This window comes from Oryza brachyantha, chromosome 2, assembly GCF_000231095.2.
Source record: "Oryza brachyantha chromosome 2, ObraRS2, whole genome shotgun sequence".
NCBI lineage: Eukaryota > Viridiplantae > Streptophyta > Magnoliopsida > Poales > Poaceae > Oryza > Oryza brachyantha.
Genome location: NC_023164.2, coordinates 13,103,831 through 13,225,726, shown reverse-complemented (window position 1 = coordinate 13,225,726; position 121,896 = coordinate 13,103,831). Strand labels below are relative to the sequence as shown.

Sequence of the window (121,896 nt, the reverse complement as noted above, 5' to 3'; positions counted from 1 at the left end):
ATTATTTTTAATGTATTATTTTATTATTTTAGGCAGTGAAAAACTTAGGGCGTGACAATCTAACAGGTCCTATGAATCCCATCATCATCATCACCCCAGGTCATTATGACCAATCGATGATGCCAGTCTAAGTTAACGATCACCTTTTGTCTACCTTCGCTAACCGATGTGGATCACCGGTTAGAGGTCTAACTACATGACTAAAAGGCTTCTAGCTCCATCTCTACGTCGGGTGCAGGGCGCATGAAGGGTTGAAAGAGTCCCTCCCTCATTGGCCTCTAACCCTTTGATAGAGGAGGATCGTGTATATTAAGGATGTGTTTGGATGGAGGGATAGACTCGGATAGAATATGACCGTCCAAATTTTAGAGATGTTTGGATGAAGGACAACGCTGAAATATGGCTAACACGTAGGAAATATTTCATCAGATGCTGCCTCGATGCATCCGGCCGATTTCACCGGATTGGGCGGCCCAGGGACCGCACGCACTCGCGCCCGCTTGCCCTCACCTCCTCCCCATCCTTCTCTCTCTTCTCACCGGTGCACTGCCAAAAGCGGTAGGGATCGGCGGCACGGTCGACGAGTCCCGGTGGCGCGGCGGTGACTCTCGACGGCTCCCGGCGGTGCGGACGGTGGGGCTTCCAGGCGGCGGGGCTCCCGGTGGCGCGGGCGGCGGGGCTCCAGGCAGCGCGGGGGTGCGGGGCTCCCGGCAGCGCGGCCGACGACTCCGGGCTACGCAGGCGGCGGGGCTCCCGGCGGCGCGACTGACGATTTCTGGCGGCACGGGCGGTGGGACTTCCAGGCGGCGCGGGCGAGGGACTTCTTCCAGGTCGATGACTCCCAGCACCCAAATCAAGCAGAGCATGATTACTATTGTGTAAATGAGCAATCAGACATTTTGTTAGTCGTGTTCGATGGGATAATCTTCTCTGTGTTTTCTTGGGAGGGAAAAATGAGATATCACTCGCCTTTTTGTCAATGTTTGAAGCAGTTGCAGTTTAATTCGTGTTCAAACTATGTGTGATGGTATTCGGTAGATGGTAATAGGCTTGTGTTAGCCTACTTTTGTATCTAAATCCTACTTTTGTATCTAAACCAAAACCAATCACTTTGATGAATGTAATGGCTGATGGTAAAAGAACGTTGATGAGCAACTTGTTTAATTTTTTTCCATACATTTGATTATTTGTAATGCAATTATCCATTTTTGCCAAGTATACCATATAGGAGATATTCTCACCATTTCCATTCAAAAGGGGATGACAATACTTATCCATCCTACCGCTCATCATATTCACATTTGTCCCTCCAACCAAATAAAAATTTTGCTCATCCTATCTAACCAACTAAACAAAAAATTGGATGATTATATCTCTGAAAAAATGGATAGCCCAATCCCATTCATCCTTGACCACCGTCCAAACACACCTTAAGTGGCTCCCTAAAGATACAAGATATAGCTCAAAGGCTCTTCTAGCAACACATTCTCCCAACTAAACACTAGGTTGTTATGGAAATGGCGGGTATCTAAGTTTTTGAGTATGGGTGGTCCAACTTACATAACATTTTTAAATATCACAAATAAAACATGCAATATACAATAAAAGTACAAAATTGATCAAAAGTGTATCTTCAATATATTAATAAATGATATTTTTATTCTCATTTTTTTTCCTCTTGAAATGAGCTATTTTTGTTTTTGTTATATCTATATATGTGCTTAAGCTATGATTTTTTGGTGGCCCGAGGACCATCCTCTAGATTCACCAGTGCTTTGCCGTAACCCCTTGGCACTACAAGAGGAGGACCAGGCATGGTAGGGGGGAGATCAAAACTGGATTAGACTCTACTGACTCATACACTTTCAACTTGTATTCCACCCAAAAACATAATAACACACACGGGAGTAGAGCGTTACGCTTCATACAGTCTGAACATGTATAATCGCTTTGTCTTAGCATTTCCTCGGATTTTCACATTGTCAAATGCCTAACTTAAATTCTAGATTTCTTCCGCACTCCCTGGGCCTAACAAAAAAGGGGTTTACTTATTCCCTGATTAAGGAGTACACACTCTTATAGACTATTCTCTTTCATCTAGAGTTTAGTTCGTGAGATTAGAGATGAATACACATTGGATACATTGTGTAAACACTTTGATGCAATAAAGATTATCTTCATACGACAGGAAGTGTGATAATCCCTCACTCTTTTAATTTTATTGCTGTAGTTTTATTTGGTTTTTTATTTTAGCTTGATTTATTTGATTTTTCAAATCCATGCTAGAACAATAGGAAAGAGTTATCTTTTACTATTCTATTTTGGGCCAATTTAGATGGTAACATCACAAAAATCACAGTTATTGACATGTGGGTCATATGTTCATTCTCACATACGATGGTATTTCACACCTCATGTATCTCTGCAATGGTATTTTCTAAATTTACTCCTTTATTTTTTGGTAGATTTGGGAAGCGTGCGCGCTGAAAACGAGAGAAATAAGTTAACTTATCTAGGTGGGCGAACGCGGCCTAGGCAAGATAAGTAGAAATAACATATTACATTTTTAATAGCAGAGATGGCATTTTGCTGCTTATTTTCCAAACTGTTTATACGCTCGACAGTCCATACACCCCATCATTTACATATTCTTGATGGCTTCTCCAACAGTGTGGAATTATAGGCTCTAGGCAATGAAAAACCAAACTCATTTTTCCATGTCAAGAAATAACCTCAACGTATTTTTTTCTACAGTCCACACTCTCCTTTTTTTTATTCCTTGGTACCCCATCTTTTCACTTATAGTTATGTTTAGTAGCCAAAATTTAAATTGTTAACCTTAAATTTTGGCTACATTTATGTCCCATCTTCCCATGCAGGTTAATTGAGGAGCTACGTTCCTCGAGCCTCCCAAGCCACCTTGCCAATGGCACTCGCCTACTATGACCCTGCTAGGGATGAAGTGAGTCAAAAAGAGGGAGTCACGGCTCAAGATGAAAGGAGAGAGGGTGGTTGTGGGAAGGAGAAGAAAAGCTATAGTCGCTAGTTCCGTCGACGGGATTAAGAGGACGAGCGATGCTTGAATAGAGAGACTTGAGTAAGGGGGAAACAAATCTCTTTCCATCACGATTCAGATTTAACCACACTTTTCATTTACTAGTCCTTGAGGCTCATATAAAATGGTTACAAAGTGAATCATAGCTCAGCCGATGTGGTCGTTGCAGTGAAACTCGCTCATTCGAGTATAAGTTATAGACTTGATATTATTTATGAGTAATTATTTTTTTCGTGGTAGACAATGCACCTGTCAATAAATAGTGAGATAAGTTTCTCATAGGTACTCAAAACCATATAGGTGCATGCAGGGGCGGGTTTGCAGCACACCCTCTCCTAAAAAAAAAATCAACCGATGGGTTCTACTCGAGATACCAATGACAACTTATTCCTAATAAAAGAGAAAATCTAAAAATGCCACTGACAAATGTCTAAGTCTAATAAATGTCATTGACGAATGCGAGTTTTAAGAAATGTCATCGTACAAACGAATTTGTCAGAGAAATACCACTGCTGAAGGTTTCCGTCCATTTTTTGCCGTAAATGCATTGTTCATACTATGAGAATTCTACATTGTTCATACTATGAGAAAATTCGATCCATAGCACAGAAGAGAAAGCAGTACCAAAAAATAGCAAATAACTTTTCTGATTTCAGCGAGAAGCACATACCACCATTTTCCCTTCATCTCGTAGCACTTCCGTCGCATTCATCCATCTAGTGAAGTGTTTTGCTGTTAGTCAAGAGATAGAAAGACCAAATTGCCCTTATTCTATATGTATAGCACTGGTTGGGCTCAACCCACTCATTTTCTCTTGTGTTGATTTTGCTGCTTGAGCCAAACAGAAAGGGGGAAAGGCGACGCCGGCGGCGGCGGCGGGGGTGACAGCGGCGACAACGGTGGCAGTGGCGACTGCAGCGGCGGGGGCAACGAGCAGAGGGGAGACGACGATTATTGGCATAAGATGGTTGGTCCAGATGATATCCCTATTTGGTAAGATTGTTGTATAGCAAATCACATTGTTCTTTGAAATAGGGGCTAGGAATGTGTGCTAACTATAGGAATCAATCTTGTTGTGGCAGGGTTGATCCCTTTTTGGCATATCGGCTATGCATTTCTATGCAATCCTATACTCGAAAGGGTGATGTCGAAGTGATTTGCGATGGGAAGGAATGGGACATAGTTGTTGATGGAGATAAATTCAATTTGATTGCGCTTACTGATGAGATTAAAAGAACATTATGTATGGGGAACCAATCAGAAAGCTAGCATGTTATATCTTGATAGTACAGGACAATACGTTCCACTGACTAGTGATGCTGCGTTGAGAAGTCTGGTAGATTCAAATTATCTATTACGCGAAATTAGTGTTTTTGTTAGGGTGGAGGATATTGTTGAGGTTGCTGATGCTGATGGCAATGTCAATGGCAATGGTGGTGATGGCCCTGGTGCTGATCGCAATGGTGCTGATGGGGATGGCAATGTAGTTGCAGGTGAGAAGGGGATGCAACAAAAAGGATGTAGTAAATGGCAAGCTATGTTTTGGGATGATACTCCTATGAGTAATCCTGAAGGTCCCGAAGATGAACCAATTGGGGTGAATGAAGGACACTTGTATGGAGTTGTAGATCTTGAATCTCAAAAGGAGGGGACTGGTGGAAAAAAGACAGATAAAGAGGGGTCAATTGGGAATGAGATAGCTACTCAAGATGTTCCAAATGATTTTGACCCACAACATGTCCTTGAAGAGGAAGTACTTGTTGATGAGGTTGGCAATGTTGTGCCCTTATTTGTGCACAACAGGGAGAATCCTACATTTGTTGTAGGTGCAACATTTCCAAATGGAGAGGCTTTTAAACTTGCAATGAGACAATATGCAATAAAAGATGAATTTGAGGTTGATGTTAGCCATAGTAATAGGTCTAGGTATATTGCAAAGTGTGCTAAAATAAAAGACTGCAAATGGAGGATATATGCAAGGAAAGAGACCAGATCTAGTGTTTGGAAGGTTATTTAACTCTTTTTCTTTGTTACTACATATCAATTTTTGATCTTTTTATTATAATATTGGAATCTCATCCTACTTTTGTTATTCACTGCAGATTAGTTGCTTAAGTGGGGTTCATACTTGTGCTACTACAAGCAAGCTGAGCGGAAAGATGGGATCCTCAGGATGGATTGCAGATAGGGCTAAGGATATAATGCTCACAGAGCCTAATATTGGCCCCAAGGCACTTCAAGATAGGTTGGAGAAGATGTATAATGTAACTCTCAGGTATGGCAGAACTTAGGAGGCCTCCAAAAGGCAAAGGATGACATCCATGGATCATGGGAGGCTACCTTGCTACCTTTCAGCTCCTGTGGAGTTTTAAGGCTGAGGTAGAAAGATCAATGCTAGGTAGCATTGTTGACATTGATGTCAATGCAATGGGAGGAAAGATTTTTTTTAGGAGATTATTTGTTGCTTTAAAACCCTGCATTGATGGATTTCTACTAGGATGCAGACCATATCTAGGTTGTGATTCTAGTTTTCTGAATGGAAAATATACTGGGCAAATAGCAACAACGGTTGGAGTTGATGGTCACAATTGGCTTTTCCCAGTGGCATATGCAATTTTTGACAAGGAAAACTATGATAATTGGGAATGGTTCATGCAAAGGTTGAAACAAGCAGTTGGTACTCCAAATGGATCGGTCATACATACCGATGCATGCAAGGGATTGCAAACAACAATTAGTGATGTTTTTGGACAAATAGTGGAATATAAGGAATGTTTTTGACATCTCATGTTGAACTTCAGTAAAAAATTCAGAGGTGAAGTATTTGATTCCAACATGTGGCCTGCAGCATGGACCTTTTCACTGTACAAATACCAAGAGTACATGGATCAGATTAAAGAAGCATGCCCTGCTACTTATGAGTAACTAAAAGTCCACCATCCACATGCATGGATAAGAAGTAAGTTCTCAGAAGCATGCAAGATTGAGTATGCGTGTAATAATCTTGCAGAATCATTCAATGCATGGATAAATGATATAAAAGGTTTACCTATTATTGACCTAGTAAATAAGCTCAGACAAATGATAATGAAGCAGATGTCAAGGAGAAAAAGAGTTGCAGAAGGCTTAACAGGTAAAATTCTTCCTAGTGTTGTTAGAGCTCTCAATGCCAAGAGTAGAGGACTGAACAATGATATTGCAAGAAGTGGTCTCACTGATGCAGAAGTGATAGTTTTTGATATGAAAACCAAAAAACACAACGCTTATGGTGTTTTTTTTAGAAAAGTGGGAATGCACTTGTCGACAGTGGCAAATTTCTGGCAAACCATGCACACATGCAATTGCTTTCATTTGTTCTATTAGAGGAGCTAGCTTGGAAGATTATGTTGGGGAATTCTTTTCTGTTGATAGGTTTAAGTTAGCATATGCAAGTTCCATTGTACCCATGTCAGACAAGAGCCAATGGCCAAGAGTTGACATAGGGTTCAAAATGTTGCCACCAAAGCTTGGAAGATCAGCAGGAAGACCTCAGAAAAATCGTGTGCCAAATAGTGCTGAAGGCAAAGGAAAAGGCAAGCAGAAAAGATGCTCAAGATGTAAAGGATTTGGCCATCAAGCTAGAACTTGCAAGGAACCTGAGTGGGTAGACCTATCTGATCCTGCTTCTGCTCCAGCACCCCCCAAAAGAAAGAAAAGGTCTACTTTTTCTGCTTTTGATCATGCTTCTGCTCTGCATTTTTTTTGTATTCGTAACAATTTTTTTGTTCTCTTTCAGGAAGACCAAACCTGCAGTGGTAGTTGTCTCCAAGCCCCAAACAAGGTCTAACTCCAAGTGTGCTGCCTCATCTTCTTCCCAGCCACTGCCTACATCCACTTCACATCCTGCTGGAGTAATTTCTACATCTCAGCCACCTACAAGGACAACTCCTCCCAGGCTAGCAAAGACAAAGGCAAAGGCAACTGGTGTTTAGCCTAAATGAACCAAAATGGACATGTAATATGTATCTCTCCAGATAAATGTGTAAACTCCTTAACTTCTATGTCCTGTGTCTGAAATATTCTTCTGTGAAACTCTATGAACTGCTATGTCCTTGTTTCTGAGAAAAATCTTATATATCCTTATGTGTGTGAACCTGTTATATCCTGTTTTAGTGAAAATTCAAGATATTGTGGCCAAATTCTTACAAAAATTCATACTTCTAACAAAAGTGAAGATATCATGACAAAATTCTGAGATCATTACAATAATTATCATGACATAATCTCCGTTACTTCAATTTCATAAATATACAAAAGTACTAACTTGTCACATACATCAAAGCTCACGACTAACTTCCAGATTACTTAACTACCACATACAACAGAGCTCACACAAAGCCCTTTGCCACCACAACAACAATCATACCTAAAAGTACAGCACCAAAAAGAACAATGCCAAATGCTGCGATCTTCAAATAGATTGCTTGTTGCTTCACTTCAGACCTCATCATCAGTACAACCTCTAACAACTTCTTCTTTGAACCTAGGTTTCCATCTTCATCCTCTTCAGAACTATCTCCCTTGATTTTATCCCTACCAACATCTCCATTGAGTAATCCATGGTCAATAAGGTACTTTTGGTAGCATTATTCTCAATACCAAAAATCACATGGGGCATTCCTCTACAAATTTGACCCATTCATCACCTTATTAGGAACAATACAGATGCAAACAACAAAAAAAACACACATTTTTAGCTTACTCTGTGCGGTTTGAGCACTTGTAGTACACTCGATTTGGGTTCCTCTTGCTGCGGGACACATACCGAATAATTTTCTCTCCACAATTCGGACAGTGCACCAGTGGCAACAATGAGGAGGGGGTAAAACGAATCTGACCAGCATAAGAGGATGATGCATGACGAGGCTGGTGGAGCATGGATCCGTCAACATGTGATTCATGAAGAGTTGAGCCAGCCGAAGCCGCCATGGGCAATAAGAACTAGGGTTAGGGTTTGGTGAAGAGAAAGTGAAGAGAATGAACGGGAGAGAGAGGAAATGGAGAATAAGGGAGAAGAGATACAAAAAAGAGATAAAGGGTAAACGAGTCCTATGACATTTTTCTCCATTCTGATCTAACGCTGTTACCTCGTAATGCGACAGAAGTGCTACGAGATGAAGGGAAAATGGTGGTGTGTGCTTCTCGCCGAAATGAGAAAAGTTATGTGCTATTTTTTTTACTGCTTTCTTTTCCATGCTAGGGATGGAATTTTCGCTTTAAAAAAGTGCTTACCACTTGGAACGTTGGGGGTTGTAGAGAGCCCGCCTTGTGGGCTCAAATCAAATGTGTGTGGTGTGGCCCCCACCGACCGAGCACTGGCCCACACCACATCAGGCCGTGATTGTCCCCCGCAGGATCGGCACCGCCAGCGAAGGCAGCAGCAACCCCACCCCGCGTCTTCTCCGGCGAGGCGACTCGCGAGCGCTCCTCGCAGGGTCGGGAGCCGCCGGAGCCCTCCTCTCCTCCCTCGTCTCGGTGAGCCTGCCTCCTCCGCCTCTTCTTCCGCATTGCCCGCGCCCCCTCCGTCTCCGCCTCCTCCCTCACTCCCCTAGGGTTTCGGTTTCGCCCTTCGCGTCGCGTCGCGGTCAGCCCCCTATGCGTCAGGGCACCAGGATCGGCAAATCTGCCATTTTATCCTCCTGTTCTTGTTGAGCTGTGGCTTCAGTGGTGTTTTTTTTCCCCATCTCCGGTTCTGAATTTCTTAACATTTTCGTTGGGTGTTTGCTATGCTCTACCAAAAGTAGACAGCTAATCTGAGGTTTTAAGCTACTCCTTTTTAATGCTTAATTAATAGGATTTGAATTTATCTCAACCTGTCACAGCCTTTTCCCATTTAATTTCTTCGCATGCTTTCTTGTCTCAACCAATCACGACAATTCCCCACTCAACCTTAATCCCTAACAGGAAAAAAAAAGATTTTGAGACGGAGGAAGTAGTTAATACACATCCTTCCAAAAATATTTTTTTTTCAGCAAGCCATTGCCTTGGTGTGTAGTGAAACTAGTGATTACCACCACCTCCCAGTTTCTGCGTGTGAGAACAAGAAAGGAACTTTTTAAATGCCTACCGCTATTTGCCCGTGCTCATAGAAAGAACATATTATCAGGAGTAAATCGCCTACCAAAACCCACAATTTTTGGATCATGTTTTGTTTCTCATTTTCCGTATTCCTGATATCAACAAACCAATCGAGTGAAATCAATCACTGTTTATATCAATTCAGTTTTTAGAAATGCATTAGCTGAGAATTTCAAGCTGGTTCGAAATTTCCGAAACTGAACTAATGTTCACTTATAATGATAGATGCATATAACTTCAACACAAACGTGAGCATTAGGAATAAGTTGGTACTAGGACCTGTTCATTGACTCTATTCATTGGTTAAACACCATGTAAATTAGCGTAGTCAGCTTTTCAGATACCAAACCTGGTTTAAGTTGCATATAGATGAGAAGAGAGATGCTTTACTGAAAATGCCATAGTAGCTCATTTATCTTTAACTTTTTCCCAATTCTTGATCATGCATCTAGTTTATCCAGTATTACAGTTTCTTTGATCTATCCAATGAATGAATGGGGAAAACATTGTTCAGTTTACTCATATCTCTGTTGTCACACAGATTGGAGTATGATATTAAGTATCTGAATAAAAGAATCTGGTAAAATCATTTTCGTCTCATGATGGAGAAGGCACAATCTGATTGCCCTTACCCTGGATGTTTCTTCTGTGTTATGAAAGAGGCGAATCCTAGTAAACGAAGAGCAAGTGTACTGAAGTTTTTTAGGGAACTTCCTTCTCAGGACGATGATGGTCAAGTTCTCCCTATTAGTGGTCTTTGGAACACTGCAATGGCCCATCCAAATGACCCTGAATTCATCAACTTGGGGATATTTGAGTGCATGTCAGCTCTTATATGGAAGGGACTGAAAAACAGGCGTTGGCTTTCTCATGATCAGAATATTTACATCCCGTATTACGCAGCTCACATAATTGGGTCCTATACAATGAATATGGAGGAGTTTGCAGAACGTGCTGTTCGTGCTGGTGTAATACCTCCACTGGTTGAACTCTTGCGAGGCAGGCTGACTTGGGTGGAGCAAAGGGTTGCTGTTAGAGCTTTGGGGCATTTGGCTACATATCCCAGTACATTTCCTGCAGTTGCTGATCATGGGGAAGTACTTGAACTTGCCATTCAACTTGCTTCAAGTTCTCTAGAGATTGTGTATTCTCACTTTTACCAGTTTGTGGACCGAAGACTTGGCTACCACTGTGATCTTCTCACACGGGGCATGGGTGGTGTGGAAATGGAATCCCGCAAAGCTGAGGAGTGGGCAAGCCAACTTCAATGCTGGTCTTTGCAACTCATTAACTGCTTTGCATTTAAGTCTGAGTTCCTCCATGATATTTGCAAGGCTGATTTTCTAGTCAAGTTACCTGGAATGTGGGGTGGACTTGTAAATGAGAACTCTCCTGCTGGTGTTGGTTTGCTAAGAACTATCTGCCAGAGCAAGCTTGGCCGAGGCCATGTTGCTAATATTCCAGGTGTTGTTGAAGCTTTGTGCAACATTGCTCGTTCTTCAGATGACTGGCAATACATGGCTGTTGATTGTTTATTTTGGTTGGTGCAGGATTCGAATACATGTCATAAGGTATTTAGTTTCTTAAATATGTCACATGCATCGCTTAAAGGGAATCTACATCATGGCCAATTAGTTTATTTATGTGTCTTGTGTTAATAACTTGGGGTCTATTCAGAATTCAAATGTTTCAGATTATGAGTCTTTTTAACTGGGGTTGCTTGAGACCTAATACAGTAGACTACAAAAACTATATGCAGCTATTAGAAAGCTTTAAGCAAACTACACCAGATATATTTGACGCTGATGTTAAATTTTAGTTTCTGGCAGTGGAGGTATACACACTCTGTTTTAACTGGAATAGTTAAGTGGATTGTTTCAATGAGATCTGTGTGGTTTCTTTTTTTCTTTTTTCTTAAAGTGGTCCTTCTGTGTTTAGTTGTTGGCTAGAGAAATTTATATTTTGGCTGCTACTGCAGTCTGAATGCAAGCAACACTGATCTGTTAACTTTAATCACTCTTTAGTATAGTTAATCACTCTTTTTGTTTCCCTTGGTACAGGTAATAGATAGAGTTGCCTCAACATTGATAGATTTAGCAGATATTTCAATGCTCGGTGACTATAAAAAACTTGGTGACACTATTGTCACAATGCTCCAAGAATGTATGCAACAACATGCAAATTCACGGAATTCAATTAGTACTCACACCAAAGAACAAATTGATGAACTCTTGAGTTCCAAGCAGAGTTTGAAATTGGAAAAGAATATGCCAAAGGGGGATCTTCATATAAAACAAGCAGCAGCATTGGTTGTAAAGTTGGAAGGAAATTCACTTTTCTCTTCAGGAAACATAGCAGGAGCTGCAGCAAAGTACTCTGAAGCACTTGCTCTGTGTCCGATGAAGTCTAAGAAAGAAAGAGTGGTGCTTTATAGTAACCGAGCTCAATGCTATCTTCTCCTGCAACAGCCATTGGCTGCCATAAGTGATGCTACCCGTGCATTGTGCCTTCATAGTCCTTTGAATCGCCATGCCAAAAGCTTGTGGAGAAGAGCTCAAGCATATGATATGCTTGGTTTAGCGAAAGAGAGCTTGTTGGATGCAATTCTTTTTATAAATGAATGCTCTCAGTCGAATGATCCTGACCTGTCATTAAAGCAAAATAAAGTTCCTGATTATGCTGAGCGTTTGGTGAAGAAGCAGATGCGTGCCGCTTGGTTATTCAGGGAAGCAGCTTTGAAACATGGGGGAATCCATTGCGAGGGAGAAGCTAGTGATGCTTTTGGTCAAGAGGCTGATGATTCTGAGTGGGAAACAGCTAGTGAGAGTGATGCTGAGAATGATGCAACGGGAGAGGCAGATGATGAAACTGAATGGAAAAAGGATGGCCACCAGGAAAATTTGTACGAGAAGAGCTGAGAACCAGGTACATACATTATGTGTCTTGCTAATTTGTTTGCAAGAAGAAACATGACGATTCCTGGAAGTGATTTTGGTGCTTGTAATGCAATGTCTTGCTTAGAATGAAATATTCCTTAGCAATTTAGGAGGTAACATTTCCATTTTGCTATGTGCAAATCAGTTGTCACTGAGATGCCTTTGATTTCATTATTCTCCAGGTTTCCTTGCTTTTCAGGACGATTGTTTGCATTGGTTATGTTAGTAGAAACAATGGAACTGCCTGCTTGTCTTCTGTACGACTAAAGCAAAGTTGTTAACTGGGTGGAGCCAGCTCGCTGAACGCCCAAAAGGACAGCTTTCAAAATTGACAAATATGGTGCCACTATATTGATCCTATTGGGAAGGAGGCTGGATTTTTCATTGCCCTGATCAACTCATCGCCATATTGAATTTGTCTGAGTTGTGCCTGTGATCCGTTCATTGTTTTCTACTGGGGGGTAGTTTCAAGTTTGGTGTTGTAAAATATGTTTCACCGATTTTTCAGCTTTTGAATGGACAGAACTGCACCTTGTTTTTCTTTCTTTCTTTCTTGATGTGTGAAGTTTGGCCAAGAGGCAAACACCCTGGCACTGTTCTTTATGTTGCATGTGTTGAATGTACATTTTCTTCAGGATGGACGCAATACTTCCATATTATCTCTGTACTGGTTGAGGATAAACTGGTTTCTAGCATTGGTAACATTTGGCTGAGAAAGATATTGCTATCTGCTCAGGGATTCATTTTCTTTACCATTATAGCAGTGATATTATTGTTACTGACATATGAGCCTGTAGAAAAATGAGACTTATATATCAGTGATTGTAATAACAGTGACATGGTAGCAGAGTGTCTCAGTCCATCTACTCAATGGCTGGGTGCTCAGAAAGCCATCTGAGATCCTTGTGTCTGGGTTAAACCTCGACAACTTTTCTTTTTTGACAATAAATCATAAATACTTGAAAAGATCCCAACTTATTGAAGCGTCTTACATTCTAAATATGAGCACCAAGCTTTTGCTTTTTGCAAGCTAACCATTTAAAAATTTAGCAGTGAAAGTTTAAATATTGTTGGTCAATGATGCCATGTGTAAAACAATGAAGTATTGTTTTTTTTTGTGCAAATGGTTAATGAGCAGGCAACACTCTATAGGTGATTGTTTGGCTTTTTCAGGCAAACGACATATTCATGAATGAAAAATAATTTATAAATAAAATTTTTATATATGTATCTTACCGATCTAAAAGAAGTATGGAAAATAAACTTCCGTTAAAATGCCATAAAAGCAACTTTAAATTTAAAGTTGAAAATTTAAATTTTGGCTTACAAGTAGAAACAGAAGTAAAAAGACATGTATTTTGGGTTGGTTGTTGGGGAGGGGAGGGGGGACAGAGAGAGTAAACCACGAGAGAATTTCTAGAGCATATTTGTCAAAAAAAAATGGTACTATTTGGACAAATCGCATCACAGTAACATTCAGATGATCTATGTCAAGGGCGTCCATGCCCAAGACAGCGGGTCCTCGGCTACGGAGCTCGTAGCCTTGTCGGGTAAAGGCGTCGGGGTTGTTGCCCGGCTGCTCAACGGTGAATGTGAGATTAGGAAGAAGAGGAAGGGGCTTAGGGTAGAAATTATTGCTTGATCCAAAAAGTGCTGATTACATGGATTATATAGGCATGTGGCCTGCTAATAAAAGGAAATTAACTCTAACAAAAGGAAACCAACGATCTGCATGCTTGCATGACTAATTCTATGCCTAGCCACTTGGTGCCAGCAATTGTTGCTCCTGGTCACACGGCCGACGTCTGTACTGGAGGCCTCACATGACATCTCTCCCCCTTCGATGAGCATCACGTCCTTGAGCTGGAACGTGGGCCAAGGTAGCGGCCCACGAAGTTGTTGAGGTCTTCCTATGATGCTGATCAAGCGAGTTTGTCCTTCCAATGGACGAGCAGCCGACGAACGCCACGGGCAAGGCAAGCGCGCGTGACGCGGTCAGGCTATGGAACAACTGCCCTGTGGTGGATCAGCGGCAAGTCCAGTGGCGATGTTGGGGGCGTGCCGATGAACTTCTTTAGGAGGCCCACATGGAAGACGTCGTGAAGTCGTGCGCGAGCAGGCGGTAAGCGACGTCGTTGATGATGGTGGTGACACGGTACGACCCGTAGAAGCAGGGTTTAAGTTTGCTCGTTGTCGGTGCTTGGAGGGATGTTGCGACACGCTAACGAAGGCGGAGCTAGACCCAGTCGCCGATGGCGTAGTGGACCTCCCTGTGGTGCTTGTTAGGCCTTGTACACCGCCTGAGCCTGCTCAAGCCGGTAGTGGACATCGACGAGCAGCTCGTCATGTTCCGCCATGGACTGGGACACGGCTGCTACCCTAGTGTTGCTATCTCGTAGGAGCGGATCGTGGGTCGGTCGCGACCATAGATGATCTTGAAGGGCGTGTCCTTGAGCGTCGTTTGGAACATCGTATTGTAGATGTACTTAGCCCATGGCAGCCAACGTACCCATTGCCGAGGACGATCATCGGTGAGGCAGTGAAGGTACATGACGATGACCTTGTTTGCAGCCTCTATCTGTCTGCCTAGAGCTGCCAGCTCGCGCCCGACTTCACGACGTCTTCCACGTGGGCCTCCTGAAGAAGTTCATTGGCATGCCCCTGACGTTGCCATCGGACCTGCCGCCGATCCACCATGGAGCGGTTGTTCCAGAGCCTGACCGCGTCAGGTGCGCTCGCCTTGCCCATGGCGTTCACCAGTTGCTCGTCCATTGGAAGGGCGAACCCGCTTCATCAGCATCATGGGAAGACCTCGACAACTTCGTGGGCCACTACCCCATGTTCTAGCTCGAGGACGAGCTGCTCGTCAAGGAGGGAGAGATGTCATGTGGGGCCTCTAGTAACGACGTCGACTACACCACTAGGAGCAACAATTGCAGCCACCAAGTGGCTAAGCCTAGAATTAGGCATGCGGGCATGCAAATCGTTGGTTTCCTTTTGTTAGAGTTAGTTTTCTTTTATTAGCAGGCCACAGGCCTATATAATCCATGTAATCCGCACTCTTTGGATCAAGCAAGATTTTCAATCCTAATCCCCTTTCTCTTCTTCCTATTCTCACCTCCTTCACCATTGGGCAGTCGGACAACAACCCTGACGCCTTTACCCGTCAAGGCTACGAGCTCTGTGCCGACCAAGGTGTCCAAGGTGGTTTGGAGGGCATTGGAATCGCCCATGGCGGCTATGCGGCGTGGGGTTGGCAGTGCAGAGGGCAGGCAGGGTGGCAGCAGTGGCGATGGTGGGCGACTGGGAGAGGAAGGCTTAGATCTTGATACCAAGTTGTCAAGAGCGCCGATGCCCGAGACAACTGGTCCTCGACTACTGAGCTCGTAGCGTCAGCGGGTAAAGGCATCGGGGTTGTTGCCCAGCTGCCCAATGGTGAAGGAGGTGAGATTAGGAAGAAGAGGGACAGGATTAGGGTTAAAATTCTTGTTTGATCCAAACTCCAAAGAGACATGAATTATATAGGCTTGTGGCCTGCTAACAAAAGGAAACTACCTCTAACAAAAGGAAACCAATAATCTGCTAACAAAAGGAAACTAACTGTAACAAAAGGAAACCAACGATCTGCATGTCTAATTCTATGCCTAGCCACTTGGTGCCGGCAATTGTTACTACTCCTGGTCGCGCGGCTGGCGTCGGTACTGAAGGCCCCACATGATAATCTATAAGTGGACATTCTTCACGAACATCTCGCAAAGAAATAAGCTGTAAATTTGACATAGCAACGTAGGCCGAATGGCCGATCAAGCTCGATACAAATGACAGAATTGTAGGCAAGCCAACTGCATTAGGCATTGAATGAAATCTTTGTATCCACTGTGCAGGCAGAAAAAAGGTTCTCATATATAGCTGCAATGTCATCTTCACCATCCTTGGCGATTCTGGTATAGCAACAGCTCTCAACAGATGGAATTCAAAGAATTTTCCTTCGATTTGAACCAATGGAATTATTGTTTGAGTTTACAATGCCTATACGAATGATCAACGAACATGTATGGCCATTGTACCGGACGGCTCATCCTTCTGTAGACTGTTGTACAACAATTGGTTCTACTGAGACGAGTACAATTACAATGGCTGGACTGAACCCTATGTTGTTCATTTGATGTATTGAATTTCAGGAGGAAAATGAAAAGGAAAAAAAAATATGCGACTGGATGGGGGAGAACTGATCGGCTGGTAACAAGAAATGGAGCCTACACTGGTGGGTCATGTCGCCCACATAAACATCAGCATCACAAGTTCGCAAGGTACTGGCATTCACTACAGCTGATAAGAGTCATTTTGTTAGAGATGATTCAGCCACTTATTGGGATCAGCACTCCATTTGGGGGCTGTCCATCCTTTGGTTAGATCATTTATGTATATTCTTTTTGGCCTCTTCAATGGCCTATTTCTTCCTCTCTTGCTGCTGCAGGCTTTTTGCCTCTTGCAACCTTGCTAGCAGGAAAATGAAGCCTTGCATAAAGCGGTCTTGGTGCCCTCGATTTCCTATCAAAGCCCCTCACGCACACAAATCCTGCAAATATATTCAAGTCACTTCGTATAAGAGCGAGTACAATAAATGATGTAAACAAGCTCTAAAAGTTGTCAGGTCATATTTATGTTTACGTGGAGGAGAGATGAAAAAAGAGAAGAAAAGCGGGCTACAGATTTATAGTCAGCTATAACACCAGCTTCAATACATTGTATGTGTATGAAAGGTAGCCCATGCATTGATGATATAATATATATTTACGTGTAACTATTATACAAGTTAGCTCTATGTTAGCTCTTAAATGATACTCCCTCCATCCTAAATTGATCATCATATAAGGTCTAGGTACAAAGACCAAGAATCTATTTAATTAACATTGAAAAACTAGAGTTACAAATCTCAAGCTGCATGTACATCAAAGCTGATTAGGTAGATGCATGCAAGCATTTAATGTGCGTGTTAACCAAAGGGTTTTTCACACTATAATTAATGTATAATAGGCTCTTTTCTCTTATATGATGATCAATTTGGGATTTCTAGTTTTATCTTATATGACTATCAATTTGGGATGAAGTATATAAATATTTTGGAGCTAGTAGTTAGCTCTATGTTAGCTCTTCTATTGTATTACTAGCTGTCAAAAATTTGCAGAGCTAACATTCAACAAAAATCTGCAGTGCGATAGAAATATATTTGAAGCCTAAAGTTAAACACAAAAGAATAAATCCCAGAACATTTGTAATTGCACCAAAATTACTGCAAACTGACATTTCTCTTAATTTTTTATGTAGACAGATGCCTACCAGGAGTATCAAAGTACCAGCTCACAAACTAATATTCCCTCTAGGTTTTTTTTAATCGCCATCCGTTCACTTCTAGACCTACGTTTGACCGTTTGTATTATTTAAAAAAATATACAAATATGCAAAATTATAAGTCATGCTTAAAGTTTCTTTAATAATAAATCAAGTCATCACCAAATAATTAATAGTTATATAAATTTTTTAAATAAGACAAATGGTCAAACATGGACTCAAAAGTCAACGGTGTAAAATAAAAAAACAGAGACAGTATTCTACAATACATATCACACGAAAAGAAAAGATAATTATATTTTTATGTAACATGGTTCCTTGTTTATGATTAAGTAGATCAGTTGTGAGTTTAGTCTGAGTGCAAACTGAAAATATGATGTCCTAGTATATCAGCATATAACCATGCACCGAAAGATACTAACATAATCTTCATCGCAGGGTTACCTTCTGTGATCTGAAGTTCCAGCATGTACTACTGCACTAGACTAAGGCTACAGGTATTACATTGCATTGAAGGAAAGGCTGCATACTTCCTTACTAGTTATTTGAGTTATGCTAATAATACCATGATACCTATACTAACGAGGTACGACATTTCTTTAAATTATTATTTCTATGATAAAATTTGCAAAAGAAATATGTGTGAGCTTTCCATAGGTCAGATGAAAAACAGACCAGGTTGTGTGTGTGTCACAAAATAATCTTTTCACGATAACACTTCTAACACTGTATAAATGGCGTGTGGGTACTCTGTAGGGAGATTATTACTTCCCATAAAAAAAGAAATTTGTTTTACTTGCTATTCTCTCCAAGTGGCAACTTTGACCAATTTTGCTATCACAAACTATAGAAGTATAATAACAATGACTTCTGTATTTAAATCAATCGTGTCACTGTATTGACCAATCTAAATCTAAATAAAAAAACACTTTCTGGACAAAAAGGTTGGACATGTTTTTACAAATGATAAGATTTAGTTACTAAATGAAACACTAAGAATATAAGGAAAGTGACAAAGAAATTCTATCATAGAACAAATGCTCAATATAGAATGCATGGGATACTGCAGTTCAAACTTCAAAGAAACCATAGGATAATATATGTACATAGTTAGCTAGAATTGTGTATTTTATTTTGCAAGTAGTTTAATATATTAAATATCCTTAACTCCGATAAAACTCAAGGTGGGCAATCTTGAGTTTAGTGCAAGTTAATGAATTTGGTAGTAGAAATTAGGAAACCATTTGCCCTTCCTCTCATACAAAAAGTGACTATTCTGATTAACCATGACAAATAAACAAATGCAATAAATTTAAAATATGATAGGAAAATCTATTCTACCACATTATGTCATTGGCTTTGTCTATCTTCCTTCCATACCCACAACATTATGGATTTCTTACAATCTATCATCGGCATCAATCACGGTGCATTTTACTAATGTAAAAAAAATGGAAAATTGCTCTAGTTCTAATGCGCGAACTCCAAATAAGCTTAAGCCTAACTCCATTTTTAATAGACTATGTACTTACATGAATAATACTTTTGAAATAGGGTTAATCTAGAAATTCGAGTGACTTTGGCTATTGGGTTCAAATAGTGGTCCAACTCTTGCTATACTAACAAGGTGATTGTAGTAGGTCTAGGGGTGGTATCACTTACTAACCTGATGGATGACAATTGGGATCCATTCAAACTATGGTGGGTCTCATATTGTCCCTTCTCTTCTTTTTTCCTAATATCTCTCTTGCTGAAGGTTATTGGCAAATATCCTTGGGCACTATCTCAAGCCTCCTGCTCATTGGGCCTTTGGGCTTGGGGTTGTGCTAGTGTGCCTAAATGAGTGTTAGGGCGCTGAGCTATTTTTTGAACAAAAAACTAACATAGCAACTGATTATATTGACACATTGTAGAACATGAACAAAGTTGTGGATTGCGTGGAATACATTTTTTTCAAATATATTTGAATCTCTATGTGGTTATTGTGGAGTGAAACTTATAGAAATTTATGTCAAGCTTAGTCCGTGTAAGGAGATGAAAAAAGACGAAAAGGCCATGGTACAACAAGGATTGTTTGGATCCAAGTGAGGCTGATTTTGATAGAGTCCAACACAAATGAAAGGTCAAGGTAATATGAACGAGGTTGCAATAGTGGTGGGCAACCGCGGTAATGGGGGACAAAAAGAGGACCAAAATGATTGTGGTGCATGGTCAATTACAAGTCACAATGATGGCTATGGGTAACAAGTTAGAGGATAGATAACATTATACCCAAGAAGGAAGCCTTCAACTAAACTATTTATTTGAAATTCTTGACTACAAACTTAAAAGGAGGGAATACATATTGAATAGTTACAACTTGACATGTTAATGTTAATACTTAATACTACAAGAATTTAGCCCTACCTAGTACCATTTTACCTTATGATTATCTTATGTACAAAAGATATTGGTCCTTTGGACAATAGTATAGTGCATTGACTGTTCCGAAAAGATAACATAAATATGAGTGCAAATCCATAAGCCCTAGCCATATCTATTTGTGGCCTCTTGGGCTAGACATATCGATTATCCTTCCCTTTACAAATTGTTGGATCATAAAAGCATCATCAACATCCTTAATCAAACAAAACTACACTTAGAAAAGAGTGGATGGACAAAAAAGAGGTAGGTTGATTAGGCCCGACCTTTAGCCCACTTATCATGCTTGACATGCTCATGTTTGATAATATGTGGGTACATGACAACACTAGTCCATACACACTACATGCCAAGAGATAAAACGAACTTCTCTGTATAAGCCAAGACACTATCTTATGTGTGCTCTTCTCATGCACTCTTGGGATTATTTAAATTTAGCAAAACTACCATAGGAGTTAAATGTAGGAGCCTTGAAACATTCATCATGAGTTTCTTTCACTCAAAACCCCTAGTCTTCAATGGTAGAGGTTGATTCTCCACCATAAACCTACTTGAACTTTTTGATCACCAGTCGACAAGCCTATCGATAACTAAACTGCATTCATTACAAACATATAATATTCATGTCATTGGGTAGATCTAAGGTGGTTTAGATGCGCATCAAAGGCAGTGAAAAAAAGAGGTAACAATTAAGGAAAAGAGACATGGCTAAAGGTTGTTCATACAGAATTGAGAGTATTAGGATGTGTTTGGTTCGTGGACTAGGTAGGATGGGTTGGTTCTATCCCTGTTTTGCAGGATGGGTTGGTTCTATTTTTCTATTTGGTTGGAGGGATGGGCTGAACCTTGTTTTTTGTTTGGTTGGAGGGATTGTTAGTATCTCAATTGTTACTCTCATTGATGAGAGAATGCCACTCAAACTTGGGGCAATTTTCTGTTTACTTATCACCAAATGTCATGCCATCCCGAGGGAAGGTTGGTTACATATTTCTAGCTGCCTTCTAGCCTAAAAGACGCTGTCCTAGAACATCCTAACAACCTGTCCTAGAGCATCCTAACAACCTGTCCTAGATGTTGTCCTAGGGAAAACAGAAAGCTAAAAGCAAGGAAGTACACAACAAGACCAAGACCAACCAGCCAAGACTTAGTCCTTCATTCTCCCCCTAAGTCTTGTGCGTCGTCTTGTGGGAAAGTTGAGCCATCCCGATCCGGGAGCAAAGCTCAAGGAACTTGATCCTCCCAAGGGGCTTGGTGAGCAAGTCCGCAAGCTGGTCCTTGGTGTTGTAGCCCACCTTGATGCTCCCTTCCTCCAAGGAGCCTCGGATCAAGTGGTACCTCACCCGGATGTGCTTGCTCTGTTCGTGAAAAACGGGATTACTGGCCAGGGCCAGAGCGGACTTGCTGTCCATCCTGAGATCCACCGCTCCAGTGTCTCTGCCGAGGAGATCACCGAGCAGTCAAGCAAGCCAAAGCGCCTGGGTCAAAGCAGTGGAGGCTGCTATCTACTCGGCCTCGCAGCTGGATAGGGCCACCACCTGTTGCTTGACCGACTGCCAGCTAACGAGGCACTCGCCGAGAAAGAAGAGAATCCCGCTCGTGCTCTTGCTAGTGTCGATGTCGCCGGTGAGGTCGCTATCGGTGTACCCGATGAAGGGTGCCTTTCCAGGGCACCTCGGATAGTAGAGGCCGTGGCCGAGTCCCTGCAACGTAGCGGATGATCCTCTTTACAGCCTGCTGGTGCTCCGTTGTCGGTCGTTGCATGAACCGACTAACGTTGCCGACGGAGAATGTCAACTAGGGCCGTGTGTGGGTGAGGTAGCGAAGGCTCCCCAAAAGACACCATTACTGCGTAGCGTCCACCAACGCCGTGCTGTCTCGGCTCAGCTTCAGTCTCTCCACCAGAGTGAGGGCTAGGTTGCAATCGATGAGCCCAGCTAGCTCAACGACGCGCTTGGCGTAGGCAGTCTAGCGAAGCGTGATCCCGGAGTCATCCTGGTGAACCTCAATCCCCAGAGTCATCCTGGTGAACCTCGATCCCCAGATAGGAGAGGAGCCCCAAGTCACTCATTTGGAAAGTGGCCTTCATGTCTTCCTTGAACGCTGCCACCTCTGTATCCTTGGTGTCGCTGAACAGCAAGTCATCAACATAAACACCCACCACCAGCAGGGTATTTCCTCCATTTCCTCGTCGGTAGATAGCCGCCTCGTGTGGGCTTTGGCTTGAAGCCCATCCCCTTGAGCGTGGAATCCAACTGGGCATTCCACGTCCTCGGTGCCTGCCGCAGGCCGTACAGGGTCTTGTGCAGGCGTAGTACCTTGCCGTCCTTGTCAGGATCGCAAAACCCAACGGCTGGTGCACGTAAACCTCCTCCTTCAACGAGGCTCCCCATCGTTCAACGCAAGGTGCAACTATTCCTCCAGGTCATGAGGCACTAGTCCCGACACCGACTGGTTGCCGAGGTCTTCCATCATACGGTACCGCAAAGGTTCTCCGTCGTGGTAGGCGTCGATGCGCTCCTCATCATGTGAGAGCGGAGTAGCGAACTGCACCGGGCTGCGCTCGACGTGAGCCGGTGTTGGAGTGGACGTGCCCTGAGGGTGGCTGTCGTTGCCGGAGTGCGTGGGGTCGCCGGCTGTGGTGGTGTCGGCGAAGAGCTAGTCACAGCTGAAGTCGTGGCTCGAGAACGTGGCGCTGCCGAAGTGGCGAGTGCCGGAGTTGGTGGAGACTTGGGGACTAGGGTAGGCACGCTCGGTGAAGAAGAGCTGCCCACTCCCCCAACTCCGTTGAAGTGGACGTACTCGACGGTGAAGTCGTCGTATGTCGAAGTAGAGCCGTTGTCTCCCGTCTTGTCCCATGCCCATCCTCGCCGTTCGTCGAACACCAGGTCGCGCGCCGTGCGCAAACGCTATCTCCGGGTCGAGGATGCGGTAGGCCTTCGAGACCTCCGTGTAGCCGATGAACACCCCTGGGGTGCTTCTGTCGTCGAGCTTGCCGATGTGGCCAAGCTCCTTGGCGAACGCGAGGCAGCCGAAGACCCGCAGGTGGGAGACCGCTAGCTTGCGCCCATGCCAAGCTTCGTACGACGTCCTGCCGTCGAGGACCATGGTAGGTGAGCGGTTGAGGATGTTGATGGCCGTCACCACCACCTCCCCCTAGAGGAGAGCCAGCATCCCTCTTTGCTTGAGGAGGGCCTGAGCCATCCCCACAACCGTCTGATTGCGCCGCTCAACGACGACGTTCTGCTGCGGGCTGTACGGCGTGGAGTAGTGGCGGTGAATACCTTCATCAGCACAATACGACGCGAATTCAGCCGCGGTGAATTCACCGCCGTTGTCAGTGCGCAGAACGCGCAACTTGCGGCCACACTCCACCTGCGCAGCAGTCTACGTGCACTTGATGGCGTTCGCAGCCTCTCCCTTGGTACCGAGAACCGTCACCCACATGTAGCGGGAGGTCGTCGACGAGCAGCAGGAAGTAGCGTCGTCCGCCTAGTGCACTCGGAGTCACTGGGCCACACAGATCCCCGTACACGAGCGCAAGCCGCTCCTTGGCTCAAAAGCCCGTCTTATAGGGAAAGGGGAGTCGCCTCTGCTTCGTCAACACACAGACGTCGCAGAACTGCTCTACGTGATCAAGGCATTAATGAAAGTAATCTTTGTTGCCGAATTTGTCATTAGTTTTATTCAAATAAAGCATCTGAGTCGTAATGCGTTCCCGACGGATGAGTAGGAATGCTGACGTAGTAATTCTTTTGTTTTCAGTTAGTCGTTTTTCAGTAGTAGCTGAGATCGTGTTGGTTGATCGTGGGATGGCGCGGTCATCAGATCGATGCGACCTTAGCGGATATTTTCTGTTTTGCAACAAACTCCTAGAGTTCGGAGTACAAATAAAGAGAACCGAGTAAAGCTGCAGTTGGTTATGCAGCACCAAAGAACTTTGCCTTTGTTCGTCAGTTTTCTTCAATTACTGTAGCTGACCGAAAATACTCTATTGTTCTTCAGTTTCGTCAGTGCAGATTTGTGAGCACTAGGCTAGCCAATTACAACAAGTGGTATCAGAGCGGTTCATCGCCGATTCTGTGGCCATGTCGACTGAAGGAAGCACACCGTACACCCCCACCGCCGCGGAGAACAACCGGTAAAGGAAGCGGCAACACAGGCGCCGGCAGCGAGGGGCAGATAGTGATTTAGCAAGCGCCGAGGGAGACAGGCGTGCCACAGCGTTATCCAGTGCTGTCACGAACTAACTACGCTGATTGGGCGTTGTTAATGCGCGCGTGAATCTGCAAGCGCAAGGCCTGTGGGGAGCCATTGATCCAGGTTACGCCGAGTTCAGGGAGGACCAGCAAGCGATGGCGGCGCTTCTGCAGGCAGTCTTGTTGACGCTGAAAATAGCAATCAACGATTACACGCGTAGGCCTGAGAGGATACCATCGGCTGTAAAAAGCTTAGATCGGCTAGAGGGCGCGGTCGCTGCCGATGCGTGACGTAGCGATGGTAGTCCACTTCTGCAAAAGCGAGAACTGCATCTCGAACGGAACTGCAGCGATGAGGGCATCCAACGCCCGTCAGTCTTCGTTGTAGTCGACGTCGCCGTACCGAACTGCCACCCACGTGCCGCACCTAGAGCCTCACCCTCATCACCTCAGCTCACTCGATGTAGTTGGTTTTGGTGAGGGTAGGCCACCCACCACCGGGACCAAAGTCCCTGACCACCGCTTGAATGCCGTGGTAGCGATGGTGCCGGTCAGGGGAGGGTGTCACGCTGCTAGTGAGGGCCGCGCTGTCCCTAGACCCGACTGCCACCACCAGGAGCACCGCCACTGCACACGTGCTCTGGACTTCCGCCGACACGCCTGCGTCCGTCTGGGCTACCGTTGTCGCGCGTGCCCTCGCCTGGAGAGCCTTCACCGGCAACGCCACCGTGGGGTTGGGCTATTGCCCACCGCGCTGTCTGCGATGTCGTCGGCGATGGAGCCGTTGATGCTGCTACGCAAGGTCTCAACCTCAGCCTCCGCCGCACGTGCTGCATCTTCCGTCTCCTCTGCTTCCGCCTCCCCTTGCCGCCCTTGCTGTTGCTGCTGCGGTTTGTGCCGCTGCTCGCCTGTGCTCTTGCGCTGCAGCGAGCTCGGCGTCCTGCTGACGCCGTGTGCTCGAGGCGTTCGAACACCGATTGTCCGGGGGGCTGCTGCGTGGAGAAGGAAAGGGAAAGAGGAAGGAGAAGCAGCCGGTGCTACTGCTGCTGGCTGAGAGCTCACTCGAGCTTGGGAAGGGGAGGAGCAAGAGATGTTCAATCTACAAGAATGTGTGGCTCTGATACCAGATGCTAGTATCTGAATTGTTACTCTTATTGATAAGAGGATGACACTTAAACTTGGGACAATTTTCTGTTTACTTATCACCAAATGTCTAGCCCAAAAGATGTTGTCCTAGAGCATCCTAACCACCTGTCCTAAAGCATCCTAACAATCTATCCTAGATGTCCTAGGGAAAACAGAAAGCTGAAAAGCAAGGAAGTATACCACAAGACCAAGACCATCCAACCAAGACTTATTCCTTTAGGGATGAGATGGGATGGAGTGAACCCATCACCTGTTTGGTTCGAGGGATGAACTTGGAATGGTTGGATGTGATTATCTCTCCACAATGAGTTGGTGAGGTTGCCTCTCATATCCAAAATAAAATATTTCATACTAGGATTAATGTATGAATAACCCAAAGTAATTAGAAATATATTTATCCAAAAATACTTTTTAAATAAATTTAATAAATAAAATGAGCATTTAACAATTAATAAATAGAACGAACATTTCACTATTAACTATAGCCACAATTAATACATGGAATTGCATATACCATTTCACACATAAATACAATGTTGAGTTGCTGACAAATCAATAGACCGTAGTCCGTTTGCAGGATCATACTGTTTCAATTATGGTTATACAAAGTTTGCTCTCTCCAATAACTTAACAATATAACTAGAACATTGATATAGCATAAAGTAAACAGTTTTCGTTCAATACTTCATATACGAACTTGTTTCCCTGTTGCTCTACATTTGTTTAACTCTTAGACAGCAAAATGATCAACTAGAAAGTATACAAAGAAGAGCATTACACTACATCGAATTTATAAAGAAATCTAGCTCCATTTGAACCATGGAATTATAGCTTAACCTCAACATCTACTCCGGCGGGGAGCTAGAGCTGCATCCATGAATCAATTGTTTGTGCAGTCATGTATATGAACAACAAAAGTGCAACTAGTGTAAGAGTAGCAGAAGGCACCGCGTATGAACAGGAGGACAGCAGCACCCTCGTCGACGGTGAACAGCAGCCCAATGGCGTGACGGTGAACAGCAGCAGCACCCCTGGTGCCAGCCTGCCTCCCTCCCCAGCGCCAGCAACAATCATGGATCTGGCCGGCGTCGTGGCCGTCGTGGCTGCCGGCGAGCCCAAGGCCGTGCGCCTTATCTAGCCAATGCACTGCCGCCAAAACCTCTCTGCCTTGCGCCGCCTCCTGGCAGAAAGGAAGAAGAGGAAGAGGAAGGAGATGGAAAGGGAGCACTCACCCACTCGACGTGCCTCCTCCGCCGTCCGCCTCACCGCCGGCGCCTACTCTATCGTCCGCCGTCAGTCAGCCAAGGGAGAAGACGCGGTCCCTTTGCTCACCCCTCTGTGCGATACCCTGGATTGGTCTGGGACGGATCGGTCAGGGTGTTATGAACGAACCATCCTGTCCGTGTTTTGAACGAACCATCCTATCCAGCATCTACAGGGAATATTCCCTTCTGAGTCCAACCCAACCCACCAGGCCAGGAACCAAACAACCCCAAGAATAGGATGGCTTTGACCCAACCCATCCCATCCCTCCAACCAAACGCATCCTTCATGGTAGAGGCAACACCATATCTTTGGATTCTTGTTGCATTTTTTGATATTTGAGGGATTTATAGTACATTATCATATCAAATAATAGGGTAAAGTTAGATTATGGCAAGAATTGAAGGACCAATTAATTAGCAAAAATATGCTTAGCTCTTTGACATTATTTTGGTAATTTAATTAAGTCATCCTTTCAATTGGTCAGTCATTTGACTCAAACTATTGTGATTTCTCATGAGAACCTGGTAAATGTGGTTGTTCCAACCTCCCTACTGCTTTACCATCCATTAGAGTGGTAAATAAATTGATTTTGGGAAATTACAACATACGACGTTGCAAATTTGCCACCCGCTGTCTATGACATGTGGGCCCTCGTGTCTATGACATGTGGGCCCAATGGCAAATATGTTAGTGCCATTTCTAAGAGTGGCAAAATGTTAATTATTCCCCCTCTCGGGACCTCGAGTCCCAGTAGGGGAGGGTCCTCTCAAAGGGTCTTGCAGGACGTTGACCCTATGTGGCTATGTAGAAAATCCCCTAGGATTTGTTCCTTTGGGCTGCGGACCTTATGTGAATGATAAGACAAACCACCAGGATCTAGGCACATTCCTTTGAGTCCCTTTAGGATTCAGGCCACCCCAACCCCCTAAGGAGGAAGCCGGCGTCGGCGACGCTTGCAAGCGTGCTAGGCTCTCGGGTTCTAGTAAGGGGTCCTCTCGGAGGGTCTCACAGGACGCCGACATGTTCACCTACCAAATTTAATATTGCACCTACCACATTCAATGCTACATGCACATCAGGCCAAAAATACATGGTGTCTAACACACCTTTTTTCCACGCCATGTATTAAAAACAATGGGACAACTAACATCTCCAAGCGCTAGACGTGGAAAAAGGGACTCGCCATGTCTAGTCCCATCAATCCTGTTAATAGTTATGGCGTACAACCAATAGCTAGACACCTTCCTCACATTAATCAGGTTTTTGTAGCCATCCCCTCCACGGCATTGTGGTACCCCTTGAGACTATAAAAGGAGAGCCAGGCCCAGGGAAGAAGCGGGAGAACAATGAGAACTCTAGTTTGAGTTCCCTCCTACCTATATTCCACCAAAAATTATATGAACACCACAAAAGTAGAGTATTACGCCTCCGCACGGCCTAGACATCCTATTTTTTTCCACCACGCCACTGTATCTGTAGCCTGCGGCTTCCCACACTCCCGGGACCGAACACCATAAGGAGAGGGGTCCACCGACCTCCCTCTAGACATACACGCCACAGTGATGTTGGCTTGGTTATCAATCATCTAATTATCTCTAAAACTAAAAGTACATAATTTTCACATAGTGAAGATCATGATAACCTAACTCAAAATTGTACATTCTCCACTCTTAATGAATCAGTTGGCCTAGTCTGGGCTTTCTGTTGACGTCAAAATGTGATATGACGTGTCACACACGAAGGCCTAGGAGTCGTTTTTCATAATGCTCCAGTGCAGGTCCTAAATTCTTAGATTGCGCGGACGTGTCAGTCAGTTTAACCCTGCAATCAACAAGCTGAAGAATAAAACAAGCCGATCAGCTATCGAGCCGATAGGTAACTGAAAATACAGCCGATCGGATGTATGATGTAGTAAAACCAAGCCGATAGGCTGATCGATCGGTTGTTGAAAGCTTGGATCGGCTGAGAATCCGATACACGTAAACTCAAGTAGTTAGATAAGCAATGAATCATGTGTTATGATCGACTAAAATCAATTTGCATGTAATTCTCATCAGCCGATGCAACATAAATAAGTGTCGATCTAAATAAATCTAGCCGATTGGTATAAAAAAAATGCAGTAAGGCAATCGACTGCTTTATTGATGTAAATATGATAAGCATGTAGATCGGCCAATATCATCGGCTATGAACGACTGACAAATGATCTAAGATCTATAAAATATCTAACCTAGATTGCTAGGAATAATCATAGAAGATTGGACTTAACCAAGACATTTCAAGATTATACCTAGCAATATCAGGATAGATACTAAGCAGATCTAGTTCGTATCAAGCCAATGAGCCGATGAGAATTTGATATAAACTGGAATGCAATACCAATTACTAGTATAAACCAATAATAATTAACTGCATGCATATTCACGCTAGACCTAGAAGATCAGACTCAACCAAGATAGTACATATCTAAGCGTAACCATGCATGAAGTCAATCGAGTATTGCAGTATACGAATAACAGGATATCAAACCAATGTAATCTATCAACTTATTCATTAATCTCAGTCGATCGGACGGATTCCTATAAGTAGATCAAACTAGACACGCATAGATCGAACCTAACCAAGACAGTATGCGATCTAGCACGATATGATTCATAGGAATATGAAGATCGGTGAACTTAATGAATAAACCAACAGATTACTCAGGATAATGCTGGCTAGAACTCCAGCGATAAGCCCTCACGAGTACTCGATCCAATCTGACAACATAAACCCGGCCAACTAGATTGATCGGACCAAACCGAGACAAAATCGAGTTGAACAGATTCACGCTAACAGATTGAATCAAGGGAACTCGCGAGGACCTGATCGAGAACTACTACTACTTCAAACTACAAGTAGATTAAAGCAGCAATAGAACTCAAATCGTCGATAAACCAGGCAGGAGATCAGACTTAACCGAGACAGTCTTGTTCTAGCCGATCGACGGGTTTAACAAACTCGAACTTACATTGTGAAGCTGACAAACCTCACGCCGAAAGCCCGAGCATGTCGAGAAGTTTGGCGATGCGCCGAAGTTGTGTATTTGATCTAATTGATGATTTTACAATGACCCTGTGCATACATATTTATACCCTCGGGTGGATGCTACGCCGTGTTGGACACGACATACAACTCCTAATAGATAAGAAGAAATAACAAACTCCTACGTGGATTCTATCTGTAACACAAGTCCCGATCGGACTTTAACTCTCTTAGAGATAAAGCAAAAATACTAAACTAACTCTAACTATTAGATAGAATTAAGGTATACTAACTGTGATTATTCCCGAATTTGTCTGGAACATCCTAGGCCAATCGGACTCTACTTATACGATCCAGAATCCACTCTTCTGTCCGTCTGCCCTTTTTCCTGTCGGATTCGGTCTTTAATCGTGATTTAACCCATAGCGGCGATTTACTAAATTCTATCGTTAACACTTTCCCGACAAAATGATCATGGTAACCTCAGAAGTGCAAGCCTAATTCTTGAATTGTGTAATCATGCTAGTTTGGTAACAAATAATCTATTTATATTTGAAAATAGAACTTGATAATTTTCACCTAGTGAAGATCATGATAACCTCAAAAGTGCAAGCCTAAGCCTTGAGTAGCATTTGTCACTAAGGAAAGAAGACCATGACGACTTTGGTAAGAAGGATAATAGCTTTGATTCGATGTTTGGACTTTGGAGTATGCTAAAAATACCAATACATTTCCTTTGAAGTGGTTGCTAATGCTATTTAGGCCAAAATGACCGTATGCAATAGGATGTTATTATTTCTTGTATAAATTTAGAATATTTCATGTCAATCTTCATGGATTTTACATAGAACCTCCATGTAACTAATTTTACCATCAAAATATTAAGTAAACCAATTCAAAGAATTTGTTGACCTTATAAACCAAATCTTGAACCTTGGTCACTTCCTCATTATGTCATTTTCTACTATAAGTGTTTAGTGCCTACACAGACCACCACAATATGGTTGATGCTCAAGCAAGAACCCCAAGCCATTGCTTGGTGTCCATCAACATCACTAGTCACCAACTAGGTTGACCCACAATTGCATGGGTAGAGCACCTATCACTTGACTGAGAACCTAAAAAAAATCATTGTCTACATATTGACAAAACTATTCTCGTCAGCCACAAATGTCCATCACTAGTTGTGTTTATGGCTTAATCACGTTCCTCCTATCCATATTTAAAGTCGTGGATAACAGGTATCACCATATCACCAATCCTTTGTTTAGTGTTGTAGCAAAATTTATGTCTAAGTGTTCTAATGCGTATGTGGACTACCATCTGGTTTTGCAATGCTTAGATATATGCCAAAATAGGAAGCAAGGAACATAAAATTTTACAATACTGGAGGAGGAACCAATGAAATTGTAGCACCAGATAGGGCACTAGAAGTACTAGTGGAGGAAACCTTACCTACGAAGATGTGGCACGTGGTATAGTTATCAATTTTCTTTGGGAGAATTAAGGTAAATTATCTACTAATGTAGAGACATTGTGATAAAGTTGTTTACACCAATATTTGGCACTATGGACAATGTTTTCATATCAATTGGAACAATTGTTATTTGGATTAAAAACATCCAATTTGGGAATTATTTTGCAACGAAGTTTGAGTTTTCGAAAAATCAAAACTTTCAGGTATATGCGGCCCATAATAAAACTTCCAACCTAACATGGGACCTTCCGCTCGATTTATTTTAATCTAGCAGAAAGCTTGAGTTTTCAAAAAACCGGGCATTTTGGTAGTACTGGAACTTTTGGTGTGGGAACCAGAACATCCTATTCAAGTTGTTTTGCATCTTTTGGAAAAGGATTCAAGTTGTCTTTCCAATAGATTTGAAAGCGATTTTGGGGATTCAGACTAAGTACGAGGCTAGATCACCCTCCTATAAATATAGGGGACCATGATCTATTGAACAACATATAATTGTCAAAATCAATCTACTATTTTCTTCACTTTTCTAAGGGTTTGAAGTAATGTAACTATTTGTTGCTGATTAGTGATGTAAATCATTTGGCCCCTTGATGAAATTGAGGTTGATATTCCCGTAAATCATTAGTTCTTCATGAAAACAAGTTTGCTTGGAAATTAGTTGTTCGCAACTGTGAAAACACAACAATTACTCTTTGCTAATTTGCTCAGAAATTGAGCACTCGTCACTGCAGAAGTGTGATATTTCTATGCAAGAATCGACGATTTCTTGCATATACCAGAATCCCAAATTTGTGTCAACAAGAGGATTGAACAAGGGTAAGTGCGGCGGGCCTTGGCACTAACCCATTGGGTTGGTCGACACCACTAGTCCACAAGCCCGAATCATTGGCCATTGAAGGAGTAGAGAAGGAGCAAAGGACACCACGATGATCAACGACCATGCATGTGCTTCAACTAAAGTGCCTCCGTCAAGCTAACGCATTCATTGGCGTCAGCCGATGAAACCGTGAGCCTCTATGAAATTTCCCTAGCCCCATCTTCCCGCATTTCCTACTAACCATATTTCTTTTCCAAAATCGACTACATTGTTCTCTATTCCACTGATGATTCATGGTGTGCATAATGTGCTGGTTGGGTAGGCATGTTTCCACAAATTGGTTACATCTCTCCCCCGTGGATGCCAAGTTGGCGCCACTACATATTGAGGCACAATGGGAACTGACTTAGGCCGCGTTCGGCTTTCCCCTTCCTAACCCAGATTCCCTCGTTTTTCGCGTGCACGCTTTCCAAACTGCTAAATGGTGTATTTTTTGTGAAAATTCTCTATAGGAAAGTTATTTTAAAAAATCATATTAATCTATTTTACAATTTTTATATTTAATAATTAATTAATCATATACTAATCTATTACTACGTTTTTCGCGTCAGATAACTAACCCTCATTCCCCTGTCGAACGCAGCCTTAGGAAGGATGGATCGCTCAAGTGAAATAAACAGGAACGAAAGTGAAGATACTATAAGTAGAGAGAAAAGGTGAGAGTAGTGTGTTTCCTTTTTCCCTACAAATATGACAGCAAACAAAATCCATTTCCCTTCTTTACGATGGCATGAAAGTATAGTTAGTTTACATAACTCTATGGATTCTTTTGTATTCAAAATTTCTTATGCATAGGCTCATTAATTATACATAAACAATGTTTACTTATTTTTAAACAAACAAAAGATAGGAAATGGTTCTCTTCTTTATTCTAAATAAATAACACAATCTTCTAAGGGTGTGTTTGGTTCTTTGTCAAACTCAATCATAGAAAAGTATTTGTGTTGTAAAAAGAAGATGTGAACTCATTTGGTTTGTAACCAAACTTTGGCATCCCTTTGGCAGCTACATACTTATGGCAAAATTTTGACAATAATCCAAACATGCAACTTTACTAAAATTTTGGCAATTGCCAAATCTCACCATTGAAAAAAAAAAGGCAAGGCTAACAATTCCATAGATCCAAACAGGTCCTAGATTTGTCAGTGCCCTAATGTGATCCTTAAGTAGCTAGGGGACAATTTAGTGATGTTCTATTGCTTAGTACTACAAGTGTCTCTTCGCCTATCCAAATAGTGCTCTCTTGGACAACTGGTACCAAACATATTGTCATGTAGCTCTACGGCAGGACTTCTCGATCAAGTGAGGTCAAGTTCTCATAATAGAAATAGCAGTATAACCACTATTATAGTAATTGGTTAAGTGTGGAACTAAATGTTCACTTTATGCTGCACCATATATTATAAAATAACTACATAAGCAAATAAAGTATATACCTCTCCAAAAGCAATGTTGTATCTCTTCAGTATTTAAGCCTGCATTGAAAAGTATGTGGTACTTAGTATTCTGTGAGTAAAATGCCAGAGATAGAGTACTATTTTATCCATATCACAGTCCTGCTCTCTCGTAATAATAAGAGTTTCCAAAACAGCACAGCAGAAAGTTTCTCGGTATTGACTGCAAACTCTTGTTTGAGACTATTTTAACCTGGGAAATTTGAAATTTTAAGCTATTGGATTAAAAACTGAGTTTAACAAAAACCAGGAATGACTAAATCCTTCTACATATTGAATTAGTGCTAGTGCAATTCTGATCCAATAAATTATGTTATTGTTGGTGCACTCAAGTCTGAACCAATCAAAGGTCATGCAATAATTTGTTTTCTAAAGATGAATTTCACAATCGGTGAAAACAGAAGAATATCATTCATAGTTGTAGGCATGCAAAACAATTTTTTACTTCCATGAATTGGTCTTTAAACAACTTTGCAAAGTTTATCAGGTAATCAATGAAGGACCTCTACATGGTATAAACTGGTTTTATAATATGGAGAACTGTACAATGTACCAGGTTTTGCAAAAAGATTCTTTTTTCATAAACATTTTTCAAAGCTAGCAAGAAAACTAAGTTGCACCCCTTTGTTCAGACCTGATGTCTTTTTATCCACTTAGAATGTGTTAGAAGAAAAAACAGCAAAATAACTGAAGCTGCTATTTTGGAATATTTGTACTCTACTCGAAAAGCTAGTAGCAAAAGGCCAAAAGGTGGAGGAGGGGAGTTGTCCTTCCATTATAGAGAAAATGGTACACTAGATCATATTAACCGTAATCTTGATTATGGGCTTGCAGTTCATAGGTAATGGCCATATTTGGCTACCCAATTTCCTTGTTCTGCCACTGTGCCAAATGTCAGAGGTTGCATTGCTGCCAATTGTTGGTTTAACCAAGAATACAAGCCTATGTTATTGCTTTATTCATTCTTATGGTGTAATGCTTTCAAATTTGATATCCATAGCAGAGAAGAAAATTTACACAATTTGGTCATGCAAAGTAAAAAACACTTGGTTAATCACCAGAAAAGTACCTCTAAATATTGTAGGAACTGAGGTTCCAAAGTAAACTGTTCGTCTTGGGAGATTCCATATCCAACTTCGTGGAACATCAATCGGATTTTGGCTGGAGTAGTGGTCAGCAAATACCTACAACGCAACAGATGTATTCCATAAGAATCTTATAGATTACTCTCTTTACTGGCTAAGATAATAAGAAAACTAATCCACACCTCATTAACTTGAAAATATGTCCCATTAAGTGGAAAGCTTCCTCTCATTGCTGTTCGGCATGGTATCTGCTTGAATTTGATAAAATAACAAAAATTATGATTTATCAATATGTATACAACATATAGATATTTATGGGACTCAAGAGGGAACTTGCCAGAAGGGTTCCTCTGACTTTCTGAGACTGCATTTCCCGCAGATTGTTGCAACTAAAGCATGTCAAACTTTCACATAGTTTACCAGTTTCCTGGGAGTTGCAGAATGTCTTGGGTGCATCAGTTGATTGTGCAGTTTCACCTGTTAAATTTCTAACATCAGTAACATGTACCAGAGTAAAAGTTGGAGCACATGATCTTGCCTGGGGTCCATATAGAAAGAAGATATGGGCAGGGATCATCTGGTTCTCTTTGATCAAACTGCACATACACAAGTGGAACTAAATTTATTGCTTGCTTGATTAGTCTAGAAATAGTGTATAATTTATATCTGCTGGAAGCTTACTCCTTCCAGTAGAGGGTGTGAGTCCGGCAGTTCATAGCTGCAAGCAAAAAATAAAACATAAAAAATGGATAGACGATGGGAACATTGACAAAACTGTTTATTCTCAACGGCATTAGTTTTCTCAAGGACAGAGCCATACACTTGGTGTTCTGTCCTCAGGCGGTTGACATTCTTGAGCTTAGAAGTTGGAACGGAAGCAGCTTGAGGGGTTATGGCAACTAATGCCATTGACATGTCAGCATCTTCAATCTCAATATTATTTGATCGAATATAACTTTTCAAGTTCTGTGCAAACTCCTCAACATTAAGATTTATGGTAGGAATTTCATCAGGATCTTCACCAAAAAAATCCTCTATTTCAGCCTCTTTTGTCTCTGCATTTTCAGGTTCAGGTTCTGGGGTTGATGGTTCCTCAATGATTGGTTGTTGGTCACCACAAACATGCTCAGGATGGTTAGTATTCCAGCTAAGTTGGCCTATAGGCCTTGAATCTGTGTATTTTTTGTGACAACGCTCTGCAGCATTTGGATCTTCAGGTTTGACCACCAAACTCCTCTCTAATGGTCCAGGAAGAGCAAGCCGTGCACTATATTTATACGCATGTGACATGTTATCAATTTTTGTAAAAAAATCCACAGAGAACACACATTTTTTTACTACATCAAGTAATAATAATAAGAGCATAGCAAATGCAACAAGCGTAAGCTTTTCATTAATATAGAATGATTTAACTTTTTTTAGTGGAAAAAGTGCATTAGCTGACCAAAGCTTAAATGGTAAAAGATTAAGACTACTTGAAGGAACGCAATTACATATAGTCCCTTGAGAACTAAAGATGTGCTCATATCCTATTACTGATCTAGAACAATAGTGAGATAGCTAGGAAGATGAATATGTTTGTACAAGACAATGAGTACAACAGCGCTAGTGCCACCAGCATGAGCTTTCTCACTAAAATAGTCAAAGAGAGTCCACACTCTTTAATAGAGCTCAATGGAACAATACTGGAACTAGTTGCAACAATAAAAGCTGGAGATAGTCTGGTCAGACATAATCTACGAAGATTGTTTGTGTACTGATCATAGTCTAGAACAAGCATGGCCTAACTATGAAAAGGAATATGTTGCAGTAGATAGTAGATAATTAAATATAAGCTTTAATATGTTATGGCCCATTGGCCCATACACTGGCTATATATATGTCCATATGGACTAATCTCCGGTACACAATCACACTAAAGGTAACATGGTATCAGAGCATGGTTTAGGGGCTGATTAGCCTAATCACCGTTCCTCTGTTTTCGCCGCATCCATCGATAGTCGCCGCCCGGATCCGCCCCGTTGCGGCCACAGCCACCTCCGCCTCGCTGCCCGTCGCAGCCTCCTCCGCTCCTCGCCGCCGCCCGTCGCAGCCACCTCCGCCCCTCGCCGTCCGTCGTGACGGCCTCCGCTCCTCGCCGCCCGTCCCGGCAGCCGGCGCCGTTGAGGCTCCCCTGCCGTCTGCCGACCGCCACCCGTCGCAGCTCCCCTGTCGCCCACCTTCGCCCGTCGACCGCCGCTCGTCGTGGCTCCCCTACCTCAGCAGCCGCACGTCGCGGCCACTCGTCGCAGCTCCTCCGCACGTCGCAGCCACTCATCGCCATCCTTTCCGTCGCCGTCTGCAACCTGTTCTGCCTTCTCACTAACTTTTGTTTGGTCATCTTCTCCTCTGCACCGTGTGGTAACTGATTCTGCTGCTGCTCCTCTGCTCGGTGCTGTTTTTCTGCTCAGTTATGGCAAATCCTAGTGCAATCTTCGTTCCTCTGCAATTTGATAGTCACAATTACAGAGAATGGGCCTTTTGTGTTCAGACAGTGCTAGGTGGTTATGGTCTTGTTTCTCATCTTACCGGCACTGCACCTATTGCTCTGGCTGATAACTCTAATGCTAGTGCTGTAACTTCTTGCATTAATGATGATGGTAGGGTTAAGACTGCCATAGTCACTAGTGTTAAACCATCTTTCATGATGTGCCTTCAGCCTTTCCAGACTGCCAAAGATATGTGGGATTATTTGAAGAAACGATTTGTTTAGGTTAGTGGTGCTCATCTGCACACCTTGATGCAAGGTCTCCGTGGACTTCAGCAAGATAGTATGACTATTGATGATTATTATAATGTCTTTGATACTTTCATGGGACCAGTGTTGGCAATGGATCCTTCATCTACTGCAGCTAGGGTGTTCTAAGAAGACCAACTTCATTGAGCAGTTCATGATGTATCAATTTGTTATGGGGCTAAGGTCTGAATTTGAGCCTGTTCGTGCACAACTGCTCAATACAACTCCCACTCCATCTATCTCAGATGTTTTGTCCTCTTTGACTGCTGAAGAGGCTCGACTTCGTGCTTTGTCACCTGCTCCTCCGGTGATACCACCTCACAGTGTTCTTGTAGCAGCTTAGAAGGCTAGTACATCTAGTAGTGGTTCACCTATACCTTGTGAGCATTGTAAGAAGACTACCCATCGTTCCGAAAATTGTTTTAGCAAATATCCAGAGAAGCTAGCTGATTATCGTGCTCGTCGTGCTACTCATGGTTGTGGTACGACCACCACTCCTAGAGGCTCTGTGTCTGTTGCTGCTGTCTCACTTGTTGGTGCCTCTCAGTCTTCTTGGGACCTTGATTCTGGTGCCTCATTTCACGTTACTTATGATCAGTCTCGGTTGTTGCAAAACAGTTCATGATGGCGCTTCTGTTCAGACAGCCGATGGTAACTCTTGTTCCATTACTCATCAGGGTTCTCTTTCTACAACGCACTTTTCTGTACCTAATGTTTCTTTTGTACCTCAGTTGTCCATGAATCTACTTTCAATAGGTCCGATTACAGACTAGAACTGTTTTATTGGATTTGATGATTCATCTTGTTATGTTCAGGATCGTCGAAGCAGGACTGTGATTAGGACTGGCCATCGCCGTAGAGCTTCTTCCAACCTCTACATTTTGGACACACTGAGTCTTCCTCCTTCCACGTCCTCAACTGCTCGTTTGTCATCCGTTGCATCCGTCTCATCCTTTGCCAAGTGGCACCATCGTCTAGGTCATCTTTGTGGGTCTCGCTTGTCGACTTTAATTAGTGGTTGTCTCAGCCATACATCTATAGAGTCTAGTTTTCAGTGCAAGGGATGTAAACATGGCAAACAAATTCAACTTCCATATTCTTCTAGTACGTCTCACTCAGCTAGACCTTTTGATCTTATTCATTCAGATGTATGGGGTTCTGCACCTTTTCCCACCAAGGGTGGTCATAAATATTATGTCATTTATTGATGATCACTCTCGCTATACTTGGATTTATTTCATGAAACGTCGTTCTGAGTTGTGTGCCATTTACAAGTCTTTTGTTCGTATGATACATACGCAGTTTTCCACCCTATTAAAGTTTTTCGTTCCCACTCTAGTGGTGAGTACTTATCTGGTGCCTTTCGACAGTTTTTGGCATCCGAAGGTACTCTCCCTCAACTTTCTTGTTCTGGTGCCCACGCTCAGAATGGTGTGGCTAAACGCAAGCATCGTCATCTCATTGAGACGGCTCGAACTCTTTTGATTTCCTCCTTTGTTCCTTCTCATTTTTGGGGTGAAGCTATCTCTACTACAGTCTATCTCATAAATAAACGACCATCCTCCAAATTGTCTGGAAAATGTCCTGGTGAAGTGTTGTTTGGAACTTCACCTCGCTATGATCACCTTCGGGTTTCTGGATGCACATGTTACGTCCTTCTTGCACCTCGTGAGCAGACTAAGTTGACTGCCCAGTCCGTAGAGTGTGTTTCAGGGATATAGTCCTGAGCATTAGGGTTATCGTTGCTATGATCCTTCCTCTCGTCGTATGCGTATCTCACGTGATGTAACATTCGATGAGAATCGTCCTTTCTTTTATCAGTCCTCCACTCAATCCTCGTATTCACCCACGGAGTCCACCACTTTCATGTGTCTTCCTCCACCTATTCCACAGCCTCCACGACCTCCACCACCACCACCCATCACACAGGTTTTCACACGTCGTCCCAGACCTCCCATAGTGCCTCTAGGGATGAAAGTGGTACGGATAATTTCAGAGTTTCGGATCTGTTTTCGAATTTGGATAGCTTCGGTTCGGATTTTTTTTTCAGCTGAGGACCTCTCAGTGAGCAATAGCAGCCATGGCTTCCAAGTTCCAACTGATCTTCTCGACCTTCGTTGTCATTGCTGCTGCCACCTTGCTTCCACGTCCCTGCGCTTTGATTGAGTTTCACCGCATGCTCTCCAGCTGTTCCAATGGCGGAGCTATGTGGTACGACGCTGCTAATGGCGCCAGAAGCGATGATAAATATGTAGCCTTTGTTGATTTTAGAAGTGCTATATCTCTTCGTTGATCTTAGAAGCTCGGTTTGAGAGGTTTTTATACTTTGGTAATTATTCGTTACCGTATTTGTTCTGTTTCGTATTCGCTCCGTATCTGTATTCGACAATATTCGATTCTGTTTTCGTATCCGGAGTTTCCGATGAAGGAATAAGTCTTGGGCTGTAATGAAGGAATAAGTCTTGGGCTGTTTGGTCTTGGTCTTGTGGTGTCCTACCCTTGTTTTTCAGCTTTCAGTTACTAGGACAGCATCTAGGACAGGTTGTTAGGATGCTCTAGGACAGGTTGTTGAGATGCTCTAGGACAGCATCTTTTAGACTAGTAGGCAGCTATAAATATTTATCCAACCCTTCCCCGGAAAGGGTATGACATTTGGTGATAAGTAAACAGAAAATTGCCTCAAGTTTGAGTGTCATCCTCTCACCAATGAGTAACAATTGAGATACAAACATCTGGTATCAGAGCCACACTTTCCTGTAGGTTGAACATCTCTTGCTCCTCCCCTTCCCAAGCTCGAGTGAGCACTCAGCCACCACCACCAGCAGCAGCAACACCGGCTGCTCCTCCTTCCCCTTTCCCTTTGCCTTCTCCACGCAGCAGCTCCCCGGAGGCGCGCCATGCCCTTTCCCTTTCCCTCTGCCTTCTCCACGCAACACCTATACAATGGGTTGAGACCTTGCACAGCAGCATCAACGGCTCCATCGCTGGCGACATCACCGCCGACAGGGACCTTAAGGAGATGGCAAGAGGAAGGGCGCTGGAGCGGACAGCACAGTGGGCAGCAGCCCAACACCACGGCGGCAGCGGTCCAGGGGGCCACGCGCCCGCCGACGGCACTCCATGCGGGGGCGCACGCGGCAACGGCAACCCAGACAGGCGCAGGCGTGTCGGCGGCAGCCCAGAGCACATGCGCGGCGACGGCGCTCCCGGTGATGGCGGCCGGGGCTACGGAGAGCGCGGCCCTCACAGGCAGCGCGACTCTCCCTCCCCTAACTGGCGCCATGGCTACCACGGCATCCAAGCGGTGGTAAGGGACTTTGGTCCTGGTGGTGGGTGGCCTACCCTCACCAAGGCCAACTACATCGAGAGGGCCGCGATGATGAGGGTGAGGCTCCAGGTGCGGCACATGTGGGAGGCAGCTCGATATGGCGACGTCTGTTAGTATCTCAATTGTTACTCTCATTGGTGAGAGGATGACACTCAAACTTGGGGCAATTTTCTGTTTACTTATCACCAAATGTCATACCATCCCGAGGAGAGGCTGGGTACATATTTATAGCTGCATTCTAGCCTAAAAGGATGTTGTCCTAGAGCATCCTAACAACCTGTCCTAGAGCATCCTAACCACTTGTCCTAGAGCATCCTAACAACCTGTCCTAGAGCATCCTAACAACCTGTCCTAGATACTATCCTAGTAACTGAAAGCTGAAAAAAAAACAAGGGTAGGACACCACAAGACCAAGACCAAACAGCTCAAGACTTATTCCTTCATTCTCCCCCTAAGTCTTGTGCGTCGTCTTGTGGGAAAGTTGAGCCATCCCGATCCGGAAGCAATGTTCAAGGAACTTGATCCTCCCAAGGGGCATGGTAAGCAGATCCGCAAGCTGGTCCTTGGTGTTGATGTAGCTTGCCTTGATGCTCCCTTCCTCCAAGCAGCCTCGGATGAAGTGGTACCTCACCCGGATGTGCTTGCTCCGTTCATGAAAAACAGGATTCCTTGCCAAGGCCAGAGCGGACTTGCTGTCCACCCTAAGCTCCACCGCTCCAGTGTCTCGGCCGAGGAGATCACCAAGCAGTCGAGCAAGCCAGAGTGCCTGGGTCAAAGCAGCGGAGGCCGCTATGTACTCGGCCTCGCAGCTGGATAGGGCCACCACCTGCTGCTTGACCGACTGCCAACTAACGAGGCACTTACCGAGGAAGAAGAGAATCCCGCTCGTGCTCTTGCTAGTGTCGATATCGTCGGCGTGGTCGCTGTCGGTGTACCCAATGAACTGTGCCTTTCCAGGGCACCTCGGGTAGTAGAGGCCGTGGTCGAGAGTCCTCGCAACGTAGCGGATGATCCTCTTCATAGCCTGCTGGTGCTCCGTCGTCGGTCGCTGCATGAACCGACTAACGTAGCCGACGGAGAATGCCAAGTCTGGCCGTGTGCGGGTGAGATAGCGAAGACTCCCCACAAGACGCCGGTACTGCGTAGCGTCCACCTCCTCCGCCGTGCTGTCCCGGCTCAACTTCAGCCTCTCCTCCATCGGGGCGAGGGCTGGGTTGCAATCGTTGAGCCCAGCTAGCTCAACTACGCGCTTGGCGTAGGCAGTCTGAAGAAGTGTGATCCTGGAGTCATCTTGGTGCACCTCGATCCCAAGATAGAAGGAGAGGGGCCCCAAGTCACTCATCTGGAAAGTGACCTTCATGTCTTCCTTGAACGCTGCCACCTCCGTATCCTTGGTGCCGGTGATCACCAAGTCATCAACATGAACACCCACCAGCAGGGTATTTCCTCCATTTCCCCGCCGGTAGATAGCAGCCTCGTGCGGGCTTGGCTCGAAGCCCATCCCCTTGAGCGTGGAATCCAACTTGGCATCCCACGCCCTCGGTGCCTGCCGCATGCCGTACAAAGCCATGTGCAGACGTAGCACCTTGCCCTCCTTGCCGGGGATCGCAAAACCCGGCGGCTGGTGCACGTAAACCTCCTCCTTCAAGTCGCCGTTGAGGAACGCCAACTTGACGTCCATGTGATGGATGCGCCAGCCTTCCTGAGCTGCCAGCGCAAGGAGTGGCCCGGATTCCATCCGTGCCACTGGGGCGAAGGCATCGTCAAAGTCGATCCCCTCCTGCTGCACGAAACCACGTGCCACCAAGCGAGCCTTGTGCTTGACGATGACTTCGGCTTCATCCCTCTTCAGCTTGAACACCCACTTAAGAGAGATCGCACGATGACCATGAGGGTGGTCAGCAAGCTCCCAGGTGCGGTTCTCCTTAACCGCGTCCAATTCCGCCTTCATCGCGGCGCGCCATGCCGCATGTCTCTCGGCCTCTGCGAAGGACCGAGGCTCGCCGTCGTCGCACGCAAGGTGCAACTGTTCCTCCAGGTCATGAGGCACCAGTCCCGGCACTGGCTGGTCGCCGAGGAAGTCCTCCATCGTACGGTACCGCAGGGACTCTCCATCATGGTAGGCGTCGATGCGCTCCTCATCATGTGAGAGCGGAGTAGCGAACTACACCAGGCTGCGCTCGACGTGAGCTGGTGTTGGTGTAGAGGTGCCCTGAGGGGTGGCTGTTGGTGTCGGAGTGCGTGGGGTCGCCGACTGTGGTGGTGTCGGCGCAGAGCTCGGCGCAGCCAAAGTCATGGCTCGAGAGCGTGACGCTGCCGAAGTGGCGGGTGCCGGAGTTGGTGGAGACTCGGAGACTAGGGTAGGCACGCTCGGTGAAGTGGAGCTGCCCACTCCCCCAGCTTCCCTGAAGTGGATGTACTCGACAGTGAAGTCATCGTACGTCGCAGTAGAGCCGTTGTCCACCGTATTGTCCCATGTCCATCCTCGCCCTTCGTCAAACACCACGTCGCGCGCCGTGCGCACACGCTGTCTCCGGGTCGAGGATGCGATAGGCCTTCGAGCCTTCCGTGTAGCCGATGAACACCCCTGGGATGCTCTTGTCGTCGAGCTTGCCGATGTGGCCAAGCTCCTTGGCGAACGCGAGGCAGCCAAAGACTCGCAGGTGGGAGACCGATGGCTTGCGCCCATGCCAAGCCTCGTACGGCGTCCTGCCATCGAGAGCCTTGGTAGGTGAGCGGTTGAGGATGTAGACGGCCGTCACCACCGCCTCCCCCCAGAAGAGAGCCGGCATTCCTCTCTGCTTGAGGAGGGCTCGAGCCATCCCCACAACCGTCTGGTTGCGCCGCTCAACGACGCCATTCTGCTGCGGGCTGTACGACGCGGAGTAGTGGCGGTGAATACCTTCATCGACACAGTACGACGCGAATTCAGCCGCCGTGAATTCGCCGCCGTTGTCGGTGCGCAGGAGGCGCAACTTGCGGCCGCATTCCGCCTCCGCAGCAGCCTGCGTGCGCCTAATGGCGTCCGCAGCCTCTCCCTTGCTACCGAGGACCGTCACCCACATGTGGCAGGAGAGGTCGTCGACGAGCAGCAAGAAGAAGCGTCGTCCTCCTGGTGTGGCCGGAGTCACCGGGCCACACAAATCCCCGTGCACGAGCTCGAGCCGCTCCTTGGCTCGGAAGCTCGTCTGATGGGGAAAGGGGAGCCGCCTCTGCTTCGTCAACACACAGACGTCGCAGAATTGCTCCACGTGGTCAAGGCATGGCATGCCTCGCACCATCTCCTTGGTACTGAGCCGCTTCAGGGCCTCGAAGTGGAGATGGCCGAAGCGCTCATGCCACTGCCACGCCTCGTCGTCCCGGCGTGCGACGAGGCACACGGGTTGTGCTACCTGCACGTTGAGGATCTAAAGTCGGTTGTTGCCTCTAGTTACCTTGACAAGGAGGCGACCACGGCGCTCCCCGATCTTGCGCCGATCCCAAATCCTCATGACTCCGTTCTTGATCACCACGCATGAGCCTCTCTTCTTTCAGCTGTCCAATACTGATGATGGAGTTCCTCAGTGCGGGGATGTAGTAGACTCCGGTGAGCAGCCTGTGCTAGCCTAAAAGGATGTTGTCCTAGAGCATCCTAACAACCTGTCCTAGAGCATCCTAACCACTTGTCCTAGAGCATCCTAACAACCTGTCCTAGAGCATCCTAACAACCTGTCCTAGATACTGTCCTAGTAACTGAAAGCTGAAAAAAAAACAAGGGTAGGACACCACAAGACCAAGACCAAACAGCTCAAGACTTATTCCTTCAACATCGATTACGATGAAGACCGATGGGCGCTGGATGCCCTCATCGTTGCAGTTCCATCCGAGATGCAGTTTTCGCTTTCGCAAAAGCGGACGGCCAAGGAGGCCTGGGACGCTATCGCTGCGGCACGCATCGACAGCGATCGCGCCCGCAAGAGCACGCTGCAAGCACTCCGCAAGGAGTGGGAGATTTTGCCCTCCGTCTCAACACTCTGTTGCAGAAGATGGTGCAGTACGGCGACGACACCTACAACGAGGAGAGCTGTCGAGAAGCTCTTCCGCTGCATCTCAGAGAAGTACAAGCAGATCGCCCGCTCCATCGAGTCTCTGCTGGACCTCTCCACGATGACGATCGAGGAGGCGATTGGTCGCCTCAAGGTCGTCGACGGCAATGAGCCACAGCCCCTCTCTGGGCCCATCACCATTGGCGGGAAGCTCCATCTCACTCGGGAGCAGTGGGAGGCCTGTCAGGGTGATGGAAAAAAGGGGGAGTCCTCGGTAAGCGGCCGCAAGCGCGGCAATCTGCGCAAGGGGCGCGGAGGCGTCCATGTCAGGCTGCGAGGACGGCATCCGGGGTGGTGCCCGCGGAGGCGTCCAGGGCGGCACCACCGGCAACCGCAGGCCGACGCGAGACGACGCCTGCCGCAACTGTGGCAAGTCTGGCCACTGGGCCAAGGACTGCTGACAACCACGACAAGGCCAGGCCAACGCCGCACAAGTGGAGGAGGAAGAACCGGCCCTGCTCCTGGCACACGCAAGCATCGAGCTATCTCCAGCGGCATCGGCCGCATCGGCTTTCCTCCACCTAGAAGAGCCGAAGGCACGCGCCCTTCTTGGCGACGGCTCCAACAACAACAAGACTGATGGGTGGGTCCTTGACACCGGGGCCACCCGTCACATGACCGGCCGATGGGAGTTCTTCACCAAGCTTGATCCCAACGTCCGAGGCTTCGTCAAGTTTGGGGATGCCTCTGGCGTGGATATCAAGGGCACCGGCTCCGTCATCTTCACCACCAAGTCCGGCGAGCACAGGCTGCTCACCGGAGTCTACTACATCCCCGTACTGAGGAACTCCATCATCAGCATTGCACAGCTGGAAGAAGAGGAAAGTTCATGCGTGGTGATCAAGAACGGAGTCATGAGGATTTGGGATCGGCGCAAGATCGGGGAGCGTCGTTCAGCCGCCGTGAATTCGCCACCACTACTCCGTGCCGTACAGCCCGCAGCAGAACGGCGTCGTTGAGCGGCGCAACCAGACGGTTGTGGGGATGGCTCGAGCCCTCCTCAAGCAAAGAGGAATGCCGGCTCTCTTCTGGGGGAGGCGGTGGTGACGGCCGTCTACATCCTCAACCGCTCACCTACCAAGGCTCTCGATGGCAGGACGCCGTACGAGGCTTGGCATGGGCGCAAGCCATCGGTCTCCCACCTGCGAGTCTTCGGCTGCCTCGCGTTCGCCAAGGAGCTTGGCCACATCGGCAAGCTCGACGACAGGAGCACCCCAGGGGTGTTCATCGGCTACACGGAGGGCTCGAAGGCCTACCGCATCCTCGACCCGGTGACACAGCGTGTGCGCCCGGCACGCGACGTGGTGTTCGACAAAGGGCGAGGATGGACATGGGACAAGACGATGGACAACGGCTCTACTCCGACGTACGACGACTTCACTGTCGAGTACATCCACTTAAAGGAAGATGGGGGAGTGGGCAGCTCCCCTTCACCAAGCGTGCCTAACCCAGTCTCCGAGTCTCCAACTCCGGCACCCGCCACTTCGGCAGCGCCGCGCTCTGGAGCCACGACTTCGGCTGCGCCGAGCTCTTCGCCGACACCACAGCCGGCGACCCCACACACTCTGGCTTCAACAGCCACCCCTCAGGGCACGTCCACACCAACACCAGCTCACGTCGAGCGCAGCCCGGTGCAGTTCGCTACTCCGCTCTCACATGATGAGCGCATCGACGCCAACCATGATGGACAGCCCTTGCGGTATCGTACGATGGAGGACCTCCTCGGCAACCAGCCGGTGCCAGGACTGGTACGTCACGACCTGGAGGAACAGTTGCACCTTGCGTTCGACGACGGCGAGCCTTGGTCCTTCGCATAGACCGAGACACGCAGCATGGCACGCCGCGATGAAGGCGGAATTGGACGCGGTTAAGGAGAACCGCACCTGGGAGCTTGCTGACCTCCTTCATGGTCATCGTGCGATCTCCCTTAAATGGGTGTTCAAGCTGAAGAGGGATGAAGCCGAAGCCATCGTCAAGCACAAGGCTCGCTTGGTGGCACGTGGTTTCGTGCAGCAGGAGGGGATCGACTTCGACGATGCCTTCGCCCGCGTGGCACGGATGGAATCCGCGCGACTCCTTGCGTTGGCAGCTCAGGAAGGGTTGCGCGTCCATCACATGGACGTCAAGTCGGCGCTCCTCAACGGCGACTTGAAGGAGGAGGTTTACGTGCACCAGCCACCGAGTTTTGCGATTCCCGGCAAGGAGGGCAAGGTGCTACGCCTTTACAAGGCTTTGTACGGCCTGCGGCAGGTACCGAGGGCGTGGAATGCCAAGTTGGATTCCACGCTCAAGAGGATGGGCTTTGAGCCAAGCCCGCATGAGGCGGCTATCTACCGGCGGGGAAATAGAGGAAATACCCTATCCAGCTGCGAGGCCGAGTACATAGCGGCCTCCAATGCGTCGACCCAGGCACTCTGGCTTGCTCGACTGCTCGGTGATCTCCTCGGCAGAGACACTGGAGCGATGGAGCTTAGGGTGGACAGCAATTCCGCTCTGGCCCTGACAAGGAATCCCGTTTTTCACGAACGGAGCAAGCACATCCGGGTGAGGTACCACTTCATCCGAGGTTGCTTGGAAGAAGGGAGCATCAAGGCGAGCTACATCAACACCACGGACCAGCTTGCGGATCTGCTTACCAAGCCCCTTGGTAGGATCAAGTTCCTTGAGCTTTGCTCCCGGATCGGGATGGCTCAGCTTTCCCACAAGACGACGCACAAGACTTAGGGGGAGAATGAAGGAATAAGTCTTGGGTTGTAATGAAGGAAGAAGTCTTGGGCTGTTTGGTCTTGGTCTTGTGGTGTCCTACCCTTGTTTTTCAGCTTTCAGTTACTAGGACAGCATCTAGGACAGGTTGTTAGGATGCTCTAGCACAGGTTGTTGAGATGGTCTAGGATAGGTTGTTGAGATGCTCTAGGACAGCATCTTTTAGACTAGTAGGCAGCTATAAATATTTATCCAACCCTTCCCTGGAAAGGGTATGACATTTGGTGATAAGTAAACAGAAAATTGCCCAAGTTTGAGTGTCATCCTCTCACCAATGAGTAACAATTGAGATACTAATATCCGATTCCGATTCCGATTCCGAAAAAAATATGAAAACAAATATGGTAAAGCTAGTTTCCATCCGTATCCAATCCGTTTTCATCCCTAAGTGCCTCCATCTGATCCCTCTTCGGCCAGTCCAAACAATCCTGTTTTAGATGCATCTAACACTACTGATGAGTCTCATGTTATTTATGATGAGTCACAGGCTGGTCCGAGATATAATTTACGAGATCGTACTTCTTCGGAGCCTCCTGTCAGGTTGGGTTTTCCACGTGTGAGTGTTCTTGCCGAACCATCTACTTGCAAGGAAGCCTCTGGTGTTCCTGAGTGGCAGTGCTATGTCAGAGGAACTTGCTGCACGTGAACGCACTGGTACTTGGGAAATTGTTCCTTTGCCAGCACAGGTTGTACCTACTACATGTAAGTGGGTGTTCAAAATCAAGACCAAATCAGATGGGTCTATTGAGAGGTACAAAGCCCGTCTTGTTGCTCAGGGTCGCGACTATGATGAGACATTTGCACCAGTTGCCCATATGACTACATTTCGTACTATGGTTGTAGTAGCTGCTAATTGTTCTTGGACTATCTCTCAGATGGATGTCAAGAATGCTTTTCTTCATGGAGATTTACATGAGGAAGTTTACATGCAACCACCCCCTGGTGTTGATGCACCTCCAGGTCATGTTTATCACCTTCGCCGTGCGCTATATGGCCTCAAACAAGCTCCTCATGCTTGGTTTGAGCGCTTTGTTTCTGTCATAATGGCTGCTGGCTTTTCACCTAGTTCTCATGATCCAGCCTTATTTATTCATATCTCTTCACGTGGTCGCACTTCTTTTGCTCTATGTTGATGATATGTTGATCACGGGTGATGACGCTGAGCATGTCTCTTTAATCAAGAGGCACCTTAGTCAACAATTTCAGATGACTGACTTGGGTCCCCTCAGCTATTTTTTGGGAATTGAAGTCATGCATTCTGAAAAATACATTCAAGATCTCATTGCACAATCTGGTATTACTGATAATCGGGTAGCTACTACTATGGATCTTCACTTGCAGCTTCGATCTACTAATGGTATCCCCCTTGAGGACCCTGCTCGTTACCGTCACATTGTTGGCAGTCTTGTTTATCTCACAGTCACACGGCCAGATATTGCTTATGCGGTTCATATTCTAAGCCAATTCGTGAGTGCCCCCACCTCGGTTCACTTTGGGCACTTGCTTCGCGTGCTGCAATACTTACGGTGGACTTCATCTCAGTGTTTATTATATCCTCGTGGTAACTCACCTCAACTTCATGCTTATTCGGACTCCACATGGGCTAGTGATCCAACTGATCGTCGGTCTATCTCCGGTAATTGCATTCTTCTTGGCTCTTCTCCTCTTGCGTGGAAGTCCAAGAAAAGCAGGCTGCTGTCTCTCGCTCTAGTACAGAGGCGGAACTTAGAGCACTTGCCACTACTACTGCAGAGATTATTTGGCTTTGCTGGCTATTGGCTGATTTTGGAGTTTCTTGATACCCCCACACCTCTCCTCGTGATAACACTGGAGCCATTCAGATTGCTAATGATCCTATCAAACATGAACTAAGCACATTGGTGTTGATGCCTCTTTTACACGGTCTCATTGTCATCAGAAAACTATTGCTCTTCAGTATGTGCCATCCGAATTGCAGCTTGCTGACTTCTTCCCCAAAGCACAAACTCGAGAACATCATCGGCTTCATTTGCTCAAACTCAACGCTTCTGATCCGCCTTGAGTTTGAGGGGGGGTGTTATGGCCCATTGGCCCATATACTATCTAGGCCCATACACTGGCTATATATATGTCCATATGGACTAATCTCCGGTACACAATCACACTAAAGGTAACATAATGTACAGTGTCTAAGGTCTCAGACTTATATCTGACATGTTCAACAGCTATATTAACTAGGATATCAAGCATTTTAAAGCTTACCTTGCAAATGCACTAGCAAAATGCTTACACTCAGCTCTCATTGGACATGAATTGCAGTTCGGCCTACTTTTTGAACAGAAGACCTGAAAGCAAAACAGCTAGTCAGTTCACTATAAATCAGGTCCTTGATAGATTTATAACTACATTGTTTTTTGTTTCTCACCTTTCCAAAAGTTATCATTTGGTAGTGAAGCTCATATCTGCATAATCACAGATGTTACTGATCCATCCAAGTTAAAGAATATTCATTTTTCCAAAGTACTGATTGAATTGAACTTACAATATCAGTTGATCAAGCTTGCACAATCGAGGCCAAATATATTTCTGTATCTGTTCCAGCATGGGGTACCTTCAAGAATAGAATGCGACTTACATGTAACAGACATGGTTTGATGTATGTAGTCTGTCTGATTCCGTGTTCATAAAACCAACTCAAGTAAGATACATACAGTTCCAACAAGTGCAGTTGAAGAGACTCTGGAAGGGGTTGAAGTGGCACCCATCCAAGCCTCACGCATATCCGGGCAACATTTGTGTCCACCTAGGAAAATAGCACACAAAGCTTTATTAATAGAAATACATTTGAAAACTCTCCTTCGAGATTAAGGAACAACGAATTTACTGGAAAAGCCATATGGTGTAGTGTCAACAGACGAACACACTCCACGCTTTTGAGCCCAAGCCCTCTAATGCTTAGAAGGTAGTCCCTGAAAGAGTTACAAAAGGTTCTCGAGAGGTTAAATGGCAATGGTCAATATTAAAACTAGATGACACTCCGCGCTTTGCTGCGGGATATATGGATGAATGTATGATAAATATTTTGAAATGGTGAATGAATACATTTATTGCAGAATATATTGATAAATACATGTTACATATGTTAAAATGATGGATGAATATACGTTCAGATATTATGAAACTAGTAAAGAGGATGATGATTTGACATTCTTGCATATTCACCTTAGAATATAATAAGTTATACATGATGTAGCATGCTTGCATGAACTTTAAATATAATAGTTTCTAGTGGGTTATGACATAGCATGTTTGCATGTTAAACTTATGTAATATTTGCTAATGGGTGATGACATGGCATATTTGCATGTCGAGCTTTATAGCAAGTGGGTAAGAACTATATAAAAAGAATAGATGTACTAGTTCTTCTAAGCATAACAACTCACAAGGAAGAACTTTTCAATTTTCACCTCCTATATCACACTACATGATCAACAAAATTGTGCAATTTAGATTCCATGAGTGACAAGAATTAGAAAGTTAAATAAAAGTACAAAATAAACCTTTTGTTGTAGCTGTGATCAAGATAATACTTGTTATACTCTTCAGGCTTGTTTGAGAAAGGAAACGAGGGTGCACAAAAATTATACAGGGCATCTTAGAATATTAAGAGCTAGATGCTTGGGCATTTGCCAGTGTATTCATTAGACTTACTTTGCTTTGTCAGGTTCAATATCTCTTAGCCATTCAAGATCAATGCTTCCATGATCGCTCACCAATCGGTTTAGAAATGCCTGTGCAGAAATGACAATTTATTCTACGCCAATTTGACGCTAAAAGGGCATGTTGATACAAGAAAACACAAGTATGCAAGTTATGCAAGTTGTTATGTGAAAAAGGGCATGCTTGAGTTTAGATGAGTATAGTTCTCAAAACTATTAGTTTTTTAAGAGCTTCCTTCTACAAGACTTACTTTTATCCGTTCTGCTAGCATGTTATTCATTCCTCGCTCTCTGATAGCTTCAGATATTTCCCTCAAATCTGCTTGGCGTACTGCCTCCCAATCAATTGCATCCTTAACTTTGTCACTTCTTTGTCTGTTCCCACAATTGTGTAACACTTCTTTTCGTAAATTATCCCAGTCAAAATGTTTCCTTTTAGTCCGACCCCGCACTTTACTAGTTTTTGATCCATCTGTAGAAAATTCCAATGGACTCTTTTCACTATGTTTGGATTTTCCAATTGAAACTGAAGCAACTCTTTGGGAAACATCTGAATGAGGGGTCTTGTTTCCACACAAGTTTTCACATGTTTTTGCCTGAACTATGATATCATTGTCTTGCCAGTTGCATTGTGGCAGAAACCGTTCACTATTCATTTGGCTTGTTCTTGCAGTGTATACTTCCTGCAAATTTAAACAATCATGCTGTTCTATATATGAATTTCCAGTTTTGTTACTAGTGAAACGGTTATCATAGAAAGAATGACCTGTAGAAATGGGCACTTCCTCTGAACTAATTAATTGCTGGAAGCTTTGTTTAATTGTTGGTAAACAGTCAGCTTCTTGTGAAGGTTCAAAAGGGAAAGAACACATGTCCTGACTCAATGACCCATCTCTGTCATATAAGAAGCTGTTAGATGAATCTGTCATTTTGGTTTTATTTTTGTTGACAGAAGCAGTTCGATGCTGACACAGACCATCCTCAGATTGTGTAACATTGGATATATTCACCCCATCAAGTCCTGTACCAAATGATGTGTCCAAATGGCTGCCATATGAGACATCTGTGAAATCAAACAGACTATTCTGCATGTAGGGAGTATGCGCAGGTTGATATATTCTATTCAGATCAAGCAGAACACCCTTATTCAGATCTGAGGTTGGAAGTACACTGACTTCATGATATTCTGATGATCCAACCTTTCCATTTGGAATGCTTTGTTTATCTTGAATTGGTGGAAGCTCTGAATTTACAGTTGAACTAGAACCCATTGTATAGGTTCTGTTTAGACAATATTCTGGGGAGTTTTGAGGAGAAACAGCAGAATTTTGTGAAGAAAGAACATCCTCCAGAGACCCATCGTCAACTTCTACCGTACCCGCAGAAACAATTTCCGGGGCAGTATATCCTGGTGTCCTATTTTCATGGGATCCAGTTTGTGACTTCATATAAGAAACAGGACATTCCCGCGTTACCTGGTTGATGGCATTTCCAGATGAAGTACCAATCAATTCATTGCTGTTGCTACCTTCATTATCTTCTACAGTATTTAATGATCTTATATCACGTATCTCTTCAACAAAGAAATTGCCTTGCAACTTGATAGATTCACCGAACAGTCCAGAACAACCGTCTTTCTGTTCAGGAGGTGCAAAAGACATCTCTACTGCAGGATTTTCAGGGCCTTCTGACTTGACAGGGAACTTCGCAGCAAGCGCCATGAAAGCAGAACTGAATTTTTCCAAAAATAGAAGGAATATAATTGAAACAAGGACATGTAAATTGCATAAAATAGTCTTATTCCAAATAGGATAGAAGTTTCATTTCACCTAGAAAGATGGTCTGAAACATTCTGAGTAAGAAAGACGCCCACAACTGAGTCCACAACCGACCCTTTCCATGGAGAAAAACGCCTGTCCCCTGTGGTGAAATTAGAATATATCAAAATCTAATGTACTGTTGTATAAGCCAAAAACACTAACCACATGTAAAGAAGATTCATTATAGTCTTATTAATACAAACATTTAAATGGTGGTTCATGTTACATTGTTAAACACAGTTTACATGCACTCAGCTACTGCCCCTTGGGGAACATTTTGTAATTATGGTGCTATCCAAACTGCATATTTTGCCATAAGTTTTTTATCACAATTTACAATGTAGTATTTATAACATATAACATTATGATACCACTTATCATGAAAAGCCTTGTGGGATACCATTATGATAAGTACAGTACACGGAATATTATTGCCAATACAAAACATCGCCAAGCCTGATTATATTATTTTCTTGCAGCCATTGTAAAAATAGCGCAGGCCAAATATTAAACATGCAGAGTACAAAATAGAGAAACCACAATTTCATAAACATAGTATACCTTGAACAAGATGCATGCGAGCAATAAATGAATCAATCCGTCCTCGGAACACTCTTCTTTCTTCTTCAAGAAATCTCTCCTTATCATCATCCATTCCTTCAGCACCGTCACACATATCTGGTGCCATTAATAAGTTCCACATCAAATTGGTGACTGGATCGATGTTCACTTTGACCCGAGAATGTTTTTTCTTTGACTTTCCCTCGAAGGGAACCAAAGCACCAAGTTTGTCTTCATAAGGAACAAGAGAATTTTTTGATGCCTCTTCCACAATATTGTCTGATATCATACTGATGCTTAAGAGATTTAACTTCTCAATTATGGCTTCTACATAATCAAGTGATGGTTGTATAATTTCAGGAATGGTTCCAGTATGGGTCTGCATTGAACTTAAGCTATTGTACTTATCATGGTAGTAAGTTTCCAAAATTCTTGATCTTATCACCCCACTTCTTTCTGCTTCAACTGGTGTCAATCTAGGACTAATTCCAGAAGAAGGTTCCAAGGCACATGAAATACTTGCATGATCAGTATGTCTACCTTTTGTTGACGAATGTTTTTCACGACCATCATGTTCTATCATTGTAGAATTTATGTCTTCTGGCTTCCCATTGGCTTCTGCTTTTTTCCTTGGACGGCCCCTAGCTTTTGGCTTCCCATCGGGATCTGCTGCTTTCCTTGGACGGCCCCTAGGTTTTGGCTTTCCATCGGGTTCTGCTTCTTTGTTTGGACGGCCCCTAGCTCTTGGCTTACCACCAGGTTCTGCGTCTTTCCTTGGTCGGCCCCTAGCTTTTGGCTTCTCTGTGGGGCTTGCTGATGTGGTTTCTCTAGAAGCTTCCAGATGGCAGTTCTCAGTTCTTGTTGATTGATTTATTGATTGAAAATGGGAGCCAACTTCAGCAGATGTTCTATCAATCTTCTGAGCAGGAATATTAATGCACGAAGTTCCGTCAGTGCCATACTGAATAAAAGAATTATGTGGTTCAAACAAATCTGGCCCCTTAATAACCGACTGGTTCTCCGAAGACTGAGGTTGATGAATACCGTTGCTTGAGAAATAATTTTTTTTTATGGATGGGTTCATTGTGGCACTACGCAACTGGGTGTGCCCAGCTGTTGTATATCCAGACAATTCGTTAGGTAAAGCAAAACACTCACTGGTGTAATGCCGAGGAGGTCTGATTTCTAAAGACTCAAGTTGATGGTCTCCATTTGTGCGGACAATATTTTCTCCCCGTGAATTCATGGCACTGTCAGGCAACTCTGTTTCCTGTGCAGTGAAGTCTTTGAAATGTTTGTCAGACGAAGCGATAAAATATTTGTTGCTGGTGTTCTGCAGAGTAGGGTCAGCTTGTTGCTGGACCATATTGTTTACTACTGTCCTCGAGCCAATCATTTGCTGGGAAGATTTTGATTTCTCATGGGACATCAACCTTTGTACATCAGCCAAGGTACACACTCCAGGGTTTACTGCTGAAACATTATTTATATTCCAGTTACCAGACAGATATGCTGATGAGGAAGAAAACTTTCCCGCAAGTCCATTCAACCAATTGCTATGATTCTCTGATCTCATCCTTTTACATGTTTCAGGAAGATATGTTTGTGAGCTGGTGGGAAGGGGGTCATTATAGAACTGCCTTTCACTATTTGATTGTTCCAAGTTCACGCCAAAAGAAACCTGATGACCATTGATAGCATTGAATTCTCTCTTTTTACCTATTGCATGAACATCTGAGAAGCGAGAATTGTGAAGGTCAAAAGCAGCTCCCTGGTCATTGGGATTGGTAGCAAACCTCAAGTAATCATTTTTCACAGGAAACTTACTCAGATTTCTGCTCATTGTGTTCCTTTCACTACATGTGGAAGGTATAATTGGACTTTGTGGGATTTTATATCCTTGGGGCATTGGATTGACTGTCATAGAAACTTCATGATTGAAATTTCCTGCCTTCCAGACTCTTTCGGTATGCCGAGCAGGCACAGCTGGATTTTCCAGAATCTTATAGCCACAAAACATCTGGTCAGGTCTAGATAATTCTTCTGTAGAAGATTGAGGCACAAATAAGTAAAGATCATAATCAATTGAGCAGCTCTGCATCTGTTTTGCAGAACTTTTCAAATAGACACTCCTATCTGGAATGCTGTTATAGAAATCCTGGAACTGGTTTAGTTGCTCTCTTGAGCCAAACTGAAAATTTTGACCAGAACTGTCTGTATGATTAGGAAACTTGCTTGGAATATGATTCGCTACAGAATTGTTAAGGTCAAAAGTTGCTCTGTTTGGCCTGCTGTCAGCCCATAGTTGCTGCATGTTGGCCATTGGATCAACTGAAGCAGAAATTGAGCTGCTGATGCCACTCCAAGGTTGAACTACTTGGATATGACTTCTTTCGACAGCAGATGTTAACGACTGAGCACCCCCATGACAAGTAGGTATCTCTTTCACCTGAGTTTGTGATACCAGATCCACATTTTCATCTTGATCTTCTCTATCAAAGTTCAAACATCTTCTGGCTGGACTTGGTACATCTATAGTGTGTGCATCAGCAAATTCTGATGGAAGCTGCTCTGTTGGTGTATTTAGTCCCTTTCTCCTGACATACTTTCTCTTACCAGCTGGTTTATTCCCCTTCTCCGTGGAAGGCTCTCCAGTTGTAGACTTCTGTGCCTTTGCTGCTTTTCCTTCTTTAATGACCTTTGGCCTGTGTTTTTTTCTTTTAGGTTTTTGAACTGTTTTTCTGGTGCGATCAGTGCCTTCAGCCAGTCCACCATCACTCCTAACAGCTTGCAAATTAGTAGATACCTTCTCAGATGGTACAGGTGTGACATTTCTAATTCCTGTCTCAATGGAAGGATTCACCTGAGGTGGCATAGAAGAAGTTAAGAAGCATAGATTGATACCATGAGTCTCATGCAGCCATTGACCTATCCCCACCTCCATATTTCCTTCACCTGCAATGCCTGCCATATCATGCTAATGTTTTCTCTTAGAGGCGCAAGTCCAGCTGAAGCACAGCAGCTAGCTCCCAGTTATTTTCACCTGTGACAATATCATGAAGACATAATACAGATGGTCATAAACTACTCAAGATTAAAATCAATCACAATATTATCTCAAAATTAAGGATAATGATGGTACATGGACGCATCTATAGCCCTTGTCCAATGCAGCAGTCATCAACAAATAATATGGCTAATCTTAGAGACTAAGATTTTTAAGGAAACAATTCTCAATTGATGGATGCATACAGGCTATGCTCTATCCAACACCCAACAATATATGCTGCATGTTCGGAGGACTTTGCTTCAAAACAAGATTTTGCCCTTTAAAACTTACAGGTTAGCCCATCCAGCTCTTGTACCATGTAGATTGCTCTAACTGAAAACCAAGCTTTTCTGAAAACAATTGGCGCCACCTATATGCCCCGGTGCTACTCATCCCACAACACGTGGTACTTCTATAGAGCCTGTTTTCGTTTAAATATAGCTTTTAACAAACAATTGTAATCCATAGAACTACCTACATGCCATGGTCCTACTCGCCACTTGACACGTGTGAAGGATATTGTTTAAAACAGAGTTCCACCCTTCACACTTAACAACCCACCTGCCCACACCTCGTACCATGTGAACTTTACCTCAAAAATATGTTTTCACGACAACAGTTAGCACTACACAGCACCACCCACGCAGAGTGCTTCCAGTACATGAACGTTCGTGTGCTGGTGCAAAGGCGACAAGGGAGCTCAATTGCATGCACATATGTAGCAACCGGTAGGATTAGCACGGTTCTGTGTAATTAGCTCATGTAATTAGCATGCAATTACAATGAGCAGTGACTACATATTATTAAAACATCACATCATAAAAAACTTCAGAGAGAAAATACACCTTTCTATTTGATAGCAACACCTTCTACACAGAAAAAAAGGATTACCCAAAATTGTCAGATAATTCTATTCAAATCTTCAATAAATTATCTCAAACTTTTTAAAAATAAAAGTTTGCGTTCAAAAACTTCATACATAAATAAAATTTCAATTCGGAAACGTTATGTGGTAGGTAAAAAAATCTACTGCTTGGCTTTTAAAATTTGTAAATTATTAGATTTTATTTAAGTGATACAAGCAATGGCTCCGGCTGAGATAGTTGAGATTGAAGAACCATATGATTTTTTGTGATAACTATTTGAACTTGTTAGTTAAACAAAATATTTAACTATTACAACGTTGAAATGCTCTAGAAAGATCAAATGAGGAACTTTTATATAGAAAATATTTGAATGAAATACACCATAGATCTCAAAGTTCATATGAACTATGAGATTGGAAATTGCAATCTAGCTTGACTGTTGAACACTTGAACTTGTTAGTTTGATCATATGGGTGTGGGACCTATGCATGCACATGGACCACGTGCGTTGAAATTTCTATGTACAAAGTTTCTATAGAAAAAAATTCTCTTGGTATAAAGTGTCTACACTAAATGTTTCTACATAACAAGTTCATCTGTAGTTTGTACAAAGCTTCTAGTGGAAAGTATGTATAATAAAAGTTGGATTTTATTCTGATTTAGATGTGTTCGTCCATTAGTCTTTTTAGAAAGAATCTTAAAGAAACAATGAGATAATGAAGGGGAAAAACAAACTAAACATTGTTTTAGGGGCTCTCTCCATAATCTCTCATGACAAATGTTGTCTAAAAGTAGGCCCATACGTTAGTGACCAGAAAAGGAAAGGGAAATGCGCTAGTGATGTGTCTCAACAGGAAAGGGAAGTGCGCCGACCAATTTGAGCATGATGGGCGTGCGCGAGCATTCGTTTGTTAGACTTTTTGACATATGTGACATGATCCTACTCATCCCACAACAACACGTGACACTAGTGTAGAGGGCTTTCCTTTTAATTAAGTTTTTATTAGAAATAGTTGGCAATCAACGGTTCAAAATTCGTGTCATGGTCCTACTCTTTCCACAGGAAGACTGCACGCATAAGAAAAGTAAAGTAAATCACATCACATCCAAACAAACTTTGGTCTTCACATCTTAGAAGCCATTACACTGCATCCCCTAAAACACATGAATGGCTTTGCCTCAAAGGTAGGCTTTTATGACAATAGTAGAATCCTTTTCCTCCCTTAGCAACACATTATGGTTTTGTAGAGGTATTTGCTTTCAAAATTAAGCTTCTAAGGAAAATAGTTACCAATCCACTGCATCACATGTATAACAATCCACTTTTCACCCAATAGTGCTAGATGCATGAATACCTTCGTGCCATGATCCCCCTAGTTGCTCAACAACACCAAGGACTTCTTTTCTTAAAATGGGATTTCACTTTCACTCCTCGCAACCTATATCACCATCACTCGTAGACAAGTAGACATGATGCTTTGTGTACATGGATTTTCTTCAAAATTAAGTTTCAAAGAAAGTGTTCGCAGTCCGTGGCATAGCCTACATACCATTGTCCACTTGTTGCACAACCGAGCATAACTTGTGAACATAGGACTCTACATGGTGCCACCCCATCTGATTCACCATGCAGACTACTTTAACTGAAAAATAAGATTTTAATAAAACAGTCAATAGCATGCAACATCATCTCATGGTTATACTCATCCTTAGCAATACATGACACTCGTAGCAAGACATGATACTCATGAAAACATATTTGCCTCGAAATTAAGACTTTTGAGTAACAAACGACAATCTATGGTACGTACAATAGTGCTAGATGTGTGAGTAGGGATGGCAATTTCTCCCACGGGGGCGGGGGATATTTTTGCCCCGCGGGGATTCGAGGTCAGGACCCTAGTTTGGATGGGGAGCGAGGGAGTTTATAGATCCACGGGGACCAAAGGAGGTCTTTTAAACTTTAAAGGCAGTACATTGAAGGCGCAAAATGCTAAAAGCCCAATAAAATCATAACAAACCCTAGCTGCACTCTCTCTCACTCTCTCACCTTCCCACGACCAGGCAGTGGCGAGGCTGCAGCGGCCTAGCGGCGGCGCGGGGCGGGGGCCAAGGCGGCTGCGCGGCGATCCAGCAGCCCGGCGGCGCGACGCGCGGCGGCCGACGTCTTCACCTCCCTCTTCGACGACGGGCCGACGGCGAGTCCCTCCCTCTCTCTGTGCATTGTTTCTTGGGGGAGCCAAGGCTTCGTCTAGGTTCGGGGATAGGGAAGGGTTTCACCCTGTTTTCGTTTTTGGGGCCGAGGCCAAGGTTGAACTTCAGGGACGGGCCGTTCTTGCCCAACCCGGTCCTGACCTGCCCCATAGCCAACCCTATGCGTGAGCACGGAAGAATGTTTTCCCTTCACACCATAACAACATCAACGCATCTTTCCACATCCCATACACCATATAGACTACTTTAACTGAAAATTAAGACTTTATAAAAACAGTCATAGCATGCAACACCATACCATGGTTATAATACATGACACTCATAGAAACACATGATGCGCATGTAAACATATTTTCTTTGAAACTAAGATTTTCAAGAAAAATGGCAACACAGTGAACTACAAGCCATGGACCCGCTCGTCGTTCAGTAGCGCTAGATGCGTGAGCGAAGGACTTTGCTTCAAAAGAAGGTTTTCCCTTCACACCTTACAACCCATCTCACCCCATCCTATACACCATGCCAACTACTTTAACTGAAAATTAAAATTTTACGAAAACAGTCAATAGCATGCAACACTCTACTATGGCTACACATTGTTTAGCCATACATGACGCTCTTAGCAACACTTGATGCTCATGAAAACATATTTTATTTGAAATTAAGATTTTCAAGAAACAAATAGCAATCCATGGCACTGCATGCCATTGTCCCACATGTCGCTCAACAATGCAAGAAGCATGAGCATAGGACTCATCTTCTAAAGAATGTTTGCCCTTCACACCTTACAACTCATCTCGCCCCATCCTATCTACCATGCAAACTACTTTAACTAAAAATTAAGATTTTACGGAAATAGTTAAATAGCATGCAGCATCACACTATGGTTCTACTCATCTCTTAACAACACACAATGCTCATAGAAGCACATGACGTCCATGCAAACAGCTTGTCATTGAAATTAAGCTTTTCAAGAAACAAATGGCAATCCATGGCAGTGGCACTACATGACATGGTCCCACTTGCCGCTGAACCGTGCTAGATGCGTGAGCGAAGGACTTTGCTTTGAAAGAAGGTTTTCCCCTTACACCTTACCACCTATCTCACCCCATCCCATCTAGCATGCAGACTACTTTAACTGAAAATAAAGATTTACAGAAATAGTCGATAGCATGCAACATCATACCATGGTTCTACTCGTACCTTAAGCTTTTCTTTGAAATTAAGCTTTTCAATAAACAAATCACAATCCAAGCACTACATACCATGGTCTCACTTGTTGCTTAATAGTGATAGACGCGTTAGGGGAGGATTTTGCTTCCAAACAAAGATTTTTCTCATTCTCATTTTTATTGTTTTTATTAGATGGAAATAGTTCCCTGCTCTTAAATATTGCAATTTCACTGATATGGAAAACCTCCTAATAATATCTCGCGCAATAAAACATCTCATTTCATCATGACAAAAGACAATTCTATCTATCTACTAGTTAAGCATAATGTTATCCAATCCAAGAGTGGCAGATTTTTCTTCTAAGGCAATGCTGAGATCAAAACTCCAACATAAATGGCATAAAGATAACTCCAACATAAATGGCATAAGCATCCTAATAATATCCTGCAGAATAGCTATGCTCTTCCATAGGAATCAATCCTACACAAGAAAACAAATATATCGAGCTAAGTCGTTTGTCCATAGGCAAAAAAGAACTGCTCTGTTCGAACGTCCCTGAACCAAATGAAACCAACCACTGCAACTCAAGAGCAAACCACAGAACTAATTCCCGACTCCTTGACCTAAAACCTCTCCTCTACGCACCAAAACCCAACCAAAGACCGTAAAAGAAAAAAGGGAAACGAAAACGATCCCCCCCTTCCTATGCCTCCGCACGAACAGAGGGAAAAAGTCACCAGTACGACCCACAAGAGACGACCTACATTTCAGCGCGCTTAGGAAAGGAAGACGGGGCAAAACCAGCCAAGCGGCCACAGGACGCTTACCTCACCCACGGAGTAGATTGGAGCGCCCCGCGGCGACCACTCGGGAAAGAGGGAGGGGGGCACACCAAGCGCGGTCCCCCACCACACGTCCCCTGCACATGGCGAGATCTTCCGAGAAACCGACGGAGAGGCAGCACGCCTCCTGCCGACGAGCTCCCATCGCTCCGCCACTGCTACTGTTGACGTCTCGCACACACACGCACAAAGTCGCAGCAGCGACCGAACCGGCCCCCTCTCGCTTTGTTTCGTTTCCCTCTCGCTTTCGTTGCCTTCCTTTTTTTTCTTTCCTCTTCTCTCTCTCTTCCTCCTCCGGCAGAGGAGGCGGAAGGAGGGGAAGTGGGGGGCCGAGGGCTCCGGCTAGGGGGCAGGGAGCAAGGGGGAGCTCGTCGGCAGAAGGCGTGCCGCCTCTCCATCGGTTTCTCGGAAGATCTCGCCGTGTACAGCATGTGGTGGGGGACCGTGCCCGGTGTGCCCCCCTCCCTCTTGCCCGAGTGGTCGTCGCGGGGCGCTCCGATCTGCTCCGGGGGTGAGGTAAGCGTCCTGTGGCCACCTGGCTGGTTTTGCCCCGTCTTCCTTTCCTAAGCGCGCTGAAATGTAGGTCATCTCTTGTGGGTCGTACTAGTGATTTTCCCCTCTGTTCGTGCAGAGGCATAGGAAGGGGGGATCGTTTTCGTTTCCCTTTTTTTCTTTTACGGTCTTTGGTTGGGTTTTGGTGCATAGAGGAGGGGTTTTAGGTCAGGGAGTCGGGGATTAGTTCTGTGGTTTGCTCTTGATTGCAAGGGTTGGTTTCTTTTGGTTCAGGGACATATCAGTGGCTACATCATCTCTAATTTGTGCCATTCCCCTATTGTCTTCCTCTATGTCACCCAGGTCATCTTCATCCCTAACATTTGCACGCCATTTGGCCTCTAACGGCACATGCTGATTGTTCCCAAACTGAAGTATCCAATTATGAAGTATGCAGCACACTAGAACTAGCTTGACTTGGGTCTTGTATGGATGGAAAGGCTTGCTATATAGTATCTTGAAGCGGTTTTTGAGGGCGCCAAATGCTCGCTCGATCGGGACCCTTAAAGAGGAATGTCTTAGATTAAACAACTCTCTCGAATTGCGAGGGTAGTTTCTACTATCAAACTCCTTCAAATGGTACCTAGTGCCACGGTACGGTGGAAGAAACCCCGGTCTAGCAGCATATCTAGCGTCAACGAGATAGTATTTCCCTAGAAGACAAAAGGTATGAGTGTAACCATCATATTGGGTACGCAAAGAGCGTTGCTAATCTAAAGCTATGACATCTCTATTACCTGCTAGGACACTAAGACCATCATCCCTCTCCAAGGCATCTGCAAGTATGAGGGCATCATGTGTAGATCCTTCCCACCCAGCAAGCACATAGGTAAATCTAAGGTCAAAATCCACTGCGGCCATTACGTTCTGGGTTGTTTCCTTCTTCCTACCCCTAAAGGCAGCAGACATTGCAGCTGGTATTCGAGCAAGCACATGAGTCCCGTCTATTGCACCAATGCAATCCTAATGATCAACGGATAATATTAGCATGGGATTATAAATAGAAAATATTTTTCAAGTTGCAGATAATGAAAAATACCTTGAAATAAGGGTTGAATCTTCCATTGGATGTAATTTTCATATTGGTCTCGGTTGAGGGTGGTTTTATCATCTCATTTCGCAGCTCACCAACAGCATATAATACCTCCTTGAAGTATCTATTAATAGTTTCAATTAACCTCCTAAATGTGGGTTGCATAGCACTAAATCTATGACTATGGCCTACTACAAGGAGAAACATGGCAACTTGTTCTTCCACTGAGCTATGTATACTGTCCCGCAATAGTTCTCTTTCTCAGAACAAGTTACACAGCCAAAAAAAGGGGGCCCTTCTCATTCTGAGTTGATTTAGACAATTCGTATCATCTGTATGATAGATGAAACAAAGGTTTGACTACCTAGCTACGTCTCTTTCGGACATTGGGCCATATGAGATCCTAGGGGTACGGTTTCTAGCTCTTCGTATAACAAAAATGTGTAAGCATGCAGCACTGCAACTAACCCAGCTGCTCTAGCAATTAAGGTATGTCGAATACGTCGCATTACTTCCATCTATGCCAATAAAATATATAATACATAGTCAAGACAGAGAATAAAAATGGATAGTGCTGTCAATGCATACTACTATCAGTCAACTAGTGCTACGTCCAGTAGCAAACAGTCATTGACAATGGAAATAAAATAGACACCAAGGTTTTACTGTGATACTGATCACAATCAAGGAAACAACAATACAACTAATATTCATGCAAATCAAAATGAAAAGTGACTAGATCTGGGAGAGACAATAAATAATCACACCAAATAACCGAGTACAAAGATACAGTTTAATCACACCATAACTGATACTATGTGCAGAGTAGCAGTAATATATTCCCAAAAGAGTAGCAGTAATACTATATCAAGCAACTATGGTATACTATAGTAGAAAGACTGGTTTTTCACATCACAGCAATAATATCTCCAACACAATTCACCGCAGGCATTACTCTCTGCACCTAATTCAGGCATTCAGAAGCAACTAGTCAGTTTCAGCATAAAAACGGCTAATTCAGCAACGACCACCAATGGGTGTAAGCTGGCATTCACTTCTTCAGACAATATATTTAAAGCCCAACCAAATTCTACGGACAAACATCTCAATTTCACAAGCTCCATGTGTGTGTTCCAACATGAATCACGAGTAAAATGAATTCAATTGCTTGGATAAAAGTCAGAATGTATCAATCAATTCAGACAATGCTGCAAACATCTCAAAAAAAAACTCAACGCAGTGCAGTATGCGGCTCATCAGAATTCAGAAATTGGCAAAATTACAAAGAGGAGTTAGAGAAAGATCATCGTGTTCACCTTCGCAGAGCGCTTCGCAGACCAACCCAGAAAATGCCAGCTTTTAATAGATCTAGAAGATTTATTATGGGCAAATGCTCCTAGTCTGCTCATATGCAAGTAAATCAAGAGTAGAAGAAAAAAATGAGGGGAAAATGAGGGAATATTTCACTTACCACTTACCAGAGTAGAGGAAGAAGAAGGGAGATGGAGGTGGCCGGTGGGAGAGACAGAGGCTGCCCGACGGGAGGAGGCAACCGCGGCGGAGGATCTCGGCGGACGAGGAGAACGGCGACCACAAGCTCGGCGGAGGACGACGGGAACGGAGGACGGCGACCGACGCCGAGCCCGAGCGGCGGCGAAGGACGACGGGGGCGGAGGACTGTCGCGGGGGGCGGGGGAGGGGAGGACGGCGACCGGCAGCGGATTGTCGCGGGAACCGGCGGCGGCGGACTGGCGCGGGCTCCGGGGGCGGCGGACCGGCGGCGGAATGGCGGCTGACCGGGGGTGAACGGGCTCCCCAAACCCTAGTTCTTGGGTGTCGGAGGAAAGTGAGGGAGGAAAATGCGGGGGGTGGGGAGGGGGTCACCGACTCCTCCACGGGCGGGTGCGCGCCTGCACAGGCGGGTTGCCTTCTGTAGAGCCTGGCTACGAGACCTTTTTTCATCTGCTGGTCTGGCTCCCGTTTCCGTCCGGAGTCGTGTCCCTACGAGTCGATCTTAATACAGATAACCAAACAGATCCTTAGTAACGGCTAAGAGAGAAGAAAGGATGGAGCGTCACGGTGGGATCTAGCTGCCTCTAAAGTAATAGTTAACTGATATAAAAGCTACCCACGGATGTCTTTTCGATAGAAGCGACGGAGCTCATGTTATTGTTTTGGTGCCAATGATAGGTTGATGGTTAACCGTTATAATATTTTAAAATATGTGTTCGGTTTGTTTTTAAATACTTGTCACCATCTCTTGATATTATTTTTTTACCGATCGGTATTTATTGGGATTCTAACTTTTAAAATATTGCAAGTGGTATTATTATGTTTAGTATGTAACATACTTTTATGGCATAGCACATTTCTTTAATGTTTATAGTAATTTATTTACTAAAATAGAAATGAGAAAGTTTAAATATGAACAATGACTAGCGGTAAATATTGGAATGAAACTAGGTAATACACTAATACTATAATACTATTGTTTTGCTTTACCATGAATATTGTGGCATTCAAGTACCATGTATAGATACTTTTAAGATAGTTACTTACTCCTCCATCCAAAATCTGGTATTTGTAATTTGTTTAAGAATATAACTAGTTCGTCGTCTAATTGTTCATCTCAACTAATCATAACCATTAATTGTTTAATTTTCATATCCACTTAGTCATCTTAATCAATCATAATCATTCTGCCCTCAACTATATGTACTTATATTTCTTACGGCGAATGATACAACTGAACATTTCCTTAAATACATATAATCTATTCTATTATGCTCTATTTCATGAAAAAAAATTAAAATACAAATTTACCAAAAAAAGTATTTAGAAAAATGCTTTACAATCCAAAAATAATCATTAGATTTTCATAATGTAGACACCCCTATAATTATATTGTCAAATGCCTTTTGCGAGCACCACATATGTTTAGGCAGATAGAATCCTACAACGGATAATAGACATTAGCTACCCTATATTGCCTTGCTCATGATTCACATTGTTCAAAATAATAATTAGGACACCGAAATGAGTATAAAGGAGACAATCACAAGCAGTCTTTGCCAGTCAACTGTATCATATATTTGTCAAACACCCAAATGTCAAGACTAAAATGTAGTCTAGCCACTCGACCCAATAACGCACTCATATCCTCTCAATTATACACCACTCATGCTTGTGAATGGTTAACCCAAGAAAAACTAACCACTCACGTTTATCTTTGCAAGCAATAAAAAAACCAAAGGGTATTCAAACTAATTGCACATGTAATAAGTACGAATACATAATAGTTGGTATTTAACTATATTACAATCCTTAGAAGCCTATTACTATGCAAAACCCAACATGCTACCGACTAGGGGTAAACCCCTCGGTTTGGACCATGAGCTATATCTGATCACCCTCAATTTATTCAATATCATCAATTCATGCATCCAGATCTAAGGAAAAAATAGAGAAATAATAGACGGGCTTAGTACATTAAGTGTTAGCAATGCCACTATGGAAATTACTATATTCTATATGCTGGTTGACAACAAGGCATGACTATATGTAGACTATAGTTTGCATAAAGCCATGTTTATTTGCAATATTTTAATTTCCGCAATGCTTTCAATCCTGACAAGATAGAAACATTTACTAATCAATAATAGGACTCAAATGCACCATCATCATAGTCATCTCATTTCAACTATCCACAAGTAAAACTCAGTTTAAAACTTTCCATTCAACCTTCCCATTTATACATTTAAAAGATAAAACTATATTCAATTGTCATAATCATGCCGCTTGTGACCGTGAGCACAACTAATTAACTAGTTTTACTCTATGGAGGTCACACACTACCCACATGACAAGAATTAGTAATCATGCAAAAATATGGCACACGATAGTAAGAGTACCTGATTTAGTACTCACAATATAGCTTTTACATCATACATCATTTAATCTTACACAACATGTGATGCGTTAACCCACATCGAGGGGTTACCTTGATGCCCTAGGGACGACCCACACCTGAACCTAATGTTGAGGCAATAAATAATTCCTGGCCACCCCACAAGGCACATCACATTATATTAGTAAACTCCTATTCTGCTACAGAACATAGGCAATCCTTATGAACAACCCTTCATCATATGTAACCACTATCCAGCACACCTGGATGCAGACTACCTATGTCAGAGGGTAAACTCCTCGAGCAAGGAATCGTGGGGCCCCATTTGGGTTTGGACTGGGGGTACGGGTGAGAACGTGAGAACCGTGAGAGAGATGGAGAGTCGAAGGGGGTCGGACCCCTCGGGAGCGACACAAACATGGTCGTATTATAGAGGCTCGAGCCACTGGGAAGCGTAAAACCCTACTTATGTGTGTGTTTGTTTGGTGTGGAGGGCATTACAAGTGGCCTAGCACGCAATAGTTCTTACTGAGAGCCTATTGGTTGTCTCTGAGAGCTAATCCTTCCTTTCTCTATTCAAGGACCTTATTTTATACTTTAAGGGGCTATCTTTCTCTAGTCAATCTTTCTCTAGTCAAGGACCTTATTTTATACTTTAAAGGGCTACCACAGATATTGGGACCTGTCTTCTAAGGAAAGGAAAATATTATTTTTACGGGTAATTAATGCCCGCCAAGTCTACCGATGTGTGGAGCAGCACACGCCTCACCGCGGCATGGGCCGCATCCCGTTGCGACGTGGGCGAAAAAGCACATGTCATTCTTTATAAATATTGAAGACTTACTGCTGCTTGGTCCTACCGCGCGACGACTAGAGAGTGAATGATCCGACGAAGATGAGACCTCAGTACTATTTTAAGAATGAGACAAAAATTACCTCTAATTAATGGTCGATGAGAAGGGGCAGACATGAATCATGCGTTCCTGCGAGGGCAGGCGCATGAGCCCTGTTCCCAGTCCGTCGTCATCTTCGTTGTTCCCGGACTTGCGTGGCAACGAAATTAAGGGACAGCCAAATTAAGATGGATTAGGTAGCTAGAGGAGAGAGGGTGTTACGGTGGCTGGCTCGCGGTGAAGCTCACCAGAACTCACGGGAGACGGTGAGCATAGACCGGCACCGGAGAAGAAAACGGGCGGGTTCTCCAGCAACCTGGGACTCTCCTCCTCTCTTTCTCCGGTGAAACGGGAGGTGGATGGAGAGAGGACATGCTGTGGTGGAGTGAGGTTAGACGGTGTGTGCGACTGGCTGGTGGGTCCCAGCTAGTGGGGCCCACTTGTTAGTGACAGATGTGAAAGAAATCGCCAGAGAACCAAGTGCTGAAGCTATACTACTTTGGCTACTTTCATGCATGAGATAGGTGACTTCCAGGTGGGCCCATGGCTTGGAAAATGTACTCTAGATGTCGAATACATGCACTATCAGCGTGCCAAAGTTCTGGGTTAAACAAGCTATGGTTTTCTCCAAGTCATTTCATGTGTCTAGGTTAAAGGTAAATTCACAGGAATTTACCAGAGATTAGAGGGTAAATTTTTTTTATCTGGAGTGTAGCTAAAACCGCAACAAACTATGTGGGATTAGGGGGGAAAAGTCTACCATAGTCCCTTATCTATAAGGTGAGTATGTTTTTCGTTCCTTAACCGTAATATCGGAAATGTGTATCTCTAAACTTGTATAATATGTTTAGAAAAGATCCCTCAATTGTTTAGACTTATTTTTTTCACTGGTTTAGCTTATGTGGTGTCCGGTAGATCTTACATGTCAGATTTTTTTATTTTTTTCTAATCCTTCCCTCTCTTCCTCTCTTCTCTCTCGTCCTCTCTTCTCTGCTTCTCGCCAGCGCACCAGGGGCGGCCCGGGGACGGCCGGGCTGGCGGCGACGGCGTGCAGCGGCGGCGCAGGCTTCGGCCGCGTAGCAGTGGCATGCGGCGACCGACGTGGGCGGGCGACGAAACCGCGCGGGGCGGTGACGGCCGGCGACGACGTACGTGCGGCGGCCGACGTGGGTGGGTAGTAGAGCCACGCGGCGGTAGCGTGCGTCCGCGCCCACAACGGAGGCTTCCCCGTCTCGTGCCTCGAGCTCAACGGCGACGACTCGATCCTGGTCTCCGACGACTACGACGGCGAGGTGGCTGTGTTTGTCCTCCTCCCCGTCCTTGACGCCGACGCCGACGACACCAGCGGCTCCACCGACCTCTCGCTCTACCGCATACCCGCGCACGCCGCGCCAGTGACCCAGTGACAAGACTGTTGGAGGCGGTGAACTTTCTTCAGCGAGACCGGCAGAGGCAAGCATGTGCCTCGTGTCGTCTTCGTCGATCTCGAACCCACCGTGATCGATGAGGTGCACACTAGTGTCTAGCTACCGCTAGCTCTTCCACCCTGAGCAGCTCATCAGCGACAAGGAGGACGCCGCTGTCAGCTTTACACTAGCAAACACAATCACGGGAAGATTACACAAGTAATTGATCACCAGGATTACTTCATATGTTCCAACAGCCGCCAACAACTTCGCCCGTGGCCACTACACAAGTACTTGATCACTTGATCATAATTTTGTAGAGGTTTTGATCAAGTGATAAATTACTGATGGATGGACAATCTTTTTCTTGTTCTTGCAGTTGGCAAGGAGATTGTTGATCTCGTCCTTGATCGCGTTCGCAAGCTCGCCGACAATTGACCGGCCTACAAGGCTTCTTGGTCTTCAATGCCGTCGGTCGGTCGGTGGCAGCACTGGCTCCGGCCTCGGCTCGCTCCTCCTCGAGGGCCTGGCAATTGACTATGGCAAGAAGTCCAAGCTAGGGTTCACTGTCTACCCGTCTCCACAGGTGTCAACATCTGTTGTTGACCCGTTGTTGACCCTTACAACAACGTGCTCTCCACTCACTCTCCTGGAGCAAACTGATGCCCACCTCCGCACCCTCACACTCCCATGCACCGCGTTCTCCCTTACCCTGGACCTCCCCGCCGCCCGCCTCTTCGCCGGCGGCTCCGACAGTCGCGCCCCTGGGCTCCGCCACCAACACAACCACCGCGACAACACGTTCGTGGCATGCAAGCGGCAACACCAACGCCGCCATCGTCGTCATCGGCATGACGAACGGGTGCAAGAACATGGTCACGTGCACGGAGGACGGCAACGTGAGCATCTGGGACCTAGCGAGTGGGTTGCTCGCCGCCTCGTTCTGGATCGGCGGCGGCGCAGTCACCGACGCGACAGTGCTCAAGAAATCCGCCGCCGCAGTGACCAGGGATCGCAACGACGGCGCGGGGTTCACTTTCCGCGGCGGCGAGGATTGGCGGGGAAGGGAAGGGAGAAGTGATCGGGTTTCATTGCTCGCCCGCGTCGGTCGCCGCCCCGGCCCCCGCATGCCGTCGCCGCTAGCACCCCGCCTCCACCCCCGCCGGTGGAGAGAGAGGGGAGAGGAAGGGAGAGAAGGAGAGAGAGAAAATTAAAACCCTAACACGTGGAACCCACGGAACGCCACATCAGTAAAACCAGTCAAAAAAGAAGTCAAACTGCCGAGGGACCTTTTATGAACGGATTATACGAGTTTAGGGGTATACATTTCTGGTATTCCGGTTAAGGGACGAAAAATAGACTCGTCTATAAGTTGAGGGACCTTTGGTGAACTTTTTCCGATTAGGGGTCATAGGCTTGGCCCATTTGGCTTGACCTGATCATGCATCAAGGTGGGCTCGGGCTTATATATTGAAATCTGAGAAGCTCAAAAATTATGACAAAGTCCAACCCGGTCTAAGAAAATCTGAGGTCGGACCGGGCCTAAGCTTTATTTTTTGGGTTTATTAGATCTATGTCATTACAAATATGTTAGTTTAGAAAAATATAATTACAATTCACCTAATTATAAATATGCCATTACAATTATCCCTCTCTCACAAACATGCCATTTTATACGTCTTGAGAGTATTTGGGCCCATATACAGATCAACGTATTTTCGTATTGACCAAAATACCCCTATTACTTGGTGCTGGAGATGGACAACGGCTGAGTAGAGTGGCCGGCGTAGCATGGCGCGACACTGGCCGGAGTTGACAGCGGGCCGACGACGTGGCGACGACAGCGGGCAATCGACGCGTGGACGGCAGAGGAGACGGCTGCGGGTGGCTATCGCGGTGACGGTTGAGGGCAACCGGCCCGCCGATGGAGGAAGGGATGGCTACGGGCGACCGGCGCGCCGATGGCAGAGGCGACGACTGCGGGCGATGGCGGCGGGTGGCGGCCGGTACCAGAGAAGAAGAGATGGAGTAAGGGCATTTTAGGTGATAGGGACATATTGGTCTGTATTTGGTCCTAAATGCTCTCAAGACGTATAAAATGGCATGTTTGTGAGAGATGGAGAATTGTAATTGCATATTTACAATTAGGTGAATTCTAATGATATTTTCTAAATGGACATAATTTGTAATGGCATGGATCTAATTAACCTTTATTTTTTCTAGAATTGTCATGCTCTTGCCTAGGTTTTTTGGCCAAGTTTTTTTCGAGGCTCAGCCCCATCCCTCATCTTGCCATCCTGCCACTAAAGCAAGCCACCGGTGGTGTGGCGGCAGGGGTTTGTCTAAAATAGACATATATATTGTTTTGTGTAGACTAATAATTTTGCAGAAGTCAAAATAAAGGAATCAAATGATGTTGCAATAAAATCCATCGATACGAATCATACGATATCATTTGTTTTAAATTTGATAGGTCCGCACACGTGTGTTTTGCTAAAACCTTATCTGTGTGCCACTACAAAAGAGGCTCGTAACTCCATTGTACATCATGTTTCGTTATTTTATTTATGCAATTAATCATGTTATGGTAAGCTGTAAGTGTGTATCAACTAGTAAGATTTAAGTTTCTTGGTTTGCAAGCTATTGCCATTAATTATCGCATATCTATATTTTTAATAATTTCCTATGTGCGATGTCCTTATTTGATCCCAAACAAATTCACTTCTGTATGTATCAATTTGTTCACCATAAGTAGGCATTGCGATCTTACTTGTAAACATATACATACCAATCAAACTATACCACATGCACATCTACTGTAAATCTTTAAATCTTTAAAACTGTTCATTGAAACACGGCAAATTAAACCAACGCTACAAATAGATGGGGTGACAGTGCAAACAAAAAGAATCTTGCAGAAAAACTACTAAACGGTGTATTTTTTGCAAAAAAATTCTATAGAAAAGTTGTTTTAAAAATTCATATTAATCTATTTTATATTTTTAAATAATTAATAATTAATTAATCATATACTAATCTAAGAAATGGTATTTTATAGAATTCATATTAATCATATATTAATCATATACTAATCTATTAAACGGATAAGTTAACTTACACCCCCTCCATCTCTTGAACGCGGCCCTAGTTGGTTAACCTATATTATCGTACTCTAAATCCATAGCTAATTATTAGATCAATAAATATAGATATCTGAAAAGGGATCACAATAACCTGTAATAGTGCATAGCACTAATCTTGTATACCGATCTGCGAGAGACAATTTAGATTGATCAATACAGTGAAAAACGTGCATCAATTAAATTAAATATAGCTAAAATAGGATGGTACTATTTATAGCATTTGCCTACTGTTCTACTCGCATCCATTCGTGCTATGCGTAAGAGACCTGGATTTTATGTATATCTCTTTAGGAAAGTTCATAGAACCATATCCATTGGTTCGTAATTAAACTACCACTGAAATGTAATTATGTGTGCGTTTTATTGTTAGATACTGCGTATATTCTTACTGAAGATAAAATTTATAGTCTAAACAAAATCAAAGTGATTTGATCGATCACGAAATTGATCTTAGTTGAAAACATACAACGATTGTATATACTGCCAAATGGCCAACAAGGACTTCTTTTAACCCAAAAAGGAAAAAAAAAACTAGAGCAAAATTACGGGACAACATTAATATTTGATCCCATCGCATCAGATTCCGAGCACCCAATTAATCATATATGATGGCCGCGTTCGGCTACACTATTTCTTAGAGCAAGTATAATAGCACGCTATAAACCGGCTAAATATTGATATGGAGGAGAGAGGGGAGGAGAGAGAGTAGAAACAGTCTGTAGTCTTATAGCCAGCTTATATATAAGAACCAAAAAACTCTGTGCGAGAGATATATGAGTCTTGCATTAATAATAAATAGCTAATTACTATATAGGTGAGCTGTACAAGGACTACACAGAGTCTAATAACCAGCTTGTTGGCTACTATATTATTAGCCTTGCTTTTATCCCAGATTTCTTCGTTTTCCATGCGCGCGTTTCGTAAAATGCTAAACGATGTATTTTTTTACCAATTTTCTGTAGAAAATTTGCTTTAAAAATCATATTAATCTATTTCATATTTTTTAATAGTTAATTAATTATATGGTATATATTACTATATTTTTGAAATCGGAGAACTAATCTCTCCTTTTTCAACTGCCGAACGCGGCCGATATTGATTGGATTCACTTATGCAAACGCATCATTCGGTTCGGTAGTCGATCGACTTCACTGCCACTGTGCGTCGTACGTCGCGGTGCCCCCGTGCAGTGCGCGCCCGCGTCGGCGCTGCCCGTACGTCGTCTTCCGTTTTGACGGCTTCCATCGGATTTGGCGCCGCCCGCTGCAAGACGAAACACCGCTGTCGTAATTGTGGGATCTCCGAGGAACGAGGCAGAGATACGGTTTGGATCCGACATTTTTTTTAAAGAAAATCTAATAAATGCCACTGACGAACGTCTAAATCTAACAAATATCATCGACGAGGTTGAGTGTTATAAAATGCCATCATACAAACGAATTTATCTAAGAAATGTCATCGCTGTTAGGTTTCCGTCAACTTTTTTTTGTTAAGTGCTATAGTATGAGCTATAGTATGAACAGTGTATTTAGCGGCAAAAAATGATGGAAACCTAACGACAATGATATTTCTCAGATAAATTAGTTTGTACGATAACATTTCTTAGAACTCGCATTCGTCAATGGCATTTCTTAGGCTTAGATATTTGTCTATGGTATTTTTTAGATTTTCTCATTTTGTTTTCTCTCGTGACATCGAAGGTTTGGACGTTACGTAGAAATATTAAATAAGACCGATAACGAAACTAATTATATAAATAAAGTCTATTTTATTAGACAAATTTTTAAGCCTAATTAATCCACGATTAACAAATATTTACTGTAGGATCACATTCGCTAATCATGGACCAGAGAATGGTGTGAGTTTTATTAATAGTCTATATTTAATACTTTTAATCAATGTACTAAAAATAGTCAGAGGAAACATACACCGCGTACACGTCCAACCAAGCCCCGCGGTGTCGTCAAGCTGCAACAGTGACCTCCATGTAGTCTGTTCGTTCTAAAATGAGATTATTTTTCACTGTTTCTTTCTAAAATAAATTTAATTTTTAAACGGTCATTTTAGTGGAGTTTATAAAATAGAAAATAAATATATTAAAATTAAAATAAAATGAAGGATAATTATATTGGGATTTGATAAAATGTAATGTGTTTTAGAGGGTGTTTGTTTCCCGGGACTTTTTTTAGTCCCTGTCACATTGAATGCTTGGACACTACTTAGAAATATTAAATATAGATTATTAATAAAGCCCAACTCATACTCTGGACTATTTCGCGAGACGAATATATTACGCCTAATTACTTCATGATTAGCGAATGTGATGCTACAGTAAACATTTGCTAATTATGGATTAATTAGGCTTAAATAATTGTCTAATGAAATAGCATTTATTTATGCAATTAGTTTTGTTATCGGTCTATATTTAATACTTCTAATTAACGTCCAAACATCCAATGTGACAAGTGACACTGGATCCAAATAACCACTTAGTCTTTTTTTATTATTGGTATAGGTTGGAAGGGTGAAAAATATTTTTTTTAATGGAGTAAGTATCTTTCAATCTATCCATAATCCAAACACGTGTGATGTCATATAACTTACTAGTTAGCGAAAAAAGAAGTTTGGAAAAATATGACCATGTATAGAAATGACAATGGGTCAGATTGGGTACGAGCGGAGCAAGAACATGTCTGACCCGATACCCGCCCATGCATACCTGACCCGTACCCGAATTACTTAGCTGGCAAAGTATTATGCCCGACAGGCGTCCAGGTCGATACCCATTGTGTATCCGATGGGTATTTTAAAATAAACACGTCCTGATCTAATATCCATAAAATAGTAAAAGGAACATTCAACTCAAAATCGCCACAATTTTGAAAAGGGATACAGTGTGATTTGGTAAGATAATCGCACGATTTTCTACCATAATCGTGGCGGTTTATGGCGGTGATTTTTAATGGAGAACAGCATATATGCGCGTGATATGATGATAAAACCGCGACGGTAAGAATGATTATCACAATAATTTCAGTGATAATCATTTCGATAATCATGATAATCGTGATAATAACCCTTTATTACATGGCATAATATCATGAAGATACGTACCAGATCCTGAAAGTTCTATTCTGGTATAATAATGTACTGCCATTCACAGTAGTTGTCTTACACTGTTACATTTGTAGGCCGCTAGCTCTGAATGGGAGCCAATCTAAAAAATTAATTCACATGGAAAATACGATTTGCAATATTGTCATTTCTGTTTTGCGCTTTTTGCACGCCTGATACAATTTTAGCCTCTGGTTTAGTTTACAGATAAAACATTTCATGAAGATTCGCCTGTCTAGATACCATGGCACAACATGACGAACACGTTTTAGACCCTGTTTGGTTTAGGTGACTAATTTATTAGTCCCTCTATTTTAGTCTCCTTTAGTCCCTAAAAACCCAAACAGGAGGGACTAAAATTGTATTAGTCTATTAGTCTTTTCCATAGGTACTTATTGGGACTAAAACTTCCTTTCACACCAACCCCTAACAAAAATTTCTATATATGATCCACTTTTAGTCTATTTTAGTCCCTCTAACCAAACTGTAGGGGCTAAAGATTTTAGTCTAGAGACTAAATTTTAGTCCTAGGACTAAAGAACCAAACATCACCTTAATATGGACGTATTGTGGAGATTATGCATGGCTAGTTTGACCACTTCCATTCTCGCGTACGATGCTCACATAACTAGTTCTAATCATTTCTTGTTGGCCAGCTGCTAAGGGTATTCAAAGGTAGAGCCCACTATAGACTCTTATCTGATCCACGTCAGCAACAAGAACCTATTTTATAATGGTACGTACAAAGATAGAGTCAGGTATGGTTTATTTATTAATGTAATAAAATATTTTTTATTACACTGCTTTTCTTTTTATCCATCCTCACGTAATAAAGTTTTTTTAATAAATGTTAACAGTCGACTCTAAGCCTCATGTATGACAACGGCTTTCCTCCCTCCTTCCCTCTCTTTCCTCCACGTCAGTAAATTTGCTTACGTGGTGATTAAGAGAGTCAGCTAATAAACACATTTGTATGTGCTAATGCAACATATCATCTCAGTATCTCACTGTGCGATTATCTTATTCTTACCATACAATATATTACATACATTTTCACTGTTTTAACATAATGGAATCTAAAAATCATATTTTAGATTGGATTAACATACGGTAAGTTGATATATAAAAACCAGATTTTCCATCTTAAAGTCTTCAAACTAGAAATACTTCCAAGATATGCCAAACACTCCAAGGACAAGATGATGAGACCAACCAAGAAGAAATTTAATGCTTTGCACAATTGCTTTCAGGATAAAACAACACAGCAAGGCCACAGCGCACTCGAGAAACACAAAACACAAATCAATTAAGATGAAGAACAGATGCCATCGAAGAGAAAACAATAGACACCGTAAACACATAAATCCTGCACATCTCGATCACCAAGCTCTTAGAACTGAGCTTGGATTTGGTCCACCACTGTCTTCTCTACTTGAAATGTCTTTGCAAGGATATCATCCGAGATAGACGGCTTCAATCCAAACACTACTGGCTACCGTGATAACGCTAGGGTTTTGGCTACTTAGTGTCGCGATAACAACGGCATCCGTTATACCATAGTTAAATTGGAAGTGAACGAGACCCTTAAGGAAAACGAACACATCACCCTTATTAATAACCTTGGCGAACAACTTGTTATCTAGGTTGGACGTCATGAACCCAACATAGAGTGAGCCCTCAAGTACAGTAAGAATCTCGGTGGCACGAGGGTGCGTGCGAGGGGGGTTGAGACCGTAGGGTGCGTAGTCGATACGGGCGAGAAAGATGCTGAGCGTATTGAGGCCGGGTACCTACGCGACGTTGACCGCCGTCACGGCGGAGCCCTGCTTGCTGGTGGCGTTGCCGGCCACGTGGAGGCCGGAGAAGAAGAAGTCGTCAGTGGCGACGTCCTTGGTGTCCTTGCAGCTGGCGACGCTATTGACGCGCACCGGGAACGACCTGTCCGCGACGCACAGGTCCTGCAGAGGGCTCGGATCGGAGGCGACGACGAAGCCACCGCTGCAATGATCAGAGCACCACATGGCCAGGAGAGCCGCGGCGGCGAGGAGCAAGGAGAAGCCAATGGCGGCCATTGCTTCGTTCAATCGATCAGCTAGCTAATTAATTAAGTAGCTGAAACTGATCAGCTAGCAAGCAGATTATACTAGCTTAACCTGTAAGAATGTATGTTTCATATGGGTGTCATGCATATTAAATAAACTTGACAGGGTTATTAAGTGAGGGAGTTTTATAAGATGAGAGAGGAATCATCTGGCTCGGTTACCTATTTTACCGTCATAACTATGCCATGAAACTATGCATTAAGACTGACCTAAATATTGTGTCTGTGTGCAGAGGGAGTCTCGACGCCTATTTTATAGGGAGAATTAGCTAGAAACTGATTAAGAGGGTGATGAATTAACTACGGTAGGACGAGTAATTAGTTGCTAGTCTCGGTCTTAATTATTTGTTAATTAATTTGCATGCATGGCACGTCGTCACAGCTTGTGTTTGCATGCACAAATCAGAGCAGCCGGTGTGCATCATGTTCGTATGAGTAATTGATCTGACGACGGCTAGAAGAGTAAGTAAGAGGAAATTAATCATTGCTGATGATTGAACAGGTCGCATGCATGTCTGGACACAAATTAAGCTCAGTGAATGCGTTATGTACATAGACACTCCGCCAGGTGGAGGCTAACAATGGTGTAATGACAAAGTACAAAAAAAATATTGCATCTGGTTTTTTAAATTGAGGTCGTTGACTCTTTTATCTAAGTTTGACCCTTCGTTTTACTTAAAATTTTATGCAAATATAAAAAATTATAGATCATGCTTAAATTTACTATAGTAATTATTGGAATGTGAGCTCCTCAAGCGGGAGTCGGTGAGACCCTCCTTTTGGGTTCGACCTAGGGGTGCAAAGTCAGGGCCCGAAAGCCTTGATGGGAGTAAAAGAGTAAATGCGAAGTGAATTCCAAGGGGTCGGACACCCGGGCGGACAGAAAGGAATTAGATAGATTCAGGCCGTCGTGAGACGTGATACCTTACTCCTGTTGTCTGAGCACTATGTGAGTAAATATGCTACAAACTTATGTGGGTATGCTCTCCCCTTTGTCTGTTGTCCAAGGCCTCCTTTTATACTGGCAAGGGGACAACGGCCATGATTCCTACGAACCGCTGTTGAATAGGTCATCATTCAGCTAAGTTGTATAGTCCCATCGGTTAGAGGATAGGCGACGTGGAAGATGCTCCTTGGAACTCAACGGTCCGAACTGGGCCACCACCCTCGCCTCCTAGCAGCTGTCCGTCGCATTTAATGCGACGACGATGGAGGGGGGACATGCCATCCCATGTCACAAGGACGGTATGTCCTCTCTCATCTTTTTCACGGGGGAGAGTAAATGAGGGGCGTGCGCTTGTGCCACATTTAATGCGGCTCGGACGCATGCTCGCGCTCATCATGAGGGTGGCATGGTGCATCAGACGCCCTCCTATTGCATTAAATGCAATGGTTGGGCTCTGAAGTTGCCCCTGTTGCAAGTAGGCCCCGCCTGGGATGCCGAGGGGATCGGGGGTGCCTCGACCCTCCCGGCGTTCGTCCAGGCGGCTCCCGGGAGGGGGGGGGGGGCGGTTTCTAGGGCCCAACCCCTTTCCCTCTTTTCCTTGGGGTTTGGGTCCTTGGGCCCACAATCATCACGCACCGTCTACGCATAGAAGATATCCGGGGCCATAATATATCCGACAGTAATACATCAAATTATAAGAAAATAATTATTAATTGTATATTTTTAATAAAACGAATGGTCAAATGTAGATCCTATAGTCAATGACGTCAATTAAAAAAACGGAGAGAGTACAACACTAATTAGTTTATGCTTAATTGAAGATAGTTGGCGCATGCCATGCATTATGCATGACAGCCGTGCGATATATATGATGAATAATTGGTAAAATATATTCCTTCCGTTTTACATTGTAGGATTTTCTAGTCTTATCTAGATTCATTTGTGAGAATAAATCTAGACACATATACAAAAAAATATATACATTGATACATGGATAAATTTAGACAAATCCAGAAAGTCTTATGATATAGAACAAAGGGAGTATTATTATCTAGACTAATGTAAATTAAGTCTAGAAAAACTTGTTTTCGGAATATGGTATCTTTATTTTTAACATGTAGGAGAAGCTATGAGGTGATCATGGTGGGCGAAGAGGGACTGAGACTAGAATGTTGTTTTCAAGGTTAGAGTCGGTCATAAGATGTCACTGAATAGTTATGCTAACTTGGTACTGTGGTGTGCGGGGGGCAATCTCTAGCTGGTGACGCATGTGCACAAGATAGCTGGATCGATCTGAAGATCTAACATGGGAAAACATGTCGAAACCCTAGTCAACAGAGTAGTCAACGATATCAGTGACATGTCATACAGTAAGCCCGTTACGGATGACCATTGGTGACGAGCGTAATTTGTCGCCATCACCGAGGAGTCATGGGTGACGAGCCATAACATACGGTTCGTCACGGACGACTCATCGGTAATCGGGTGATATGTCGTATTCTATAACCCGTGAAAGGTGAGACATCATCGGTGACGGACATTATAGTTTTGGCCCTTCACAGATGAGTCATGTCATGTCAATATTTTAGCCATCAAAGATGATATGTCATTGGCGATGGGTTGAATGTAATACAGTAATCTACAGCAGGTCTTGTTTGGTCTGTGACGGGCTATTGGATCTTGTCACGAATAGCATGTCTATTTTGCTAGGTTCCGTAGCACTCATGGATGCTTGTATTATACCTGTGCACAAACCAGCCAGCTGATTTAGTCGAGTCGTGAACATAGGATTCTCAGGTTGAGGTGTGTATTGCGTCCACGCTATGCCCGTAGCAGCGTTACCCGCGGCATGATCGCACGAACTCCGTGGACGGACGGACGGACGGACGTGTGTGATGCTACGCACGCGCAGATCGGATCGCTGCCAGATTATTCGCTGGATTAGTTGTTTACTTCGTGTGCGTTCTCGCACCAATAAAAAGCAAGATAAAAACGCTGCGGCATCATTCATTACATTGCCGCTCGATCGATCGATCTGTTCCTGCGTTCTCTGCATCCTGCAATCGCTCTATACATGCTTCCTCCGCTTCTATTCTGTTTTTGCCTGACAGAGTACAGTTCTAGTGTGTTGCTGATTGATTGCCGAAAGTCACCTCCAAATCCTATAATAAATAAATTATTTGAAGAAAAGCCAAAAAAATAAAAAAAACGATTCCAATGATCGAACAAGATCTAGCAGTGGCAACAGCAATCAGCAAGCGATTATGGGCATCCACACTTCAGTTGCTGATGAAATATTAAAGGTCCGCCTAGTGATCAAATGTTTAAAAATTTTAATTCCATCAATTAAATCCATTTACTACCGTTAGATGATAATCTGAAGGCATACATGTAAGTTAAAAAAAAAATCCTATACACGCCCTCCTCCTGTCCCCATGCATTACGTGCGTGTTTGACAGAAAAACGAAAAATCAAACGTTTGATCAATAGCAAAAGTGAATATTAAAGAAACATACATAAATCTCATTTATGGATTTTGTTCTTGTTTTCCCAAAGCAGAAATTTTCGTTAATTATAATTTGCAGCGAATTTACTAATTTGATATTTTACTTTTAAGTAATCTACTCCTTCCATTGCCACTTGAAAACATAGCCCCCCTATATTGCTACCAGCAACCTGAGTTCGATTTTTGAACCAAAGTGTGGGCATCCGCTCGCTTTGTGCATATCACCTAAAAGTCACCAACTAATTGTTTTTTTAAAAAATCATTAACAAGTGTTACTCCGTAAACTAGCCAGTTCAAATTTAACCTATATACAAATACAAAGCAAACAAAAAAAAACAACAAATCTTACTGCAACATGCTTCGATAACTTTTTCGGTGCCAAAAAAAAACGAGAAGACATCCCGGCGACAGGTGGAATCAACGGGGGGGGGGGGGGGGGGGGGGGGGGGCGAAGACGCAGATGTGCGGTAGTGTAGCGTAGCATGGGCCGCACGAAATGGCGGCAAAGATAGCGAAGAACATATCCTGATCGCCTTCCCGTAATGGAAAGGGAAAGAGGCTGCATCTGCATGGCCGGCTCATCAATCCATTCGTTGCCGGAATAGCTGATCGATCGGTGGTCATCTCGATCATCTCATTTCTGCAGCGGTCGCTTTCAATTATTCGCTCTATTTTTTCTTTTCGTTTCTATTTACGCTTATAACCCAAAAATTAAATTTTCAACCTTATATTTGAAGTTGATTTTGTAGTCTTTTCACGTAATTTATTTTTCAGGTTTAGCTTTTAGATGGCTAAAAATACATATGTCAAAGTTTTATTCATAAATTATTTTTTGTTTAATTACAAATATACCGTTGGTATTTTTTATAAAAAAAAATCAACCCCATCAACTTTTGGAGGGCATAAATAGAGCAGAGTACGTACCAGCGCACAGCAGCCAGCTCAAATTAGGAAAGTCCATCAGGTATTGCTGCAAAGAGCGGAGGTAGAAGAAGAGAGGGCCTCGCATGGCGATGAGAGGTCGCATCTGGTAGCCAAGGATGACTTGCCTGTGGCCTCCAACAGGCTGCAGGAGATCACTAGCTTCAGAAATGCATTGTTCTGCCTCTGCATGTGGTCGATCTCACAGGCAGTCTCCTTGGCTAGCCTGAGCAGCTCTTGTTCTCCATGCCAGACTCATCTCTTCTCTCAATCTTAATCAGATCCTAGCTAGTCTCACACAGCTTTTCATTCTTGTTTTATGCTTCAGTTCCCACACGTGGCCATATATAGAAGCCATCAGTCCATCCTGATAGAGAATGCACTGAACTGGTCAACTGTACTCGCTGCATATATATCTGCAGACTGCATTGCATGGCTACATGCATGGCTACATCAGCTTGATTGCATATATATATATCTACTATCTGCATTGCATGCCTAAATCAGCTTGATAAGATCATGAGATTTCCTAGTCGAGTTGCGAAAGAAGGATCAATGAATCTTGCATGCGTTAGACATGCTTCACATCTTGTTCCAGAGTTCAGAGATTTATCTGTAGATTAGATATATATATATATATATATATACGCTCTGCTGCACCGCAGTGCTTTGATTCTTATTACCCTTTGCTTCTCGCTTGGTGTGTGCAGAAGAGGGGGACAGTTCAGGAGGCCGTGTCGTTTATGTAGCTAATTAAGCGGAGCAATGAGCAAACCTAGATCAAGATGGCTCAAGACAATGGCAGTGCAAGGTGCTTCTGAACCTGTCGAGTGTACTTCAGTTTATGAAGAAATTTTACTCTTGCAGGCCTCCAACTCTGCACTACCGAATACTGAGGTAGTACACGGCAGGGCAACCACAGTGTATAAGTATAAAGACCTACAATCCATATAGATGGACCCAACGAGCAAGTAAGGCGGGTCTCATCATTTACACCATTAAATAGATATCGAAAAATCATATTAGTATTATCGACCACTTTTACAATAAATGCTATAAAGACCACATGTAGGATGTATATAAACAGCCCATATGAGGCCGCGTTCAGCTAGAATGGTAAGTTAACTTACCTCCTTCGTTTTTCGCGCGCACGTTTACTGAACTGCTAAACGGTGTATTTTTTGCAAAAAATTTCCATAGAAGAGTTGTTTTAGAAAATTATATTAATCTATTTTATATTTTTTTAATGACTAATAATTAATTAATCATGTACTAATATATTATTACGTTTTCTGTGTTGGGTAAGTTAACTTACCAGACTTGAAACGAACGTGGCCTAAGTATATTTGTTGTATAATAACCACATTTGTAACATATTATGTTGTCGGGTCCATCATCTGGCAGATAGAGACTACTACACCCGTATCTTATGTTCATGCTTATAAGTCAAAATTTGAATTAATTTTAAATCTTAAATTTAGAGTTGATTTTGGGTTTTTTTTCCTAAAGTATATTCTGAACCTTTTTGGACCTGACTTGGAACTCGGTGGATTGCCAAGATTAGGAGAGCATGCCGTCCAACGTATACCTGCTTTACCACCTAATCACGTACGCCGGAGTGGTTCGATCGCCACCATAGCTGCCGTCGACCACTGCCTGGTACGTATTCCATCGATCCCCAACTCGCACAAAGAAGCCGCCCTTCAATCCTGTGCAACAGTGCAAGTGTGGAATTGACTCGCTGTCCCATTAGACCATTACAAGTTTGCCCTTACTTAGAACTACAAAAATCCCAATGATACTATATGATTTGTTTTCATATTTGCCCTTCCATCGATTTTAGTATACTTACTACCACGTACAATAGAGTTGGATCTCGTTGGTTGGGTCTAATTATGTCGATGGCTCACGTCTACTCGAAGGTACCTTAAAAATCCCATTGAACAATGCAGTTGGAGGTCCAAAGGTCGTTGACTTCTATACATAGAGAAGAAGAAGAAAGAAGAAAGAAACAATGCTCTACTGGTATGACTACCACCCCTATAAAGAAGAACAGAGAAGAAGAAGAAAGAAACAACCCAGTCAAACAGAGGAGGAGGAGAAGAAGAAGAGAAACAACACAGTCGAAAGGTCAATTCAATCTCGAAGGCATCTCAAGCAGGTGATCACATTTATTTCCGTGTAAGCAGAGATGATCAATGTTAGGCTATTATTAAAATTTTAGTTGGATCAAATAACCCAACATATGCTTGTTCTGTGTGAAGGAAATTAATTAGCTAGATGTTTAATATGTCTTGAGGTGTGTGAAGTAATAAGCGTGTTAATTGTGGCCTGCCAGGCCAGCGACGGCTACAACAAAATCAGTCAAGCTAGCTGGCTTTTGCATGTAGATCCAGTCTGATGCATGTTCTCCTTCCAGGTGGAATAACAGTAACGACATCTACATAAACTGGATTTGATTACTAAACATCAAGCAAAAAGTTAATTAATACTCCCTCCACCCTAAATGTTTGACACCGTTGATTTTTTTATACACGTTTGACTACTCGTCTTATTCAAAAAAATTTATGTAATGTGTTAGTTATTTTTATATCATTTCTTTTATTGTTACATATACTTTTATGCATATATATAGTTTTACATATTTCATAAAAAAATTAAATAAGACGAATAGTCAAACGTATATAAAAAAGTCAACGACGTTCAATAGGATTGAGGTAGCATATATAATTGCTATATATATATGCATTACGTTCAATTCGTCGCTCCGTTAACAATTTCTGTTTGGGAAAACGACGAGCAGTGACTTTAGTTGATTAATTTGGCCTCAACTTTAGATCGAAATTAATTAATTACTAATTATACTTGCTAGCTCTACATTTTTGGTTGGTCAAAGTGGTCTCATCTCGTCTTAATTCTTGGAGAAAAGTAAGCGCTATGTATTTATCAACCTATATACATTCGTGCATCATATGTTAGTTTTACAATGATGCAAAAAGAACAAATTAATAATTGAAGAATGGAGAGGTTCTAATTTAATCCAGACTATTCAGTACGTACGTTGTCTATGGATGGACAGGACGGGGCCTGCAAAAGGGCAAATAAACTACCTCCAAAATACTTTGTCAAGAGAGGTTACTATAGTGACAATAGGCTGCTAATTAACTTGCTAAGCTTGAATATAAATACGGTACTAATTCATTGCTTAGACTTTTTTCAAACACAAACTAATTTCAGTTTTGCTACAAATTACTCGAGTGATTTTTTTCTTAAAACCACGTCAATAACTACGGTATAATTATAGCGTAATTGTATAACTAGTATATAATTACACTGTAACTGGAATGTAATTAAATACAATATAACTACCACTAAGCTATAAGTATTTTTTATTTGTGTGAGACTTACATTTGTTATACTATGATTATATTACATATATATTTATATAATTTTAATAAAAATTACCTGGATCCGGGTAATTAATACTACCTCGTCCCTAAATGTTTAACACCATTGACTTTTTTATAAACGTTTGACTATTTGTCTTATTTAAATTTTTTTTTAAATATATAAAACTATATATATAATATTTAACAATAAATGAAATGATATAAAAATATTAATAATTATGTAAATTTTTTTGAACAAGATGAATAGTCAAACGTGTATAAAAAAGTCAATTGCGTCAAATATTTAGGAAAGGAGAGAGTATATAGCGCCACTCCCTCTAATTTAAGCCCGATGTCTCCATTCGTTCACACAATCACAGATACGTATACTATAGCTATCTACTGCGATTGATAATATTTCTTCCATGCATGATAGAGGATAGATACATAGATAGATACAGATGGATATATCTGCAGGCTGTCCATCCTATCTAGCTATAGAAAAAAAAAAAGACTTGTTCTTGGTCCTTTGGCATGCACGGCAAGCCGGCCGGCAGCTAATGTTCTTCCTATCATCACAATTGTCAGCAGAGCTCAATAGGATTCTGAAATCACAAATCCCCCTATAAATGCCAGCTTCCTCTCCACGACATTATATTCCACATCAAAGCAATGTGCCACCATATCCATCTCCATAGAGAGCTCTCCACAGCTATGGCTACTGTTCACTCCCTTGCTGCCGTTGCCCTCTTGGCTATTTTGTGCTCTCATGGCACCTTGGCCTCTGATGCGGATCTTCTTCAGGACTTCTGCGTCGTCGACAAGACATCTCAAGGTAGATGTTCTGCATATATAATTCCTTGGCTCCATGTCTTTTGGCTATAATGTTCGTGGGACTGACAACCGATGATTTTGTCTGATTGTCAATGTATGTAGTGCATGCCAATGGGTTTCCTTGCAAGGATGCCAAGGACGTAATCGCCGATGACTTCTTCTTCTCCGGCCTCCACATGGCCGGCAACACCACCAACAAGCAGGGTTCCAACGTGACCAACGTCAACGTTGCACAAGTCCCAGGGCTCAACACCATGGGCATCTCCCTTGCCCGTGTCGACTATGCATCCAATGGCCTCAACACGCCTCACACGCACCCGCGTGCCACTGAGATTCTAACTGTTCTCGAGGGGTCTCTCTATGTTGGCTTCGTGACATCAAACCCCGAGAGTAAATTGTTCGCCAAGGTTCTTAACAAGGGTGATGTGTTTGTGTTCCCGCAAGGGTTGATCCATTTCCAGTTTAACCATGGGACAAGCAACGCAGTGGCTCTTGTCGCTTTGAGCAGCCAAAACCCTGGGGTGATAACAGTGGGAAATGCAGTTTTTGGGTCAAAGCCATCCATCTTGGATGGCATACTTGCTAAAGCATTTCAAGTGGATAAGAACATCATAGACCGTATTCAAGCTCAATTCTAGAGAATATGCGTCATATATTCTATGATATATATGACAATCGTGTTCTTTTATTCTTCAATTGTAAAATGTGATTTCAGTATTGATTAATTGTGATACTATGGCCATGTTCTTTGCCCCCCTCAAGTTAACTTATCCTCCTTGTTTTCCGCGCGCACGCTTCTCGAAATATTAAACAGTGTATTTTTTGCAAAAAAATTCTATAGAAAAGTTGTTTTTAAAAAATCATATTAATATATTTTATATTTTTAATAATTAATAATCAATTAATTATGTACTAATTTATTACTGCATTTTCTGTGGCAGGTATAAGTTAACTTACCTCCTACCCACCGAACGCAGTCTATGTTGTATTTTCGAATTAAATGTTCATGCTTGAGTGTACATTCATACGAAGGAAACATTTTGACTATGCAAAATTAAAGAAACTAAACAAACCTTTTAGTAAGATATGCTCTAGAGTAAATCACTTATCTATGAAAAAATAAAAGAAAGGGCAAGGGCCCCTTGAAATATTTTTCTTGCACTATACACCATTTATAGCCAAAAAGAAAAGAGGTGGGGGTGTCTCTTGAGGAGTTCGTACTCCGACAATATGGTAAATAATAGATGGTTTAAAGTGAAAAATATTAGATCGCCCCTAATTTATTCGATAACATGGATAACTGACCTAAGATGTAATTAACTAAAAGTAAATATAAGAATTATGTATACTAGAAACTACATGGTATCAATGGTCGTTAATAAACTGACCTCATCTGTTTTCTATGCAGAAGTTAATAAAATCAATTTTACCATGCTTTCTTTGATCAGCTAACCAAAGTGCCCACAATGCCCACATCTTCCATGTTTCTCCTCTCTCCTTGTCTCATTTACTCTATGGCTGCCACCGGTACTGAGCTATTGCCACCAGAGCACATCTGTATTAGATCAACTTCGAGCTACTGCTGGCCTCGTCCATCTCTCACACCATTGGCCTTGTTGAAATCTTATATCTATGGAGAATTTGAAAATTTGTCTTTAATCACTATAAATTGACAGATGATTCATCATGTAGATTAATTATAGCACATATCAACATTGTTCTTAAAGTCAATGGTGGTTGCCAAGTGCCAACAATGGCGTCATGGTAGGTGGGATTGACGTTCCACACAAAGTCATATCACACACCACGGGTGAATTTGACAAATGGCTGCCTAATGTCGATCTATTGACCAGCGCAATGATCACCATGTTGGACAAGAATATGTCCAAGTTGTAGAGTGATGGCATGTCTAGCATGCTGAGGGTTTCCTCCAGTTTGGCATCGATAGTCCTCGTTGGGTACCTGTGCTAGCCATCTTTGTTGGGCTGGTGGTAGCGCCGTCTGGTGGAGCTAGTAGCATGGATGAGCCAGTAGATCGAAAGAGCTAGCTAGGAGCTATTGCTGCTGAGGTGCGCTTGGTCCCTTCTCTACAATTAAATAAGTTTAGTTCAGGGGTATTTATGGTTGTTACAAGGGGAATGCAAAAAAGAAAAACCCTAGGGGCAAGTACAATATATATTTGTTTTGATGTATTAATACATGCATATTGACTATTGTTGTATACATTGTCTATTAGCTTACTCTAAATGAGCTAAACATAGAATATGCAAGAGTCTCTCTTCTATTGTCCTTGCCCTAATGGAGAGAAAAAAACATTGTAGCGTGTTATCTATACTGAAGAGTAATATGTTACATGCATGTGCTAAACCCGTTGAAGGGTTGGTTTGCTTTGAAGCATAAACATGTCTATCCAATTTTTGGTTATAGGTATATTTTAACTAACCAATATTTGATAAGGCTAAACTGTATTTGGCTAAAACAAATCAACTCATGGAATCAAACCAACCCAAACCTCCTTTTTCCCATTTATTGACGGTCTGGTTTAATTTGGACCTAGCGTAACCTGTTGAACCAATGTCTTGTCCTTCTTCCTCAGGCATGGGCCATGCCTCCATGACTGGACAAGCTCTTGCGACAACGTCGTCCAAGCTTTGTCACCTGCAGGGACACTAGCAGCACTGTCCACCTCCTCGTCACGAGGCAAGTGAAGAACAACTCCAACATTGTGGCAAGTGACTTGCACAACAACAACCCCTTGCACACTTTGATGACTCTTGTTGTCTCTACTAGTAGTAAGAATCTCATGTAGCAAAACTCAAGGCTAGCACTGACTACATCAAACTGCATCCTTGATGAGCCCCAGCGGTAGTTGCACATTCTACATACGCTCGACAAGCCCGTCGGGCACTCCGACGAGCTTTCTCCATGGTTTCATCATCTTATACTTGACGAGCTTCATACTGGTGTGCTTGACAAGCAGCGTCTCCGTGCTGAGTCCCCACGAGCAAGGATAATGCTCCAATGTGCAAGGAACCACCATTAAGCTTAGGACTGCCATGGTTGTGATGTTGTTCTCGTATTCATTCCCCTTCTTTCTTGTACATAAGAAGAAGCTTTCTATAGTTAAACCGTGAAACCCATTGAAACCAAAGCATCATAAACTGGGTACTCTGGATTGAGTTAGTTTTGTAACTAAACTGCCAAAACCATTGTTGAACAACACTATGTGGGAGGGGGGGGGGGTTCAAAATGGGCCTTCTCAACTATTGGGCTCTCAACACTGGCACCTTTTTCACAGGCTAACCAAAGTTTTAGATTCAAACCAAAACTTAGCTTGTACTCCCTTCGTGCTCAAATTTTTGGTTGCTTTGGAGGGAGATGAAGTTTTTGTTTTTCTGCTCATTTTGTGAAACTTAGCCACTTCGAGACAAATTTGACCTACAAAGCACACGGTCCCAAGGCGCATTGAAACCTATTGTTGCTTTGGTTCGTGGGCATGAAGCTACAGCACCATAAAAAACACAAAATAAGATGTGGATCTGGGTATCAAACACGAGATCTCAAAGCTCAACGCTGCTTGTGCTAGCCAATCCGCTCAAGAAAGACTTTTGGTAGGGATAGACTCTGGACCATAACACGAGAACTCAAAGTTCAACGCTGCTTGTGCTAGCCAATCTGCTCAAGAAAGACTTCTACTCGGAATAGACTCCGGATCATATTTAATATAAGGGCATACATGAAAGAATATACCCGAATTAATAACTCTCTAGTATGCTAAATCTTTTCTTTATAAACAACCTAAATTTTGAGTATAAAGGGAATATTATTTATGTTGCGAAAAATTGGTAAAACTAGTTTAGACCACGAACCAAACCAGTCCATAAGAGCAATGCTAATAATATAGCCAACAAGTTGGCTATAAGACTCTTTTAGTCTTCTATTAACCCGCTCATATTAGTACATGACCAACTTGTCTCTTGGTTTTTATGCCCGAGCCGACTATAAGCTTATAGCCCGCTTCTACTATCTCTCATCCACCTTAACATTTAGTTAAGCTAGTTTACATATTCCTACTTTGATGCAAATTTTCTCATGCCCCGTAGTTTTAGAACTTTCCCCACACAGGCTAAGAGCATCCCCCAACATCTCATCTATCTCGACTACAAATTGAGCTCCAACAGAACGGCCATCCTATCATCTATTTTTAGATGTCATCCATGTTAGCATCCATGTTAGAAGAGAGAACCTTCATATGTAGATGATCTCTCTCCATCATCCAAAGAGATATAGATGATGTCATATATAGATGATCTGGTGGAGTACAAAGAGATATGAAGGATGAAACTGTTTGACATGATCATCCAAATAAAGATATGCATGACCAAATTTAGATAAGTTGCTAGGGATGCTCTAAGGATGCGTTTGGTTTGTGGACGAGGTGAGTTGGGTTGGATCTATCCCTAGATTGTATGATAGGTTGGTTCTATTTTTCTATTTGGTTTGGATGGATGGGTTGGACCCTGATTTTTGTTTGGTGTGAGGGATGAGATGAGATGGATTAGACCTATTTTTGTTTGGTTGAAAGGATAAATGTTACCTCTCATATCCAAAATAAGATATTAAATACTAGGATTAATATATGAATATCATAAAGTAATTGGATATATATTTATACAAGTAATATATTTTAAATAAATTTAATAAATAAAATCTGTGCGTCACAATTGTCCTAGGACGGGTCCGTCCCACCGTTTTAGTGGGATGAGTTGGACCTGGATCTAAGAAAAATATTTCTCTTCTAGGTCCAACCTCAACACAACTCATCCCTGAAACCAAACACATATTAACAATCTTTTCTTTCCGGTGATCATCAAAAGTAGTCCTATTCATTCATTCTCCAGCTATGGCCTTGTATAATTCTTAATTTTTTTCCAAAAACATCACATCGAATTTTTAGACATCTAAATAAAGCATTAAACATAGATGAACCAAAAAACTAATTGCACAGTTATAGAAGAAATCTTGAGACGAATCTTTTGAGCCTAGTTAGCCCATGATTAGCCATAAGTGCTATAATAACCAACATGTGCTAATGACGGATTAATTAGGCTCAAAATATTCGTCTCGCGGTTTCTAGGCTAGCCGTGAAATTCATTTTTTTATTCGTGTCAAAAACTCCTTCCAACATCCGATCAAATATTTAATGTGAAACTTCTCCAAAAATTTTCCAATAAATACCACCTATAGTACATTTCCACACTGCCGCGTCACGTCGCCCATGGCACACCCCACCGACACCCAGTCCCCACCATCGCCTCGGCCCCACCTGTCATCGTCAAGCCCGATGTACTACAGTATAGCTGCCGCCGTCAAGAACTCTCTAGAACACATTGCTTTCGTTCCGCACGCGATAAATAAAAAACAAAGAAAGAAAGCGCATCAGTCTCGGAAGTCGCAAGAGCACCAGGCATCGCCTCGCCTCCGCTTCGCCCCCCCGCGCTCTTCTAGAAGCTTCCTCTCAGTGCTCGGCTCGCCGCCGAGGAATGGAGGACGACGACGACCTCGACTTCCCGCCGGCCGCCGGCATGGGCGGCCTTGACGCCATGGGGATGGGCGCCTTCGGCGGCCTGGGCGCGATGGGCGGCCTCGGCGGTCTGGGCGCGATGGGCGGCCTCGGAGGCCTGGGCGGGATGGAGGACCTCTACGGCGGCGGGGCCGGGGGAGCTGCGGAGGGGGAGGAGGAGGAAGGGGAGATGGAGGTCGGGGAGGAGAAGGAGATCGGGAAGGAGGGGCTCAGGAAGAAGCTGGTCAGGGAGGGCGAGGGGTACGTGCGCCCCGACTCCGGCGACGAGGTCCAAGGTGCGTGCCCGCGCGCGCCGCGGCTCGATGTACTCTCGTTCCGTCCTAACTGACAGGAGACGGTGAATTCTGGATTTGTTTTTTTTAATCTCTTTCTGAAATGGTCGTTGACTTGGGGCCTGCGATGGATTTGGTGCGTTGGAGCAGTGCACTACACGGGGACGCTGATGGATGGCACCAAGTTCGATTCCAGCCGGGATCGCGATGCCCCGTTCAAGTTCACACTGGGCCAAGGTAACCGGTTTCTACTAATAGTAGCACCCAATTTCGTAATTGTTGCTGTTGAAAAGCGGGATTTTCGTGCTTTAGTAACTCTGATAGTGTTACTAATTACTACTACCTCCGTATAATGTAAGATGTTTGATTTTTTTTATTGCAACGTTCGACCATTCATTCTATTTAAAAATTTAGCACAAATATAAAAAAATAACAAGTCGTGCTTAAAGTTCTTTTAATAATAAAGTAAGTCACAAACAAAATAAATGATATTTCCATAATTTTTTGAATAAGACAAATAGTCAAACATTCCAAACAAAAAAGTCACCATCTTATATTACGAAACGGGGGAGTATTAAACGAAGGGAGAAGTATACTATTGCACGTTACAATGCTGAATGAGAGTCTCATTGGGTTGGGTTATATTTAATCCATCGTGTATATGCTCTGCTCAACCTGTAATTGATGATTGTTTCCTCTTCAGGCTCCTGATCTTTACTTAATTACCACGAGTGGGTTTAAAATAAAGTGTTGGTGAATGTTTCTGCATTTCACCACTGCATGAATGGTCCAGGGTATATAATGATAACATAAATGAGAAGCAGCCGTAGATCTGATCATTGAAATTTTTAGAACATTGTTACCCTGGACTGTTGGTCAAAATTTTACGAATTACTAGATTATCTTCAAACAACTATCATGCAACAAAGTTGTATGGATGACTGATCACACATTAGATTACCATTCCAGTGGCACTGAAAAGCGATATAAGGTGATCTCTTCAATAGACTGGGAGGAGAAGATTAGATGATTGCAATTTTTCTTTGTAAATCACTAGATGTGGCTTATTTTTCACTGAAAAGCTTAGCTGCTTTAATGTCTTTATGTATATTGTAGCATCCTCTTAAAAGCAGTTTCTCCCTCAAGTCTGCTTCATCTAGGAGGTCGCTAGCCCATGATTTTATATTTTTTCCATCTTAATGTTACAATACAACCACCACCAGCTCTAACATTCTCGAGAAATGAACTTTTCATTTACTGAGTACAAGAAATGAGGGGCAGTGACGATTGACTGCACATGGCATGTTGTTAAATTAAGGTATGAGGTGGGGCTCAAATGCAATGCCTCACCAACCATGTCTAGTTGTTCTACCACCATAGTAAATTGTTTTCCTTACAATTGAGCAGAATAACGAAAAAATAGCTTTAGTTTTGTATGTGTACAGTAACAAAATAAGCATGTTTCTTTTGGTCATGGAGTCTGGTAGAGGTACAGAGTGCTGCAGTCTAGACTTCTATCTGGTGTGTTTAGATTTCTGCATTTTCTTTATATATTTTCATTAGAATCTCTGGTCAGATCCCATTTTACTGGTGTGACTAAACATAATGTATTTTATGCATTATTTAAAGAAAATAAAAATACATACTTTCGTAAAAAAATACATCTGAACTCAACATATTGCCTAAAAAATACATCTAGCTGTTGTACTGTGACAGTATACTGTTTTCCTGCAATTGAGTAGAAGAATAAACGACTAGTTTTAGGTCTGTCTCAGTGCAGATAACAAAATAGTCACAAGTTTTTTTTTTCTTTCCCATTTTCGGTGTTATGGAATCTCCTAGTAGCCTAGTAACACAGAAAGTGTTCTGGACTTCTGGTTGGTGTTTTTAGAGTTCTGGACCTCCTTTTACTAGCATAAAGATGTATATCTTTTACTGATGTTCTTAAATATAATGTGTTTTAAGCATTCTTTTAAAGACAGACAAAAATGACACTTGCCCTATACCCCCTATGGTAAAAGAAAAATGGTGTTTGGACTTTTCTACTATTTTTGAGGTGCAACTTGGCCACAATGTTTTATTATAATAAATTTATAAAATCTAATAAGTTATGAGATTGTGGAAGTAGATTTCAAGACAAATCTATGCACACTATTTCTATGTTTTCAAGCTAAGTACTTTACAATTCATTGGTAGTCGAGTTTTGAAAGTTGACCAGATCTTGTTGTCCAAAACATGATATATTTATGACAGAAGGGAGTATCTAGCAATCACTATATCCTAAGTTCAACAATCATGAAACTCTATAATTACAGGTCAGGTTATTAAGGGATGGGATTTGGGCATCAAGACCATGAAGAAAGGTGAGAATGCTATTTTCACCATTCCACCAGAGCTTGCATATGGTGAGGATGGCTCCCCTCCAGTTATCCCTCCAAATGCCACGCTGCAGTTTGATGTTGAGCTTATCTCCTGGGAAAGTGTCAAGGATATTTGCAAGGATGGCGGCATCTTCAAGAAGATACTAACTGAAGGCACAAAGTGGGAGAACCCTGGAGACCGCGATGAAGTTTTTGGTACAGTATTCATGTTTCTCCTTTGTTTTAGTAAAGTGTGTTTATAGGGACAAATATGTTATATGTGTATTCCATTGCTTGGTGCAGTTAAGTATGAGGTGAGGCTTGAGGATGGGACTGTTATAGCAGAATCTGATGGTGTCGAGTTCACCGTGAAAGATGGTATAGTGCTTGCCATTTTTCAACCTGTGTCACAAAGTTTTGAATGGTCAGTTTCTCACATAGGAATGATCTCTTTGCAGGGCATTTCTGCCCTGCCATATCCAAGGCTGTGAAGAGTATGAAGAAGAATGAGAAGGCCCTTCTCACAGTAAAGCCACAATGTGAGTTTCCAGAACTAATTTGACCAAGACTTCTTGGGTCCAATGCAGCAATTGTGTCTCATATTTTTTGTGGTGGATAGATGGCTTTGGCGATGAAGGCAGGCCAGCCACTAGAGATGAAGCTGCAGTGCCCCCTAATGCTACATTGCACATTAATCTCGAATTGGTGTCCTGGAAGGCAGTCACTGAGATTGGCAATGAGAAAAAAATCCTGAAGAAGATCCTCCATGAGGGTGAAGGCTATGAGCGTCCCAACGAATGCACAATTGTCAGAGGTAGGGTTTCATGTGTCAGTGCTCTTTCTATTGCATGATAATCCTAGAGTGAAACTACTGTAAATGATATTTTGTTCTTCTGCAGTGAAACTTATTGGGAAGTTGGAGGATGGTACCATATTTGTCACAAGAGGTCATGATGGTGAGGAGCCATTGGAGTTTAAGACTGATGAAGACCAAGTGATTGAAGGGCTTGACAAAGCAGTACTTAGCATGAAGAAAGGAGAAGTTTCCTTGGTGACTATTCCACCAGAGTATGCATTTGGATCTGATGAAACAAAGCAAGATTTGTTTGTTATCCCTCCTAATTCAACCGTTTATTATGAAGTGGAGCTTGTGTCCTTCGATAAGGTAACTAATCCTTAATTTCATATATCTGACTTAATGATAGCTGATTCTAATGAAAATCTAAATCTCGTATGCTTTTCTATGCAGGAGAAAGAATCATGGGATATGAAGGAGAATATTGAGAAGATTGATGCGGCTGCGAAAAAGAAAGATGAAGGGAATGCTTGGTTTAAGATGGAAAAGTATGCCAGGGCTTCTAAGAGATACGGAAAGGTCATACGTTAGGAGTTTTGCTAAATAAATATTTACACCTGTATTACACAGTACTGATACAAGCATAATTTGCTCTATATCAGGCTTTGAACTTCGTTGAGTATGACAGCTCCTTCAGTGAGGAAGAGAAGCAGCTGTCCAAACCACTCAAGGTAAGTTGCAAGCTCAACAATGCTGCATGTAAGCTGAAGCTTAAAGACTACAAGGAAGCAAAGGAACTGTGTACCGAGGTATTATGAATTTTTCATCGGGACCATCTCACATAATTGTAACAAGAGTAAGCTGGCTTACTGTTAGACGGTGTTCAGGTACTGGAGCTTGACAACATGAATGTGAAGGCTTTTTACAGAAGGGCACAGGCACACATGTATCTAGTTGACTTTGATTTGGCAGAACAGGATATCAAGAAAGCACTAGAAATAGATCCGGACAACAGGTAATCCCTTGTTCCAGTGGACTTTGATCAATGTTATCCTATGTACCTACTTTGAAGAACCATTTTCACCAAAAAGTAAGAACAGATGCCTGAAAAATCATATGCCATACTGACATTATCTTGAAAATGGTCCGGTCCTTAGGAGGCATTTGGTTTATGGCTATGTAGGATTGGGTTTAGATGACCTAATTAGATTTGTTCCTTTGCCTGTTTGTTAGGTTAGTACAAGTGTATTTTGAATCTATCATATGATGACCTTATCTTTTTCCCATAAAACCAAGGCAATTCTTCTATTATACATGTTACAATCCTATGCAAATAATCACATTGTTACGTCAATAAACTTATGTTATTTATGCAAAAATTGCCATGGATCTTTCATTCCCAGGGATGTGAAGATGGGGTACAGGAGGCTGAAGGAGAAGATCAAGGAGCAGAAGAGGAAGGAAACGAAATTGTATGGCAACATGATCTCGAAGCTGAGCAAGCTTGAAGACTCGGAAACCGAAGTAAGTTCCCCCCTCTGCGGCACTTCCATCTTTTGTTTGTGCTACTACCTTATATCCGGCATATTTGACAATGAGTTCACCGAGTCGCCACCTTGTTGCTGCTTGAAGGATTCCACGAGTCTGGCACCAAGCAAGAAGCATGGTCTGTGGCCACCCTCAGCTCTACTTAGAAGACTCTTCACGAGGAGTGACGGTAGCAAGGAGTCCACGCTGTGGGTGGTGCTGAGGCTACTGATTCCGGTGATGTTGGTGGTGGCAGTTTGTGTGGCTTTCTACATGCGCAGCGGACCTCCTGAAGTAGATTGCATCAACTGTTAGAATTCCTTGTATATTGCCGTCCAGTTTAGATATGGGTCATGGATCAACTGTACGGTTCACGGTAAGTTATTTGCGAAGCTGCTGTTGTGTTCAATATATATAGGACAAGGAAAGCATTTCATCAGCCGCAACTGTCGTAGTGATTGAAACATACAAAGGGAACTTTTCTGATAGAGAGAATCTTCTATATATCACCGACTTTTTTTTTTCCAATTCTATGTTCTGCCACTAACTTTGCTCAGTTCTATAAGAGCTAGGCAAATTTTGTTCTCCAAATAATATGGTAAAAGATATTGTACTTAATTTCTAATAGTTTGGTATATTTTAGTTGGCAAAACTAAAATTGGGCCCAATCTGAAAGTTGGGTAGTCCTTGTCCACACCGATCCATGTTCCGTCCACGTTGATCCGTGTTTGACCCCTCCTCACCCCCTGCCTGCTCGCATGCCACGCACATGCTGGCTCACCGATGAGTGACGGCACAAGGTGGAGTCGACGTTTTAATGGTGGAGTCGATGTTTTAATTTGCCAAAAAAACAGGAATGGGAAGTAGAATAGAGATGCTTAATATACCATCGTCTTTTCTTTAACAAAAAATTTTCTAATATTCTGAAATTTCATATTGGAAACATTATATTGTAAAACATCTAAAATTTGGGCGAAAAGTTAGAATTTGATATTTTGCATTTTTTTCCAAATTTTGGAAGTTTTTGATCTAAGGGTATTTTAGTCATTATAATAAAAATAAACGGTACTAGCGGAGGATAATTGAACGGTGATGATAAATCGTAAAAGTTATGCAAAAGTTAACGGCACATCATTGAACTGAATAAAATCAATGGTAAATTGTGGAATTGGGCTAAATTTTGGTACGGAATGTATTTTCTCTTATGACCTGAAAAGTTTAGTTGGTACCGTACTCGTATATGATGCTGAAACCTTGCGCTTCAACCAATGTATTTATTTAAAAAACAGTTATCACTAAATCCTCTCACAGCAGTAAGTATATGCCGAAATCACTAATCAGAACATCACATTACTTTGCTCCGGTCAGAAACTGGGCAGCAGAAGTAGAACACAGTTGAGAGTATTTGACCCCGTCCAATCTAGTGAGTTCTCATGTATTTCTTCCGTTTATTTTACATTGCAATAAAAATACGAATATATCTAGACATATATATATATATATTATATAGATTAATGTTTGTATCTAGACAAGATAAAAAAGGGCGAGTACCGATCAACGCACGGTATATGAAGGCAATTGAGCATACTCAAAATCGTAGAGGATTCAAGGCATATGAAGGCAAACGAGCTTGCTCGGTTGTAGAGGATTCATAGAGAAGCTTATAGCTATAGGCACGCTTACAGATACAGGCTATTGTTACTCTACACGTCCTCTGTTTCATATTATAACTTGGAATTTGGTCTAAATTAAACATATTTAAATTTGATCATGTTTATGAAAATATATATTAACATTTATAACAATAAGTTAGTTTGATTAAATCCATCGTTAAATATATTTATGATTAAACGAATACATTCATGTGAAACCAAAAATCGCATGTAGAAATCAGTATGATGATCCTCAGTTACCTACGCGCGCATACACAAATTGCCCACTGCACACACATTGACACACGCCACACTTAACCGTTCACCGATTTATGATAAAATGATCGAAACCAGAACAAAACAAAGGTCTTGAACGGCTCACCATTTCAAAGGTTAATCGGACTTGGCCAATCAAAAACTGTACTAAACATTCAAAACTTGGGCGATATCATGCAAATTAAGCTAGAAACAAAGCCACATGTATTCTGGAACACATCTCAACTGCGGATGCAGCGACGCAGAAAGGAAGCTTAACACAACTTATCAGGATACAAATTCAAAAAAGCACGTAAAAACGATTCATGAACTAGTATCGGTGTGCTTACTAAAGATTTGTATGTATTGATATATGTACTTTGCAATAAGCAGGATCATAATTCATCAAGTCATGACGCATCAACCACATAAGCAGAATTCAACAAAGTGGAAATGCAGCTAAACAATTCAAAAGAATCTTCAGCCTTCAGGTTAAAAAGGATACATGCAAAGGTTTGGCAAACACGCTACCTAACGAATTTCCACATTTCTTACGTACATAAAAAAACAACAATGCACGCGGTCAACGAAATTTCACTGAATTTTGTATAACAGTATGAACTCAGTTACTCAAACACGCTATGTGCAGGTTGCACATTTGCCTAGTGCAAATGCACGCAACCACTCATTACATCACCTAAAAGGAAGTTATATGCAACAAAAACAGTTGGTCTAGTTTATCATTGATGAATTTGATATGCCTGACCAACGGATCGAAAACTGTACTCACATTTTAACAGAGGAGGATGTCCAGAAAGATACTGACTTTTAGGTTCACGTTTGACCATTCGTCTTATTTTTTAAAAATATATAATTAATAATTATTTTGTTATAATATGATTTATTATTATATGAACTTTCAGTATACCTTATAATTTTGCATATTTGGATATAAATTTTAAATAAGACGAACAGTCAAATATAGATTCAAACGTGTCATATAAAAAAATACGGAGATGGTATAAATAAGCAACTAGAACCACTTCACAGATCACAAACTACTAATGCCGTGATGATGCATGAAATGAAATTAGCATAGCACATCAGGAGACAAATTTTCGCAAGCCGCATTAATACGAAGCAGAATTAACCACCACTAGCTCTAGAACACATCAAGGCAAGCAGCGTACCCGATAAAAACAGAGCAACCAGATCAACAAACAGAAACGAGATTCTGTAAATTCTCAAACGGAAGCCGCTGAAAACTCTATCAAGATCTCATGCATTTCAAAGCAGTAGCCGATCCAAGGCATGAAACCGTACGCGCAGTAGCATGACATGTCTCTCTCGCAGCACTTTACTCACCCTAATCAGAGACAGAACAAACCGAACTGCCAGGTGCTAAATCCTAGTTAGCTAGAAGCAAAGATGAAAGAGACGGACTCACGCGATCGATCACTGCCCTTCGCCGTAGCCATGAGCAGCCGGAACAGCGGTAGAGGTCGCCGCGGCGGAGGCGCAGTCGCCTAAGGGGCCCCTGACGCCACAGGCCGTGCCGTTGGTGGATGCGACGGCGACCGCGGCAGCGAGGTTGGCGAGGTGGAGGCGCGGGAACGGGACGTAGACGCCGTGCAAGGCGATGCGCGAGTTCATCACCACGTCGGGGTCCCTGATGGGGATGTAGTTGATGCGCACGTCGTTGGGGCCGGAACCGGAGCCGACCGCGCCCTGAGTGACGACGAGGTCCTGGCCCTGGCCGGCCAGCGTGGGGAGCATCGTTCCGGGGTGAAGGCGCTGGAGGTCGGCGTGGGTGAGGCGGTGCCCGGGGACGATGTGGAAGCGGACTGCGGAGACGTAGTCGTGGCCGCCGCCGACGAAGATGGCCTGGTCGTCGAGCGCGAACACCGTCATGTTCGTCAACTTCTCGAGCTCGGCGAACTTGACGCGCATGGCCAACGCCACGAAGCCGTAGCCGCCGTCGCGGAGACGGGCGATGGCCTCTCGGATCATGATGCGCAACACGGAGGCGGACGTCGCAGCCGAACTGGTGGTGATGTGGTGGTGGTGGTTGTAGTGGTGGCGGTGGTGCCAGCCGTGGGAGCACGAGCCGTGGGAGAGTGGCGGAAGGACGCCGTGGAGGCCGTGCACGACGTAGCGCCCGTCGTTGTAGAGCTCTGGGTGCGAGACCTCGACGCCGTCGACGTAGAGCCTGGCGTGGTGGATGGCGAACGGCCCCCGCTCGGAGGCGAGGTTGAGGCAGAATCCCGGGGAGGCCGAGGGGAGCTTCGCGGTGGGAGCGGTTGTGAGGTCGGAGTAGGGGAAGTAGCCCAGGGCGATGTGCTCCAGTAGGACGTGGTGGTGCGAGCACATGGGGCAAGAGGCGTGGAGGAAGACGTCAGGAGCCGCGAAGACGGTGATCGCCCCTGGCCACATCACGAGCAACTCGGAGTCGCGGAGGAGCGGCGCCGCTGAGGCCATCTCGTTGTACCCGAGCGAGGCGAGCACCCTCGCGAGCTGCTCCAGGCGCTGCTCGTCGCCCGAGCCCACGATCCCGGGGTGGCGGTACCTGGCGAGCGGAAGCGTCGTCCTGGTCGTGGTCGTGGTAGAACTAGAAGCAGGTTCGTCGAGTGGCGGAGGAGCCGTCGCCGACGCGTATCCCTCCACGCCCTCCTCCTGCGGCTGCGACGGCGCAGCGGAGTCCAGATCCGGCGCGGTGAAGGGAGGAGGAGGAAGAGGAGGGGGAGGAGGAGGAGGAGAAGGAGGCGGAGCGGCCGCTTGCGTCGGGGAGTCGACCAGCGTGGGCTTCACCTCCTCCGCCGCCGCTCCCACCGCCGCGATGGCGCCCTCCCCAGACGGAGCCTCGGCGGCCGCGGCGACGACGAAGGGGTCGAGCACGTGCAGCGACTGGCCCTCCTCGGCCTCGGCGTGGTTCTGGTGCATGGAGGGCGCGGTGTAGAAGATCGCGGTGGCCGTGTTCGCGGCGGAGCGGTGGTGGCGGCGCGGCGCCGCTCCTCCCACGGGCGGGTGGTGGTGGGAGTGGGACGTGGCGGTGGGGACGAGCGGGGCGAGGAGGAGGAGGAGAGAGAGGCGGAAGAGGAGCGTCATGGAGGTAGGCTTCCTCGAGAGAGCTCTCGCCGAATGGCTTGGGGGAAGACGAACACGAAGGCGGAGAAGGAGGCGGTGGGCGGCTTATATAGCCCGGCCGCCGGCCGGCCGAAGGAACGGCGGTCAAGTTGTCAGTGTAGTGGGCGTCAGCGCTGCTGCTGAGCCTGACAGGTGGGGACACCGGAATATTCCGTTGCGCCCCCGCAATTCTGCAGCAGAGCATTCAGGATGTCAGGTTGGGTGCTCTGCGTGGACGGTGCTGTGAGCCAACAGGTGTGGAACAGTGGAAGTGGGATTAACGATGATTAGGACCGAAGTAATCCGTGAACCAGGTATACTCAGCGGATGATAAAGACATGAGGGCGAGTCAGACTAGCTATTTGGTGGTACACGTTAGTATGTATCTTTTGTAGAGAAAAGAGAAGGTGTATATAAACTCGAGTAAGTGACTCTCTCGTTGCTAATCTCGCACACTGCACAGTGTTGAATCAGTTTTCTCTCTGTGTAGCAAAATACAAATAGCTAGTACTAGTAGACAACTTTTTGGACTGGCTATTTTGTCCAATCTCCTAGATAGTAGCTACCTAGTACTATCGGAGACGCCCTAAGACGCACCTGCACATGATTTTTTTGCAGGACTAGAGTAGGTAGGCAGGTACTAAGATGACGTAAACACATAGTTGGCGCCTTATATTTTGGTTGAGTTGGAGCATTGGGAAGATGAGAAGTGGACTTTAAATTTATACTCCAGTTAGTTCTACGATGATCTTTTAAAAGTTGTGTGAGAAAATATGGTGGGCTAAGGAATTAATGTTTTAACATGTTTTCATATATAAATATTATATAAGTGGACTTTTATTGTTTGGTTGTAGATGATATCACTACTATCGAAGTCAGCATATTTGATGGTGTATTCGTGCCGGAATCCAACAACCGTCTCATAACCACTCACCCAAGTATGTCTTGCAATGTCGTTGGCAAAAAGCAAGTTGAGAGACTAGGCTTCCTGTCCACTCACCGAGTTGGTCAGGCTTCGGGGTCGACCTAGGAAAAGGCTGGCCCGAGCCCGACAATTTGCAAAGAACACAAAGCTGGCCGGACATCTGGGCTTTCTTGGGCTAAGCCGGGCCAACCGAGCTGGACCATGTTTCATCATCTGGGCTTTCTTGGGCTAAGCCGGGCCAACCGAGCTGGACCATGTTTCATCATCTGGGCTTTCTTGGGCTAAGCCGGGCCAACCGAGCTGGACCATATTTCATCACCTGGGCTTTCTTGAGCCACTAATGGGCTTGACTTGGAGGTTTAGCTCCTACGTGGTCCACGTGGAGATCCAAATCCACGAGCGGAAGCATTTTATGGTATGGTATCAGTAGTACTCTTTTGGTTTTAAAATACACAAGCCTATTTAGGATAATCTGGTTCTACAATATAAGAAGCATTTTATGGTACTATATTCACAATATTGTTTGTTTCATCATATAATGACTCCACATTCAAAATTCTTTGCATTTTATCGTCACATCCCTCCTATCTTCATTTATTTCTCACTTTTTTGAGGGGCATTATAATCTTTTCTTTTGAACCTTAATCTCAACTAAACAGCCTACATGAGTCTAATTTTAGAGGCACTTTTTAATTTTGTATAGAAAAGTACCATTATAGAAGGTTTTGGTTTTAGCGGTTGTCACATTGTAATTAAGGGAATTATTTGCAAACTATATGAATATGAAGTGAGGACAGAGATGGTGTTTCCTGCCCCCACGGTTCTCAAGTTTCTCAGGAGAAATCTTATTTTACCGTTAAAAACATTCTTAAGGATATTTTAAAGTGGTTCTGTTTGAAATGACGTTGATTTTCCTCAATGCTTGTATATATATGTTTTATGCCATTGATGCCAATTATTTTTCACATATATGTAACTCAACTGATCAAAGATGTTATTATTAGACAAAAGGGCTACCACTACTACAAAGTTAATCTTTGCAAAAACGGTTAAAATTGAATTTTCCAAAAAAAAGAAGCCTAGTAAAACGATGTTCGCGTGCACAAACCATTTTTCTAGTAGTGTACGGTCATTACAAATAAAACCTGCAGTGTATAATATGATTTGAAATTTGGGATAAAAATAATCTTTTTTCTTATCTAGCGTGAATAAAAATGCTCGGAGAAGAATTCACGAGCCGAAATTGAACTATACACATTCGATTTCATTATCGGCTAATATGATAGATATAATAAGCAGAGTTACGATAAATCAATTTGTAGGTTTCGTCTATGATCGGCTCTCCGAGGAACTGTTTGGTACGGTACTTGTTCTAGAACCTTGTTACTGAAATTAAGCTCCAATATTTTCGTTTCTGTGTATGACTTTAAATAAAAGCATAAATTTTAAATTTTAAATTTAGAGTTGATTTTAAGGTTTTTTTTATCGACATTTATTTTTCAGCCTTAATTTTTAGATGGCTAGAAACATATATATATAAAATTTTTATTTATAAATTATTGTTTTGGCAAATATACCATTTGAGAAATGTCAAACAATAACCCTCCTACTTTATCCACGCGTCATGTTTGATCCCTTACGTGCATTACCATGCACAGAGCAGGCGATCGAGCCATCTGTCGAGCGCTCCTTTGTATCTGGGCAAGGTCCGTCGCGAGTTGCCTGGATGGATAAAATGCGGCCTTCACCTGTCCCGTGGATGCGTATGTTGCCCTGGGCATTCCGACTCCACAAGTCCATACCACGCGACTTGCTGCACGCCTGCACGAAATATATTATTAGGGCATGTACAAAGGGCTTTTATTGTCGTCTCCATCATTGTATACTCGCTGACGTGAAGAAGAGAGAGGATAGGAGAGGGAAAAGTAGTTGTTGTGTAAGTAGTCAACAAAACATCGACTCTTGGCGCATAAATCGACTCTTGATGCATAAAACGATGAGACAACCATAAAATCTGCTTTGTACGTGTGCTGACTCTAATCAGAGACGTTGATGAGATGGAATATGAACAGAGAATTAATTAGCCTGTAAATATGAAGAGTCAGTTTAAAAGACTGTCATTTATATAAATTTTTTTTTCTGCTGTCATCACTTGAGATAGAGCCCATAATGAACTGTGCCCTTAAAGGTCGGGAGCTGCTCCTCGTTTCCTTTTCTTTTAGCTTCCACCAGGGTAAGAAAGTTTCGCAAGACCTTGGTCTTTCCCTTGTCGGAAAGACCTTACCCCTTCACGTCAGGTTTGATCATCCATGTTTTTTTAATACTAGCGACCGGAGAACGGATAACTGCAATTGCAATTTTTAAGTACTGTAGTTTAGATAACACTAACATCGTAAAACAAAGGAGTATCCGTTTTCCTTCAAGCGCGCATGCGGAGGTCGATCGTATTCGAATGGATGCGCGCGTGCGCTTAAAACGACTGCAACGTATACTCCCTCCGATTCTTTCGGCCATCGTTGACTTTTTTTTATTTACGTAACCTTTCATCTTATTTAAAATTTTTATTTTAATATATAAAATATAAATCATATTAAGTTATTTTAGTAATAAACCAAGTCATAATAAAATAGTCAATAATTATATAATTTTTATTAAATAAGACCAATGATAAAAAATGTGAGATTGATATAGCAAAGACCGAGGCTTGAGAGGGACGTGACAAGCAAAGCAAGGGTACTCACAGCAAGCAGTGCTGGCTCCTGTGTTGGGTGCGGTGCTGTGCATGGCTCGGCTGCGCTGCCGGACTGCCACCAGATCCGTGTGCCATGCAGACAGCCATGCATGCGCTGCCCACCGCGCTCTGCCCCACGCCTCCATCACCACTCATGTGCTACACGGACGATCGACATTGGTCCTTGCCTGGGAGCATCTCCAAGAAAGAGCCCATTTCACTCTTCAAGCTAAAATTTAGTCATTTTGTTGAAAAGAAGCTCTCTAACAGACTGGCCAACCGGCTGGCTTGCCATCCGACTGGCCAAACCAGCTCCCAAACTAGGGGTCGACAGAAAGCTCGTGGCTCGTTAGCTCGCTCGACACGTGACAAACTCGGCTCGGCTCAGCTCAGCTCGGCTCGTTTCATTTTTCTAACGAGCCGAGTTAGCATTTTAGCTCGTTAGAGATAATGAGCCAGCTCGAGCTGGCTCGTGAGCTGCTCGCAAGCCTAACGAGCTAGACCAAAGAGACGCGATTCACCGGCATTCATTGATTCCACCCCAGAAAGCATGTGTCAATACTTTATAGATTTGATTTGTTGGTTTAAACTTTAATGTTTAGATACAATTTCATATGATTTGCATGTTTGAACTGAAAATTTGCTTGTATAATCTATTGAAAAATTGTTTAAGTTAACTTTTCATGTATGGCTCGCGAGCCTAACGAGCCAGCTCGAGCTTTGTAACGAGCCGAGTCGAGCCGGGTTTTTAGCTCGTTACGATAACGAGCCGAGTCAAGCCAGCTCGTTATCTTAACGAGCCAGACCGAGCCGAGCCGAGCCGAGCTGGCTCGTTATCAACTCCTATCCCAAACTGGCCAAATTTAGCCATCCAAACTGACATGCCATCTGTGGGCCCCACGCATGGGCCCACAAACACAATACTACTGCTATACTACTGAACAACACTGCTGCACTACTACAAGCCACCGCCGATCGTCGGGGAGTCGCCGCCGCCAGCCGCCGAGGGGTCGCCGCCAAGGGGTCGCCGCCATCGGGGAGCTGCCGCCGCGTCCGGGGAGCCGCCGTCGCGTCTACTCGAGGCCAGATCTAGACGTTGCCGGGTCGTCGTCGCGCCGTGCCGCCCTCGTCATCGAGGTCGTCGCCCCGCACCGCCGCCAGGCCTCCCCGCATCGCGCCGGCCTCCCACGCAGCCTCCAGTGCCGCCTTCGTGCCCTCGGCTCGTCGTCGCGCCGCCATGTCATCGAGGTCGTCGCTCCATGCCACCGCCAGGCGTCCCGAGCCTCCCCGCGTCGCCGCCGGGCCTCTCGAGCCTCCCCGCGCCGCACTGCGTCGGTGCCACGCCGTGCCGGCCTCTCGCGCCACGCCGCCTCATCGTCGAGGTCGTCGCGCTGCATCGCTGCCGGACCTCCCAGGACTCCCTGTGCCTCCGTCAGCGCCGCGCCCCCTCCCGCTCTGCTCCGCTCGCTGCCTCTGTTGAGGAAGAAAATGAGAGAGAGAAAGAAAGAGAGAGAAAGAGATTGAGGGAGAGAAAAGAAAGGGTAGAGGATGACACGTGGGACCCAGCTGTCATAGACTCAGAATAAAGATGGTGGATAGAGAGACGGTTGGAGTAAAAAACAAATTTAAGTGGCCAAACGAAATGTAAAGCGGCTAAATCGACATTTGGAGAGTCTAATTTGAGATGCTCTAATAGCATCTCCACAGCATGGCTATTGGGCTCTCTAAGTTAAATTTTGGCCATTCTATCTAAAATTTACACTCCAACAGAGTTACCAACCGGATGGCGGCCATCCGGCTGGCCAAAACTTCTCCCCCAACTAGCCAAATATAGCCAGCCAAAAAGGAGTGGCTAAACGTGGGTCCCACGCATGGGAAGTATTATTGCTACTCCACCCAAGCAAAAGAGTTGTCGCCGGCGCTCGACCGCCGGGACGACCGCCGGGACACTGCTGTCGGGGACGACCGCCGCTGGGACAACGCCGGCGAGGACGACCGCTGCCGCCAGCTCAAGGATGTGCCCGCAGTCGTCGTCGTCGCTGCAGCGCGAGGCCGCGCCATCGCCCCCGCCATGGAGGATGCGGTCGCCATCGTCATCGCCGCGTGAGGCCGCGTCGTCGCCGTCGCCGCCGCCACGCGAGGCCGCGCCGCCACTACATTAGGCCGCGGTCACCATCGTTGTCATCGTGTGAGGCCGCGTTGTCGCCGTCACCGTCTAATTTGGGCTATCTGTTGGAGATGCTCTAACTTCGTCCTATAATAACTTTATTTATTGTTTTTCTATGTCTAACGTTTAACCATTCGTTTTATTTGAAAAATTATAAAAAACTTTAAAAAATTAGTCACGCATAGAGTATTGTTCATATTTTATCATCTAGTAACAATACAAATATTAATCGCAAAAAAATTTCAAATAAGACGAAGAGTCAAACCATTATATCAATTGACTGGAAACTAAAGTTATTATGAGACAGATGTAGTACCTCGGAACTATACTTGCGACGAAGTTGCGAGATATTCAGGTGCTAATTTTCAGGGCTTACTTACAAAATAAGTCAAACGATATATTAACAAAAAAATAATTTGTAAAATGGAACTATATATGCCTGTTCTTAGAGATCTAAAAGCAAAAGCTAAAAAAAATAAACTATGATTAATAAACCCAAAATCAGCTCTAAATTTAAGTTTGAAATTGTAATTTTGACTTATAAATATAAGCATAAGCGAAAAGATGAGTTACAAGTGGCTTGTATAAAAATTTTAAACACATTAAATATAACATGCCAATGTACTAGTACATTATAGTTATAAATTCGACTAAAAAGTGTATCGTGCTATATCAAAAAGTAGATTTTTACTATTTTTTTTCTCTTCAAACTAGTTTTTTTCCTAATAAAATTCATATATGAGCCTTGTGTTATGAAGTTTTACGCCTATGCCAGAGAAACATGTTACGACCTGCGAGGAGCTCGTCAAAAATCACTGCGAAATGACGCGTTTTAATAACAACACGAAACACAAGAGTAGTTATTAGAAAACAAATATATACAAAAAATAATCCTACACAAAACAAATAATTTATCGACTAGAAAATTACTGTATAAATTATTCCCTCAGATTTATACCATATTTTACCAGACTCATGAAGGAAGGTAGATAATTTAGTGGCCAGCATTATTATAAAACCCATAATAAGGGACATCTCCTAAGTATCATTTTATTTAAAATCAACACCGTTAAGACATTTTCTTCCCTCCATACTGTTTCACGTGGGTCTAAAATACAAAATCCATATAATACATTATAAGTGTTAGTTCTTTAATTAAACCGACAATATAGATGCTAGTTATAGGTGCATGTTTTTATTAAAGAACTGTTACCTATAATATGTTATAGCATTTTTTTTTACAAATTGTCTTTTTGAAAAACTTATTTTGAAACTAGTCCCTCAAAAAATTATAACAAAAAAGGTAAGCTCAGCGCCAGACAAGTTACCACTGAGGATAGTTGTCTCAATGCCAGGCACTTTGGCGCTGAGATCCTGCCAACGTGGTGCCCGAGCCAATTCCCTCACTGAAGTGGCAGGATGACAACAACATTCTCCTTGGCGCTGATGTTACTATGCTTTGCGCCTGACCGTGCAGTCTATCGTTTTCCCCATCTCTGGCTAGGGTTCTTAGCCACCTCGTCATCCACTCTCCTCTCCTCCCAGATCTTCTCAAATCTCCCTCAAATAGAAGGTTATTTGGTGGTCATTGCATTGAAGATTGATTTGTAAGGTAAATCCCCCAAAAAACCCCAATTTCCTCAATGTTTCCCTCATCTTTATTGAGTATCTAGGTTAAAACCGTGGGTGGTTGAAGTGGCTCGGGATGTGGTATATTGATTTTGGTATGGAGGATATCTATTGATTTTGCAAGATTTGCACTCTTTTGCTATGGATGAATTTCGAAGGGATGCATAGTTCCCTTCTATTATGAATATTTGGGAATTAATATTGATTCATGTTGATGTTGATAGGTATAGATCCTAAGGACATTGTGACATGTGCTTAGTCGTTAAAATTTCAAAAATCTTGTAGATAGTTTGGGTACCCATTTCATTTATAATTTTAAACCGATGTATTATTTTTGGACCGTACACTCTTATTTAACTCTTAGTTGATGTAGATTGATATATTGGTACATCTCCATTTTGTTGGGTGTATGGCCGATGAAAGTTCTGATGGAAGCAAATTTGAGGTGATGACTGTCATGAAGTAAGTGTTTTGTGCAAAATCAACATCCGAGAATTTAGTTTCCCACATGAAAGACGAATTGGATTGGAGTGATGTGTCGGTTGGTATGCAAAAGAGATATGATGTGCGTGCATGTCCCATGTCACATAAGTTTATGTTAGACTTGAATGGAGAGATTGAAAGGAAAGCATATGTAGATATATCGGGTTATTGTTCAAAGTGCTTGAGGTGTTTTCTTAGGAGAAAGATGCATCGAATCGAAGAAAAAGAATTTTTAGACCTCAACGAAAGTATGCACATAAAATCTCCCTTGTATTGTCATGAACCAAAGAACGATGTGTTTATGGTGGATCCAAAGGAAAAATTAATTAAGAAAAATGTGGAGGCAGGGGACAAAGTACAGATTGAGGAGAATGTTGAGGTATGGGAGTAGGTATCGAATGAGGAGGATCTGGAGGTAGGAGAGGAGCTACCTGATGAGGAGGATGTGGAGGTACGAGAGGAATTGTCAGATTGTGGTTTGGATATGAACCCTTTGGAAAATGAGATGAGAGTTAAACCTTATGATATGCAGACGTTTGGTTCATCAGAGAATTGTTTTGAAGTAAGATGTACAACCGCCAAGAGTTTGAGGAGCATGTGATATTTAATGGATTAAACCCGGATTTATTGAATGTTGATTTAGAGGATGAAGTGGATGAGCTTTTGACTTCAATGACAACTCGGATATAGCATGTAATTCCCATAAAGAGATATCAACATTCTCAAGGATTGCAATATGACTTGCCTTGCAACTCTAAAAAAGCCTGGGCTACCACTTCATACTAGACCAGACCCTAGGTTTCACTGAAATCTAAAGCATACCATTAAAAAACTCTAAACAGTAAATTGGGCCACTCAAATAGTAAAAGAAATTATTTTTAGTGGATTCTTCACAAAATTATTGATTCACTGTAATTTGAATGGTCTTAAACTTACTCTGGATTAATTAATTATGAATTTTATAAGTTCTGTTATTTTCTTATGCAAACCTGGAAACAAGTTAACAACTTCTAAATGGCGGCCCGAATGAAACCTGGAAAACATAAGGTTAAATGAGACTCTGCTCTGATGACGAGTAGACTCATTCACAATTCCTACCAGGAACACTTTGGTTCATAGCTCACTGTACGAATCTCGATGGTGAAGGCAAAATGACCCGCGAAGCAGAAAAGCGACGATTGATAGAACATATTATCGGCTCGCACATGAATACCAGATTCACACCACAGCCTATTAACGGTTCGCATGAACAGTACTGAAACTCGCATGAAACACTGATTTGCATGAACAAAACCAAAAACATGCACGAATCACATATTCGCCCAGCGAATACCACGACTTGAAGATTGTTGCATGAATAGCCAATTTGCACGGACAAAATGAAGAATTCACTCAACGAATATACTAGTCGACAACAACTCACTTGGGCTATTACAAACCTATTCTCTTAAAGAGAATCATGTCCTCAAGATTGAACCAAACTGAAGAGATTAGGGTGAGCGGCCTTATGCTCATCTTCACGTTCTTAAGTTGCCTCTTCCTCTTAATGGTGACTCATGTGGATGATTTTGGATTATGTTGTGTCAATGATTTTGAATTATTTTTTATTCATGTCGATGATTTTGAATTATGTTGTGTCTGGTTGTGCATGTATGTTGATTGTTTTATATTTTGATATGAGAAGGCTAGGAATGGAGTAACCATCTCCCTCCTTGTGGGCCAAACCTTAGTGTCGTATACCCTGGCACTGAGCTATAGGACCCTAGTGCTAGGACAAAGCCCATGAAAGTAGCGGTGCTAGGCGGGCCAGTGTCGAGTAGCTAAATGCCTGAGCTTAGTGCCAAATAACATGGCTATGACCTATGTCGCCTTAGCACTTGCAGGCCACCCAACACAGGAGTGGTGTTGGGCAGCCTAGGTGTGAGTGACAAAGTCCCAAATCTTAGCCGCATGTGTAATGACACTGAAATACTTAGGAGTATCGCGCCAAGTGGAATGGTGTTGACGTCCTACCACATCAGCGGGGGGAATTGGCTCGGACGCCATGTTGGTAGGGTCTTAGTGCCAATGTCCCTGTCATTAAGCTTACGACCTATTTTTGGTTAAAGTTTTTTGAGGGCCTATTTTCAAAATTAGGTTTTTTTAAAAGGACCAATTTATAAAAAATAGATGTTATAGTTGTTGTTTTTAATTTAATCGGTACCTGCAATGACCAAGCTGAGCCAAGCCACCGGTCCATGGAGCAGCTAAACAAATCCCACTTCACTCTTCTCCTCTCACTCTTGGCCTAACTCCTCTCTTCTCTTCCTTTCCTCTTCACTCTCTGCCAGCCAGTGTCCCTCATCCTCCTCCCTCGCCATAGGGCTGCTTACGCCCCTTCTCTTCTCTCCTCCACCTTCCCCTGGTGGCCTAGTTAGCGGATGTTGGGGCCCGCTACATCCTACTACCTTAACCTCACCTCTATAGCGGTGCCCTACCTCATCGTTGCCTAGAAGTCATTGTCGGTCTCCTCCCCTCCCTCCTTTCCCATGGGGTACCATGAGCTTGGGACGACCAAATCTGATTGCCATGAGGTCGGGGACAGCTAGATTCGGCCGCCACAAGTTCAGGGGCAGTCAAATCTAGCTACTAGGGGAGGATGGGGTGGGGCCCTCTGGTGGGATGAATTCATCACGAACTCTGTGGCGACTAGGATGGCCACATTCGGCTAGACAAGGGGCTTTAGGACATATGTTCTCGGTTGGTGTGTATTATTGTTCTTCAATGGTGTTATGTGTTCTTGGATATTCTATTTTAAATATTGGATGTTGGATGTGGGATACTTTTCAAGTGATCAGAAGCTGCTCGATGCATGAGTTTGATCAATTTGAGCCGATGCATCGAGACATATTTTCTTTTGATTCACTTAATTTCAACCGGAACCTATGATTTCTTCTCATAGGTTCCACTATTTTGGTGTCGGTTGAGAATTTAGCACCTATGTGGGATTCCCACTTAGCACCCATAAGGTTTCTATAGTAGTCTTGAATGCCTATATTTTATTTATTTAGCGATCATGATTCTCAAAACATATGATGAATAGAAAAAAGATAAAAAAATGTCAAGTGCTATGTAATATACAAGATTTTGAAACAGAGAAACACTAGAGGTAATGTTTTCAGATAGTCCATATGAATTACAAACATGAATTTCAAAGCAAATCATACGTGCAACACATAGACAGAGTAGAAACAAAATGGGTGTGCATTGAACTTAGGTAAGGGGAAACAATACTACAAGAGGTATGAGCTTATGTTTTGAATGAACATCAAACGTTTTGAAAGAAGAAAAAGTCAACTGAAACAAAAGAAAAACAAGCCCTTGGACATTTATCTATAATAATTCCTTTGTTTATATAAGGGGGTGTCAGGAAATTTTTCCTGAGGATTTCAAGAATTATATGAATTTCTTTCAATTTAATGAGCCATTGAGGGGTTATTTAGTTGAGTGTCACAATTTTTGATATTTATGGCATCCCTTTTGACAATTTTAGTATAACATTTAATTTGGTTTTGTCACAATTATAGCATGCTATAATTTTGTACAAATTGGGCCCAATAGTCATAGGCTAATTTTTGGTACTACAACACAGCAGGTGGTCAGTCGCATTTTCACCAAAACTTGTCGCAAATCATTGTGGATACGTGGAAAATCTGCCAATACAGACTAGTGCTGCAGCCGGCTATTCAATAACAAAGAAATACATATCATAAAAAATATATGAAGCGTGGATTTAATGAAATTAATTCAATGTGGTAGATGCGTTGTTATTTTTACACGGTTTCTGATATAGAACTTTTACCATTAATTTATTTTGTAGTATATTATCAGTGACTACAAAAAAATACCATATGAAATCATTTTCGTATGAATCTAGTGTATTAGATGTATTTCATTAAACATATATTTATTTGTGTAAATCTTAATTAGTCATTTTTAAAATGGATGCCCTATAAATTACGGCCTCCGTCTAAAATAAAGTAATTTTTAGCCATTCTAGTTTGCCCTATAATAATTTTATTTTAAGTAATCATTCCTTAGAGTTTTTAAAAGCAAGAAATAAATACAATGGGAATATATAAAGTAGAGGATAATTGTACTAGGATTTAGTAAAGTGAAGGATAGTTTAGTCCTTAGCTTTTGTATCAGTAGATGTGTAATAGCGAAAAATAAAGTTATTTTTGACTGAGCGAGTAAGAAGAAGGGAAATATAACAAATAGCAACACATTTCGATATGAAACTGGGGAGTGCTAGGAATGCATTCAGAGGTACTGCCTTCATACTTTGCATGGATATAGCCATCTATCTATCCATGGAGCCTATCAGTCGAATATCATAAGGGCTTCTACGTAACTTCGTCCCAAAATTTTATATCTCTCATTTTGGTTATTCTAAAAAGCTTCATTTTTAATAATTATTTTATTGAAGTTTAAATTAAGTGACAAATGTATTAGAATTTGAAAAGCAGGAGACAAATGTATTGGCGTTTGAAAAAAAAATGAATAGCATCAATTCGTATTGATTTTGTATGGGTATATATTAAATAGGTTAAAATAGAGTCTTCTTGCTTGCGATGAATAAAGCGTATGACATAAGAACGAGAGTTGATTGATGACAGAGTCACTTCACAATATGCAAGTTTAAATGACTTCAATTTATATTAAAAATAACAAATTTAAATTATGATAGTATTGGTATATTAACAGTCAGAGTTGTTATTTTTTTATAATTTATAGGAGGCATATTTAAACTTGTATATTTGTGAAGTTGTATATTTAGTATACATCTACCATTATATTGTTTTTAAATTTTATGGAAAATAATATATACGGAAATGCTAGAGAACGGTCGACCGTTTAAAACATAAGCAACGCGATGCGACTACTAGCACTAGATGGCTCACTCCGACACATGAGACGATTCACAAGGAACAAGCGGCGCTGACAGCGATGGCGGCGACGGCGGTGACGACGATGGCGGCGACGGCGGTGACGACGATGGCAATGGCGATAGCTGCATCCCCGCAATTTTTGAGTAGTTGAGAGATCGTAGAAAGTAGCGGTGCGCGCGCAGCTAGTTAGGGGCCAAGCTGGTCTCCGCCTTGCTCTGCAGCAGCGATGAACGGTGGTAGACCGGTGATGACGAAGAGCGAGCGACAGGCGTACCGCTATGGGCAGGCGGCGTCGCCGAAGCAGCAGGCGCTTGGGCAGCTGGGCTGCATAAGGAAGTCGAGGCTACGGGAAGACGAGGAGGAGGAGCATGAAGAGTTGTTGCTTGTAGTTGGGGGAGGAGAGAGGAGGGGAGGAGAGAGCAAGTGCGAGAGGAAGACGACGACTTGGTTTGGTTGCTTGGTTGACATGATACATATGGGGTGTCATGCTACATGAAAGCTACCATGTTGTAAGGTACTTTATAGGTACCATACATATGTGCCTCAATATTATCAGACATGATACCTGTCGGTGAAATGGGCCCGGGTACCCCTGCGAGTGTGACGCGTGGCAGCTGAGGGCCTAAAAATCCCTAGGAAGGGGATCTTTCTCCAAGAGACACGCGCCCTTGCGGCAAATCCCTAGGGGAGCCACCGGGACAAGGGGTCGGGGTTGGGCCGCCACCCCCAGCATCCTCCCGGCCTACTGCAAGACTCACGTGTCAAGGAGCAGGGCGTGCCCCTAGGATTGGACCTTTGCATTCAATGCGATGAGAGAGGACCTGGAGCACGTGTCACCCACGTGGTAAGTAAAGACGTGTGTCTTCCCCGCACTTAATGCGTGCAGGCACGCGGACACCCTTGGTCGCGCCGCCCACAGAAAAAGAGGTGGTAGGTACCTCTAGCAAGGCAGGTATGTCACGCCCCTGCCAGTGTGCCAACCCCCGCTCCATCACGATCTCATTTAATGTGACTGGCAACCGCATGAGAGAAGAAGGCGGCTACCCCGTTGCATGGAACGGTCGCCCACCTCCAAGATGGGGCATTGACTGATGGGACCTAGCAAGGGAAGCATGATTGCCCCCCTCTACCAACCATCTGAAAAATGGGATCGGGCAAGGACATTGAGGCTGACAAGCCCACCTACCCTCTGACAGACTACGACCGACATGACGACAGCAGATCCCCGCATCGCCAAGTTATAGTGTGATGATGACCTACTTGTCAGTAGTTGGTAGGACTGTGGCGATTGTGGTAACCACTTACTACTATAAAAGGAGGCCCTGTTCCACCTAGAGAGGGGATCCGATCCTAGTCAGTAGATAGGTAGTACCTTCCAAAAGAAGACTTGTACTCAATTTCCCTTAGTGACCAAGCGACAGGAGTAGGGTATTACGCTTCGCGGCAGCCCGAACCTGTATAACTCTCCGCGTTCATCTCTTTCACAGAAACCCTAACCCTGCACCCCGGGGCAAACCAAAAAAGGGAGTTCATCAAACTCCCGCTCGAGGAGCTTGCACTCCGACAATACCACTAATATTGTTCAGGTATCATACGGATATTACTGCTATGGCATTGTACTTTGCTTTTTGTTACTTTGTTTTGAAACCGGTTGATATTACGACGGCGACGGCGACAATACACTCCAATACACTCCATCCCCTCTGGCAACCTAAGGATTCAACAACTTTTGAGTGGTATTAACCGAGTATCAGTTATTACCGATGTGGTATCATCTGGTACTGGTGCGGTATCAGGTCTGATACCGATGAGGTATCATGTTTCATACGTCATCCAAACCATCATGTTTCAGTATCAAATTGATACATTGTCGGAATCATTTCGTTCCAGTATCAGATCTGATGCCGAAGAAGTATCGTGTTTGATAACTCATCGGAATCATCCGTTTCAAAACGGGACACCATACTATAGCAGTCGCCTAACATATGATACGATATCGGTGGTGTTTGGACGGGGCTAAACTTTTTTAGCCCCATATCACATCGGATGTTTGGACACTTATTATAAATATTAAACATAGACTATTAATAAACTCATCCATAATCTTGGACTAATTCGCGAGACGAATCTATTGAGCCTAACTAATCCATGATTAGCCTATGTGATGCTATATTAAGCGTGTTAATTATGGATTAATTAGTCTTAAAAAATTTGTCATGCCAATTAACTCTTATTTCTATAATTTGTTTTATAATTAGTCTACGTTTAATATTTATAATAATTGTCAAACATCCGATATGGGCTTAAAAAATTTAGACCCATCTAAACACCCCATAGCTAGATAACTGATTTTTTTTTAAGTTTACAATATACAATAGTATCCCCACGTTGTGATGGCTCGTAAACTGTGAACCATACAACAACGTGCTTATTACTATCTTTGTTCTGTAATAATTTTATTTTTTTTGATTTTTGTGCTCCACGTTTGACCATTCGTCTTATTTAAACAATTTATTAAAAACTTAAAAAAATTAGTCACATATAAAGTCATATTCATGTTTTATCATCTAGTAATAATAAAAATATTAATTGCAAAAAAAATTTAAATAAAATGAAGAGTCAAAATATTATACGTAAAAACTGAAAAATGATTGTAATTGGAAACGGAGGCAGTTCGAGGACGGCCAGCAACGTATACATATTCTGGCCATATTACTTGTATTTAAAATATTTGGATGGACCACATGGAACATACTTCGAGAAGCAGTAAATATCCAAAGGGTCTTCACGGGTTGTTACGGCCGGGAGAAAATACCTCGTTGACTAACCTCTCAAAGTTGACCCACGAGGTTCCACCGGGCACCACCGCCATGGCCGCCCTCTCCTTCCATCCCATGGCACGCTGCCTCATCTCCTTGCCTCTCTCACCCTCTTGTCCCAGTACCTCCCTCACCATCCTCGCCACCTCTCCCCTCTCGATGCCGTCGCCGACCTCCACGCCGACGCGCCACTCCGTGCAGGCGTACCGGCAGTTTGTCTGCTGGTCGGCGCCCATGGGGTAGCACAGCATGGGCACGCCATTGGCGACCGCCTCGAGCATGGAGTTCCACCCGCAGTGCGTCAGGAACGCTCCGATGGCGTCGTGCCGGAGCACCGCCTCCTGGGGACACCAGCTTGTCAGGTAACCCTTCCCTTTGACCGTCTCCCTGAGCTCCACAGGTAGCATGGCGATGGCGTCGTCGCCGTCGCCGCCGCCGCCGGCGGCGACTTTAGCCTGGTCGTCTCTGATCACCCACAGGAAGTCGTGGCCGCTGGCAGCGAGCCCCCATGCGAGCTCCACTAGCTGCTGGCTCGTCAGGCAAACGATGCTGCCGAAGTTGACGTACAGGACGGAGCGAGGCCGCCTTCTCCTGAGCCACTCGAGGCATCCGCCGTCCTCCAGCCAGAAACTGGCGGCCAGGCCGCCCGATGCGTCTTCGGCGGCGGCCGGCGGCGGGTCGACATGTGACGCCGCCGACGCCCCGGCGAGCTGGGGGAGTGGGCCGACCGTGTAGATGGGCGGAACGATGCGCGACAGGGCGGCGATGACCTCGCCCTCCAGCGCGTCGAACGTGTTGAGGATGACGGCGGACGACGCGGTCCGAAGGCGCTCCATGCTGGACACGACGAGGCCGAGCACGGCGTCGTCGGGGTCCGTCGTGCGGACGAAGCTGACGAAGTCGCGGAGGCGCATGTCGGCCGGCATCCCCGGCACCCAGTCGACCACCGTGCGGTCGAGGTAGCCATTGCTGAGCTGCTCAGCATCTGCCCAGTGCAATTAAGCTCATGATCAACATGCGAAAGAATTAATGGTGATCGACAGCCGGAGTTTGTTCTTGTGTCGTACCTTTGAGTGGAACTATGCCTCGGTCGACGAGTTCCTTGCACTGGAGCGACGCCATGAGCGCGCACGCGCTCGGCGTCCAGAACGCCACGGCCGGGAGGCCCATGTCCTTGGCAGCGAGCAAGGCGAGGTCGACGTCGGAGACGACGCAGGTGGCCGGAGCCCCCGAGGCGGCTGCCTCCTCCTCGAGGATCTTCTTGAAGTGCGGGACGAAGGCCCCGGCCTCGATGGACAGGAGCAGGGCTAGCGTGTCCGGCGGGCCGTAGTCATCGTGTTCCAACGGCAGGCCGTCGGGGACGGCCGCGAAGCGGAACCCCCGCGCACCGGCGAGCGCGGCCTCGCCGCGGGAGCGGGCTACCCGGCGGCGGTTGCGCTCGGAGTGGACGAAGGTGACGCGGATGCCGGCCCTCGCATGCAGGAGCCGAGCCAGGTGCAGCGCCGCCGCGACGTGGCCCTGTGCCGGGTACGGGAAGAACACCGCGTGGGCTGGCGCCGCCGACGGCATGGCCGGAGAAACCCCAACGTCGTTGAGGCAGCCTGGAGGCGCCTCTCCGCGACAACGAGTATAGCACCGGGTAGCTGGATTCCACGCCTCCACGGTATATAACTATATATTCCTCGGCTGGGTTCTTTTTCTAAATCATTCTTTGACTTGTGTATGTATTTTCAAACTAATAAACATTGTATTCTTATAACAATTCTCTGTATAAAAGTTAATCATTGAGATATATTTTTAACTTTATAGCATTTAATTTTATTATTTATATCATAAAATAGCTAAAAAATCACTCAATCTTTTATATTTCATATTTTCGTGGTCGAAAGAACCCAGTTGTGCTCTTAGCATTAATGTGCGTCAATTAATCGTGTGCTGTGAGGACTGGGTCCTAGGACCGTCGGTGTCAGCTTGCAGCAAGTAGCGACCACTACTATTAAACCGTCGTACGTACTGGGTCGATGTTTATTTGATATTTGCATGTCATATAAATAGTTATTAAAAAATATAATTTTTTTGACAAGATAGACAAATATGAGTTATATCATCTTTATTTATATGTCTTGTAAATAGTAATAAAAAATATGAAAAATTTTGACAAGATAGATAAATATCTCTCGTTGGATGCTTAAGCATTTACTTGCTTCTGTTACTTCTTCGATGGTGCCATGGTGATGTCTTTCCCTTCCTTTCTTATAAATATTCTTAATACCAAACAACCAAAAAAAATTAAGAAAAATCTAGGAATTAGGTGTTGCCACTTGTCAATGAAATCAGGGAGACGCATGGCGTTCTACAGAGGATATGAATGGCTAGGCGACTCAGTTTTGTGAATGAAAGCGTCATGCCGCCCGGCGCCTGCCAGCCCTGTGCCTCCGCCCGTTGGCCTGCGCTGCGCTACCCCTCCATGCACGTGGCTGCGGCCGCCAGCGCCTCTGCCCTGTCGCTGGTGTAAAAAATATTTTATGGCAATAAATCTTATGATCTACTTACTCTGTCCTAAAAAAAAATTAATTTTTCGATTTCCGTATCTACGTCTTATTTAAAAAATTTTCGAAAAATTAGTATAAAAAATTAGTCACATGTAAAGTACTATTCATGATTTATCATCTAATAAAAACAAAAATATCAATCGCAAAAAAATTGAATAAAACGAAGAGTCAAAAATTGTAGGTAAAAAGTGAAAAATTAGTTTATTTTGGGACAAAGGGAGTATGTATTGTCGCACTGATCTTCTTTTTAATGCATAGTGCAAATAAGAGATAGAGATTTAAAATACAATACAAATATTATACCATATATATCTAGGATTCTATCTTTTACCTTTAGAGATTTTATTGGACCAACGAGCAAAATGTATATCCATCATTGTGGACAAGGCGGTGTCATGTTATTTTCATGTTGATGTAGACCCTCAGCAATTTACAATCGTGTTTCTTCAATGCATTTGATGGAGGACGGGAAGACTTAGTGAAGACGTGGGCTCCAGTGCACCTACTTGATGCTATAGATTAAAAGTTGTCGGTGGAGCTGGATGACGTGTTTGCTCGTTGGTTGATCGATGTCATCGCTACTCTACTCCTGCCGCTAGGATTTGGAGTTCTTTTAGCTTGAAGAAACTAATCTAATGCTAAATATTGATAGAAATATAATCTAATTTATAGATTATTTAGAGTGGCTAAAAGGAATTGATGTAATACTAATCTACGAATCTGTTGTAGCTAATCGATGCAACGCCCCAGGGAGAATTATGGAGAAATCTTCCAGGATGGCACAAACGGAAGCTATGACAACTAAAGATCCAATGGTGTTGGTCTAGGTTTTGATACCATATAGAAAATATTGAATATTGAGAAATCATATGATCTATTATGTATTACATTGATCCCGCAGATAATATATAGCATACATAAGAGATAGAGACTTAAAGCACAAGGCAAATATTCTATCGTATATCTTTATAATTCTATCTTTATCTTCAGATATTTTATTAGATTCTGTTATCTCTAACCTTATATATCTATATATGTCTAACGGTTGGCCGGCGATGACCAGGCCTAACCCCGATGGCCCAGTGTTGCCTGTCTTTGCCGTCTGCACTGGTGGCCTAGCACTGCACCCCTATTTGCATGCGGCCACGGCGCGTCCGGCGTCCAAACGTCCTGACGCCTTCGCCCTGTTGGCTCAGCCCCTAGACACACTTCCCGCCTAGTATGCCACTGCGGTTCTGCCCTCTCTGCCCTAGCCCTGACGACGCCACCCCATACCCTGCACTGCCACTTCTGTTCACCTTCAGCTCTATAGCGCCTATAGGATCAACGAGGCCAACTGGAGGAGGGTGAATAGGCGGTTTTAAAAACTTTTGGCTAAACCCTTTCATATGGTGTAAGTACGGACGTGTTGTTTGAGCAGTATATTGGCAATGCAAATTTATGAATCAACCCGTAAAAAATGGTGCAGTTTGTTTCATGTTTTCGGCTAATTCGATTTAACCGAAGAGGAGAAAAATTCCTCTCGAATTTTATTATTTTTCACAAGCAAATTCTACCATTATATTTTATTGATATCTTCAATTTGATGCACTGCAGATTTGATATAATTCGAAACCCACCCCAAAAGCAAAGATTAAAGCACCAATCCCACATCGAAGCAACAAATAATCCATAAAGAACACCTATGAGGTTATTTTTCCTCCACCACTTCAATCCAACTTCTGTCTTCTCGCTTAATTATTTAGTGCGACCAATTGCAAATTTGGG

At 43.5% G+C, this 121,896-nt stretch overlaps 9 protein-coding genes and 1 pseudogene across 12 annotated transcripts; 6 read left to right on the top strand and 4 right to left on the bottom strand.

The window, feature by feature from the left end:
- Positions 1 to 1,517: 1,517 nt before the first annotated feature.
- Positions 1,518 to 4,881, top strand: LOC121053509 (eggshell protein 1-like). The gene is made up of 5 exons (XM_040520607.1): positions 1,518 to 1,524; positions 3,901 to 4,048; positions 4,436 to 4,548; positions 4,630 to 4,710; positions 4,859 to 4,881. Exons 1-5 carry the CDS (start codon positions 1,518 to 1,520, stop codon positions 4,879 to 4,881), a joined length of 372 nt encoding a protein of 123 aa, XP_040376541.1.
- A 1,273-nt stretch (positions 4,882 to 6,154) lies between these two features.
- On the top strand, positions 6,155 to 7,172 carry LOC107303648. The gene is made up of 3 exons (XM_015833710.1): positions 6,155 to 6,188; positions 6,467 to 6,751; positions 6,831 to 7,172. The coding sequence occupies exons 2-3, from the start codon at positions 6,501 to 6,503 to the stop codon at positions 7,024 to 7,026; spliced, it is 447 nt and encodes a 148-aa protein (XP_015689196.1). The 5' UTR covers positions 6,155 to 6,188; positions 6,467 to 6,500; the 3' UTR covers positions 7,027 to 7,172.
- A 1,295-nt stretch (positions 7,173 to 8,467) lies between these two features.
- Positions 8,468 to 13,044, top strand: LOC102715088. Its single transcript, XM_006647225.3, has 4 exons — positions 8,468 to 8,569; positions 9,714 to 10,743; positions 11,233 to 12,097; positions 12,291 to 13,044. Exons 2-3 carry the CDS (start codon positions 9,772 to 9,774, stop codon positions 12,088 to 12,090), a joined length of 1,830 nt encoding a protein of 609 aa, XP_006647288.1. The 5' UTR covers positions 8,468 to 8,569; positions 9,714 to 9,771; the 3' UTR covers positions 12,091 to 12,097; positions 12,291 to 13,044.
- A 3,501-nt stretch (positions 13,045 to 16,545) lies between these two features.
- LOC102715541 (protein ROS1A-like) lies at positions 16,546 to 65,016 on the bottom strand. 4 transcript variants are annotated; one of them, XM_015833755.2, is made up of 22 exons: positions 64,635 to 65,016; positions 64,480 to 64,564; positions 58,903 to 58,995; positions 58,708 to 58,791; positions 56,376 to 56,480; positions 53,438 to 56,300; positions 52,886 to 52,976; positions 51,308 to 52,787; positions 51,049 to 51,128; positions 50,222 to 50,306; positions 50,049 to 50,140; positions 49,880 to 49,948; positions 49,763 to 49,799; positions 49,600 to 49,682; positions 35,227 to 35,673; positions 35,088 to 35,124; positions 34,945 to 35,002; positions 34,744 to 34,883; positions 34,589 to 34,654; positions 34,391 to 34,505; positions 33,304 to 33,342; positions 16,546 to 16,687 (listed from the first exon to the last, which is right to left on the bottom strand). In XM_015833755.2, the coding sequence occupies exons 5-22, from the start codon at positions 56,406 to 56,408 to the stop codon at positions 16,551 to 16,553; spliced, it is 5,952 nt and encodes a 1,983-aa protein (XP_015689241.1). In that variant the 5' UTR covers positions 56,409 to 56,480; positions 58,708 to 58,791; positions 58,903 to 58,995; positions 64,480 to 64,564; positions 64,635 to 65,016; the 3' UTR covers positions 16,546 to 16,550. The 4 variants fall into 4 exon arrangements, with proteins under 4 accessions (XP_015689241.1, XP_015689238.1, XP_015689240.1 ...); XM_015833752.2 differs by having other exon boundaries at positions 53,438 to 56,480; XM_015833754.2 differs by having other exon boundaries at positions 53,438 to 56,480; positions 64,642 to 65,016.
- Positions 65,017 to 68,529: 3,513 nt separating this feature from the next.
- On the top strand, positions 68,530 to 72,904 carry LOC107303525 (annotated as a pseudogene).
- A 4,112-nt stretch (positions 72,905 to 77,016) lies between these two features.
- Positions 77,017 to 77,698, bottom strand: LOC102716009 (putative germin-like protein 2-3). Its single transcript, XM_015833630.1, is given in 2 exon segments — positions 77,017 to 77,113; positions 77,115 to 77,698. Coding segments are annotated over 2 exon segments (681 nt in total).
- Positions 77,699 to 86,203: 8,505 nt separating this feature from the next.
- Positions 86,204 to 86,961, top strand: LOC102716288 (putative germin-like protein 2-2). The gene is made up of 2 exons (XM_006647229.1): positions 86,204 to 86,324; positions 86,426 to 86,961. The coding sequence occupies exons 1-2, from the start codon at positions 86,204 to 86,206 to the stop codon at positions 86,959 to 86,961; spliced, it is 657 nt and encodes a 218-aa protein (XP_006647292.1).
- A 4,782-nt stretch (positions 86,962 to 91,743) lies between these two features.
- On the top strand, positions 91,744 to 97,348 carry LOC102716566 (peptidyl-prolyl cis-trans isomerase FKBP62-like). Its single transcript, XM_006647230.3, has 12 exons — positions 91,744 to 92,182; positions 92,330 to 92,416; positions 94,495 to 94,755; positions 94,843 to 94,917; positions 94,998 to 95,078; positions 95,159 to 95,353; positions 95,439 to 95,704; positions 95,789 to 95,914; positions 95,998 to 96,144; positions 96,223 to 96,350; positions 96,739 to 96,859; positions 96,968 to 97,348. Exons 1-12 carry the CDS (start codon positions 91,867 to 91,869, stop codon positions 97,175 to 97,177), a joined length of 2,013 nt encoding a protein of 670 aa, XP_006647293.2. The 5' UTR covers positions 91,744 to 91,866; the 3' UTR covers positions 97,178 to 97,348.
- Positions 97,349 to 99,899: 2,551 nt separating this feature from the next.
- Positions 99,900 to 101,916, bottom strand: LOC102716843. Its single transcript, XM_040521255.1, has one exon. The coding sequence runs from the start codon at positions 101,872 to 101,874 to the stop codon at positions 100,225 to 100,227; it is 1,650 nt and encodes a 549-aa protein (XP_040377189.1). The 5' UTR covers positions 101,875 to 101,916; the 3' UTR covers positions 99,900 to 100,224.
- A 15,466-nt stretch (positions 101,917 to 117,382) lies between these two features.
- LOC121053584 ((R)-mandelonitrile beta-glucosyltransferase-like) lies at positions 117,383 to 119,202 on the bottom strand. The gene is made up of 2 exons (XM_040521144.1): positions 118,645 to 119,202; positions 117,383 to 118,562 (listed from the first exon to the last, which is right to left on the bottom strand). The coding sequence occupies exons 1-2, from the start codon at positions 119,144 to 119,146 to the stop codon at positions 117,544 to 117,546; spliced, it is 1,521 nt and encodes a 506-aa protein (XP_040377078.1). The 5' UTR covers positions 119,147 to 119,202; the 3' UTR covers positions 117,383 to 117,543.
- Between the last annotated feature and the right edge of the window lie 2,694 nt (positions 119,203 to 121,896).

Coding starts and splice junctions, on each gene's coding strand:
- LOC121053509 (XM_040520607.1), top strand. Junction 4,049..4,435: donor CCAGATGATATCCCTATTTG/GTAAGATTGTTG, acceptor TGTTTTTGTTAG/GGTGGAGGATATTGTTGAGG. Junction 4,549..4,629: donor GGATGGCAATGTAGTTGCAG/GTGAGAAGGGGA, acceptor GTAATCCTGAAG/GTCCCGAAGATGAACCAATT.
- LOC107303648 (XM_015833710.1), top strand. CDS start 6,501: ATGTCAGACAAGAGCCAATGGCCAAGAGTTGACATAGGGTTCAAAATG. Junction 6,752..6,830: donor CCCCCCAAAAGAAAGAAAAG/GTCTACTTTTTC, acceptor GTTCTCTTTCAG/GAAGACCAAACCTGCAGTGG.
- LOC102715088 (XM_006647225.3), top strand. CDS start 9,772: ATGATGGAGAAGGCACAATCTGATTGCCCTTACCCTGGATGTTTCTTC. Junction 10,744..11,232: donor ATTCGAATACATGTCATAAG/GTATTTAGTTTC, acceptor CCCTTGGTACAG/GTAATAGATAGAGTTGCCTC.
- LOC102715541 (XM_015833752.2), bottom strand. CDS start 56,408: ATGGCAGGCATTGCAGGTGAAGGAAATATGGAGGTGGGGATAGGTCAA. Junction 49,800..49,879: donor AAGCTTGATCAACTGATATT/GTAAGTTCAATT, acceptor GTGATTATGCAG/ATATGAGCTTCACTACCAAA. Junction 35,674..49,599: donor TTTGCTAGTGCATTTGCAAG/GTAAGCTTTAAA, acceptor GTATAAATATAG/TGCACGGCTTGCTCTTCCTG.
- LOC102716288 (XM_006647229.1), top strand. CDS start 86,204: ATGGCTACTGTTCACTCCCTTGCTGCCGTTGCCCTCTTGGCTATTTTG. Junction 86,325..86,425: donor CGTCGACAAGACATCTCAAG/GTAGATGTTCTG, acceptor CAATGTATGTAG/TGCATGCCAATGGGTTTCCT.
- LOC102716566 (XM_006647230.3), top strand. CDS start 91,867: ATGGAGGACGACGACGACCTCGACTTCCCGCCGGCCGCCGGCATGGGC. Junction 92,417..94,494: donor CAAGTTCACACTGGGCCAAG/GTAACCGGTTTC, acceptor CTATAATTACAG/GTCAGGTTATTAAGGGATGG. Junction 94,918..94,997: donor CGAGTTCACCGTGAAAGATG/GTATAGTGCTTG, acceptor ATCTCTTTGCAG/GGCATTTCTGCCCTGCCATA.
- LOC102716843 (XM_040521255.1), bottom strand. CDS start 101,874: ATGACGCTCCTCTTCCGCCTCTCTCTCCTCCTCCTCCTCGCCCCGCTC.
- LOC121053584 (XM_040521144.1), bottom strand. CDS start 119,146: ATGCCGTCGGCGGCGCCAGCCCACGCGGTGTTCTTCCCGTACCCGGCA. Junction 118,563..118,644: donor AGGCATAGTTCCACTCAAAG/GTACGACACAAG, acceptor TGCACTGGGCAG/ATGCTGAGCAGCTCAGCAAT.